Below are 144,179 nucleotides of genomic sequence, written 5' to 3'. Positions count from 1 at the left end.
ATAGAGTGGAAAAGAGGAAGCCCTGGGGGAAAAACAGAGGAGGAGGAAGAGGAGGATAAAAGCTGGGAGGAAGGGTAGATGGAGCGGACGAGGGCATCATCAAGGAGGGGGAGTTGGCAGAAGCCACCTTGGGCAAGGGTATGAGTGTGGTAAGATGGAAACTGGGTGGGATGCAGTAGTACAGGCGTGGTAGTGGACGGGGCTGGGAAAGGATGGGAGAGACAAGCGTGTGAGGGGGATCAAGTTTAAGGGAGGTGTAAAGGATCTGTATCCATTCAAGGAGGATGAGTAGGTGGGGGAAAGGAATTAAACTTAATTGCATGGGGGACGGGAGGCAGATGCAATAGGCGAGGCAGAGCGCATGGCGTTCCAGGATTTGAAGGGACTTGTAGAAGGTAGGAGGGGCGGAGACGCAGGTGGGATGGGCATAACAGAGGATGGGGCGGATGAGGAATTTATAAGTGTGGAGGTTGGTGGAGAGGTTAAGACCGCATGTGCGGCCAGAGAGAAGTTTGACGAGGTGGAGTCGGGAGCTTGCCTTGGCTTGGATCGTCCGTTCACGAAATCAAAGCAGTGTTACGTCTTATGTGACTCACCCTATATAAGCGACATGAAGTAAGAGTGCCAAGAGTGGTAACATCGGATACGAGTACATACTTTTAGAGATTTTTTAGTAAATGAAATCCATAAAACACTTGCTATATGTGAACAATTGTTACATAAGTCCACTACTTGAATGAAAGAAGATGAGATACAATAGGCACAGCTTGCATAAACAGGAAAGGTACACCGAAACTTGAAGTCAGATTGCAAAGACGAGAGATGGAACTGTGGTGAACAGAGACTATGACAGCTCTGAAGTGGCATGATAAAAGGTAGGTATTTATAAAGACAACATGCAATACAGCTGCAATAAAATCAGATGCGCAAATCGATCGCCAACCCAATATCAAAAAATAGAAACCAAAATGCGTGTTGGATTACAAGTACTTTATGGGGGCAGTGGACAAATTCAACATGATAATTAGTGCAGCGGAATGTGTTCGCAAAACAATGAAATTATGCAAAAAAACTCTTTCTTCACTCCCTATACATGTGCGTGCTAAATTCCACGTCATGTACAATTTTGATATCGGAAAAAAAACGCCTCAGTAATCGAATTTCAACTCAGCCTCATTCGTGAGATTTTAGAGACATATCACCAAGAAAGGGTAGCATGAGGACATCGTCGATCATACGAGAAAAATTCATTGTGGATTCAAGGAAGGCACTTTTCAAGCACCGTTGAATCATGGGTGAAATAACACATTTTAAGTAGCTGCATCATATGCAGCAAGAACAAAAACCCAAAGGAGGCACGTTACTGCTGGAAACAATGTGATGTGGGACTGTGTGTTGCGTCTTGTTTCGAAATTCATGACACAAAAAGCTTTTTGAAATGTGCTGCTGTTAATGTTTGTAACAAAAAAGAATATTGGAAGTACACTTTGTTTTTACAGCTTAGTAGTGAGAATAAATACAGAGGAGCTTTCGGTGATAACAACTCAGCGTAGCAGGCGCTGTAGTGCTTACACCCAAACTTCCAGATGTCAGACCATTCGCAAACATTGTACGTGTATATTAACAGAGTGTCGATTAAAACTCCGATATAATTTGAGCTATGTGTTGACGTGCAGAAGAACGTGCGTAAACGGTAAGTAATAAATAACACCTGACCTAAGGAGCACAGGAAAAGTATAACTGTGAGAGTCTCTCCAATGAGTGAGACAGTACAGCGTGAATTTGTCGTACCAAGGGCCCGAGCCTTGGTTATTCCCGTTTTTGTACTGAAGTACATGGGAAAGTACTATATGGGAAACGTTCCTGACACAGGAAAGGACTGTTCGGAGTTTATAGCAATGTTCTGCTGGCAGTCCGCTTTCGATTGTTTTATTTGAAAGCAGTAAACCTATAGAGAACATCTGTAATTTCACAGAATAAACATTAACAATAGGAACAAAAGAATAAAGAAACAATTGCATCACACGCGTGGATGTACTAACAGTAACAATAATAACAATAATAAGAATATTTTATTGCTAATAATGCTTCCATACTTGAGATGCAGTTGTTTCTTTATTCTTCTGTTCTCTTCGTTTACTTTTATTCTGTTAAATTGCAAATGTACTCTGTAGGTTTCCTACTTTCAAATAAACGAAAGGAAAGCTTACTGCCACTAGAACATTGCTATAAAGTCTGAAGGGTCCTTTTACATGTCAGGAACACGTTGTTCCACATAACAGTTTCACACATTCTACAGTACAAAAATTGGTATGATCAGGGGTCGAACCCAGGATCCTTTTTCTGCCACTTTTTTTTCAGGAAGGAGGATATAGAGGGGAGGACGGGGAGGGTAGAGTGGGCAAGGGTCGTAACCTGAGGCTTGGCCACGGTGTCCCTTTCGTTGTCAAGATATAAGGAGTAGTGAGGGGAAATCAATAATTGGAACATTTTTCATTTTTTATATTTTTAAATATATTTTTAAAAATATTTATTTCCTTTATACCTCATGTAAGTAGCACGGCATCGTGCACTAACAAGGGAACCTCCCCATCGCAACCCCCTCAGATTTATTTATAAGTTGGCACAGTGTATAGGCCTTGAAAAACGGAACACAGATCAGTCGAGAAAACAGGAAGAAGTTGAGTGGAACTATGAAAAAAATAAGCAAAATATACAAATTAAGTAGTCCATGCGCAAGATAGGCAACATCATGGATGGGCAAGGTAGAAGAATCTTTTTACCCATTCGCCAAGTGTACAAGTTAGGAGGGTCGACAACATATTCCTGTCATGTGACGCACATGCCGTCACCAGTGTCGTATGGAATATATCAGACGTGTTTTCCTGTGGAGGAATCGGTTGAACTATGACCTTGCGATCAAATGTTTTCGGTTTCCATTGGGGAGGCACATCCTTTGGTTTACTAATCGCACGGTTTTGCGGTGCGGTCACAAAACACAGACACTAAATTTATTACAGTGAACAGAGACGTCAATGAACGAACGGACACATCATAACTTTGCGAAAATAAAGAACGTAAACTATTCACTCGAGGGAGGACTTGAACCAATAACCTGTCGTTCCGCAGCTGCTCACGCTAACCACGAAACCACGGCGCTCCTGAGCTCAGGCCATCCTCGATGTTGCCTATCTTACGCATGGACTACTCAGTTTGTATATTTTGCTTATTTTTTTCATAGTTCCACGCAACTTCTTCCTGTTTCCTCGATTGATCTGTGTTCAGTTTTTCAAGGCGTATCCACTGTGCCTACTTATAACTAAATTTGAGTGGGGTGCGATGGGGAGGTTCCCTTGTAAGTAAACAAAACAAATGATCTCGAGACTTCACTACTCCGAGGTAATAAATATGGGGAAACGGAAAAACGACGCAGAAGGGTGCGCCGCTGCTCTCGGTATGCTTCATCACCCAGGTATGTCTTCACGCATGTCGTAGGTTGTTCCATCGATAATTGGTCGTGTTCTCGTCATCTCAATCAACGAGTATCTTCTCCTAGCTGTTGCTGATCCAGCTGCGTGGAAGATCGCGTAAGGCACTCCCTAAGTAATTAGAAAAATGTTTCCTATACTTTGGGTCCCGTATAATCTTCCAATGATGTTCTTGTAGGTAGTTCCGAAAGTCCAATACGGTTTTAGGTCCATCGTCAAATAAATACACTCCTGGAAATGGAAAAAATAACACATTGACACCGGTGTATCAGACCCACCATACTTGCTCCGGACACTACGAGAGGGCTGTACAAGCAATGATCACACGCACGGCACAGCGGACACACCAGGAACCGCGGTGTTGGCCGTCGAATGGCGCTAGCTGCGCAGCATTTGTGCACCGCCGCCGTCAGTGTCAGCCAGTTTTCCGTGGCATACGGAGCTCCATCGCAGTCTTTAACACTGGTAGCATGCCGCGACAGCGTGGACGTGAACCGTTTGTGCAGTTGACGGACTTTGAGCGAGGGCGTATAGTGGGCATGCGGGAGGCCGGGTGGACGTACCGCCGAATTGCTCAACACGTGGGGCGTGAGGTCTCCACAGTACATCGATGTTGTCGCCAGTGGTCGGCGGAAGGTGCACGTGCCCGTCGACCTGGGACCGGACCGCAGCGACGCACGGATGCACGCCAAGACCGTAGGATCCTACGCAGGGGACCGCACCACCACTTCCCAGCAAATTAGGGACACTGTTGCTCCTGGGGTATCGGCGAGGACCATTCTCAACCGTCTCCATGAAGCTGGCCTACGGTCCCGCACACCGTTAGGCCGTCTTCCGCTCACGCCCCAACATCGTGCAGCCCGCCTCCAGTGGTGTCGCGACAGGCGTGAATGGAGGGACGAATGGAGACGTGTCGTCTTCAGCGATGAGAGTCGCTTCTGCCTTGGTGCCAATGATGGTCGTATGCGTGTTTGGCGCCGTGCAGGTGAGCGCCACAATCAGGACTGCATACGACCGAGGCACACAGGGCCAACACCCGGCATCATGGTGTGTGGAGCGATCTCCTACACTGGCCGTACACCTCTGGTGATCGTCGAGGGGACACTGAATAGTGCACGGTTCATCCAAACCGTCATCGAACCCATCGCTCTACCATTCCTAGACCGGCAAGGGAACTTGCTGTTCCAACAGGACAATGCACGTCCTCATGTATCCCGTGCCACCCAACGTGCTCTAGAAGGTGTAAGTCAACTACCCTGTCCAGCAAGATCTCCGGATCTGTCCCCCATTGAGCATGTTTGGGACTGGATGAAGCGTCGTCTCACGCGGTCTGCACGTCCAGCACGAACGTTGGTCCAACTGAGGCGCCAGGTGGAAATGGCATGGCAAGCCGTTCCACAGGACTACATCCAGCATCTCTACGATCGTCTCTATGGGAGAATAGCAGCCTGCATTGCTGCGAAAGGTGGATATACACTGTACTAGTGCCGACATTGTGCATGCTCTGTTGCCTGTGTTTATGTGCCTATGGTTCTGTCAGTGTGATCATGTGATGTATCTGACCCCAGGAATGTGTCAATAAAGTTTCCCCTTCCTGGGACAATGAATTCACGGTGTTCTTATTTCAATTTCCAGGAGTGTATTTCACCGCGTGTCAACGGACCCAAGTGACTGCGTTGGTTTTGGACCGCGGGAAATGCAGTTCATCCGGAAAAAGTAGATGCCGAGGCGCGATGTGTTCCTGGGTCACCAGTAAAAAGTACGACAAAATTTGTAGCATTAAGCACCATATGTCTTTTGCCGCGCCACATCTGAGACGATGTTCGTTCGTGTCCGGTACTCCGCATTCCGCACTTATAGGCGAGTCCGCCATATGTATCTTGTGCAGGTGTGATCGGGCGATCTTTTTATCGTTGACTACGATGTACCATGTGATCGGACATTCGTTCGCCACACCACCTTCCAACTAAAATCAGGCTTCTTGTCCTCCGCGACGTTTGGTGGTCACCTCTGTTGTAAGACGGAGTATGTCCCCCGTACCGTCGCCTGTTTCGTCGTAGATACTGCGTTACGGACGTAATTGTGTTCAGTGTAAAAGTGACCAAAGTAGTAAAAAGGCGTGGGTATATTTTGCATCGTCAGTGGGGGCGTAAGAGAGGGAGGAGCTAGGGACTAGAGTAGAAAACTCGCTAAACTTTCGGGGCGGTGGCGCCACAGCTTGATGTGCGAGCTGACAAGTAGGGCCACCGCTTTGTCGTGGACGTCTACTAGGCTCCTTGGTAAGACAAACTAACGCCCTATCGATTGCGCACAAGAGCTCTGCACGACAGACCCTCACAGTTATGCGTTTCCTGCGCTCCGTGTCACTTATAACTTATCATTCACGGACAGTCTCCTGGACATAGCACAAACTATATCGGAGTTTTGGTTGATACTCTGTCAATGTACAATGTTTGGTGCCGATTTTACTGGCTGACATTCGGAGGTTTGGGAGTCAGCATCATTTCGTGCCAAGCGCGGCGGACACGACCGTGTGGAACGTCCCGACCGCAGACGGATGTGCGCACCGGTATGGCGCACTTAGCAGTGAAACGGTTAATCTGCATAAAGTATGATAAACATCCGACTGGTGATTCGTGATGTAACGTTTCCCATTTCCGTCAGTGTACGTCGTTAAGTGCAGTTGTATGGAGCTCGTGAGATCCGTGCCGCCCCAACAGAGGCAAAACTCACGCAGAGGATCAAAAACTTTTTTTTTTTTTTTTAGATTGAGGATCTTCCTTCAAACTACGGGATTACCAGGCACGAATTTTGTTTTGTATTTATCGATCCTGCACACTTTCAGAAATGCTGACATTACTCGTATCATGTAACACGTCCACCGCTGAACTATTACTAAACCGATACAACAATATTTAATGTTTTTCTACAGAGAAAATATGCGAGACGTGATCGTTGCGCTCGCTGACAATACTCAGCGGTTAGCACAGCTGCGGTATGTTTACCGTCATTTTCAACTATTTCAGGCTTCATGTACTACACCTACTGTATTATTTTATGCGAAGAGGTGTTTATATTACACTCGTAAGCTGTCTCCTTATATTTTCATTTTACTGACCGTGATGTCATGTTGCACCTTTCACTCCTCGCGCGAATTTCATTGCAGATGTCTGTATACACATACGGAAACGGTTAGGTTTGATTAATCACCAACATTGTTATTTTTCAAATATTTAAAAATGTTTCATGTGTTTCAGATATAATGATGCTTTGCAAATACAGGTGAAACATATTCGAATAGTAATTAAATCTTTAGTAATGCAGTATCCCAGAGTCGAGCTTGGACGTCAAGATGTCTAGGGATTACCTTGACCCAAAATTTCAGCTGGAGCGCACGTACCGCGGAGGAGGTGAGACAAACAGCAGGATGGTAGTCGGAGAATACGCCAGTGTCACTATTTCCATTTATACACCAAATTTCTCTAACCCCTCCTTACACAACCGACATCTTCACAAGAAATTTCTTGTCGCGCCGAGCAACGTTTTGGCTTGGGACAGACAAATATAGCATAGTACTTCGCATTTCAGGCCCTTTTCCTTCCAAGAAGTGGAGTGTTTGTATCCATTTAGTTCGCATTCAAAGTCGCACCTCCAGAAGACAGGTATTGGCCACCAGCATGCTATGGATTCTATGAATATACGCCAATATATACTGCATTTTGCGGTCACCCCCAATTTTATCGTGCCACAGATGGATTCGATTTTAATAATAATTTTAATAAGAACAGTAACAAATAATAAAATATTTGATTGCGCTAATATACAGTAAATTGCCTGATAAACACGTGAAGCACCCAGAAGATATAAGCAGCCAGAATATATGGTCAGATGACAATGTAACTTCATACACGTACAAAATATGGGTGGGTATGTACAACGATTACCGAGCGAGGTGGCGCAGTAGTTAGCACACTGGACTCGCATTCTGGAGGACGACGGTTCAATCCCGTCTCCAGCCAGCCTGATTTAGGTTTTCAGTGATTTCCCTAAATCGCTTCAGGCAAATGCCGGAATGGTTCCTTTGAAAGGGCACGGCCGATTTCCTTCCCCATCGTTCCCCAACCTGAGCTTGTGCTCCGTCGACGGGACGTTAAAAAAAAAAAAAAAAAAAAAAAAAAAAAAAAAAAAAAAAAAAAAAAAAAACCTAACAAACACCGTACAACGATTAGAGTTGCTATTCCCTGTGACAGGCAGAATGGCCTCCAGAACACATTAATATTGTTCGTATTCAGTGTTGTTAGCAGGCCTGCAGGGTATATAAGTGGCGTGGACAGCGTCAGATGTTGGGTCATGAATGTGAAGGACACTCAGACGCCGCAACTCTTGTGAGACAGCGTTATGAGCATCTGAAAGATTTTGAAAGGGGCCTCATTGTAGGTCTCCGTTTGGTTGGCTGGTCGAATAATGAAGTATGCAGATTTTAGGCGCATTCAGATGTGACAGTGACCTGTTGTTGCATTATACACGGTGATTTTTTCCACCGTGTACAAACTCTAGGGATTAGTCGATGAGAGGATATGGAACAAAAAACGTCTAATGAACTTATGTCGGCTGCCGGTGTGGCCGTGCGGTTCTAGGCGCTTCAGTCTGGAACCGCGTGGCCGCTACGGTCGCAGGTTCGAATCCTGCCCCGGGCATGGATGTGTGTGATGTCCTTAGGTTAGTTAGGTCTAAGTAGTTCTAAGATCTAGGGGACTGGTGACCACAGATGTGAAGTCCCATAGTGGTCAGAGCCATTTTTGAACTTATGTCGGGAAAAGCGTAGCTTTCACGCTAGAGACAATTTATTCAATCACACACTGTCATAGAGACTGCGGTCTAATACGCTCTGTACCAAGCAGCCACAGTTACGGTATGTGCTGAATATGGTTTCCATGTTCCTCAACGAATGCGTGCAGGCGCCGTAGCATGTTCTGTCTGGAGCCGCCTCCACACTTGCGGGCCACGAACGCCGAGTGGCGCGCGATCCGCAGGCTCGGCATTCGCCTTTCGTTCGTTGGAATTGTGTGCTGCAACGAACCTCCGACGATCCACAGGAAACCAACGAACATATAAGTATTCAGTTTTCAGCCAAGCTGTAAACATGTCTACGCGACAGGAAAATTTCGGGATTATGGTGATGAGTGGTTCGGCATTATTAATGGCAAGATTGTCGAAAAACAAAACGAAATGTCGACGTTGGTGGCACTCGGAACTTTATAAAAAAGAAATAATGCAGAACTTATTATGTATTTGAAGTCACAACAAATAAGTGGTCAATATAAAAATTTCTGTCGAATGTTACCTTCTAACTTTGAAAATCTGCTCCAGAAGACTGGACCGCATATTTCGAAAGAGGACACTGATTTCCGCATGACAAATTCCGCTCGAGACAGGTGAACATTAATATTTGTTGTGGATAATTTGTTTACTTCTTGTTTATAATTCGCTGTGTATTTGTCGTAAGATCCTGACCAAATAAGCAATGGTGGGCGTAGATAAAAATTTGACTGATCTACTATTTCTGTTATATAAATAATCTTTCTCATGAAATAAAGGCAGATAAAATCAATATGATTAATTCTTCCAGGTTAGCAGTAACACTTCGATTTCTGGCCACGGTAGATTCATTTACTAGCGCGCTGTATACTTTCAGGATTTCTAAGCAATCTATTGCACTAATAGTACCACAAGTCTGTGCAACACTCATCCATGAGTTACAAGGATATATCGAGGTAACATATTAACACCGCTGTTTAACTCTTTTAATTTTGAAAGTTGTTTTATTTTTTAAATATTTTATAAGTACAAAATTAAACTCATTTTACACAAAATCATCAAAATCCATTAAACTAAAGTTATGTTACACAAAATCCGAAAACTGTTCTGAAGTTATTGATGCAGCAGGAGATGGATGAGAAGAGATAGGTGTCAATGAATAAGATGTTGATTGTACGGGAGCAGGTACTGGTTGCAAAGTGTGCAAAACGTATTGTTGAGAATGTGTGGGGTGATAAACACTTTCTGGAGGGATGTAACAGTTGTTGAAGTGCTGAGCATTTGGAGCAGCCAAATAAAAAAACCATTTTCACAAGTACGTCAAACACGGCATGCTGTACCGATTGCTGCGTTTCAGACTAATATTTCTTCACTTTTTGAAGCGATGTACATAAAAAAGGCATAGATTTCGTCGGACTTATTAAACGGCTCTTTCTCCAATTTCTCTGCGGCAGTTTGTAAATTGTCAAACGCACTCATCATCATTCAGTCGACAGCATCAGTTCGCTTACGCTTAGTAGGTCTGCCAGTAGATGTTGACCCTGTTGGCTCTTGATGGCTGTCTGTAGAAATGTTGAGTCCTGACTCGATGGCATCTTCAATTCTAATAATCTCATACATCACCTTTAAATTACAAGTAATAATCAATAGTAACCAATATTAATTATGTATTACTGTTATTGTGTGACTAACATAAAAATAGGAGATTAAATATTTCACCTGTATGTCTAGCAAACTTCGCCCTGCAGTTCCATTTTCACGCAGCTCAATGTTTATCACGCCCTATCTCCTGAACTATGTGCTGTACAGTGAGCCAGCCGGTGTGGCCGTGCGGTTCTACTCGCTACAATCTGGAACCGTGTGACCACTACGGTGCAGGTTCCAATCCTGCCTCGGGCATGGATGTGTGTGATGTTCTTAGGTTAGTTAGGTTTAAGTAGTTATAAGTTCTAGTGGACTGATGACCATAGATGTTAAGTCCCATTGTGCTCAGAGCCATTTTTCGTGTCGTTAGCCTTAGACGAATAATGTAGTAGTTTTCCAGTCACCAAAACAGTTATCAGTCCTGTTTTACAAATATAAGTACGGTTTCTGTTTCAGCTACCTGCGACACCTGCAGATTGGTAGGAAGTAATAAATATATTTAAACACGTTGGAACCTGCCTCGCTGTGTTGGTGTTCTAGACAGGAAACATGTTGTTTTTGAAGCTCCAATGAACTCGGGTACAGAGTCTGTCAATTATAAATCCAGCTTCAGTATTGTGCTTTTTGCTTTAGTGGACGGGAATTGTAACTTTATGTTTGCTGAGGTGGGATGCTAAGGAAGAATTTCAGATGGAGGAATTTTTGAAGATGGCAAGCTACGTAGTATGATACATTCTGGCATCTTAAAACTGTGTGCCGACCGAGACTCGAACTCGGGACCTTTGCCTTTCGCGGACAAGTGCTCTACCATCTGAGCTACCCAAGCACGTCTCCCGACCCGTCGTCACAGCTTCAATCTGCCAGTACCTCGTCTCATATCTTCCAAACTTCACAGAAGCTCTTCCGCGAACCTTGCAGAACTAGCACTCCTGGAAGAAAGGATATTGCGGAGACATAGCTCAGCCACAGCCTGGGGGGTGTTTCCAGAATGAGATTTTCACTCTGCAGTGGAGTGTGCGCTGATATGAAACTTCCTGGCAGATTAAAACTGTATAGACTTGAACTCGGGATCTTTGCCTTTCACGAGCAAGTGATCAGTGCTCAGATGGTAGAGATGTTTTGATCTAAGTGAAAACCTCATGAAGCCATACTCTGGAGACTTTGCCAAAGGAACTCGTCACAGAATTTTTAGTTATTGCTTGAGTAGGGCCCGACGGATAGTATTGTTCGTATTCAGTGTTGTTAGCAGGCCTGCAGGGTATAAAAGTGGCGTGGACAGCGTCAGGTGTTGGATCATCAATGTGAAGGACACTCAGATGCCGCATACTCTTGTGAGACTGCGTTATGAGCATCTGAAAGATTTTGAAAGGGTTGGTTGGTCAAATCATGCAGTATGCAGATTTGAGGCTTATTCAGATGTGACGGTCGCCTGTTGATGCATTATACAGGGTGATTTTTCCACCGTGTACAAACTCTAGGGATTAGTCGATGAGAGGATATGGAACAAAAAAGGTCTAATGAACTTATGTCTGGAAAAGCGTGGCTTTCATGCTAGAGACCATTTATTCAATCACACATTGCCACAGAGACTACTGCGGTCTAATACGCTCTGTACCATGCAGCCACCGTTACGGTATGTGTAGAATATGGTTTCCACGTTCCTCAACGAAAGCGAGTACGCGCCGTAGCATGTTCTGTCTGAAGGCGCGTCCACACTTACGCGCCACTCGCCTTTCGTTCGTTGGAATTTTAGGTTGCAACTAACCTCCGCCGATACACAGGAAACCCACGAACATATAAGTATTCAGTTTGCAGCCAAGCTGTAAACATGTCTACGCGACGGGAAAATCTCGGGATTATGGTGATGAGTGGTGCAGCATTATTAATGGCAAGATTGTCGAAAAACAAAACGAAACGTCGACATTGCTGGCACACTGAACTTTATGAAAAAGAAATAATGCAGAACGTATGATGGATTTGAAGTCACAACAAATAAGTGGTCAATATAAAAATTTCTGTCGTATGTCACCTTCTGCCTATGAAAATCTGTTGCAAAAGATTGGACCACATATTTCGAAAGAGGACACTAATTTCCGAACGGCAATTTCCGCTCAAGCCAGGTGAGCATTAATATTTGTTGTACATTATCTTCTTACTTCTTGTTTATAATTCGCTGTGTATTTCTCGTAATACCCTGACCAAATAAGCAATGGTGAACATGGATATAAAAAAAATAGTCTTATCTACTATAGCGAGCTATTGTGGACGCATCTTCACGTGTTCACATTGGCCAGGTTGCATCCGAACGGTGACAAAGGCAGAATTACAATACTAGCCATTAAAACTGCTACACCACGAAGATGACGTGCTACAGACGCGAAATTTAACCGACAGGAAAAAGATGCTGTGATATGCAAACGATTAGCTTTTCAGAGCATTCACGCAAGGCTGGCGCCGTTGGCGGCACTTACAACGTGCTGACATGAGGAAAGATTCCAACCGATTTCTCATACACAAACAGCAGTTGACCGGCGTTGCCTAGTAGAACGTTGTTGTGATGCCTCGTGTAAGGAGGAGAAATGCGTTTGCAAGACAACAACCATCACGTTTCCGACTTTGATAAAAGTCGGATTGTAGCGTATCGCGATTGCGGTTTAACGTATCGCGACATTGCTCCTCGCGTTGGTCGAGATCCAATGACTATTAGCAGAATATGGAATCCGTGGGTTCAGGAGGGTAATACGGAACGCCGTGCTGGATCCCAACGACCTTGTATCACTAGCAATCGAGATGACAGGCATCTTATCCGCATGGCTGTAACGGATTGTGCAGCCACGTCTCAATCCCTGAGTCAACAGATTGGGAAGTTTGCAAGACAACAACCATTTGCACGAACAGTTCGACGACGTTTGCAGTAGCATGGACTATCAGCTCGGAGACCATGACTATGGTTACCCTTGACGCTGCATCACAGACATGAGCGCCTGCGATGGTGCACTCAACGACGAACCTGGGTGCACGAATGGCAAAACGTCATTTTTTCGGATGAATCCAGGTTCTGTTTACAGCGTCATGATGGTCGCATCCGTGTTTGGGGACATCCCGGTGAACGCACATTGGAAGCGTGTATTCGTCATCGCCATACTGGCGTATCACCCGGCGTGATGGTATGGGGTGCCATTGGTTACTCATCTCGGTCACCTCTTGTTCGCATCGACTGCACTTTGAACAGTGGACGTTACATTTCGGATGTGTTACAACCCGTGGCTCTACCCTTCATTCGATCTGTGCGAAACCCTACATTCCAGCAGGATAATGCACGACCGCATGTTGCAGGTCCTGTACGGGCTTTTCTGGATGTTCGACTGCTGCCCTGGCCAGCACATTCTCCAGATCTATCACCAATTGAAAACGTCTGGTCAATGGTGGCCGAACAACTGGCTCGTCACAATACGCCAGTCACTACTCGTGATGAACTGTGGTATCGTGTTGAAGCTGCATGGGCAGCTATACCTGTACACGCCATCCAAGTTGTGTTTGACTCAATACCCAGGCGCATGAAGGCCGTTATTACGGCCAGAGGTGGTTGTTCTGGGTACTGATTTCTCAGTATCTATGCGCCCTAATTGCATGAAAATGTAATCACATGTCAGTTCTAGTATAATATATTTGTCCAATGAATACCCGTTTATCATCTGCATTTCTTCTTGGTGTAGCAATTTTAATGGCCAGTAGTGTAATACGCTGCTCCAGTGTCTCAAGATCTGGAATGAGCTCTGCATTCACGATACTTTTGACATGGCCCGATAATCACAAGTCGCACGGGGTGAGATCCGGTGAACAAGCAGACCATGCAACTGGAGCCCCCCGTACGATCCATCTTCCAGGGACGACACGATTGAGATGCGTCTGGACATTGACGACGAAGTGGGCTGGAGCAACATCATGTAGCATCCACATAACCTTTGAAACCATCAATGGCGCTTCTCCAGCAGGGGAGGCAAAGTCACCCGCAAGAAACACCGATAGTTCCGGCCTGCTAGGCGACGTGGAAGGAAGACTGGATCCCATAATACGGCCGGCAGTTATCCCGGCCCACAAATTCCGGCTGCATCGATGCTGATGTTTCTCTGTCACCATACCATGCAGGTTCTGCATACTATCCTACAGATAACTGTTACGAAAGTTGAACATACTACTCCACATAAAGGTGGCCTCATTTGTGAATAGGATGGATGGCACAAATGATGGATAAATGGATGATGTCGAAAGTCTGTCGCTAGTGAGCCCTGCACACATGGTAAGTGTAAAGGTAGTAACAATTGTCTCGGAGAATGTTCCACACAGTCGTCTGGCTTATCCTGTACTGCCGGGCCAACTGCCTGGTATTGGCACGGCGATCGCTTCTACAGTGTTAATCACATTTTCCTCCCGGCCTGGTGTCCAAACACTTCTGATACGTTCTTCATGATTTCCTGCTTCCTTGAACAACCCCATCTCAGACAAACGGCGAAACACTGTTGCAAACACTGAATGCTGTGGTTATTGTCGGCAGGCATAGGTCTCCTGATACAACCTTGCTGCCTGCCATCCGTTGTCATTTGCCTTTCCGTAAGTAAACACCATGTGTACAAGCTCCCGATTCGAATAAAGAACCATTGTGTACAACGCTGTATCACATCCATACAAGATGAATTAGCAAGAGAAGTGAATCAGACACAGCATTACCAATTACTATGGCAGGAGAGAGCGCTGGAGTTTGATGTATGAAGAACAGTATCACCTTCTAGGAGGAAACCATGCATGCCTTTGACACTGTTCGGATGCAGCCTGGCCGATGTTAACGTGTGAGCAGAACATGCTAGGGCGCGTACACGCATGCGTTGAGGCACATGGAAAACCATTTTGAGTACATGCTATATCTGTGGCTGCATGGTACAGCGCGTGTTAGACCGCAGTCTCTCTAACAAAGTATGACTGAATAATTGGTCTCTAGCATGGAGCCGGTCGTTGTGACCGAGCTTCAGCCCGGAACCGCGCTGCTGCTACGGTCGCAGATTCGAATCCTGCCTTAGGCATGGATGTGTATGATGTCCTTAGGTTAGTTAGGTTTAAGTAGCTCTAAGTCTAGGGGACTGATGACCTCAGAAGTTAAGTCCCATAGTGCTCAGAGTCATTTGAACCATTTCTACTAATTGGGTAATTATCAGCAAGTTTCTGACATGGAATTATGCTAGTGTCATAGTGCTCAGAGCCATTTGAACCATCTAGCAAGGAAATTATGCGTTTCTGGAAATAAGTTCATTAGACCTTCTCTGTTCCGCGTCCTGTTATCGATCAATCCCTAGAGTTTGTACACGGACGAAAAAATAACCCAGTATGGGAATGCGAGGGCAGTCATACTCGCCGCCAAGGTTCCAGTCCACCAGCCCAGACCATCACAAGGGAGGACAGCCGTATTGTTCACCAAGCAAAAGCGTTTCAGAAATACCCTTGATAACTTATCCGAGAACAGGTAATGGACTCCCTACAACATTCTGTGCCATCCCGCACCATTGGTTAGAGACTAGCAGCAGCCAGACTAAGAAATCAACATCCCACGCGTAGGCTGCTGTTAACACTGCAAGACTAACGGCTACGTTTGGAATTATGCAGTACTGAGACCCTTGGACTGCTTTCGGCACTACTCCAGATCAACATCAATGGCGAGTATGGCGGCGAGCTGGGTAGATGAGGAGGAGGAGATAAGTGTTTAACATCTTGTCGACAACGAGGTCATCAGAGAGGGAGCACAACCTCGGATTAGGGAAGAATGGGAAAGGAAATCGGTTGTGCCCATTCAAAGAAATCATCCCGGCATTTTCCTGAAGCGATTTAGGGAAATCACGGAAAACCTGTATCAGGATTACAGGACGCGGGTTTGAACAGTCATCATTTCGAATGCGAGTCCAGTGCGATAACCACTGCGCTACCCCACTTGGTAGCTGGGGAGAGGCCACATTCTTCCAATGCTTTGAAGAGGCACTGCAGTGTTACTCCTGCTGTTACGGTGTGGGGAGCGATCGGATATGATCTCAGGTCACAGGCGGTAGTGACAGATGGCACTCTGATGGCTAACGGTACTCCATGGACATCTTGCATCGTCATGGGCTACCTCTCATGTGACAGTACCGGTGCCGTGGTGCCATTTTTCAGTTATCTCTGTAAACATTCTCTGTGATACTGAGACACTCCCATGTGTCATGGCGGCTGCAGTGTAACACGTGTTAAGTTCGGCTCGCGAAATTTAGTCGAATTCGAAGGTGTTCTCGCAGGTGGTGTTGTCTAGTACAAGTGGAAATCGTGTAAACAACAGTGTTCTGTGCAGTAGTGGTATTTTTTTCTGTGCTCCGCCAATATCTGCGAGAAAATGGTAAACAGAAGAGTCAACAGGAGCGCGTCCAGCAGCGGGGAAGTAGCAGGTGCGGCGGGCCTGCTCCTGGTGGAAGGTGCGGCCGCGGCTCCCGGTATAGCGGAGCTGGTCCGCTCTGAGGTAAACGCTGCGCTTCGCGATAAAAACAGTCTCGATCTGATAGCAGGCACCATATCAGATACTGTAACGGCAGCAGTATTGGCCAAAATGGGTGAAACTGTTGAGGCCAACACTGCCGAAATTACAGCACTAAAAAAGTCTGTGTCTGAATACGAGAAAAAGGCACGAGAGTTGGAAGTGAAACTATCTGCCACCACAGACGAGCTAGAACAGTACCAAAGGCGAAATAGTCTACGACTGTTTGGAGTAGCAGAAAATAAAGAAGAAGACACGGACAACCTGCTTATACAGGTTGCGCGTGAAAAATTAGGCGTTGAAGTGACCAAGGCAGACATTGACAGGAGCCACCGGGTGGGACGAAAACTACCAGGTGCTACCAAACCTCGTCCAATAATAATTAAATTTGTGTCGTACCGAAAAAGGGCTAAGATCTTTACCCAGAAGAAGAAGTTAGCAAGGACAGGGCTTACAATAAGGAAAGATATGACACACGAGCGGCTTAAGATTTTAAACAGTGCCATATCCTATTTCGGTCTTCAGAATGTGTGGACTCAGGATGGCAGAGTAGTCATTAAGACTGCAGCTGGAAAGAAGACAGTCACAAACATGACAGAACTAAATAGTATTAAGTGAACCTACTCGAGCCAAAAGTCAAACTTAACACCATTTGCAAATTTTAACAGTCCTATACTCAGATATAGTCTTGTAACTGTATTAACTTTTTAATTTTTTGTACCTTCAACTAATTGTTTTTGTAACTGTATTAACTTTTTACAATTTTTTTGTGTCTTTAGCTGTAGCCATTGCTTAGTTTTAGTTACTGCTAATACTTTTTTCATTTTCTCAGTTTATTCTCTTCCATTCTGTAATAGTTCTATTGCAATTATTAGTCTCTCCTTTAGTTCATTAGTCAACCATCTCTTCGGTTTAAATTGTTCATAACAAAAATCACTATCAGTATCACTTTAGCAAATTTAAATCTAATTGTAGCTTCCTACGATAATCACTACCAGTATCACCCTAGTAAATTTCAATTTAATTCTAGCTTCCTACGATAATCTATTAAATATTAAGCTTACTTCTCTCTCCTGGCAGCATCGGCCTCTTAAATCACTCCCCTTTCCTTTATTTCCACCCTAAGCTGTTTCAAATACTCTAATTACATTTCTCCTCTTACGACATAGGATACTCAGTGACACACAGCCGTCACCATTTTGGTCATATTCTCCCTGCACCGAATACCACTAATCCGTTTTTTATACTCCCGCAACCTCAGGAAATCTCTTGCAGTCTCCTTTATTTCGGCACTCGCGGAGTCACAAACAGGGCGCGCAAAATCTCGGACACCCCTGTATTATGTCACTTGGCGGAAACACCGGCCAGTGCCCCTCGCGGCAGGTAGTGCCTAACAAAGGGACAAACCAGTCTGCCACCCTACTCCATGCTGCTCAGCGGAACGCGTCCGAGCTTTTAGCAGCTCACTGCAACATTCAGTCTTTACCTGTGCATTACGAAGAACTTAGCCTCCTCTTCAACCAACTAAACTACCACGTAATCCTCTTATCTGAAACGTGGTTGAAACCACACATATCCTCTGCATCTATTCATCTCCCAGGGTACAAATTTCTTAGGGCAGACAGATCAAAAAAGCGAGGTGGCGGGGTCGACGCATATATACGAACAGATCTCAAAGCGAAATTCTTATGTACGTCAAATCCTGCTGAAGAAAAAGAGGCTGAATTCATGTTCATTGAAATAAATATACAAAGTCGGAAATTCTTGACTGGCGTCGTGTACAAGCCGCCAAAAATAAGCTCAATGAGTTCCTTCCAGTCGGAATTACGTTCACTTCAGTGTCAATACGAACATGTCATCGTAATGGGTGACTTGAACATAGACCTGCTAAGAGACACTCCCTCCGCAATAAACCTAAGAAGATTGTTTAGTTGCAATAGCATGAACATTCTTCCATTACAACCTACACACCATATGGCGCACAGTCATACTCTTATAGACGTGATCGCAACGAAACAGACTGACAAAGTAAGAGATGTTGGTCAATCATCGGCCCCTGGCCTCTCAGCACATGATGTAATATTCCTGGCCTACTGTGTGCAGCCCCCAAGGATCAAATCTCGTTACATAACTTGTAAGAACATGAAACGTATTGACCTTGACGCTCTAACAGCCGATTGCTCAGAAATCTCATGGCATCAAATAATCAGAGAACCTACAATCGACGGCAACATTAATGAACTTGGTGATAAACTCACTGCCCTCTATGACAAACATGCACCTGTGCGCACAGTCCGTGTAAGAAAATCTCCTGCTCCATGGCTGACAGCTGAATTACGTCAAATGATGACTAATAGGGATGCTGCCCACAGGCGTTTCAAGGCACATCCGAAACCCGAGCGTTTCGAAGAATATAGAAAGCTACGGAACAGAGTGAAACAATGCATTTGCAATGCCAAAATCAGGCACGCTCGCTCCCTTGTATGCAGCGATCTGACACCCACGACTCTATGGAAGAATCTCCGTAGCTCGGGGGTCGGAAAGGCAAAATCGGAAACTACTTTTCACGTGTCAGCTGACGAATTAAATGAATTCTTCTCTGCACCTCTGAATACCAGCACGGCTGATAATTACCGTCCACAAGAATCCCCAAACAGGATGACTAACAACGATACCTTCCATCTAAAACATGTAACAACAAATACGGCAAGAAAAGCAATAATGAGAATCTCTTCTGATGCAATAGGCAACGACAGTATCGGTATAACCATGATTAAGAATGTTGCCGATATCTTAGTACCTGTCTTAACTGACATATTTAATTTTTCCCTCGTGAACGGAATATACCCCACTGAATGGAAAAGAAGCATAATTCGACCCATCCCTAAGATCGAAAACCCGCAACTGCCTAGTGATTACCGACCAATTAGCATACTGCCTGCTGTTTCCAAAGCACTTGAATATATTGTTCATGACCAAATCACTGAACACTTGCATGAATTCAGTCCATATGACAAATTTCAATCCGGTTTCCGTAAACATCACAGCACAAACACTGCTCTAATTAAAGTAACTGATGACCTGAAATATGCCATCGACAATCGAAAGGCAACAATATTGACGCTACTGGACTTCAGCAAAGCTTTTGACACTGTTAACTTTGACATATTACTCAGAAAAATGCAACAGCTTAATTTCTCTGATAGTGCAATGAGATGGTTTGAAAGCTACTTAAAAGACAGACAGCAATGTGTTGTCTGCGCAAATGAAAAATCTTCCTGGAAACATGTTTCTTCGGGAGTGCCACAAGGATCAGTCTTAGGACCACTTTTGTTTTCTTTATATGTCAACGATATTTCGTCGGTTTTGTCCTCCTGTAAACATCATTTCTATGCCGACGACCTCCAGCTCTACCTAAGCGTCAGACCTGAAGACGTAAACACTGCACTCGCTTTGATGAATGATGATCTGTCTTCAGTAGTGACATGGGCGAAAAACCTGGGGCTTAAATTAAATGCAAAAAAGACGCAAGTAATTTTAATAGCCCATCAGAAATTAATAAGTTCAGATATCCGCGAACGGCTACCTCCTATTCTGCTCGAAGGTACTCCAATACCATATCAGAAAACAGTGAAGAACTTGGGTGTAACTTTGGACGAGCATCTCAACTGGGCGGAGAATACAGTCGCAGTGTGCCGAAAGACGTCTGCTTGTCTCTATGCTCTCAAAAAGTTTCGGAACATATTCCCACAGGACTTGAAACGCCAGCTCGTGCAAGCACTCGTTCTACCGAACCTCCACTATTGTGATGTGATTCAACAAGGCATGAGTAGTGAAAACAAAAGACGGCTACAGCTAACCATGAATGCCTGTGTGCGTTACACCTGCAACATTCGCCGATATGATCATGTTAGTGCTTCATACTCCGAGCTAGGGTGGCTGCGGCCGGATAAACTGCGTGACTACCACACTCTATGTCTACTTCACCGACTCCTCGTCGCGCAAGCACCCCAGTACCTAGCTTCAGAGATTAAAAACCTGTCATGCCATCATAATCGAAACACGAGGTCACTCTTATCTGGTATCCTAACTGTGCCCACTCACAAAACAAAAACTTTTGCAAACTCCTTCTCAGTTGCCGCTGTCCGCCTCTGGAACAAACTGCCCCTTACCTTGAGGAATATTCAATCTCCTGTTGCTTTTAAGAAGAAGTTGAAGCACTTCCTACTATCATCCGCATAAAATTCTCCACAAAATTAATGTGCAAGGCCAATCCTCTCATCTGTCAAATAGCAAAGCTAGCGTCTTTTATCTTGCTCCTGAGATGCCTTCCACTTCATCTATCTCCATTAGCCACGCAGTCTTCTTTTCCTTTATATTTTCCTTAATTATGTTTCATCATGTCTCTCTATTCTTCTCCTCCCTTCACCATGAGTCTCCCTCATACTCCCTGCTGCCAGCACTCCTATCTAAAATATTTCTCTTCAATAATGTATTTTTCGAGGTGTACCTTTCTAATTGTTTATCTCACTTTTTGTATTAGATGTAGTTTAACATGCCTAATAAAACATAGGACTATAAAATAAGTAGAATCCCTGGTTAGATGTAAGAGAGGGCCTGATGGCCCTAATCTTGCCAGCGTAAATAAATAAATAAATAAATAAATAAAAAATAAAAAAATAAAAAAATGTCCTGCAAGATCCCCATATCTCTTCCCGACAGACATATGTAGGACTAGATCGAATGTTAAAGTAGGATTACTATGGCGATTCTGTTACAAATCCATATCACTAACATCCTATAGCATGAGTGACGTCATTAGTGACGTCATCACAGACGTCATCGATGACCTACAACTGCTGACATCATAAGTGACATCTTTATCAGTGGGAAGTCATCCCAATCATAGTGTAGTTTTAGATATGAAAGACTCAATGAAAAACTCAAGATAGCGGAAATAGTCCAATTGTGTTAGGAGAAAGTTTAAAAAAACGCTCCAACCCTATTTCCTCACACAAAGTAGTTATCATTATCTCCAGCCAATCGTAGCACAGTGTGAAAAAAATCTTAGGATGGTGGAAACAGTGCATCTGCAGTACTGGAAAATTAAAAACCTTGTCCCCCTCCTCTCCTTGTCTCCAGCCAATCACAGTGCGGTATCAAAAATCCAAGACGGGGAAATAGCCCAGTTATGTTAGTGGAAAATTAAAAAAAAAAACCAACCAGTCAGTGCTTAGAATCAGAATGAAATGTGAGAATGGTGTCAAATTACATTATTTCAGACACAGATAAATTGTGTGCTTTACATCCCACCCTCTCCTCTTTCCAACCAATCGGAGCGTAATATTACAAAATGGCGTCATACATGCAGTAAAATAATAACGTAGCCTGAACTTGAAAGTGAAAGATATACTATTGTTGAAGAATCAAGTTTGCCAAGATCACTAGTAATTCTTTTTATTACTATTACCGTTTCCAATAGATCTACACTGTCATTGTCGGATCTTGTAACATTATTAGATGTACATGATTTTTTGCAACACTGACTGTCACATAGTGATGTTGCGTCAAATTGTAATAAAAAGTGGTAGGGAACACCAGTATGTCACAAATAAAATACCACACAGTTAAAACATACTCAGCGTACACTAATCACTTGACACCACAATTGCGACTTAGCTAAGTAATTGCCAGAAGAAGCCACTTCCTCCTCCGCTTCAACAACGCAGTTCCAAAGCGCGTCAGCTGTAACTGGTAGGTTTCGTGGCCAGTTCTCTGACAGTGTTCGTGCTACCTCCGCCCATATATTTCCCATTGGGTTTATATCAGCAGCCCGTGGCTGCCAGTCCATGACGCTAATGCCCATATTGGGCGGACTTAGGCACAGGTGAATGCCCTTTCTGTAGTGTGAATTCTCTTGCACTATATAGCATTCACATTGAAGGCAACATCACATTCGTCAATATGTGGGCGTATTGCCTGCTATTAAGGGTTCCCTAAATTCTATAAAGAATTCCTCCTCCTCTCACAGAAATCCAACCCGAGCAGGAAACCGATAACTTCTTGTCGTCGTTACACATTCTTCGCGGCTGGTAAACTATTCTTAGGCCGTCGTTGCTTGTGGAAAACATTTTCTCATCTGTGAAAATTACGTTTTCCTACGACATATTCAGGTGGAGCTCTGTGTATGCCAGCCAATATAACAAATTTTCCTCGCCTAGTTCCTGTTTTACAATGGGTCTTCGTGCGTGCAGTCCAGCTCCCCCCAACCGTCGGTGGACTATGTCACTGTGACTGGGGAAGTGGGTCTCTCGCCTCAAATACTTCACGTTTAGGGTGGAAAGCTGTCAGATCTTGTGAACAGACTCTGTGTCCTCCTGCTGTGTTCCCTGTCTCTTCCTGATTGAGCCAGGAATTCTCTTGGCAGCGCCTCTTTAAACACAATCCTTCCGCCCTCTCTTTGCGGTAGAGGGCGGCAAGCTATACCTCCTGCCAGCATCTCTGATCGAAAACTTGCGTTCTTTAATCAGAGGGACAACTCTGTCTAGAAGTAAGCGGTCCCAGTGAGTCACTGCAACCGACTGCCTGCGATGTGACTTCTGCTTTCCGCTCTCACGCTGACGCCTGAGGAGAAAGTAGACATGTTGCCGTCAACTGGAGCGGCAGTGGTGACAGACAGACTTGTCGCTTTACGTCTGGCAATAAACCTGTGTGACTCTAGTCTGTGGAGACCGCGTAGGCCAAAACAGAGACGCTTTTTCAGGTGTCGTTGATTCGAATCCCACCTATGACATTAATGTTCGTCTATGCGTGCCTGTGTTTAGCACTCAATAAAAATTTTTGAAGTTGTTTTTAACAAACTTGCTTCAATATGAACGAGTAATTGATAACTATACTGTAAATTTGTTAAATGCCAGTAGTTAGCGGCTGTAGCAGGCATTTGTCCGAATCTGACTTCTTTAAAACTGAAGGGAAAATGTCTGTCTGGCCGACCTCCTGTTGGAGATGTAACTAAGGCGGAAATACAGAGGTCGTTGGTTCGAATTTGCTCCAAGACTGAATCACAGCCGGCCGGGGTGGCCAAGCGGTTCTAGGCGCTACAGTCTGGAACCGCGCGACCGCTACGGTTGCAGGGTCGAATCCTGCCTAGGGCATGGATGTGTGTGATGTCCTTAGGTTAGTTTGGTTTAAGTAGTTCTAAGTTCAAGGGGACTGATGACCTCAGAAGTTAAGTCCCATAGTGCTCAGAACCATTTGAACTGAACCATTGCAACACGCATGTGTCCAATATCGAATTCTTACGCAATAGGAAGAAGAATCAGGGGTACTATAAATATGTACAGCAAACAGATATGTAATGTAAGTCGGGCTGTTGTTGTTTTGTCCTGAATACCAAGCATTTATTGGTTCTAGAGATCGAGCATAGAGATAGACTTTAGACATTCCGGGGTTCCATCCATCACACGGTTTGACATTTAATCTACAGTTCCCAGTACACAGGCAACTTCCATTCCCATTGTCATCGTTGATGTGAATTTGTACAGTTTTAATAATGCATGTTCCTGTCGATTGATAGTTGTCGTGTGAATGCAGAATACCTAAAAACTCATGAATGTGGCAGATATGTGACACCCTGGATAGTAAGTCAATACAGCTGCATACTGCCGATTTTTTGCTGAATCCTGTGCTGCTTTAGCTAGGCTTACACTGGAGGACAGGCCGTGTGGTCGAAGAAAATCTCTTTAAACGCCTTCGACATCATTAGCCTAACAAGACAGATGGATCAACATCGGATCAATATGCTATGTCTGAATGAAGGTGTTTACCTTTGCCGATCTCTCAGTTACTCATTCATCCACAATCAGCACCACGAGCATATTGGTAGTCAAGCAGAAGTCAACGGTTCGGGTTGAGATCAGGACATGAAAAAATGGTTCAAATGGCTTTGAGCACTGTGGGACTTAACATCTGAGGTCATCAGGCCCCTGGAACTTAGAACTACTTAAACCTAACTAACCTAAGGACATCACACACATCCATGCCCGAGGCAGGATTCGAACCTGCGACTGTAGTGGTAGCGTGGTTCCAGACTAAAGCGCCTAGAACCGCTTGGCCACTTCGGCCGGCTCAGGACATGAGTAACGACATCTAGTGATATATTCGTTTCTTTATCTATGTTGTTAGCAGCAGTTAGAGTTCCGCTATTGTTCAAAGGCCTCCCACGACTTCTTCCACTGCCCTGTGTCCCGTACTATTGTTGCCATGATGGTTCATCACAAGATTGCAGCTCACCTCCCCACAGTCTTCTCGTTGTTCCTTTTTGGGACTGTTGGTCTACTGTCAATTTGTTTGTACATCATCACACACCCCTCCACACGATATACAGTGTCCCAGAATTCGCCTTCAAGCCATAAATCGTGTACGACGATAACCTGAATAATATTGTAAACCCTGTGGAGAAATGGGAGACTTTTTTGCCATAGAAAAGTTTGTGGGACTACGATTCACAGCCTCGACATTGTTCTGGTTTGTATATAAGCATGGTAATGAAAAGTGAAATAATGGTTCGGCACATGTGACGGTTGAGATTTGTTGGTATATACCGTACTTTTTCCTTAACTAGGCCAGCGACTAGAAGAAACAGTGAACCAAAACTGCCCGCATCTCGTGGTCGTGCGGTAGCGTTCTCGATTCCCACGCCCGGGTTCCCGGGTTCGATTCCCGCCGGGTCAGGGATTTTCTCTGCCTCGTGGTGGCTGGGTGTTGTGTGATGTCCTTAGGTTAGTTAGGTTTAAGTAGTTCTAAGTTCTAGGGGATTGATGACCATAGATGTTAAGTCCCATAGTGCTCACAGCCATTTTTTTTAAATCACAACTTTGACTGTTTTCATTCTTTACCTCGATGTTTGGTCTGTCTTCGACGGACTATACCGAGCTTAAAACCCATTAATTGCACTTCTGTCACTACTCGAGATGCGAACGTCTGAGTTCAAACTTCCCTGAAAGATTTTGATTGTGGGCATACTTTCTTTCAGTCTTAATAGATCACAGTTAATACTTTCTGACAATTAGGTGATCCAGTAGCGTTGTGAGACTAATTTGATAATACTGCCCATTCAAGAGGTAAACGCTATTTTCCTTGACTTCCGGAAGGCGTTCGATACAGTTCCGCACTGTCACCTGATAAACAAAGTAAGAGCCTACGGAATATCAGACCAGCTGTGTGGCTGGATTGAAGAGTTTTTAGCAAACAGAACACAGCATGTTGTTATCAATGGAGAGACGTCTACAGACGTTAAGGTAACCTCTGGCGTGCCACAGGGGAGTGTTATGAGACCATTGCTTTTCACAATATATATAAATGACCTAGTAGACAATGTGGGAAGTTCCATGCGACTTTTCGCGGATGATGCTGTAGTATACAGAGAAGTTGCAGCATTAGAAAATTGTAGCGAAATGCAGGAAGATCAGCAGCGGATAGGCACTTGGTGCAGGGAGTGGCAACTGACCCTTAACATAGACAATTGTAATGTATTGCGAATACACAGAAAGAAGGATACTTTATTGTATGATTATATGATAGCGGAACAAACACTGGTAGCAGTTACTTCTGTAAAATATCTGGGAGTATGCGTGCGGAACGATTTGAAGTGGAATGATCATATAAAATTAATTGTTGGTAAGGCGGGTACCAGGTTGAGATTCATTGGAGAGTCCTTAGAAAATGTAGTCCATCAACAAAGGAGGTGGCTTACAAAACACTCGTTCTACCTATACTTGAGTATTGCTCATCAGTGTGGGATCCGTACCAGATCGGGTTGACGGAGGAGATAGAGAAGATCCAGAGAAGAGCGGCGCGTTTCGTCACAGTGTTATTTGGTAACCATGATAGCGTTACGGAGATGTCTAGCAAACTCAAGTGGCACACACTGCAAGAGAGGCGCTCTGCATCGCGGTGTAGCTTACTCGCCAGGTTTCGAGAGGGTGCGTTTCTGGATGAGGTATCGCATATATTGCTTCCCCCTACTTATACTTCCCGAGGAGATCACGAATGTAAAATTAGAGAGATTCGAGCGCGCACAGAGGCTTTCAGACAGTCGTTCTTCCCGCGAACCATACGCGACTGGAACAGAAAAGGGAGGTAATGACAGTGGCAGGTAAAGTGCCCTCCGCCACACACCGTTGGGTGGCTTGCGGAGTATAAATGTAGATGTAGATGTAGATGTATGTAGGCACAAAAGGACTCGTTACATCCTTGCACGTTCGCTCATGATCGAAGTATTCTGTCGTTAATTTATTGGGAAATTGCTTTAAACAGTTAGAGATATTAAGTATTAGGTGTATCTGTACTAATTCATAATATTTCTTACTCAAAATTGGTAATGGTTTAATGTTGCGTTCTATCTTTTAAGAATAGTTCTCGATGTGTTGTTTTGTGGTTGGATAGTTTCTCTGCCGTAAGACATCACATCTTTCGCAATCTTAGCTACTTGAAGAAAATTATATGAATTATAACAAAGCCGATATGCAGTAAGAGCAGCTATTTCATTTATCTCAAACTCGATTTCATAACTTTGGTGAACATTGCTCTAAATATCGCCGTTTTCTTCATTCTAGTGGTTTCATACAAACGATAAAAAATGAAATCATGTAGGTTTGAACTACATACCTGAAGGTTACTATTCCGTTCTTCTGTCCATTATTCCACAAGTAACAGCTGTGAGAGCTGTTTATTTGAACACATGACTCCATACGCTTGCAGAAGGTAATTTTGTACCTTTAATCTTCGTTCCAAAACGTGCGAAGGTACAATTCCAAGTTGCAAAAGCGGAAATGAGCGGCTTTAGAAAGTAAAAACTTGTCGATGAAATTGGTCTTCCATTCTTACTTAGCATGAATGGTAAATAGTGAGTCCTTCTAAGCACATTCTCATACGTTTTACAGCATCTATGCTACACATTTATTGGAATCCAGGTGTTGTTGCTGTAATTCGAACATTCAGTCAGGTTCATAATCTGTGTCGTAAAGTAAGCAATTCTTAGCACATGGGGCTTTGGCGTCGGATACCTCGCATTTACTGAATCAGTGACCCGCTTCGTCTCTCTGACGTCACACACTAGCTTGGTTTTTATGCTGTTTCTTCCAACTCGTAGGATTTATCTACCGTTTTGTCTGCAATGGCCTTTTTTTTTTGCTGTCTAGTGTATATGTTTAGGTTGTATTACAGCACTCCTCTTGGAAGCTTAGTACACCGTATGATACATTGTTGAGACTCATTCCCGCAATTCTTTATCGTGAACTCTGTATGGCAGACATCTTCGCTGTGCCACGCAAAGAATCGCGTCCACATCTAGGTTTGATTCAAGGAAAACAGAAAGCCGAAAACTAAGTCATCTACAGCGCTGCCGAAAGAAAGTATGATTTGTAAACGAGGCAAAGTTGCTGCAGTACTTTTCGGAAAACGGTTTACTTAAAGCATAAAAAAATGAAACAGCATATATTTTGGATTAGAATGTTTTTTTCGCTACGCAGTTGTTCTCAAACGATTGCACGGAAATTTTTGGGAACAAATATTGGATTATTTCAGATTGTAAGTCTCACGTAATGTGGTGCTTATCTTTCCGTTACTGGTCATGTTTATGACAACACGTCCAAGTTGAGTAACTCAATGCCCACTATTCGAAGAATCTGCAGTGTTTTAAGATTGCCAATTGCGACTAGTAATCTGAGAGAAGCACAAATTGACAGTCTGAAACTGTCTTCATATTTTTATATACATCCCCCACCATCTGTAGACGTATTTCGAAATCATGTGTAATTATCAGCAAGAAATTTCTGAATTCCATTCAAGAAGATCACGGCCACGTCTTTATGATTTCCAAAATGCCTAAGTGTCTTGCTCGCTTGTGGGGATTCTTTTACCAGTTTTCTGTATAATTTGAAAGTGTCCAAACGAATCATAACTTACCTCCACCACGCAGTAAACAGAGTTAGTATCTGTGTTTCACGGTAGGAGAGCAGAAACCTGCAAGTTCAGTCACAGGCTCCTCCTATAAAACTTTCTTTATATAAACGAAGCAAAGTTCAGTCCTATGCCGTGTTTAATTTATGCATAAAGAATAAAAAACCACAGGAATAGGATCCACATGGTTTTATTTTCGCTTGGCGGTTGATCTGAAACGACTGCAATAAACTGGACATGACTTACGCCATTTGCATGTCCTTAACAGGATATCCAATCGCGAAATGGGGAGCTACAGTGTAACGTGAAATGCGAGCCATGTTTCGTGTCTGGCGAATCTCCACATCATTGAGAGGTGATGCTAGGTTAAAGGGCAGAGTGATAAAAAGTTACCCCGCAGGGATTCAATCTTTCGAACTCTAGCCAGAAGTTGTGCCGTCTTTTTTATTATTTTTATATGATGCCACCTTTTGCTTCCAGCCACACGCTTTACCGCTTTCTTTCTTTCTTTTTTTTGCTGAAAACGAACTTTATTGGAAAAAAAACCTGTGACATTACAATCCTTGAAGATCTAGAGTTCTTGTTTCACAAACATATACAGTACACACCACGTCAATTGATATCACAACGTCAGTACATTACACTGGGTATACATAGTTTCTGAGAATCCACGTCACAGTACTGGTTTCAATGCTGACTAAAAGCTCGCAGTCTCATTGCATCTCTATTTGAGATTCAGCCCGGGATTCTTTTCGGCGAGTAGCAATGCTGATGTCTTTGGAGTTTTTGTTTTTGTTCCGTACTGAATTGGCATTTGGCTGTGTTCTGTTGGTACGCCGACCGCTAGTCATGAATATCTAGGCAGATGGAGAAGTCTGAGGGTCTCGACCGATATCGGAGTCATCCTGCTCTTGAGTCGCTTCTTGTGTCCACGTCGCAGACGTATTTTTCTCTAGAAGCAGTATGCTTGCTTTTCCCCTTTTCTTTCCTAGTTGTTTCATGTCGCTAAGTCTTTCGTCGTGTTTTCTTTGGATTTGTTTTTAAACGAGGACTGTTTTCCTTGTTTTGCTTATCGAGAGTTCGTTCTTGTAGTTCTACTCTTTTTGTTTCGGCGACTTCCCGCTGAACGTGTGGCGTCGAGTTGTCCTCTGCCTGTTGTTGCTCGAGTTCCTTGCGCGTGGGTCGGTGCGGCATCCTGCGCTGCTAGACCACGACACCATATGCGAATCTAGTGCCTCTACGCATTGCTGCTTACTAGAATTATGATGGCTATTCACTAGGCGTTGAATGGCATCGTTTTCACAACTCAGCTTTAATTATTCATAAATCAGTCAATCTGTAACAAAATATTTGTAAATTAAACACAAAAACCTTCCTCGTCAATCAGTTTATCTATTTGTCAGAAACGGAACATAATGTCTACAGCAGATCCTGACATTAACTTGCACTTTAATTTATATGTAGAGAGAAAAGAAGATATAAGCGACATTGCCGCTCACGTTGGTCAAGAATATGGAATCGGTGGGTTCAGGAGGGTAATACAGAACGCCGTACTGGATCCCAACGGCCTCGTATCACTAGCAGTCAAGATGACAGGCATCTTATCCGCATGGCAGTAACGGATCGTGCAGCCATGTCTCGATCCCTGAGTCAACAGATGGGGTCGTTTGCAAGACAACAACCATCTGCACGAACAGTTCGACAACGTTTGCAGCAGCATGGACTACCAGCTCGGAGACCATGGCTGTGGTTACCCTTGACGCTGCATCACAGACAGGAGCCCCTACGATGGTGTACTCAACGACGAACCTGGGTGCACGAATGACAAAACGTCATTTTTTCGGATGAATCCAGGTTATGTTTACAGCATCATGACGGTCGCATCCGTGTTTGGCGTCATCGCGGTGAACACACATGGGGAGCGTGTATTCGTCATCGCCATGCTGGAGTATCACCCGGCTTGATGGTATGGGGTGCCATTGGTTACACGTCTCGGTCATCTTTTGTTCGCATTGACGGCACTTTGAACAATGGACGTTACATTTCAGATGTTTTACGACCCGTGGCTCTACCCTTCATTCGATCCCTGCGAAACCCCATATTTCAGCAGGATAATGCACGACAGCATGTTGCAGGTCCTGTACGCGCCTTTCTGGATACAGAAAATGTTCGACTGCTGCCCTGGCCAGCACATTCTCCAGATCTCTCACCAATTGAAAAAGTCTGGTCAATTGTGGCCTAGCAACTGGCTCGTCTCAATACGCCAGTCACTGCTCGTAGTGAAGTGTGGTATCGTGTTGAAGCTGCATGGGCAGCTGTACCTGTACACGCCATCCAAAGTCTGTTTAACTCAATGCCCAGGCGTATCAAGGCCGTTATTACGGCCAGAGGTGGTTGTTCTGGGTACTGATTTCTCAGGATCTATGCACCCAAATCGCGTGAAAATGTAATCTCATGTCAGTTCTAGTATAATATATTTGTCCAATGAATACCCGTTTATCATCTGCATTTCTTCTTGGTGTAGCAATTTTAATGGCCAGTAGTGTATGTTTGTGCTCAAGACTGTCATACCAAGTGCTCAAAATGTTGACATTGAGCATTTCTGCACGTTATAAAGTCATTCTAGAGTTACAATACCGCACGTTGAATGTCTTCTGGAATTAACGGCAACGCAAGCCCGTGTTATAAGGCATTTCATGCCCTCTGGAGTCGTCGGTGATTCTTAATACACCTCTTGTTTCAATTTTCGCCACAGATAAAAGAACAGAAGTGTTAAGTTTGATGACTGTGTAGACCATTTTGGGTGTACTGAACGACCGTTCCAATGCTCTGAAAAAGTTCTTTTAAGAGGTTCTGTCATTATACGTGCGGACTGGGAGGGACATCCGTCATGGGAGTACCACACTAATTGCCTTATGTCCAGTGAGATGTCTTCTAATAACTGCGGCAGGAACACATCTCAGGAACTCGATATACTTGAGAGTATTTACGAAGGGCTGTCTGTAAGAAACGAAAAACTTTTTTTTCTGAAAGCAGGATGGTTTTATTCAGGCCGCTAGTATACTTATCAATCATGTACAACCATTCGCTCGACGAAAGATCCGTACCTAAGGACTGGAAATTTGCACAGGTCACACCAATATTCAAGAAAGGTAGTAGGAGTAATCCGCTAAATTACAGGCCCATATCGGTAACGTCGATATGCAGCATGATTTTAGAACATACATTGTGTTCGAACAATATGAATTACCTCGAAGAAAACGGTCTATTGACATACAGTCAACACGGGTTTAGAAAACATCGTTCCTGTAAAACACAACTAGCTCTTTATTCACATGAAGTGCTGAGTGGTACTGACAAGGCATTTCAGATCGATTCCGTATTTCTAGATTTCCGCGAGGCTTTTGACACGGTACCACACAAGCTGCTCGTAGTGAAATTGCGTGCTTATGGAATATCGTCTCAGTTATGTGACTGGATTTGTGATTTCCTGTCACAGAGGTCTCAGTTCGTAGTAATTGGCGGAGAGTCATCGAGTGAAACAGAAGTGTTTTCAGGCGTTCCCCAAGGTAGTGTTATAGGCCCTTTGCCGTTCCTTATCTACATAACGATTTGGGAGACAATCTGAGCAGCCGTCTTCGGTTGTTTGCAGATGACGCTGTCGTTTATCGACTAATAAAGTCATCAGAAGATCAAAACAAACTGCAAAACGATTTAGAAAAAATATCTAAGTGGTGCGAAAAGTGGCAGTTGACCCTAAATAACGAAAAGTGTGAGGTCATCCACATGAGTGCTAAAAGGAACTCGTTAAACTTCCGCTACACGATAAATCAGTCTAATCTAAAAGCCGTAAAGTCAACCAGATACCTAGGTATTACAATTACGAACAACTTAAATTGGAAGGAACCATAGAAAATGTTGTGGGGAAGGCTAACCAAAGACTGCGTTTTATTGGCAGGACACTTAGAAAATGTAACAGACCTACAAAGGAGACTGCATGCACTACGCTTGTCCGTCCTCTTTAGAATACTGCTGCGCGGTGTGGGATCCTTACCAGATAGGACTGACGGAGTACATCGAAAAAGGTCAAAGAATGGTAGCACGTTTTGTATTATCGCGAAATATGGGAGAGGGTGTCACAGATGTGATACAGGAGTTGGGCTGGAAATCATTAAAAGAAAGGCGCTTTTCATTGCGACGGAATCTTCTCACGAAATTCAAATCACCAACTTTCTCCTCCGAATGCAAAAATATTTTGTTGACACCGACCTACATAGGGCGGAACAATCACCACGATAAAATAAGGGAAATCAGATCTCGTACGGAAAGATATAGGTGTACACTCTTTCCGCGCGCTATACGAGATTATAATAATAGAGAATTGTGAAGGTGGTTCGATGAGCCCTCTGCCGGGCACTTAAATTTGATTTGTAGAGTATCCATGTAGATGTCGATGTAGACATCATATTATTCTCCACTATTTTGGCAACAAAACTCAGTTTTTCAATATACTCTCCGTTCAACGCGACGGTCATACGTCATCTTCGTGGGAGGGCCTGTATGCTCGCATGGTATCCCCCTACTGGTCGACGTCAGAGCCAACGTCTTGCTGCATCAATAACCTCCCCACCATCCACGTACTGCTTCCCGCAAAGTGCATTCTTCGTTGGTTGGTTGGTTTAAAAGGGGGGGGGGGGGGGGAGGGACCAAACTGCTTGGTCATCGGTCCTCTTCGTTGGGCCAAACAGAATGTTAATGTTAGTCGGAAAGTGCGAGATCCAGCCCGTAGGGTGGATGAGGAAGAACAGTCCAATGAAGTTTGTGAGCTCCTTTCGAGTGGGTAGATTTTTGTCAGACCTTGCGTTGTCATGAGGAAGGAGAAGTTTGCTTGCATTTTTGTGGCGACGAACACGCTGAAGTGACAGACGCCTCACCCAACGTATAACCGTGTCTTTGTCCACCGGCAGGTCACCGCAGACATTCTGCAAGCGTCAGTGAATATCTGCGACGCTATGGTTTTTCTCTAAAAGAAATTCAGTGAAAGCTCATTGCTCGGAACTCATCTCCGCTACAGACGCCATTTTGGAGGCTACGTATAGCGCCGCCATCTATTGGAACATCATGAAACTATAGGGGCTGAAGCGAGGATATTCCACGATGTCCCATAACAAATTCCCCATTTTTTCAACCGAAATTGTCGAATAAAGATTTGTGTTGCATTACTTATTGAACGCCCCTCGTAGATTCCCATCAATGAAACTGAGAACTACTACGCTGGTCTTGAAATACTCGCACCAAACTGTGATAGAGCAAGAACGTTGTTTTCATCCACTTCGTTGAGCCAGTGTCGATTTTCAACAGACGATCAGTGCATATTACGAACACTGACTTGCCCGTGCTTGATTCTTAAACAAAATTTTGCATAGACATGCCTTATCACTTTGCACTTTTCGTAGATAATAGTTGGAGAACTATAAGCAATTTAGGAAGTCATTGACGTGAAGCTGTAGATGCAGCGAAATGAGAAGAGGACGAAATGCGATGGAACATTGTGTTCACAGAACATTCGTTTGGTTGATCCCTCTCGTACTTCAGAGATGCCTTAGTGACATTTGAATTGCATGTTGCTGCTACTAATGGGTTAGTTATATTTCTTTCATTTCAGTACTACGCAGTGACTGGTTGTGATTTTTTAAATTTTCCACTAACAGATTGGGGCTATTTCTCCTATCATGGGTTTCTAGTACTGCACTGTGATTGGCTGCAGATAGGAGGAGGAATGGAGGAATGGGGAGGGAGACGGGGTATTTAATTTCCAGTTAATACATCTGGGCTATTTTCTAAAACTACACTCCGATTGGTTGGTCTGTTTTGACTGCCTCACCGTCAAACCAATCTTTCCTGGCCTCCAATTATAGCCTAGTATTAATATAAAAGAGCAGTTACAATGTAGCCCCATCTTGGATTATGTATGGCTCGCTAAAAGAGAAGCATGTAATCAGCTACACCAACATCTAAAAAAAGTACCACCCTACGCACAACACGATTTTTGGTGAGTAAAGGAAGGTGTTCGATTTTCGGAAGGAGTAAGATGATTTATTGTGATGTATATCATTTAAATGCAGAACGACATCCATTGTTTACACACACAGTCACTAGAGACGACCAAACACACTCACAGTGAGAGATGTGACATCTCCAAACACAATTCAGAGCTTATATTTCGAAAATACATAACATTATTTATCATTTGTGGTATTATATGTAAGATTTCTCACACTTTGCAAGCACAATGAGGCTTCAAATTGCCTGCCGGAGTGACCGAGCGGTTCTAGGTGCTACAGTCGCTGCGGCCGCAGGTTCGAATCCTGCCTCGGGCATGGATGTGTGTGATGTCCTTAGGTTAGTTAGGTTTAAGTAGTTCTAAGTTCTAGGGGACTGATGACCTCAGCGTTGCAGCTAAGTCTGGTAGTATTAAAAAAATCATGACACTCTTTTAACAATAGTAATTTATTTTTTACAGTCAACAAAGTACAACCAAGTATATTAACAATCCATTTTACATGTCAAAACTGCTGATACTGAATTTATTACCAGAAATATGCTGTACCTGTAGGTGAAACAATATAGCGACACAGAGTACATAAGGAATGGGAAAGTACACATTTAACGCAAACAGTGATGTGTCTGCACGGAAAAAAGAGCAGTGTCATGTCTTTTTTTAAAGAAATTTTACACAGGTGAGCGTTGTCAAAAACCCTCAGTGTGGTATCGTGCGCTATCGATACCGCTCCGCCCCTGGCCAGGCTCAGAAATTGGCTAAATGACCAAGTGAATATGACTAGCCACTCACTATTTACGCTGATTGGTTACATAATAGGCAAAAATCCGGTTTCTCTCCTAGGTATATAAAGGAAAAACGAAAAATGAAATGAAAAAAAAAATAATTTAACCAACACACATACAGGCAAAAAAAAGTAAAACCTGAGAATGTTGGCAAAATTTACAGAACCGAACGATACTTTAGACACAGAAAACTGCAGTTGCAGTATTATATTTCGAGGACAGTGACTGCAAAGAAAATTACAAACTTTCAACCAGTTTGCCAAATGACAGAAAGCTGATTAGTTTAAACATAAAACTTAAGAAGTTGACATGTAAGTACCTTTCCATTTTATTATAAAACCTTCAATAAAATGTTTTAAATCTATAGTCCATATGTACGAACGATAACCTGTGTGTACAAACAAAAAATTGTGTAATATATCAGGACACCCACTGAAGACACCTTGCAAATAACGCGAAGCGCGTCCGGGTGGACAAGTTAAACATAGAAGAACTTAACCTGCATCACACAAAATGTATTTTTGTTTTAAACTATTGCAGTTTATATACAACTGGTGCGAAAATGGCGACCACAAGAAACTTGTTAAATGCAATTTTTTCCGAGCACTGTGGTGACTCAGTGGCGATCAGTGTAAGTCAAGTGCCACAGCGAAGAAGTCACAGACGAATAAATTGTTTATCACTCTGCAGGTCGCCAAACACAAAATATACATGCCTTTAGACACCGGTGCGTCAGTGTCTCTCTTGAAGAGAAGCACTTACGAACTGTTACACAAGCCCAAGCTACAGAAGTCACAGGCAACTCGTTCTGTTTGTGGTGGACATAACATCCCTGTGCTAGGAATTTGAAGCCTACTTACCACATTTCTTAACGTTACTATAACAGTTACGTTCACCAGTTATGTGCTCACGTGAAAGATAAAAGCTTTTTGATATGGATTCATTTGATTGTTTGGTTCGAACATTCAAGATATTGTTCTCTTCTGTGCCTACGGATAGGGTAATTGAACTTTGTGTTAATCCTGTGACATTTTCAAAGAGGGCCTAGGCAAAGCTAATAATTATGTGGCTCACATTCTGATGAATATCAATTCGCAGCCACGGTTTTGCTGAGCACGGCCCATCCCTCACGCTATCAGAGATCAGATAACACTCGAACTGTTATAGCTTCGCAGGACAATGGTGTGATTTCCCCTGTAGCAGCCAATCAGTGGGCATCCTCTTTGGTAACTATAAAGAAGCCTTCAGGCAAATTACGCTTATGTGTTGATTTCAAGGCAACGGTAAATCCACAGACTGTGATTGACTCATTTCTTTTGTCACAGCCTGAGGAACTAATGGACGAGCTTAGTGCAGGTCACATGTTTTCCAAGATCGATCTTCACAATGCTTATTTGCAGCTTCCTTCGGATGAACAGCCCCAACGGTATTTTGTGATCAATACCAACGTGGGATTATTTAAGTTTTTACCGTTACCCTTTGGCAGCATATCTGCACCTACAATTTTTCAACGCTACCTATCACAGTTGACTGCTACAGTTTCTTCTTGTTCGAACTGTTTGAATTACATTAGTAGTGTCGGTTCGTACTCCTGAGGTACACATTTTGAATCACGGGAAATTGATTCAAATGCTCTCAGATGCTGGGTTAAAGTGTAATAAGGCCAAGCACTCCTTCTATCAGACTATGATTAAGTATTAGCACCTCCCAGGTGCTAGGAACGCCAGTGAATTCGAAGGTATGTTGGATAAAGTAATTTATTACATTACATTCATTCCAACGGCTGCACAGATTGCAGCTGCAGTGCATCATCTTCAGCGAAAGATTGTTCTGTCTGGGTGGACTAGGTAGCGTCAAGTTGCATTTCAGAAAATGAAGAATGCTTTATTGAACGATCGCTGTTTGGACCATTTTGAGCCTGCTAAGCTGCGCCGGCCGCGGTGGTGTCGCGGTTCTAGGCGCGCAGTCCGAAACCGTGCGAATGCTACGGTCGCAGGTTCGGTCAGTCCGCCTTTAGCCGCGGAGCAGCTCGGACTTGTTTACGTCCCGGCTGCGAACGTTCGTGGAAGAAGCGGTGTTTACACCGTCGTCACTCGCGTGTGTTGCTGTTTGAATCGAACGCCATGGCACATAATTTTCGAAAAACCACGATACAGTTCACGTTCTGTAACGAGTATGCACGACCGAAGGCTTTCGAAATCGAACGTTTCTTGAGGGACGAAGTGCAACTTAATTACACGGAGATTATTGGAATTCATTTATCAATCGTGAGCAGCACTCTTTACGTAAAGATGATTGACGACGCAGCATGCGCTAGGATCATTGAAGCCGCCAAACGAGGATTCCAGTTCCGACACTCCGATGGTCATATTGGCGAAGTTTTAGTCGCTCATTCGGGCCTGGGGGTGCGTACGATTCGAGTCTTCGAGCTGCCTTTTGAGGTACCAGAATTATTGGTCACTGAATCGCTCCAGCCATATGGCAGAGCTATCAGTCACACGGCCGAACGTTGGGCAAGTTTTAGCACGTATCTAGTGCTCAATGGTGTCCGACAGGTGCGAATTGCCCTTACGAAACATGTGCCATCGTACATCAACATCGGCGGCTGTCGAGCTATTGTCATCTATGATGGACAGCCCCGGACATGCTCCCGGTTTGGTGGTGAAGGACATCTTCGATCTGCGTGTATACAGAGGAGACTCGTGCAACTCCCCAGCGGAGACCTCCAGAATCCGACTACACCAACGTCACTGCCGATGACTTACGTGGCGGCGCTTCGCGGGGAGGTGACGCCGAGGTCGGAACGCACTATCGAACCGACGCCGCAGTTGACTGAGGCGCCTTCGGACCCCACTGACGAAGGAATGGCTCCGACCAACCTCCAATCCCAGACATTACAGGTGGTGCAAAAAGAGGTTGACAGCATCACAACAGGCATGGAAGCTGAAGTGGAACGTCCCCAGGGCGTTGTGGCGACGGCGAGACTGCAGGAGATACAAGATTCACCGACACCAGAGGCCGAGGTGAGGGCCCGCAAACAACGCTCGCCAAAGCGCCGCAAGAAGCGCCGACTAAACTCTGCGGAGACGCTATCTTCTCTTCTTGGAAGCCCAGAGGAGACTAATACTATGGACCTGTCTGACTTGGAACCACAAGCTTCGGATGTCGCAGACCATAATATGAATTCGGACAGTGAAAAGATGTCATGTTGCTCAGACGACGCATCCGCTCAGGGGCCTGCTACCCCTTCTGCGGTGGAGTCTAAAGCTGCGATAGAACAAAAGCTGTCACTCATCAATGCTGCACAGGAAAATTCGGAGCACCACAATGATATCAGCTGGTATGAGCAGGACGATGAAATCACCGATGCGGACCATTCTACTGGTGGGGACTCGCATCCGTCTGCATCTCAAGAAACCTAATACCGCAAGGACACGTCCGTCGGGCGGCCCTCTGCGGATGTACAAAGGGACTGTCGATACGGTGAAACTTTAACATCATGTGGAGATGACAGCTACTCGACCCCAGGCATAAATACCATTAGATCGCTCGTGAAACAGCAGTTGTTTACGGACATGATATACGCGTCGGATGTGGATATACTGATGGTGCAGGAAATCTACATTCCTGAGTTCCAGGAAGTCCATGGCTACATCTCCTACACCTCGCCGCACTTGAACAACGACAGTGGAACGGCGATATTGGTCCGGGACGGGATTCCGGTTCGCGACCTGGCTTATCTACCTTCGGCACGAGGACTGGCGATAACTGTTAATGGAATTCGCATTCTCAATGTTTATGCCCCTTCCGGCACCGACAACAGACGGGCGCGTGCGAGATATTATTCGGAAGAGATTGTGCCCTTATTTACCGGCAGATTCGATCATTTCATTATAGGTGGTGACTTCAATTTTTTTTAGCCCGAAACGACCAGACTCCACATTACAATACCTCTCGTGAATTGCATGTGCTATGCCGGGATCTGGAGTTAAGCGACACCTGGGACGTGATTCATAGGAACCGTGAGGGATATACTTTTTACACCAGTCACTCGGCGAGCAGACTCGATCGAATATATGTTTCGGTTGGCCTACAGGATAAGGTGATCGACGCGGAACGATGGCCTGCGGCATTTACTGATCTGGCTTACATTTGTACCATATCACTCCCTAGGCAAAGTGTGTGGAGAAGCCGCGGGACATGGAAGCTCAATTCGTCACTTTTGGCAGACACCGAATGTCGTCAGAGAGTCGAGGAGGTATGGGCCACATGTCAACGCCGTCTACCAACATATACCTCCGTGCTTCAATGGTGGCTCGAGTGTACTAAGCCGGCAATAAGAAGAGCGCTCATACAGTATGGTCGGGATAAGACGAGATGGCAAAGAGACACTCTTGATTATTATTACACCATGCTTCGTGAGCTGTCCTTCTAGGTGCCGTCTCCAGAACATCAAGCGGAAGTTCATCGTGTCAAGGCACAAATCCTATCGATCACGCGACGACGACTGGGTGGCATCCCAATACGGGCACGATGTCTCGAAACCATCACTGGGGAACGTACCTCGATGCACCATGTGTCGCGGGAACATAAACGTTACCGCCGGGCATTGGTAACAGTGCTCCACGGTTTAGATGGCCGTCAACTGACAACACAACAGGACATTGCAAATGAATTTTTAGAGCATTTCCACCACCTCTATGCCGGTACACCGACGGACCATCTGGTGGGGGAAGAGATACTGCAACATCTGCAAACGACACTGACAGAGACGGATAAGGCAGCGCTTATGGAGCCACTCACAGAAGACGATATAAAGGTGGCACTCAAAAAAGGAGCGGCCCATAAATCACCAGGGCCAGATGGGATTACGCTAGAGTTTTATCGAGAATTCGTGGACATGATGATGCCACAGTTGGTGTCGATGTACAATGAGGCGATGCGTCCGGACGTGCGCCTACCGTCGGATTTTGTGACGGGCTTTCTTCTTCCCATCCCGAAGATGGCGGGGAGTCGCAATGTTAATCAATATCGGCCTCTCACTATGCTAAACACCGATTATAAAATCTTTGCAAGACTACTAGCGTCTCGTCTCAAGCTGGCGATATCCAAAACAATATCCCCTGATCAGGCTTGCCTAGGGGTGCGAAGCAACATCTCCTCGGCGTTAAGTGAATACCGTGACGTTATCGCCCTTGCGGAAACGTGTAAAATGCGAGCAGCGATGATATCTGTGGACTTCGATCGTGCGTTCGATAGGATAAACCATGACTTCTTGGCGTCAGTCATGAGCCGAATGGCGATTCCACCTGTTTTCATCTCCATCGTTATGAGGCTAATACGAGGGGCTACATCGAAGGTGATTGTAAACGGCCGGGAAGCGGGCTCGATTCTCATTAACAGCTCAGTCCGACAAGGGTGCCCACTCTCCATGATGCTGTTTGCGATAGCGCTTGAGCCGCTGATGTGTGTTATGAGGCGCTCACTTACTGGGATAGCGCTTAATGAGAACTCTTTCGTTTGCCGCGCATATGCGGACGACATGATCCTCCTTGTCAGATCAGGACATGAAGTGCGTCAGGCAGTTGAACATCTAAACTCTTACGGGACGGTGGCTGGCAGTGTCGTTAACATGACGAAATCAAAAATTATGCACATTGGACGGGGTCTGGAAGACGTACCGGGACCGTTTCAGACGGTGGAATCGCTGAGATGTCTGGGGATTACATTTACCCGTTCACTACGGCGGTCAGCGGCGGCGAGTTCTCGGCGGCTTCTGCAGAATATTCGTCTGACGATACGCAACAACTCACTGAGAGCCTTTGACATGATCCAACGTGTGGCATACACCAACGTTTACATAGCGTCACGACTGCCCCATTTAGCGCAGATCCTACCAATACCGAAGGGTATTGCAGATCGCCTCATGGCTGCCTTTGGTTACTATGTTAGTACTGGGTTGTTATTTAAGATCAAGTATGATACGTTAACGCTACAGTTCCGGAACGGTGGCCTGAACCTCACAAACGTGAGAAACAAAGCTCTGGCGCTTTACATGCGAGCGATGATACGAAATTGGCAACAAAGAAGGCATACCATAACGTCAGCTCTGATAGAAGTACTTGTTCCGCCTTCGTAAGAACCCCCTATTGCGATGGGCAATACTTCGCCTTCTCTTGCACACATTGCCTCATTTCTTGTTGATTACAGTTATGTTCGTCTGAAAATACCTTCGACGAGAATACCCACGACTCGGGAGATCTATAGATGCTTGACGGATCACCATGGCCGCAATATAATGGAATTCAAATATCCGTCGAGAACGTGGAACCACATTTGGTGTGCAGTGCATACTCCATTACTGTCAACAGCAGCGAGATCGATGTGGTATATTCTTATAAACCGTAAACTTGTGACCAGGAGTTGATTACATACAATTCATATGGTCGATTCTCATCTTTGCACCAACTGTGGACTGTTAGCAACGGAAGAACATGGTTTAGTGTGTGGCGCAGCGAGGGACGTCTGGATGCTGACGCGTCGAATACTGGCCTTCCTTCAGCGCACTAACTACACAGAAATCACATCGGATGTACTTTTTCTACCGGACAAAACCTTTTTTCCCAAACAAAAGACAAATGCGGTCAATTGGATCGCTGGACATGCGGCGAAATATTTGTTTTCGTACGATATTAAGTCCGTGATGGATTATTGGATGTATTTACAAGAACAACACGAGCTCATACGGAGTCATACGAAATACAGGACTTACTTTTCCAATTTTTTAGGAAGTGTTTTTCACAATCCACCCGATAGCTGGGGTGTCCGCCCGTGACTAGGATTGTCATTTACTTTATTGCTGTTACAAGAAAAAAAAAGACGGCGGCCTTTGTGTTGATTTTTTTCCAAATTGTTTTTGCTGTCTCGATACTTTTCTTATCCCTAGGACAGCACAATTGTACGAATAAAGATTGTTTGTTTACCCTGCCTTCCTGTTAAAAAAAAGTTGAATTTTTGGTTTCCAAATTGTTTTTGCTGTCTCGATACTTTTCTTATTCCTAGGACAGCACAATTGTACGAATAAAGATTGTTTGTTTAGCCTGCCTTCCTGTTTAAAAAAAAAAAATCCTGCCTCGGGCATGGATGTGTGTGTTGTCCTTAGGTTAGTTAGGTTTAAGTAGTTCTAAGTTCTAGGGGACTGATGACCACAGCAGTTGAGTCCCATAGCGCTCAGGGCCATTTATTTTTTATTTTTTTTTTTTTTTTTTTGCTAAGCTGGTCGTGTTGGCGGTTGATACATTCTTTTATAGGATTCGCGATGTTCTCTCGGACAGAGTTGGCTCATTGGATAGGCCAATTTCCTTTCCATTCAAGCTCGTCAAAACATCACAATTCAAGTATTCACAGATTGAGAAGGAAGCTCGTGCTATTGTGCATGAGGTGGGAAAATCCATCAACATTTGTGAGGCAGAAAATTTTACTTGCTGGCGGATCACAAACTCCTCACTTATTGTTTAGCCCTTCAAAGCCAATTCCTCTGCGCACAGGGCAAAAGCTACAGCGTTGGTCTCTGCTCCTTTCCAAATATCAGTATGAAACACTGTACAGGCCAAAGGTAAGCATTCGAATGCAGACACTTTTTCTTGCCTATCATTCAGCTCTGATTCGGCGTTTGACACCTTAGATCTTTGCTTTCACATTGATGTCCAAGACAATGAAACACTTGATGGTTTTCCCATCGAGCACCAACGGATTGCACAGGCAGTGGTTGCTGATCCAAGTCTAAAGATTCTGTTATACTACCTCTGCACCAGTTGGCCACATTCGATTAAGCTGATTAGTGATCTGGTTGTATACCGTTATTTTGCACTTCAGGACATTTTATCAGTCCAGCACGGTGCCATTCTCCTGCAGACATACAATGATCAGGCCTATGTGGTTGTGTCATGTTTACTCCAGGAGGAAATTCTTCGCCTTCTCCATCAAGTCTAATGGGTCATGGTAAACACTAAGTTTCTTGCCTGGCGCCATTGCACATCGGTCGGCATAGACACCCAAATAGAACAATTGACTTAAAAATGTTCGGTATGTGCAGAACACCATGATGCTCCGCCATAGAAAACTTTTTATTGGCACAAGCCCAGCGCCCCTTGGCATCGTCTGTATATTGTTTTCGTAGGTGCCTACTGGAATTTCCATTGGTTGATTGTGGAAGACACCTTCAGCAAGTTACTGTTCGAGGCGTCGATGCGCTCCACTACAGTCGATATTCTAACGTCAATCTTTTGCATCAAAGGCTAAGAGTTGTGATACGTGGGGAGGCGCTGGCGCCAGTCGCTTTCTCCGTTCGATTCACCCGGATCGATTGTTTCCCTCTTGCCTCGTTGGCCGCTGGTGGTGCTGGTGGGCAGGCGGGCAGACTGGATTTTGGCTTCGGAACGGCCGGTACGTGTCGCTGCTGAGAGAGTGAAACTTGTGCTTGCGTGGAGTTAGCTGGATTTGACCGGTGTATGTGGCTCGGAGTGTGGAAGCGGGCCTGTTACTGCAAGTTCTTGAGGTGTGAATGGGCCATGGTCTTCCACACAGGACGCTGAGCAATGTGTTATTCATTTTGGCTAGTGGAGTTGAACTGTCTATTGAAGAAGTAGACATTCAAGCTTTCTAGTTTTGCACTCGGGCCCATCCGTGTTATCACTAGCTTCTACCTTTTCTTATGAGTGCCAATATTGTATTGGAACTGCGACGTACTGGTGTAATAATATTATGCTTTGTCTTATCGTTGCCCCTTTAAAACTAGTCTGTTTGTGCTGGGGCAATTTTACATATTTTGAAATTTGAGGTCTATAGTTAATTCTTTTAACCATTTTTAATTTCCCTTTGTCTTTATGTGATCTATCTTTGCAGAATTTTATCTTACTATATTCTGGGGCTGTCAACATTGTTTGTGCTTTTATATTGCAGCACTGGAGCGGGCACCTAGTCCATGTCTAAATCGATGTCCAGAGTACGATGCCTTAACCGACCAGTACCAGAGGGAACGGGAGGTTCTTCTGGCCGCGGGGAAAATGACAACCGATACGGCGGCCACTGAGTTCTTCGGATTGCCGTGAGTCGCGACCTTGCATTAAGTTTCCTCTGCATTGGGACGCCAAGGCGTCTGTTCCGTTTCCTATACTGCTTATATATTTACCTTCAAAACCGTAAAGGAAGGAGACTAGAGTTCTGAATTATACCTTACGTGCAGCGGGAGTTGAACTTACATATATGTTAAAGAGAAATACTTGATGGGTAGCGGAAATTGGAAATTATGTAAATTCTCGCATTGCGCTTGCCCAGGTGACCTATTTAAAGGAAACTTATTTCACCTTTATTATCCAAGCGCCCTTTGTTAAATGAAACTGATTTTACCTTTTATTAGGCCGGCCGCGGTGGTCTCGCGGTTCTAGGCGCGCAGTCCGGAACCGTGCGATTGCTGCGGTCGCAGGTTCGAATCCTGCCTCGGGCATGGATGTGTGTGATGTCCTTCGGTTAGTTAGGTTTAAGTAGGTCTAAGTTCTAGGGGACTAATGACCACAGCAGTTGAATCCCATAGTGCTCAGAGCCATTTGAACCTTTTATTATTGAAGTGCTTTCAGTTAGTATAGAAGTTATAAGGTCTTATTTGCAAGTAATTCAATCATAAAGGTTTTGTGTAATGTATTTATCTGACTTGGGTATCCTGTTCAAAAGAAACTTACGAGGATTGTTTTTTAAGTAAGGGCCGTTCGCGAGTATAGTCCCGTAGTTCTCGCGGACGCCGCAACAAGCCACCGCGCCACTTGCCGGCATCCTTCCCGTTCACACTGATGCAAGTTGCAGCTCTGTAGCTGACGTGTACGCATCGCTGTGCTACTTTATAATGTTTACGATTATTGAATCGCCCGCCGCGTGTGAGATACGGTCAGTGATACGTTTTTTGACCGCGAGAAGCCTATCAGCTGCAGAAATTCATCGTCAGTTAACAGAAGTTTATGGCTTGAATGCAATGAGTGAAGGTAAAATGCGTCAATGGGTTAGAGAGTTTAAAAATGGCCATCAAAACGTCCATGACGAAGAACGCTCAGGCTGCCCCTCTGTGATCACTGATGATTTGGTGGCTGCAGTCGAAACAAAGATTCGTGAGGACAGAAGATTCACAATTTCCACTCTTTCTTTGGAATTTCCACAAGTTTCAAGATCGATTTTGTACAAAACTGTATCTGAAAACGTAAACTTTAAGAAACTGTGTTCTCAGTGGGTACCCAGACTCCTCACAGAGGACGACAAAGGGAAGAGATTTGCCACTTCATTGGACTTTTTGATTCGTTATTAGGAAGAAGGAGATGACATGTCGAGTCAAATTGTCACTGGAGATGAAACATGGGTATCCCATATCACTCCCGAAAGCAAGCGACAATCGATGGAATGGCGACACACAACCTCACCCGTCAAGGTCAAACCCAAACAGACGCTGTCAAAGCGCAAGATTATGGCAACTGTGTTCTGGGACCGGCGCGGTGTTTTGCTAGTGGACTTTATGCCACGAGGAACGACAATCAACTCAGATGCCTACTGTGCAACTCTAAAGAAGCTCCGCAGAGCAATTCAAAACAAAAGGCGCGGCATGCTGACAAAAGGAGTTTTGCTCCTGCACGATAACGCTAGGCCTCACACCTCTCAAAAGACTCGGTATTTGATTGATTCTTTTGGCTGGGAAGTTTTGGACCATGCACCATACAGCCCGACCTTGCTCCTAGCGATTTTCACCTTTTCCGGTACCTGAAACACCATCTTGGCGGGCAGCGCTTCAATGACGACGATGAAGTGAAAGCGGCCGTGAACTCTTGGCTGTCGGAGCAGGCGGCCGAATTCTTTGAAGAGGGAATTAAAAACTTAGGTGTACGGTGTGACAAGTGCTTAAATAAACAAGGCAACTATGTAGAAAAATAGGTAACAGTGTGTAGAATCAGAAAATAAAAGTTTTTTTTACAAAAGTATTTGTATCTTTTAAAAAGAAATAAAAACTGCCCTTACTTAAGAAACAACCCTCGTATTTCACCTTTATTATTCAAGTGCCCTTGCTGAATGAAACTGATGTTACCTTTTATTATTGAAGTGCTTACAGTTAGTATAGAAGTTATAAGAAGTTCTTGTTTGCACCTAATTCAATTAGAAAGGTATTGTGTAATGTATTTTTCTGACTCGTGAATAAGAGACATTTGTAGAAAATGTATGGTAAATACTGTGCCCTTGGGTTAAACTGTTGATCAGTAATAAATTAGTTGTATCTTGCAAGTCCTCTGTACTTGTTATTATTTCACTTGTCACCGGTTTGCACCTGAACTCCGCGTTGCAAGTTGGTTTCGAACAATGGACCCAGTTCACTATTTCTGCAGTTTTGTGACGCCAACTGCATGAAGCATGTGACTGCCACACCGTTCCGCTCTCAGTTCAGTGGTGAAGGGAACGCTTCGTCAGAACTTTCTAACAAGACGTGGACATGTTACTCACTTCCCATACACGGGAGCCAGCTCGAGTGCTCTTTCTCCCGTCCTACCGTTCCTGGCCACGCAACGTCAAATCAACAGTAGAGCTCTTGCGTGGACTCTGATATAAGATACTGCTTCATCTGCTGCATGCTCGACAGCAGTAGGCCTTTCCTCCGCAGAGCTATAAGTTTAATATGCATTATTTAGTCTTCTTCCGAGTTTTTGGCAGACACAGGCGCTGGGAACTGCGAGTTATCACCAAAGTCTTGGGTCGCTCTTTATATGTTGTACAGTGTCCCACAGGGCTGCACAGGCGGCATGAAATCCAGCTTCGTTTATGTGCGCTGCGTGATCCTGCTATGGGTTTTTCATTTGTAGATGTGGTGCCCGTAATGTTTCTAAAGCCTCCCTCCGGTCTCTCGACACCAGCGCCAGATTCAGAGCTGGAGGACAAGGACACAGCGCCTTCGCCGTTACCACAGTGCCAGCAACGACATCTGCAGGAAGTGGAGCCCCTTTCCCTGCTGCCTTCTGATGGGCCGCCATGGATCCTCCAGTCGCCGTTGCTCCTCTGCCGTTAGAAGATGGTGTTCCATTCGTGGGCGTGGGTGTGCACCCTGTTCCTGGTTTTTCGCCCGATATTTTAAATCTATATCTACATCTACGTGATTACTCTGCTATTCACAATTAAGCGCCTGGCACAAGGTTAAATGAACCACCTTCAAACTGTTTTTCTGCATTTCCACTCTCGAACGGCGCGCGGGAAAAACGAACATTTAAATTTTTTTATAGTGATAATCATTTATTCGTACGTAGATGGGTGCCAACAGAATGTTTGCTCAATCGGAGGAGAAAAATGGTGATCGAAATTTCATGAGAAGATCCCGTTGCAACGAAAAACGGCTTTGCTTTAATGAATGCCACTCCAATTCACGTATCATGTCAGTGGCACTATAGCCCCTATTTCGCGATAATACAAAACGAGCCACCCTTCTTTGAACTTTTTCAATATCATCCGTCAGTACCACCTGATACGGATCCCACACCGCACAGCAATACTCCAGAATAGGGCGGACAAGAGTAGTGTAAGCAGTCTTTTTTAGTAGATCTGTTGCACCTTCTAAGTGTTCTGCCAATGAATCGCAATCTCTGGTTTGCTCTACCTACAACATTATCTATGTGTTCGTTCCAGTTTAGGTTGTTTGTAAGTGTAATCCCTAAGTATTTAGTTGAATTTACAGCCTTCAGATTTGTGTGACTTATCGCGTAATCGAAATTTAGCGGGTTTCTTTTAATACTCATGTGAATAACTTCACACTTTTCTTTATTCAGGGTCAGTTGCTACTTTTCACACCACACAGATATCTTATCTAAATCTTTTGGTGATCTGATGACTTTACAAGACGGGAAATGACAGCATCGTCTGAAAATAATCTAAGAGGGCTACTCATATTGTCTCCTATGTCGTTAACATTGATTAGGAACAATAGAGGGCCTATAACACTTCCTTCGGGAACGCCGGACATAATTTCTGTTTTACTCGATGGTAGGAAATCACGAATCCGGTCGCACAATTGAGGTGAAATTCCACAGGCACACAGTTTTGTTAGAAGATGCTTGTGAGGAACGGTGTCCAAAGCATTGTAAAAATCTAAAAATATGGAGTCAATCTGGCATCCCCTGTCGATAGCACTCATTACATCATGAGTATAAAGAGGTAGTTGTGTTCCGCAAGAATGATATTTTCTGAATCCGTGTTGACTATGTGTCAGTAAATCGTTTTCTTCGAAGTACATCATAATGTTCGAATACAGTGTATGTTCTAAAACCCTACTGCAAATCGACGTTAGTGATATGGGCCTATAATTCATCGGATTACTTCTATTTCGCTTTTTGGGTATTGGTGTAACTAGAGCAACTTTCCAGTCTTTAAGTACGGAACTTTCTGTGAGCGAGCTGTAGGATATAATTGCTAAATATGGAGCTATTGCATCTGCATACTCTGAAAGGAACCTGACTAGTATGCCATCTGCACCGGAAGCCTTGCCTTTATTAAGTGATTTAAGCTGCTTTGATACACCGAGTATATCTACTTCTATGTTTCTCATCTTCGCAGTTGTTCTTGATTGGAATTCAGGAATATTTACTTCGTTTTCTTTGATGAATGAGTTTCGGAAAACGCTGTTTAATAACTCTGCTTTGGTGGCACTGTCATCAGTGACTTCACCGTTGTTATCGCACGGTGAAGGTATTGATTGCATCATGCCACTGGTGCACTTTATATATGACCAGAATGTCTTAGGGTTTTCTGCCAGATTCCGAGACAGAGTTTCGTTGCGGAAATTATTAAAAGCAACTCGCACTGAAGCACGCGCTATATTTCGAACTTCTGCAAAACTTTGCCCATCTTCGGGATTTTGCGTTGTTTTGAATTTGGCATGCTTTCTTCGTTGCTTCTGCAACAGCGATCTGACCCGTTTTGTGTACCTTGGGGGATCAGTACCATTACTTATTAATTTATGTGATATATATCTCTCAACTGCTGTCGATACTATCTCTTTGAAATCATTCCGCATCTTTTCTATGCTCACGTAATAAGATCGGAAGGAGTGGAGATTGTCTCTTAAAAAGGCGTTAAGAGCATTTTTATCAGTTTTTTTTAATTAGATGTATTTCGTGTTTCTTTTTGATGGTTGTGGGTGTTACGGTATTCAGCCTAGCAGCAACTGCCTTGTGGTCACTGATCCCTGTATTCGTCATGATACTCCCTATTTGTCCAGGATTATTTCATGCTAAGCGGTCAAGTATGCTTTCGCAACCATTTACTCTTCGAGTAGGCTCATGAACTAATTGTTCAATATAATTGTGTGAGAAAACATTCAGTACAATTTCGGATGACGTTTTATGCCTGCCGCGGGCTTTAAACGTGTATTTTTTCCAGCATATCGAGGATAGATTGAAGTCGCCACCGACTATGATTGTATAATTGGGGTACCTATTTGAAATGAGACTCAAGTTTTCAAATGGTTCAAATGGCTCTAAGCACTATGGGACTTAACATCTATGGTCATCAGTCCCCTAGAACTTAGAACTACTTAAACCTAACTAACCTAAGGACAACACACAACATCCAGCCATCACGAGGCAGAGAAAATCCCTGACCCCGCCGGAAAGACTCAAGTTTTCTTTGAAGTGTTCAGCAACTATATCTTCTGAGTCGCGGGGTCGATAAAACGATACAATTAATAGTTTAGTCTCACTGCCAAGTATAACCTTTACCCATACTATTTCGCAGGAACTATCTACTTCAATTTCACTACAAGGCAAACTACTTCTGACGGCAATAAATACTCCACCACCAACTGTATTTAATCTATCCTTTCTGAACACTGTTAGATCGTTTAAAAGAATTTATGCTGATCTTATTTCCGGTTTTGCCAGCTTTCTGTACCTATAACTATTTGATCTTCAGTGCTTTCTATTAGGGCTTGGAGCTCTGGTTCTTTCCCAACACAGCTATGACACTTTACAACTACAATACCGACCGTTTCTACAGCTATCTTACTGTGTTACACCTGCCACCTTTTAGACAGACGCTCTTTATGTACTTTCCTGAGACCCTATAACCTAAAAAAACCGCCCAGTCAGAATGGTTCAATTGGCTCTGAGCACTATGGGACTTAACATCTGAGGTCATCAGTCCCCTAGAACTTAGAATTACTTAAACCTAACTAACCTAAGGACATCACACATATCCATGCCCGAGGCAGGATTCGAACCTGCCACCGTAGCAGTCGCGCGGTTCCAGACTGAAGCGCCTGGAACCGCTCGGCTACATAGGCCGGCAAACCGCCCAGTCCCTTCCACAACGCCCCCGCTACCCGTGTAGCCGCTTCCTGTGTGTAGTGGACTCCTGACCTATTAAGCGGAACCCGGGAAACCATCACCCGCTGGTGCAAGTCAAGGAATCTGCAGCCTACACGATCACAGAACCGCCTGAGCCTCTGATTCAGGCCCTCCACTCGGCTCTGCACCAAAGGATCACAGTCGGTTCTGTCGACGATGCTGCAGATGGTGAGCTCCGCCTTAATCTCGGAAGCAATACTGGCAGTCTTTACCATTTCCGCTTGCCGCCGGAAACTAGAGAGAATCTCCTTCGATCCAAAGCGACACACTCATGGGCTACCAACTGCAGTTTGCACCATGTACTCTTCATGGCATTCGGAAACACCCTTCCCACATCTGGAATGACTCCCCCCGGTATGCACACGGAGTGCACACTGGCTTCCTTCCTTCCTTCCCCTCCTAGGCAGCCATGTTCCTAAGGGGCCCCATTACGCGCCTAACGTTGGAGCTCCCAACTACCAGCAAACCCACCCTCTGTGAATGCCCAGACCTTTCGGGCCGAGAAGCTTCCTCTGGAACTGGGTGGACGACTGCATCTGGCTCAGAGACTTCGTAAGCCACAGACAACGCCCGAAACCTGTTCGTCAAACGAACCTCGGAGGCCCTACGATAGGCCCCACGGTAAGCTTTTCGCTGCCTGCCAGACTTTGGAATGATCTCCCACTCGACCACTGGTGAGGTGTCAACCTCAGTGCAGGCAGTACCTGGCGTGGCCACAGCAGTGGATCGATCGGGGGACACGTGGGTCGTGCTCGTCATCCCTTGCATCCCTGCGTCCCCCCCTCCCCCCCCCCCTCCCCACAGGGATGCCCTAAGGTAGCAGCCTCAAGCTGTCTATCGGAAGCCGTCACAGCATGGAGCTGTGAGTGAAGGGTAACAACTCAGCTCTCATCTGTACACATCAATCTCAGTGCATATCCATTTCTGAACTTGGTCCTGTCTGAAACTTACAAAGATATGTAATAAACAAACGGTGTATTCGCCTTATTAGCAGCAGGAACTGGCAGGTCTAAAAACTGAGCTGTTCTAAGCAAAACAAATGAAAGCCTGTACGATACGAGGGTCGATACAACGGTCGATAGCAACGGTGGTACTGTACACTACACTGTTTTTTAAAATGAAAGGTTCTCATAGTAAGCACTCAGACTCTCCTTTCCAGCCATTCGCCAGACGAATGTTGGGATGCAAGCAGGAGCTTGTCATCAGATGATGTTTCAGCTCATGACTCCTCAGTAGCACCAACACCCCAACCTCCCTCTCGTCTTTCTTTCTGGCAGTATCAGGACCCAATGACAGCGAGGGATATTATGAGGCAAGAACATGGTATTGTGTGCTATCGATACAACGTCGTCCCATTTCACGCTTAGAAAAGCAGTAACCAATATGATTACACCACCAATCTGTGGCTGGCTCCAAAACACACCTTCCTCAGCATGTATGGAAGCACCACCACGGAGGTAACTTAAAAAAATACGCTGCACTGATCTTCAGTCTAGTATATCTGTTAGTTCAGTTTTGCCTTTGTAGTCGAAGCATTGTCATTCAGCCTATGTCTTTACTATGGGTATTGAACCGGCCTATCTGAAGGGATCTTCACAGGAATATCACTTGGAATTGCTATTGCTCAAGCTAAATAAAGGAAGTTTAACAAACACTGTTTTTGCACCTTTTTTTTTACTTTCTGTCACAGAACCCATCGACTCCATGACAACCACAACTGGGGTGACCAAACACACCCTTTTATGGTAAGATCTACATGTGTTTCTCATCATGACGCCCAGGCTGGGAAAAACTTATGTTCTCATATGCAACTTCACTTTATTTTGTGTGTGTGTGTTGTCTATTTTCAACAATGGGTTGGGTTGTTTTGGGGAAAGAGACCAGACAGCGAGGTCATCGGTCCCAACGGATTAGCGAAGGATGGGGAAGGAAGTCGGCAGTGCCATTTGCCTGGAGCGATTTAGGGAAATCACGGAAAACCTAAATCAGGATGGCAGGATGGCCGGAACGGGGTTGAACCGTCGTCCTCCCGAATGTGAGTCCAGTGTTTAACCACTGCGAAACCTCGCTCCGTTTTCAACAATGGCCTTGTTGACTGAAAGCTCATTTTTTTTGACAAAGGCCTTGTTGGCCGAAAGCTCATTTTTTGACAAAGGCCTTGTTGGCCGAAAGCTCATTTTCTGATAGTCTTTTTGTTGTGCCTATCTGCAACTCGGCATCTCCGATATACAGTATATGGTGAGTAGGAACTTCACTTTATTTTTCATCAATGCTTCTCGAAGTTCCTCTTCAATAGATAGTATTTCATTACCATGTGTAAGTAGTGGACCAAAGCCGCTATAAGCGCATTTTCTTAGTACAGATGGCCTACATCAGGGGCAGGCATACGCTATAAAGATATGGTGACGTCGCTTCAATTATTCAATCACACAGATACCATCATCTATGAGGGAGAGACGGAGAGTGTCTGCAGAGTAGTAGTATGACCCTTTCATCATAGTGTAAGTAATTTTGTGTGTGGGTGGTGAGTGTGTGTCATGTAAATTTTTTTGTGTACTATGTATACATATATACATTTACATAGAGAGAAGGTGTTGGAAAAAAGAATAAAAAAAGAAGCAGAAACAAAAAATATTAAAAAAGCATAAACAGATAAAAAATTTATTTGTTCATCCACGACATATGTGTAGCCTGTAAATACATATACACAGACCAAACAAAGTTTTACATTACCCCAGTTCCGTGAATTCCTGAAGATAGACGTTGACTGTGGATATTGTATCACAGACACAGTCCCTTTGACTGTTCAGAGATGTCACTAAACGCGCCCAAAGATGTAAACAACAATGCATGAGCAGCGTCTATTAGATGGAGGGGGTCCAACAACAAATCAGTTCCAGTCATTCCACCAGGAAGGAGGCACACGGCTCATGTTGCCTGTAGTTCAGCCATGCCTAGATGATCAATACTGCGGTTCGATCGCGTCCACAGTGTTACTTTGTGCCAGGAAGGGCTCTCAACAAGGGGTGTGTCCAGGCATTTCGGAGTGAACCAAAGCGACGTTGTTTGGACATGGAGATACAGAGAGACAGGAACTGTTGATGACATGCCTTGCTCAGGCTGCCCAAGGGCTACTACTGCAATGGATGACTGCTACTTACAGATTATGGCTCATAAGAACCCCGACAGCAACGCCACCATGTTGCGTAAAGCTTTTAGTGCAGCCACAGAACATTGTGTTATGACTCAAACCGTGCGCAGTAGGCTGCATGCGGTGCAACGTCACTGCGAATTTCCATGGCGAGGTCCACCTTTTCAACAATGACACCATGCAGCGCGGTACAGATGAGCCCAACAACCTGCTGAACGGACTGCTCAGGATTGGCAACATGTTCTCTTCAACGATGAGTATAGCATATGTCTTCAACCAGACAATCGTCAGAGACGTGTTTGGAGGCAACCTGGTCAGGCTGAACGCCTTACACACACTGTCCAGCGAGGGCAGCAAGGTGGAGATTCCCTGCTGTTTTGGGGTGGCATTACGTGGGGCCGACGTACACTGCTGGTGGTCATAGAAGGCGCCGTAACGGCTGTATGATACATGAATATCATCCCCCGACTGATGGTACAACCATATTGGCAGCAGATTGGCGAGGAATTTGTTTTCATGGACGACAATTTGTTCCCCCATCGTGCACGTCTTCTAAATGACTTCCTTCGGGATAACAACATCGTTCGACTAGAGTTGCCAGCATGTTCTCCGGAAATGAACCCTATCGAACATGCCTGGGATAGATAAAAAAGCGCTGTTTATGGACGATGTGAGCCACCAACCACTCTGTGGAATCTACGAGGAATCGCAGTTGAGGAGTGGGACAATCTGGACCAACAGTGCCTTGATGAACTTGTGACTAGTATGCCACGATGAATACAGGCATGCATCAATGCAACAGGACGTGCTACAGGGTACTAGAGGTATCAGTGTGTACAGTAATGTGGACCACCACCTCTGATGGTCTCGCTGTATGGTAGTACAACATGCGGTGTGTAGTTTTCATGAGCGATAAAAAGAGTGGAAATGATATTTATGTTGATCTCTACTCCAGTTTTCTGTACACGTTCCGGAACTCTCGTAACTGAAGTGATGCAAAGTTTTTTTAATGTATATATATGTAGCGTCTTGGAAATAGAATAGCTTTTAAATGTTTCACCTGCCGCTAGCCATCCAATTCAGAATAGTTTATATATATATATATATATATATATATATATATATATATATATATATATATATATATATATATATATATATGAGACCACGTCACCATAGCTCACAGTCCACCAGAATTGTTATTGTAAAAACCTTTGCTATTGGAGACTTTTGAAATTAGATTCTAAATGTGCACAATCCATAAGAATTATTGTAAAAGCTATGCTACTGGGGCTGCGGAATTTAGTTGTAATGAAGAAAGTATCTCTGCATTAGTTTCTAGCGTAGATTTATATTAAAAAAATCCCCGACCAGTGTTACTATTGTATCGAGTAAGTTAAAAGTATTTCTGCTTCGGAATATCAGAGTCAGTTTATACTTCGAGAGTACTATATTGTAACTCAAAAACTACATTGTACCTCAAGAGTTATATTGTACCCCAAAAACTATATTGTATTTGTGTGAACTGAGTAAATGAAGAAAAAGATTAGTCACCATACGTCTTAGTTGTTGTTATTTAGAAAAACTGTATTCCCTATTGCATTATGTATGTATATGTATATAAAGGCTGTGCAGGCCACAAATGACATTAGTTTTGCTGAAGATGAGTGGTATTAAGAAGGCGAAGTTTAAGATGGAAGATAACAAAATATATAGAATGATTGCTTGGAATTACGCCTATCGTGCAGCACGAACTGGGTTATGGGAGCAGGAGGCACGTGACTGTGTCCACTTCCGAAGACATATAGCAGATATGTCAAAATTAACATCTCCTGTGCTTGTAGAAAACCACAGATACAGCATGTGGTTTAAAATGTACACTGTCAAATCGGTAACAGTGATTAAAAAAAGAATACAGGGGTTGTGAGGTAAAAATTCATTTGCTTCTCATCCAACTTAAAAGTAATTTTACATTTTCATAAGGAGACACAACAACACAATTCTTATTCTTCTTCTTCTTCATCATCTTTGCCTTCTTCTTCTTCTTCTTGAGTCGATGGAGAGAAGGACACCTGTAGAATTTCAGATCTTGATTAGCAGCAAATTTAAAGATTCGCCGCATCGATGAGATCTTCTTCTTCCCCTTCACATAGATTATGGTAACCGTGTGGTCGAATAATTTAAGCGACGTCACCATATCTTTATAGCATATGCTGGGATCATCCCAGTGAATTCCATGGTAGAAATGTGTTAACCACTTTGCACTCTTCCGTGTCTTAGCACACTTCATATACTTGAAAGACCTCGGTGATGCAATGTTTGCTTAAAATGTCTCTATCATTCCTGCATCTTCTGTGTACACCATATTTTTAAATATTATCTGTCTACGCTCATCATCATAGAGGGTGTTTCAAAAATGACCGGTATATTTGAAACGGCAATACAAACTAAACGAGCAGCGATAGAAATACACCGTTTGTTGCAATATGCTTGGGACAACAGACTCTATAGTACGATATTTTCCACATATCCACCATGCGTAGCAATAATATGGCGTAGTCTCTGAATGAATGTCTGGCGGAATGGCTTCACATGCAGATGAGATGTACTGCTTCAGCTGTTCAATTGTTTCTGGATTGTGGCGGTACACCTGGTCTTTCAAGTGTCCCCACAGAAAGAAGTCACAGGGGTTCATGTCTGGCGAATAGGGAGGCCAATCCACGCCGCCTCCTGTATGTTTCGGATAGCCCAAAGCAATCACACGATCATCGAAATATTCATTCAGGAAATTAAAGACCTCGGCCGTGCGAGGTGGCCGGGCACCATCTTGTATAAACCACGAGGTGTTCGCAGTGTCGTCTAAGGCAGTTTGTACCGCCACAAATTCACGAAGAATGTCCAGATAGCGTGATGCAGTAATCGTTTCCGATCTGAAAAATGGGCCAATGATTCCTTTGGAAGAAATGGCGGCCCAGACCAGTACTTTTTGAGGATGCAGGGACGATGGGACTGCAACATGGGGCTTTTCGGTTCCCCATATGCGCCAGTTCTGTTTATTGACGAAGCCGTCCAGGTAAAAATAAGCTTCGTCAGTAAACCAAATGCTGCCCACATGCATATCGCCGTCATCAATCCTGTGCACTATATCGTTAGCGAATGTCTCTCGTGCAGCAATGGTAGCGGCGCTGAGGGGTTGCCGCGTTTGAATTTTGTATGGATAGAGGTGTGAACTCTGGCGCATGAGACGATACGTGGACGTTGGCGTCATTTGGACCGCAGCTGCAACACGGCGAACGGAAACCCGAGGCCGCTGTTGGATCACCTGCTGCACTAGCTGCGCTGCCCTCTGTGGCTGCCGTACGCGGTCGCCCTACTTTTCCAGCACGTTCATCCGTCACGTTCCCAGTCCGTTGAAATTTTTCAAACAGATCCTTTATTGTATCGCTTTTCGGTCCTTTGTTTACATTAAAGCTCCGATGAAAACTTCGTCTTGTTGCAACAACACTGTGTTCTAGGCGGTGGAATTCCAACACCAGAAAAATCCTCTGTTCTAAGGAATAAACCATGTTGTCCACAGCACACTTGCACGTTGTGAACAGCACACGCTTACAGCAGAAAGACGACGTACAGAATGGCGCACCGACAGACTGCGTTGTCTTCTATATCTTTCACATCACTTGCAGCGCCATCTGTTGTTGAAAATCGTAACTACTGTAATTTCGAAAGTTTGTCCGCCTGAAAATGTACTGTTGTCCCAAGCATATTGCAACAAACGGTGTATTTCTATCGCTGCTCGTTTAGTTTTTATTGCTGTTTCAAATATACCGGTCATTTTTGAAACACCCTGTAGAAACCATGAAGTAAAGAAATAGGTCATTAAAAAGTAATAGCATCTTACTTGGCTACAGAACAGACATTATTATTATTATTGACCTTTTCAGTTGTAAACACAGTACAATACATCTCAACTGATGGTGGCACATCAGTGTGGCATCCCTCATTCGAGTCATAGTGCTTGAAGCGTGACTCATACTTTGTAAATACGTGACATGGCAAATAAAATATATGTAACATGTGATAATCAAAAGCATTCACGTGGCGACGACCCTTTATCAGTTTCATATAAATATCCAAGAACACATTACACGAATTTCTTGGTTTCAACAGCTCAAACACGCAGTAATTAGTAACATTCCCTTTTCCCTCTAATCCGTAGTTCTCAAGGTTAGTTTCCGTAACATATTAAGAAAGTAAGAGCTATGGAATATGTTTTCTAACGTGCGGCTACAGCTCTGTTGTTGAACAAGCAGACTCGCGCAGTCACTATCCCCCTTTAATAGCGACAATTAAAGCATGACCAAACGTTGCACACTACACTCACTACCGCTCCTCAGAACTACGGCATTACCTTATTCACAGACATCCAGCGCACACTTGAAGTTGAATAACTGAGTGACGATGGATTCATGGTGATTAATCAGTTACATAAAGCTAGTGCGCTGAAAGAGACAAACAAAAGTCAATTGAACGCTTGAAATAAAGCATTCTTTGCATTCAGGCTTATACCAGGTTTCTACACGACATGATCTTTCTTTTTGAAAATTCAGCTCCCGCACACACGTTATAGGATCTAAACACTAAGTCACCGTTTCTCGCACGTGTAACAAACAAAATCTTTGTATGATGCATTAACGGGCCTTTTTTTTTTTAACTCAAATTCTCCAGTTGAAACAACAGATCCGTCTCGCGGTGATCCACCTCCTGCTCCAAAGTGTTAAACAGGTACGGTGGTTAGCAACATGAACTTAAAAATGCGCTTAGACTACAACAGTTTTGCGGTTTCTCCACCCACCTGCTCCGCCCATGAAACTTAACTCCGAATGAACGTGCTCTAGTATATTTTGCACTTACAGTGATTTCTTAGTCAGGGGAAAATTATGTGATCTGGGTGGTGGAAGCTGTGCATGGAATGCACTGACATAAACCCCGACTTGGCGGTCTGAATATATAAAAGACGCCACTGTGTGTTGGCTGGATTTACAAGTATCGAAAATACCAAAAGGTTTCGTGGAAGTGGTGAAATCAATAAATCGAAAAGACTTTAGGCTTTTTTTAAAAAAATTGTAGTTACAGTCTTGATCGACATGTATGTGATGGCGGGAGGCTTTATTGCACTGCGAAAATGACACCCAGCTGGTGCAAGTCTGGATGTGTCATTATTTTTTTTATACACCTATAATTGATAGTCAGAAATGTTATGCTGCTGCTTGAACGTAAAGGGACTGTGGCGTATGTTCCGGCATATCACCAGACGTTTGTGGGACGTAATCAAACTACTATTCACGTAAAAAGGAAAATTAACGTGTGTCTAGTCGTAAGGGAAGGATACATTTAACATGGTGAATTGTGATTTCAACGCATTGCGGAATATATCTGAACGTAAGGGGTGATAAGAGTCATTTCATAAACGGCTGTACAATATAGCAATGCAAGGGCTCAACTGGACCTGCTGTAGTGTACAAACAGGGCGAGCAATGCGGCTGTAAAAAAACGTCTCCTCATCGTATCCCCTAAGCGTATCCTCTCATTTTCCTTGTCGCGTTATCGACAATGATGTTGATTACAGTTGACCAACCCGTATGGGTGATATCTTTCCAACCCCTTCGACCGCGGGGGCGTTGTTGATTATTACATAGTGCCAGACGTCTGCGTTTTATAACACTTGTTTGACAGAGTCTTGACAGGATGCAGCACCTTCCGGAAGCGCTGACTGGAAAACTTAACCGTCAGATACTTTCCTGGAACTGAAGAGAATCGAAACATGTAGCTGGTGTGAATGTGGGCATGTCATAATTTTTTCTGGCGCTGTACACATATAAAACGATAACTCCACTGTTTGTCTGAAATGCATAGATGTCGCAGTGTAAAGTTACTGTGGCTTATGTTCCAGCATGTCCAGAGAAAATGACTATGTGTGGAAGCACAAGCAAGATGACAGACAACCGAACAAGACGACCAAGTATTAAGCAACAGAGTCACAACAGATAACCTCAAAAAATCAAAACAACGTCCACTTGTAAACGGGAAGTAAGCACACGCAACATAAACACGGTGTCTGTGAGCGAGATATCAACCGACTCAACGCGAATACCAGACTGCCTCGCTGAGTGAGAATCAGCCTAAATACACGACAGAGTACTGTGCTATAGGCTGCTGGGACCACGTGCTCCGCAGTGGCGCCCTCACGTTAGATTCTGGGCCACGAGCGCGTGCAGCCACGGCTTACGGCGCGACTGCTGCAGAGACGTCTAGTGGTCATCGAGTTCCATGCCATCTGGAGCGGATTCGAAGCCTGCGGCGCTCCGTACCAGACTTACCTTCTGTTCCAATCCATTTTCACTCCTGAATCTAATTTTTGGTGTGCTAAAAAGTATTTTAAAATTTTTAGCAGCCTTTCTAATCGATAAATCTTTAACAGCAACTTATTTTGAATTTTCAAATCTTTTTACTCCATTTTGCACCCATCTCAAACATAAAAATGGACACTGGGCAATGGATAACGATGGCCAGTGATCAACGATGGTCATTGATCGACTATGTTCAGTGATAAACGATGGTCAGTGGTGAAAAATGGTCAGTGATAAACTATGGTCGATCATCAGTGGTTGTCAGTGGTCAACTATGATCAGTGATCAGTGATGGTCAGTGATAAGTGATGGTCAGTTTACAGGGTGATTGCTATTATTCTGTGTGTTTAGAATCCTTACTAAATAACTACATGATACAAAGTAAGACTTGCTTTGATGCTGTATAATCAATAGTTGAGGCAATAAATTGTGAACTGTTACTCGTTTAGCGTCCAAACAACAACTGACAAGATGGCTCATACAAAACATTTTACATGCAGAAGACAGTCGTGCTCACCAGCTCGAATAACAGGGTGGGCGAGGTTATTTCCTGGAAACACTAGTAGTATATCTTTCCTGATGCAATAACATGTCTCTCTGTACGATTTTGCACAATAAATGTAAATGTTTCGATGTGGTTTGCTGCGATTAATTTTTAATGCAGCATGCCTCCTCTAAGAGTCTGCTGAAGTTGAGATAGTGTGAGGGCGTATGCTTACTTGGAAACTGGTGGAGATAAGGAATTCAAGAGGGGAATCCCTTCCAACTAACTTAGCTGCCGAATACTATTACGTACAATATTTCGTATTTCTTTCATTATAATTATATCTCTGATATATACACAACAGAAAATTTCCAGGTAACGACACATTACATAGGGAACGTAGTTTTTCATCCAAATATTAACTTGATATGTGTCAGCTTGCTTTTGCTTGTTGAAACAAGACTCAACTTGCTTAGTCGACTTCATGTTAAGACTTGCTGATGCCTGTGCTTGGGTACTGATGCAGTCTCCAGTCATGCTATATTTCTTTGGGTATGGGGAGATTCTTATCTGTAACTGAACATAAAATGCTGTATTTAGGCCGGCCGGTGTGGCCGTGCGGTTCTAGGCGCTTCAGTCTGGAACCGCGTGACCGCTACGGTTGCAAGTTCGAATCCTGCCTCGGGCATGGATGTGTGTGATGTCCTTAGGTTAGTTAGGTTTAAGTAGTTCTAAGTTCTAGGGTACTGATGACCACAGATGTTAAGTCCCATAGTCCTCAGAGCCATTTTGCTGTATTTATCTCCTACTGTGCGGTTCAACACACGTTATGGGATACAACCTCACCTAGAATGGAAATACACCACGCTCATCGCCTGATCCAACACTGTCATGTATTTCATTCATGATATGCAAAACATAAGGTTAGCTCATCCTAAATACAAGACGAACACTGAGCACCAGCTCGAAGCGGCATGGACTCAACAACTCATTCCAAGTCTCGTGCAGAAGTATTACGTCACGCTGCCTCTGTAACTGTCCGTAATTACGAAAGTATTTCTTTTGCAGAAGTTTGTGCGTGAACTGATGTTTCGATTATGTCCCATAAATGTTCACTGAGATTCATGTCGGGCGATTCGGGTGGTCCGATCATTCGCTCGAACTGTTCAGAATGTTCTTCAAACCAATAGCGAATGGCTGTGACCGAATGATGAGGCGCATTGTCATTCAATGGTTGTTTGGGAACATAAAGTCAATGAATGGTTGCAAATGGTGTCCAAGTAGTCGAACATAACCAGGGGATCCAATCCAAACCATGTAAACACAGACCACGCCAGTATGGAGACACCACCAGCTCTCACAGTGCCTTGTAGACAACTTGGGTTTATGGCTTCGTGGAGTCTGCGCCAAGATCGAACCATACTATCAGTTCTTACCAACTGGAATCTCGGCTCATCTTACCTGGCCACTATTTTCCATTCGTCTAGGGTCCAACCCATGTGGTCACGAACCCAGGAGAAGTTACAGGCGATGTCGTGCTGTTAACAAACCCGCTAGAATCGGCCTTCTGCTGCCATAGCCCATTAACGGCATATTTTACCACACGTCCTAATGGATACGTTCGTCGTACCTCCCAGACTGATTTCTGCGGTTATTTCACGCAGTGTTGTTTGTCTGTTAGCACTGACCACTTCATGCAAACGACGCTGCTCTTGGTAGTTAAGTGAAGGCCGTCGGTCACCGCATTCCTCATGGTGAGAGGTATGGCCTGAAATGTGATATTCTCGACTCACTATTGATACTCTGTCCCGGGTTCGATTCCCGGCGGGGTCAGGGATTCTCTCTGCCTCGTGATGACTGGGTGTTGTGTGATGTCCTTAAGTTAGTTAGATTTAAGTAGTTCTAAGTTCTAGGGGACTGATGACCATAGATGTTAAGTCCCATAGTGCTCAAAGCCATCTGAACCATTTATTGACACTCTGGATCTCGGGATACCGTATACCCTATCGATTTCCGAAATCGGATGTCCCATGAGTCTAGCTCCAACTACCATTCCACATTCAAAGTTTGTTAATTCCCATCGTTCGGCCATAATCACGTCGGAAAATTTTTAATATCAATCACCTGAGTACAACTGACAGCTCCGCCAATACAATGCCCTCTTATACTTGTGCACCCGATACTACCGACACCTATAAATGTGCGTATCGCTATCCCATAACTTTTGTCACCTCAGTGTATTTTATACGTATTTTGATAAGTAATACAAACAATTTAACTGCGGAAATATTTAATTTGAAGCTTTAGTTTCCTTGCGAAATGTGAGGACTCACACAAATACTACTGTAGATGATAAATAATTTTGTTTATTTTCGAGATACTGTCTCTGACATTGTCTTCGGAGACGACACATCTGTGAGAGATGTGTTACTGTTTGGTAGTCTCTCGTGAGCGCATGTTTAAAGAATGGATGTGGTTCTGTAGTTAATTAATACACTCCTGGAAATTGAAATAAGAACACCGTGAATTCATTGTCCCAGGAAGGGGAAACTTTATTGACACATTCCTGGGGTCAGATACATCACATGATCACACTGACAGAACCACAGGCACATAGACACAGGCAACAGAGTATGCACAATGTCGGCACTAGTACAGTGTATATCCACCTTTCGCAGCAATGCAGGCTGCTATTCTCCCATGGAGACGATCGTAGATATGCTGGATGTAGTCCTGTGGAACGGCTTGCCATGCCATTTCCACCTGGCGCCTCAGTTGGACCAGCGTTTGTGCTGGACGTGCAGACCGCGTGAGACGACGCTTCATCCAGTCCCAAACATGCTCAATGGGGGACAGATTCGGAGATCTTGCTGGCCAGGGTAGTTGACTTACACCTTCTAGAGCACGTTGGGTGGTACGGGATACATGCGGACGTGCATTGTCCTGTTGGAACAGCAAGTTCCCTTGCCGGTCTAGGAATGGTGGCACGATGGGTTCGATGACGGTTTGGATGTACCGTGCACTATTCAGTGTCCTCTCGACGATCACCAGAGGTGTACGGCCAGTGTAGGTGATCGCTCCCCGGGTGTTGGCCCTGTGTGCCTCGGTCGTATGCAGTCCTGATTGTGGCGCTCACCTGCACGGCGCCAAACACGCATACGACCATCATTGGCACCAAGGCAGAAGCGACTCTCATCGCTGAAGACGACACGTCTCCATTCGTCCCTCCATTCACGCCTGTCGCGACACCACTGGAGGCGGGCTGCACGATGTTGGGGCGTGAGCGGAAGACGGCCTAACGGTGTGCGGGATCGTAGCCCAGTTTCATGGAGACGGTTGCGAATGGTCCTCGCCGATACCCCAGGAGCAACAGTGTCCCTAATTTGCTGGGAAGTGGCGGTGCGGTCCCCTACGGCACTGCGTAGGATCCTACGGTCTTGGCGTGCATCCGTGCGTCGCTGCGGTCCGGTCCCAGGTCGACGGGCACGTGCACCTTTCGCCGACCACTGGCGACAACATCGATGTACTGTGGAGACCTCACGCCCCACGTGTGGAGCAATTCGGCGGTACGTCCACCCGGCCTCCCGCATGCCCACTATACGCCCTCGCTCAAAGTCCGTCAACTGCACATACGGTTCACGTCCACGCTGTCGCGGCATGCTACCAGTGTTAAAGACTGCGATGGAGCTCTGTATGCCACGGCAAACTGGCTGACACTGACGGCGGCGGTGCACAAATGCTGCGCAACTAGCGCCATTCGACGGCCAACACCGCGGTTCGTGGTGTGTCCGCTGTGCCGTGCGTGTGATCATTGCTTGTACAGCCCTCTCGCAGTGTCCGGAGCAAGTATGGTGGGTCTGACACACCGGTGTCAATGTGTTCTTTTTTCCATTTCCAGGAGTGTATATATATATTTCTTCCTAAAATCGAGCCCCTTCCTTCGTTCCCTAAAAATGGTGTTGTGAGATTCTGGTGTATTTGATTACAGATTTTTCTTTAGCGAGCCGTAGTTCCAAATGCAGTTTGTGTAATAATTATCATCAGTAGTATACACAATTTACGTATTTAGATATTGCTCCAACGTAAACATAATATTTTTTTCATTGCTCGCGCATTTTATTATATTGTGGTATTTCACAAGCATCATAGACGAGGTAAATTTATTAATTTCAACCTTTTAATGCTTTTTGTACTCAACCGCATCTAGCCAGATCATAATTTGCAATAATTGCTATCGAGTACATTTTTGTAGCGATACATTATCGTCATTCTCTCCTCTTCTGACACATCTTTTAGAGTTCACAGTCATGAATTGTAGACGAATATGTGTGGAGAATAACTTGATGTAAACAATGTGATGATCTACAGTAACATCTCACTTTTTGCGTTGCCGACGTAGTTGACAGACGTTTTAGAATATTCTGACATTTGACAGGTATCATGGCTCTGGGAAATAATTAGCATAAGGCTCTGTTGTATCTTAAATCAAATTTGATCTATAGTTCGAATTTTGAAAGTTTTTACCAATGCGGACACCTGACAAAATGGTTCAAATGGCTCTGAGCACTATGGGACTCAACTGCTGTGGTGATCAGTCCCCTAGAACTGAGAACTACTTAAACCTAACTTACCTAAGGGCATCACACACATCCATGCCCGAGGCAGGATTCGAACCTGCGACCGTAGCAGTCGCACTGTTCCGGACTGCGCGCCTAGAACCGCGAGACCACCGCGGCCGGCGGACACCTGACAGAGAGGACACAGATCAAACAGCTGTTGATTTTATTTCGCGTTATCAGGGTTAACAGAACAGCATTTAAGGTAACACTTATGTTGAATAACGAAGTACTCGTCATTTATATTTACAAGCAAATGTTGATTTTTAATTATTTGTAAAGAATATGTCATACACTCATTCCAATATGCCATAGCCAATGATGTAGAGCTTCGAACTGCATTTATTGATGTGAATGTTGCGCTAGTCCATAATATATTTTTTGGAAGTCAATGATGCTAACATAGATGACAACGTTTTAGGCAATTCATATGTTCTGAAGTATTTGTTGACAAATTCTTCGGATATGTTTTAGCACAGCCCAGACAGGGCGGATTTTAATTGGCTCTTTCATTTTAATACTATTTTATGACTGGAGGAGAGGAGGGGAGAGAGGGGCGGAACACTCTGCACCTTGTGTAGCCATATTACGTAAATAATGTATATCTTTGACTTTCAAGTTAATGTTATATTTTTTTCCCTTCATGTTTGGCGCCATTTTCTAATATTACGTTCTCATTGGTCTGGAAGAGGAGAGGGTGGGGTACAAGGTAAACAATTTGCCTGTGTTAGAAGTAATGTAATTTGACACCGTTTACTCATCATTTTCATATTACGCACTGACGGATTCGGTTCTTTCATATTTTCCAGTAACACAGTTGGGCTGTTTCGTCAATGTTGGATTTTTAATACTGCATTGTGATTGGCTGGATATAAGGGAAAGGAAGCGGAAGGAGAGAGGGCTTTTAATTTTCCATTAACACAGTTGGGCTATTTTCTAATACTACACTCTGATTAGCACAAGATTTGGTAAGTAGGCCATCCGAAAACGTGAGCCATGAAAATTAATTTAGAGAAATCCACTTCAGTCGTACTAATATTTATTTAAACCTCTACTGGTTCTGAGATTTTAAATTCCCATCTTAAGGTGAATGAAATTACAGTGTTTGGTAATAAATAACATACGCTCTTTCGCCATCTTGGACTCCTTACACCGTACTATGATTGGCTAGAGGTAAGGAGGGGGTGTGGCTTCCTATAGATACGGATGATGAGTTCGTGAGTTCAAGGTCAGCGAGGACGTTACCGATGGCGTCAGTGATAAGGTTAATACGTCGCTGATTACATCATTCACCCCCTCGGGTGCTAGTTGCATGGATTAGTCCCAGAATCTTCACAGTAATCGTACCCGTCAATTCCATCACAGTGGCAGTATTAAGGCTGTCAAGGACCTGTTCCAACAGTTCTGTGTCAGCTTACTTCAGGAGAGCGTGCAACAGCTTTATGAAACTCTTAGCAACTGAATCAGTATGTGGATTCAAGCCAGATGGGGTGCTACCTCATAGCGATTAGTGAGCTCATACTACTTAGTTCTTTGTAAATGTAACTCGATTTTATAATCGCTGAAATAACATCACAATCTCTCTCAACCTGTTAAATTTCATTTCTTTTCTTCCTCTGTTTCGGAGTGCTTCACATTTTTGTCAGGCATTGCATATAATAATAATCTTACTTACTTGCTTACTCTTACTCTCCTGGTCCCGCAAACTGCAGTCAGTTTCCGGCCTTGTCAAATAGACTTATGTTATGTCTCTGACATTTTCTTCCCTTGCTCCAAGTATCTGAAGACCCTTGGGCACCAGGTCTCTCCATCTTATTTCCGGTCCGCCGAAGGTTTTCGCTGTTCGGGTTTCTTCCCCGACACTTCTATCAGTCCTGACCCCGCCTCTCTCGTACAGACGTGCCCAGCCCATCTCAGCTTCCTTATCTTGACTTTCCTAACAATATCTGGTTTATTACATACTCCCTTGAGCTGTGTTTTTGATTCTTCGTCATTCTCCTCCCTCACAAACTCAAATACCTTCCACCGGATTGTATTTTCAGAAACCTTTATCTTTGTCTCTGTATACTTATCTATTTTCCGTATTTCTGCCCCATACAGTAATAATGATCTGTGTATAGTTTCATGTATTCTTATTTTGGTTCTGCTCGCTAAAATTTTGGATGACAGTAGTTTGCTGTGTGAATGCCGGTTTCATCCTCATTTGTACTTCTTTTTTTCATAATATCGGTTATTTACTCCAACTTCCAGATATTTCAACTCTTCTGCCTCTTCAAAGACGTGGTCATCAATCTGTACAGTTCCCCGTCTTTTTGTCTTGTAATTTCTTTCTTCCATCATGAAGTTTGTTTTCTCATCATTTACCTTTAATCTAAGTTTCGATGCTTTTTGAAACAGATTTTTTGCCAGTTTTTTCAGGTCGTCTAGAAATTTAGCAGTTAATGCTACATCATCCGCAAAGACCAATAGATTCATTTTTAGTCCTATGCAAATTCCCTCTTCTGCTTCGCTTGTTGCATCCAGTGCTTCCGGTATTATATACACAGGGTGTTAGTTGTATAAGTAGATACTGTAATCATTGGTACCTTGGTATACACCCACTTCAGTGCGTTAGCTGTTTTTTTCTTTGAGTCTAACAATTTTCCCCAAAACATTTCATATAATTTAATAACTGATGTTTTCTGCACAATCGCAAAAGCGACGAAAGCGGAGTACGCCTGTCAATACAGGCTAGCCATTTTGGATCTATGCGTCCACGCTTCAGGTGCTCTTTGTACTGCAGTATGATACCCACACTGTCATTTGACAAGCCACAACGTGAGTAAGCGATATGGCTATCGAGAAGAGGGATCATGCATTTGTGAAACGGTTTTATGTGAATCGCTGAAATTCCAGTGCTGCATTGAGAGAGTATCGCCGTCTGAAAGGCATGAGGAGAGGCTTGATGTCATTAAGTGGTTTAAAGAAGATGACAGTGAAATTTGAAAGCACCTGGAAGAGGATGGCGCCTTATCACGGTGGAACTTATTGACGAGGTTGTTGTTGTCGTAACTGACCATGCAGCATGTTCCCCAGGTAGAGTCACGAGAATTATCCATCCCATAGTCAACAGTACGGAAATTTTTGCGGTCCATTTTACACTAGTTCCCGTACAAGATCAATGGTACAGCAATGTTCAAATTTTGCTCTTCCGTTTATGGCACCAATCGAAGTTGATGACATCTGACCGGGCAATATTCTGTGGAGTGACGAGGCACATTATACACTACACGGTGCAGTGAATACACAGATTTCTCGAATCTGGGGTATTGTTAAACTGCGTGCTGTGCACGAAGGGCCATTGCACTCGCTGTAAGTGACTGTGTGGTGTGGATTTACTAGCACATTTATCCTCGGTCAATTCTACTTTGAATAGAATACATCCAGAGAGCTGTAAGGTGTGCCATGGTGTGTGCATGTTATCGAGTCGTGCTAGTACAGCATGTGACTCGTGCTTTGAAAGTTGCAGAGAGCTGTAAGGTGTACGTACCATGGTGTGTGCATGTTATCGAGACCTCCTAGTACAGCATGTGACTCCTGCTTTGAAAGAGCGCTGTTGGGCAAGAACCACTGTTTTCATGCAAGATGTGCAACACCTCATGTCGCTTGCCGAGTAAAGGTAAGCTTTCACGAGCGTGTTATCTCCAGGGGTTTTTACTAAAGTATGACCTGCCAGATCACGTGATCTGAATCCATGCAACTTTTGGCTCTGGGGATATCTAAAGGAACTTGTTTACCAAGGATATGATCGGTCTCTACATGGTCTGATGACTAATATACGGGAATACATTGCTTAGATTCCACTGGAACTACTGCAACCAACTGTTGATCACTTCATTTCACGAATGCAGCTTCTCGTCGACGTCTCCGATGCTCGTTCTCAACCTATTGTGTAAGACGCGCTTAATAAGAAAATCAACATTATACCTTTCTCACTTGTTTGACCTATTCAGACCATGTTCCACTACTAATTCAAAATACACTCCTGGAAATGGAAAAAAGAACACATTGACACCGGTGTGTCAGACCCACCATACTTGCTCCGGACACTGCGAGAGGGCTGTACAAGCAATGATCACACGCACGGCACAGCGGACACACCAGGAACCGCGGTGTTGGCCGTCGAATGGCGCTAGTTGCGCAGCATTTGTGCACCGCCGCCGTCAGTGTCAGCCAGTTTGCCGTGGCATACAGAGCTCCATCGCAGTCTTTAACACTGGTAGCATGCCGCGACAGCGTGGACGTGAACCGTATGTGCAGTTGACGGACTTTGAGCGAGGGCGTATAGTGGGCATGCGGGAGGCCGGGTGGACGTACCGCCGAATTGCTCAACACGTGGGGCGTGAGGTCTCCACAGTACATCGATGTTGTCGCCAGTGGTCGGCGGAAGGTGCACGTGCCCGTCGACCTGGGACCGGACCGCAGCGACGCACGGATGCACGCTAAGACCGTAGGATGCTAAGCAGTGCCGTAGGGGACCGCACCGCCACTTCCAAGCAAATTAGGGACACTGTTGTTCCTGGGGTATCGGCGAGGACCATTCGCAACCGTCTCCATGAAGCTGGGCTACGGTCCCGCACACCGTTAGGCCGTCTTCCGCTCACGCCCCAACATCGTGCAGCCCGCCTTCAGTGGTGTCGCGACAGGCGTGAATGGAGGGACGAATGGAGACGTGTCGTCTTCAGCGATGAGAGTCGCTTCTGCCTTGGTGCCAATGATGGTCGTATGCGTGTTTGGCGCCGTGCAGGTGAGCGCCACAATCAGGACTGCATACGACCGAGGCACACAGGGCCAACAACCGGCATCACGGTGTGGGGAGCGATCTCCTACACTGGCCGTACACCTCTGGTGATCGTCGAGGGGACACTGAATAGTGCATGGTACATCCAAACCGTCATCGAACCCATCTTTCTACCATTCCTAGACCGGCAAGGGAACTTGCTGTTCCAACAGGACAATGCTCGTCAGCATGTATCCCGTGCCGCCCAACGTGCTCTAGAATGTGTAAGTCAACTACCCTGGCCAGCAAGATCTCCGGATCTGTCCCCCATTGAGCATGTTTGGGACTGGCTGAAGCGTCGTCTCACGCGGTCTGCACGTCCAGCACAAACGCTGGTCCAACTGAGGCGCCAGGTGGAAATGCATGGCAAGCCGTTCCACAGGACTACATCCAGCATCTCTACGATCGTCTCCATGGGAGAATAGCAGCCTGCATTGCTGCGAAAGGTGGATATACACTGTACTAGTGCCGACATTGTGCATGCTCTGTCGCCTGTGTCTATGTGCCTGTGGTTCTGTCAGTGTGATCATGTGATGTATCTGACCCCAGGAATGTGTCAATAAAGTTTCCCCTTCCTGGGACAATGAATTCACGGTGTTCTTATTTCAATTTCCAGGAGTGTATATGACTACATTTCTATACGTGTTTCTTGCATTCACAGTGCTACATTTGCACCTGGTGTCCTAAATTGTAACTAATGTTTTTCTAGCGTAAATCAGTTCCGCATCAACACATTAGAATATCTACCTAATTTCGCCGCCATACGATAATTACATCCCACACTGGCTCCTCTGTCAGTAGCTGCAACTTAAATTATAACTATCTGGTACTGACCAACCTAAAAACACACTTCTCCTAATACCTGTATTACTCTGTATTACTCTGCAAATGAAACAAATACTGATTTAATGTTGTTCTGTGTACTGTCCTCAGTCACCAACAGAAATATCTGCACTTATACAAAATCAAATGGTTGAAATGGCTCTGAGCACTATGGGACTTAACATCTTAGGTCATCAGTCCCCTAGAACTTATAACAACTTAAACCTAACTAACCTAAGGACATCACACACATCCATGCCCGAGCCAGGATTCGAATCTGCGACTGTAGCAGTCCCGCGGTTCCGGACTGAAGCGCCTAGAACCGCACGGCCACCGCGGACGGCCTGCACTTATACCTCCCGTTGCAACCTCAATATATTTTTGCGTGTGTGTGAACGTGGAACCTGAACGAGCGGCTTTACAAGGGTGGAATGTTCCCTGTGGGGAGTCAGTCGGCATTCCCATCTGCGTGGGAAGGCTCTCACGCAAGCAACTGAAAAGTATCCTGTGTTAAATATAGCTTGTAATTTGTAGAATTCCCTGCCATTTTCGTGGTTCTTTGTTTTCATCATACTATGTACTCTGCTATATACACTGAAAGATTGTTGACAAATTTGCAAGGTGACATACGTAAAAATGTAAACGCTTTCATGAAAACGGTTTCTTTAGGGAGATGAAATGCTGTCCTCAGGATGTTCCTCAACATGCCCTCATGAAACCTTCAAAACCTGTTGGTATCGCATTGTTACACACTGTACACCGTCCGTCCAAAAAGTTTCGAGAACGATTTAATTCCTGGCGTATCAGCGACATCAGCGTGGTAACTACGATGGCAGCTTGAAACAGGAGAGGCGGTCGGTGTGGTCCAGCGGTTCTAGGCGCTACGGTCGCTGGTTCGAATCCTGCCTCGGGCAGGATGTCCTTAGGTTAATTAGGTTTAAGTAGTTCTAAGTTCTAGGGGACTGATGACCCAGATGTTAAGTCCCACAGTGCTCAGAGCCATTTGAACCATCTGAAACAGCAAATGTACATTCGACAGGTCAGTTATAAACACGTAGTGCTAAATAGTGGACGAGTGGACGTGCGATCGTAGTGTGTCAGTATTGTTGTGTCACAAATCGAAATGGAAGAACATCTCTGAATCAAGTGTTCAGAACATTGTCCAGAATGATTTGAAGAAAGGAAAAGTGCTAAGTTTGTCCCGCATACCTTGACCCCCAAGCAAAATTACCGATGCGTGGACGCCTGCCGCGACCTAATTGAAATGAACGTGGATAATTCTTTCCTGAAAAAAAAAAAAAAATCATCACGGGTGACGCGACTATGTGTTATAAATACGAACCTACTACTAAATGAAGAAGTGCAGAAATTCACACAAAAGGCTAACACTTCGACGACATAACTGATATTCAAGCCAATGTGGTGAGAGAGTTGAACGACATCCCAAAGAAGGAAAGCATTGAAACCACCACATTCATGTTTCTCTGATTTTTATTAGTCCAGTCTCGAAACGTTTTGACTGACGAGGTTTTAGTGAATAGTAACGACCTGTAACACTCATTAGTGTACTTTTATGTACTTCAAATCAATTTACCGTATTCGTGATCGTATCTTCAAGTTATCGGCTGAAGGTTTCCTTTTTACGAAAAGCTGAAGTTCTAAAGTCTCCGATTTTCATTTTCGCAAAATAATGAAACAAAAAACTTGAAACTTATATCATTTCACAACGATACCTCTATGTGGCCATACACATTTTTCTTAACGTTTTTCCATGGCTGATAACCTCCGACACCGATGCAATGCCGGCTTGACTGAAGAATGTGCGGCCACGGAGTTATAAGAAGACAGAAATCTATAGGAGCCAGGTCGGGTGCTTAAACAGGACATGAGACGACTTCAGAGTTGCTTTCACGAAGAAATTCCTACGCTACGCCTGATGCAATGGTGCACTGTCTTGGTGAAAGAGCGCACATGCAGCATTTTCCCGCCGTTTGCGCCAGATTGCTGAAAAGAATTTTTACTTCAAAACATCTTCGTAAATCGCCGCTGTCACCGTAGTGCCCTCTGGTGACCCTTAGAAACTATTGTCTCTAGTCGTGTGATCATATTGCTAGACAAACAGGAAAAAAATGGCTTTAAGCACTATGGGACTTAACATCTGAGGTCATCAGTGCCCTAGACTTAGAACTGCTTAAACCTAACAAACCTAAGGACATCCCACACATCCATGCTCGAGTGAAGATTCGAACCTGCGACCGTAGCAGCCACGTGGTTCCGGACTGAAGCACCTAGAACTGCTCGACTACAGCGGCCGGCAGACAAGCAGGAGTAAGGACGAAATTGTTTTGGTTTAGTATCACACGGACCTGCTTTGGCTTGTCATACCCGCGAACGCATCTTCTTTATAGCTATGGTGCCATCAGCACACTTTTGACTCAACCGTAGACGAATTTCAGTGGGTCTCACCACACGTTAGCTGAGAAATCGAATGATTACTCGCAATTCTTCTAACGATGACATTACCATTTCTGGGCTCAAAAAGATTCCGCAGGACGCTTGTTTGATATGAAGTGCATCCATGCATGTCACGTATACAGAAAGAGTACTCGTGTAAATTGTTATCTGAGAAAAAGGTCGAAGATCTTTGAACTTGCTTGCACTTCATGTTGTCCCACTTGGAGGAATGCTTCATCAGCTTACAATGTAATCTGAGGCACACTGTATTGTCATAGCGTGCAACGCGCGGTATGAGATTGCTACTTTACTTTTTAGTCTCGTAGAAATTTGGTGTTTAGGTACTCCTTGTACTAGCTACCACCGAGGAACTTAGTACTATTTGATATACGAGGAGTAGAAGTATGAAACCGGAATTTGGCTGCAATAATACACATTTGGTGTTTGAAACGATAAAAAATATTTTATTGAAAATAATGTCCATTGCTGTTTATAAATTTCTCCTACCTCACCGGCAGGCTATGAATGCCACGCCAAAGAAAACGATCAACTTGAACGGATGTCTTGTGACGTCAGCTCAGACCAAACGCAACGAACTATATCGAACAAAATGAAAAAGAAAAAAAAAGCGGTCTAAGGCGCTGCAGTCATGGACTGTGCGGCTGGTCCCGGCGGAGGTTCGAGTCCTCTGTCGGGCATGGGCCTGTGTGTTTGTTCTTAGGATAATTTAGGTTAAGTAGAGTGTAAGCTTAGGGACTGATGACCTTAGCAGTTAAGTCCCAGACGGCCGGAGTGGCCGAGCGGTTCTAGGCGCTACAGTCTGGAACCGCGCGGCTGCTACGGTCGCAGGTTCGAATCCTGCCTCGGGCATGGAGTGTGTGATGTCCTTAGGTTAGTTAGGTTTACGTAGTTCTATGTTCTAGGGAACTGATGGCCTGAGAAGCTAAGTCCCATAGTGCTCAGAGCCATTTAAGCCATTTAGTCAAGTCCTATAAGATTTCACACACATTTGAACATTTTTTTTTTTGCTGTCTTTCTTTCAGTTCACGCGGAACCCATTTTCCCACTTTCTGCACCTTTCCCATAGCTTTCAACCGAAGAGAAACGTCTTTCCGCGTCGCATTCAATTGTTCCGCGAGTTCCTGTTGAGGTTGAGAGTCATCTTCATCCAACAAGGCCTGAAATTCGTTGTCTTCAGACTTTTTTGGTGGTTTTCCGCGCTCGTCGTTTCTCACGTCAAAATCACCATTTTTGAATTTTTTGAAGCACTCGAAGCAGTTCTTTTCAAATGACAACAGAAAACCAATTCTGTCGGTAAATCGTAGTTTGTGGGCACAAAACTCGACATGTTTACGGGTTTGAAACAGATACCAGTACCTGGAACTTGGGTTACTATATGTTGACATTCGTCGTCAGCCGTTACAGGAGGCAGATGGCGCTGCAGACGCAGTCACACGGGGCCTACACTGACGGCTAGCACCATCTATAGGGAAATTCCGGTTTCATACTTCTGCACCTGGTATTTTGATGGAGTGCCCGACAGCAAACGCGATTTCCTATTTGCTGTAGCCAGCGAATCGGAGAACGAGGCTGTGTACTCTCTCCCACAACCGTCAGAGCCAGATACTCGCAGTAAGCAACCGTCAGAGCCAGATACTCACAGTAAACTGCGACCATACAACAACGGACTGTAGACACGTACCCCTTCTCCGCGTCACGTTACGTTGCATGATTCCGTGGTTTCCGGAGCAGAAGAAAGCTGCCCACAGCGACAAGTCAGTGTAGTACTCATCCCTGCATGCTTACCTGATATACGCCGGTTATTAATCTGTTGACGTACGCTGCGAAGTCAGATCATGTTTCGTTTTTTTTCTCTGAGTCCATTTCTCATAACATTACGACGCACTTGAGCTTTACACAAGTATGTCACAGTCTTCACCTTCCCTGTAGCCGGAATAAGCCAAAAGCTTTTGCCACATAACACTTTTAACTAGTGCTTGTATTCATACAGGGTGGCACACGAAATGTGATAGCATTTTGTTTTCGAATATGAACTTTATTGTCAATACAATCTGTAAGGAACATATACTACAATGAAGAGCCGTCCATGGAGATTTGTTCTAACTCAGCACATGTTCAATATGTCCACCATTTTGTTTCCTAACTTCCTTCAAATGAACATTGAAGTTAGTGATTACCCTATGGCACATGTCTTCCGTAATTTCACTGCAAGCTTGAAGAATAAGTCTTCTGAGCTCCATTAAATCACATAGACGTTTCGGGAAAATTTTTTCCTTTAGGTACCCCCAGACAAAAAAGTCACATGGATTGAGGTCTGGACTATTGGGGGGCCAATTTTGGCCGTCATTGAAGCGACCTGGAAACCTGAGTGAAATGATCCGCATGTCGAAATGCTCGTGTAAAAACTCCAACACAGTGTTTGCAGTATGTGGCCTTGCTCCATCTTGCATGAACCACTGCGTGTTGAAGGGCAAGGCAGTAGCAAGAAGCTGTGGAATGGATCTCAGAAGACTTATTCTTCAAGCTTGCAGTGAAATTACGGAAGACATGTGCTGTAGGGTATTCACTGACTTAAGTGTTCGTTTGAAGGAAGTTAGGAAACGAAATGGTGGATATATTGAGCACGTGCTGAGTTAGAGTAAATCTCCATGGACGGCTCTTCATTGTAGTATATGTTCCTTTCAGATTGTATTGACAATAAAGTTTATATTCAAAATCAAAATGGTAACACATTTCGTGTTCCACCCTGTATAAAGGAATGGAATTACCGTTCAAACACACTTACAGACTGTAATCGATTCAAGGAACTGGTTTTTCACTCTTTTGTCCCACTATGCACAAATGTCCCTCTGAAACGAGCAACTGTAAGTCCGAGGTTCTAGCAAATGAGAGTGGCACTCAGATAAGCACTGTATAATATCAGCGGTATTATGATAACAACACATTTGTGGAGGCCCCTAGAAACAGTACAACTTAAATCATGGAGGTTGAAATCGAACTAATACCTCTTAGAGGTGCAGGAATTAATTTACCACTCTACGAAACAATACAAATGAGTGCAACTTTTGTAGATCAAAGGGCATCCCAGAATCATTAACAACGAAAAAGTTGACGATCTGGCGAAAAGTAGCATCACTGAAGAGATTTTTTTATACACTATCTGATTAAAAGTATCAAGAAACCCATTGGTGGGCATTAACATGGGGTGCGTCCAGTCTTCGCCTTTATGTCGTCTTGTTGACTGGTACACTTCCATGACGTATTTGAATATCTATAGAGGAACGGTACCCCATTCTTCCTCAAGAGCCAAAATCAGAGAAGGTGGTGATGTTGGATACTGGGACCCGGAGCGAAACTGACGTACCAACTGAGGGTCGGCCACGGCGTGCCAAACTGCGAGCGAGCGCAGTTGGCCGCGTGTGGGCCAAGGCTCGGTCTGTCTCCTTTCTGCTCGGTCCTTCTCGGAAGTACTCGGCATAGTGCGACATTTCATTTAGAATTGCGGTGCGCCGTTTTGCAGTCGGCACGACGTTATTCAGTTCGGCAGAATCGTGGTGCAATCGCTGTTTACTCTTCGCTGTTGCTATGTGGTATAAAGGAAATTCACAGATCCAGTGCCTAACTGCACCAAAAGAGGCAGTCTAGCGATCTATCGTCTCGAGCCTATAAAAATGAGTGGGAATGACAGAAGAGGGGTTTAGAATGCTCTATATCAATTATGCAGTCGTATAATCAACAGTAAATGTTATATGGAACAACAATACAACACCACGCAGAAAGAATTTAGAGATTTATTTGACAATGAAAGAGCAAAAAATTACAACTATCGACAGACGTAATTCATTGCCCTTTGCATCAAGAAGTACTTTGTGCTAAATTTGCAGGCATGGAGCACGTAGACATGCGAGTGGTAACTTTTCCGAAGTTGCACGTATTATTCCAATGTCAGTGGGAAAAGTTTTCGATGGAACTGAAGGAAGAGTATGGATAGTTTATGTATTACTGCAAGGTATCTTGATTAAGTCAAGGGGCATGTCTGGAACTGTTTTTCTATTTAAAACCCGCTATTGTTGAATTTGTGAAAGGAAAAGGAAAAGAGGAACGAAAATTAGAACATCCGATCTGGATTTCAGACCTCTCATTTTGTGGACTTGTTTGCATACTGCCAGCAATGAAACACTGCAAGATGAGACGCAACTAACTCCAGATTTGCTGGGGATTCGTCTAAAATGAAAATCGCTTTGTTGAAGGGAAAAATTCTGACAAAAAAACACCGTCCAGTTCCCTAAGTTCACTGTCGTAAAAGAAAACAACATTTTTGAAGAATTCATTGTGGCCTTGAAAGATTTACAAGGATAGCTTTTTGTACATTTCGAGGACACTGCCAACCGTACACCTGCTTTCCAAGTGTTTTCTAGACCATTTGCAGTGTCAGTTGAAAGCGCCCCTGTGCATATGCAAATGGAACGGACTGATCTGCAGTGTAATTCCCATTTAAAATCCCAATTCTTTTGCGTCAAAACTGTCCAGGAGGGCTCTGCTGTTTTCCTCGGTAAGAGTTTCCACGTCTTCGTAATGAGGTTGCAAGCATGATAAAATATTTCGATCGACATATGTTTGTGAAAGGCCTCTTTTCGAGTATCTGAAATTGTCTGCGTCTGTCCGTATGCCGACAATTGGTTCCAGATAAAAATTATAATATAGCTTCTGAGCACCAAAAGTAATGAGACAATACTGAAAGCAAGGGGAAACTACAACCGCAACTTTTTTCCGACGGTATGCAGCTCTGCTGTATGGTTAAATGATGATGGTATCCTTTTGGATAAAATATTCTGAAAGTAAAATAGTCCCTCATTCGGATTTCCAGGTGGCTACTACTCAGGAAGATCTCAACATTAGCACAAACAAGACTGGCATTCTATGGATTGGAATATGGAACATTAAATTCCTTAATCGGGGAGGTAGGCTAGAAAATTTAAAAAGGGAAAAGAGAAGACTGAAGATAGATGTAGGGGGATTAGCGAAGTACGGTGGCAGAAGGAACAGGTTTTCTGGTCAGGTGAGTACATGGTTATAAATACAAAATCAAATAGGGGTAATGTAGCTATTGGTCTAACAATGTTACCACTTCTCTACTGACAACACGGTACTCACCGCACAAGTTTATACCGACGGGCCCACCACTTGTGACATCTAGTGCTCAATTCCGCTCTACATAGCGATTGACCAGACACTTTTGGTAAGATATTGAACGTCTACCGTACACAGACGTGTAACTACTTTAACGAAAGGGGCATTTTATGAATGGTATCAATTCTCGGAAATCTCTGACGACGAGAGTATAAAACGTTGGAGGGGTTCAACTACGTATCCCTAAAGAAACATCGTGTTAAGAGTTAAGACTTTCACGACATCATACGACATCAATAATAGGAATGCAAAATGCACAAAGTTTAACATTTTGAATGTTCGGATAATAAGTTGCCGTCTCTTTAATCTGAGAATACATGATCAATGCAGCTAACCGCTATCTCTGTGTAATGTCTTCTCTGTATAGACGTGTATCTGTTGTCTTTAAGATCCCTTCACACATAAGTCTATACAGTGAAGTAAGGCCCTCCCAGTTCTTGGCTGAACCGTGATAAGACAGGCGAAAAATTAGACTAATGGAGGATTATTAGTATTATCTCTATTTCCATTCGCTCTTTCTCTTTCTCTCCTTTATCTATGCATAGTTTGTAATATAAGATTTCATTACGTGATAAAAAGAATCAGCCAAACATAATCCTTGGTGGAGTCTTTCTTCTTGGTAATCAGCGGCTGGCTTGCTGTAAGAGATCTTTACATTTATTATTACTGTTAAACACTGCAGTCAGTAGGGAGAATCAATCGTTTGGACAATTTGTTCCTTTTACGAAAGATTGCGAATTCCAGATGTGTACGAAGCCTTTTTGGACGATTTAACACAGACTCAGTGATTGCAGGCTCTCTTCGACACAGCTGAAACTTCCCCACTAATTGCAGGGCCAACGTGATCAACAAATGATTCAGAAAAAAACTCATTCGTTCATTCATTCCAGAACCATAAAGTCACAAACCTTATTTGTGGAGGAAATCGTGTATTAAATCCATCTCCATTAGATGTCCAGATCTCCGGTGATTCCACGCCTTAATTATTTTGCTTTTCCAATCTCTTTCTCTTCAAAACAAACCGCCAACGGCACAAATGTTAATTGGCTCGCTTTAGCGAGAAGAAAAGCAGAATATGTATCTCTCAGAAACACGTCAATCACTCAACAGATACTCCAGAAGCTCTCTTAGTTACCACTCTAACAACCATGGAGAATGCATGTATGCATCTCTGTTATTTCAAAGAATAAACGCACTAGAAAATACTTTGGCGTCGGCGAGCTGTCGCCGCATATATTACAAGAAATTCAGATCAGATAACTTTTCCAAAGTGAATGAGTGTGGATGGTTTGATTGAAAATGATTAATTGGTGCGTGGTAGAGAGTATTTGCAGTGGGGACATTACAATGCCCCTCGCAGCGAGCGAAGTTTGTGAGCCTAATTATGATTTACCGAACACACTTCGCGAGCTATCTATTAGTGTGAGTAACCCGGAAGTGATGAGTGTCAGTCATCTGACTGAAAAAAATATAATTATGTTTAAGACAGACGAAGAAAGGAAACATTGAAAACAGAAGAAATGAAGACACAGGTACCGCAGCTGTATTGCTGTTACGTGCATTAAGGTGTTATGTCTGCTGTGCACAACCATGGAAGATGATCTTTCATGAAACTATTATCAGGGTCTACGTATTCGGAAACTTTCTTAAGCAGGGAAACCTTGGAAAACGTCTTAAGCCTAGATCTCGAGCCTACGGTACATAGATGATAGGAAAGCCCACAGAAGAAAAAAAAATTGAAATTGATCTCTAAAGGAAAGACAGGGATAGATTTATACAACGATTTGGAGAAGAGTGATTTGTGCCTCTAGCTAAAAATTTTTTACAATCAATAACTCGAGATTTTTTTTTTTTACAATCTTGTTCCCAGGACAATATCTTGCGGTGCTGAAACTCCCCCGGGTCTTGCATCTCCACGACGTCCACATTTGTAGTCGGTCTTCTACGCGCCACACAATGGGAAGAGTAGAAGGGGCAGGGATACCAGATTTTACATGCAGCATTCATTGCAAAAGAATTAGCAGTGACCGAAAGGGAAACTCTTCATGTAAAAGAACTGGTTAGGTTGCACCGTCCAAGATTCTCCTTTTTGAAAACAAAATCCCTATGGCTTCATGCATCCTTTTTCTTACGATGTACTGCAAGGAATTTAGCCATTGACTTAAGGTTTCCATTTATCCATTGACTAATGCTGTTGCCGAAAACATCATAATATTTACTCTAGTTTGGATTTTCTTTTGGACTTCGCATCACCACTTGCGCTTATAAGTCCAAAAATTCTGACACATTTTCTGTCAATGATTTATTCTTCGTAATTTAAAGGATTCATGCAACTTGCAGTAGATTTTGGATTCAAATAATCGAATAATGGAAAGTGTGGTTTATTCTGTACAAAGACATAATCCATCATTTCCTTGAAAAGTCATATCACTTATCTATACTCAAAATGTTTATCCTAAATACATATATTTCTCCGCTTGATTGCTGTAATGTAAAAATTATTTGTAGTGAGGAATGTGGATTCACTTCTTCCATTTATTCTCTGATTCATCCGGCATTCATACATGCACATATATGGAAATGGACTTTCAAACAAAATTACAAAGTGAACAAGATCCATTAAATAACTACTGATTCTATGAATATTAATTTCTTTTGACATTCAACGATAAATCAAGAACTCTTAATCTCTAATCATGACACTTTTTTGAAGTTCAACATCAATCAGTTTCCCCTCGCGTTTGATGCGAGTCTCTTACAAAGCATATCTGTGTCGTCTATATCGATTCTAACTCTCGCGCCGACGTCAATTTTTTTGCGCGGGAAGTTATCTTTGCGGCGTTAACCGTTACTCATGATTCACTACTTAACCGCAAAACTTCACTTCACACGTTTACACATCTAAACGTGCACTTGACATTATATATGAACACTCACTGGGAACCTCTTTTGATTATGCAGCGTCATTTTCGGGAAATATTTTTTTCTTCTTGAAGGTCATTCAGATCCTTTATACTTCTTGATGACATTAGCAATGCTAAAGTTCTATGTTTACCCAAACACAGGTGAAGCCTATCTCCATTATCTTCTTTGCAGCACTCGATAGTTATAGTTAGTCACTATTTCTACAATCTGTGTCACTGATTAATTATTTCAGCTTAAAGTTTTCTAACACTAAACACACAAAGTTTATTGTTATGTTTTTACGAGCGTTCATCTCTGTCACTCGCAACACCAATGGGAAAATAAACCTTTAATTTTGTTAGATCCCGGGTATGCTAACAGATAAGCCCCAGGGTTCGGAATTTGTAGAGGCAACGGAAAAAGCATGCGATGTTCAGAAGAACGCGAAATCCCGAAGATGGGCTAAAATTTACAGACGCGCGAAATTTGGCACGTACTTCGATGCGAGATGCCTTTAATAGGTTCCACAACGAAACATTGTCTCGAAATTTGGTAGAAAATCCGAAGAAATTCTGGTCGTATGTAAAGTACACAAGCGGCAAGACGCAGTCAATACCTTCGCTGCGCAGTGCCGATGGTACTGTTATCGACGACTGTGCCGCTAAAGCGGAGTTATTGAACGCAGTTTTCCGAAATTCCTTCACCAGGGAAGACGAATGGAATATTCCAGAATTTGAAACACGAACATCTGCTAGCATGAGTCTCTTAGAAGTAGATACCTTAGGGGTTGCGAAGCAACTCAAATCGCTTGATACGGGTAAGTCTTCAGGTCCAGATTGTATACCGATTAGGTTCCTTTCAGATTACGCTGATACTATAGCTCCCTACTTAGCACTCATATACAACCGCTCGCTCACCGATAGATCTGTACCTACAGATTGGAAAATTGCACAGGTCGCACCAGTGTTCAAGAAGGGTAGTAGGAGTAATCCATTTAACTACAGACCTATATCATTGATGTCGGTTTGCAGTAGGGTTTTGGAGCATATACTGTATTCAAACATTATGAATCACCTCGAAGGGAACGATCTATTGACACGTAATCAGCATGGCTTCAGAAAACAGCGCTCTTGTGCAACGCAGCTAGCTCTTTATTCGCACGAAGTAATGGCCGCTATCGACAGGGGATCTCAAGTTGATTCCGTATTTCTAGATTTCCGGAAAGCTTTTGACGCCGTTCCTCATAAGCGACTTCTAATCAAGCTGCAGAGCTATGGGGTATCGTCTCAGTTGTGCGACTGGATTCGTGATTTCCTATCAGGAAGGTCGCAGTTCGTAGTAATAGACGGCAAATCATCGAGTAAAACTGTAGTGATATCAGGGGTTCCCCAGGGAAGCGTCCTGGGACCTCTGCTGTTCCTGATCTATATAAATGAGCAGATGATGCTGTAATTTACCGTCTAGTAAGGTCATCCGAAGACCAGTATCAGTTGCAAAGATTTAGAAAAGATTGCTGTATGGTGTGTCAGGTGGCAGTTGACGCTAAATAACGAAAAGTGTGAGATGATCCACATGAGTTCCAAAAGAAATCCGTTGGAATTCGATTACTCGATAAATAGTACAATTCTCAAGGCTGTCAATTCAACTAAGTACCTGGGTGTTAAAATTACGAACAACTTCAGTTGGAATGACCACATAGATAATATTGTCGGGAAGGCGAGCCAAAGGTTGCGTTTCATTGGCAGGACACTTAGAAGATGCAACAAGTCCACTAAAGAGACAGCTTACACTACACTCGTTCGTCCTCTGTTAGAATATTGCTGCGCGGTGTGGGATCCTTACCAGGTGGGATTGACGGAGGACATCGAAAGGGTGCAAAAAAGGGCAGCTCGTTTTGTATTATCACGTTATAGGGGAGAGAGTGTGGCAGATATGATACACGAGTTGGGATGGAAGTCATTAAAGCATAGACGTTTTTCGTCGCGGCGAGACCTTTTTACGAAATTTCAGTCACCAACTTTCTCTTCCGAATGCGAAAATATTTTGTTGAGCCCAACCTACATAGGTAGGAATGATCATCAAAATAAAATAAGAGAAATCAGAGCTCGAACAGACAGGTTTAGGTGTTCGTTTTTCCCGCTCGCTGTTCGGGAGTGGAATAGTAGAGAGATAGTATGATTGTGGTTCGATGAACCCTCTGCCAAGCACTTAAATGTGAATTGCAGAGTAGTCATGTAGATGTAGATGTAGATGTATGGGCCAGTATATAATAACTCCCATTTCTTTATACTCTTCTTTATTAAGGATGATTTGGTATGTCTTTTGACTAGTACCCTCCCTCCGACGTGGTGCGCCTGTACCCTCTTGATTAATTTGTCATATTGTTGTTTTTTCTGATCAGCCTTTTGCGTCATATTTATGATGGCTTGTCTTAATTTTTCTTCCCAAGGCATCTCAGTTTCCTGAGTTTTGGGCATATGTTCAGTCCAGAAGTTTTCTTCTTTTGCCTCGAACATCAATTCATGAGGTGTATAACCAGTGGAGGAGTGGGGCATGTTGTTGTATATCTGCTCAAATTCTTCCACATAGTTTGTGACGCAGTCTGCTTATTGTGGCAATAGGTCCTCATAATTGCCTTGTGGGTGGTAAAATTATGTTAGTATGTGTTTCACACCGACTTGAGACAAAGCCTGTTTCCAAGGGAGTCCCGAGAATATCTCAGTATTGTGTGTTATAATCGCCTTAGGTATACCAACATGTGGAAGATAATCCCTTGTCAATCTTATTACAATTACTTTAGCTGTAGCCTCCTTTATCGGGTATAGCTTTACGTATTTCGTACACACATCCAGAAATGCCAACACATATCTAACACCTCCTCTTGAAGTAGGTAACGGTCCACACAGATCGCACGAAATTAATTCTTTTGGTTCTCGGACTAATATAGAGCATAATGGGTGCTTACTCCCTTTTGAATCCATCTTTCCTTTTTGACAGGTTATGCATTTCTTCAAGACCTCATGCACTCTGCGCTTTATGTTGGAAAAATAACAGTACACACTTATCTCGTCTGCACATTTTGCCGCACCGAAATGTCCCCAGGTTAAATGGGTGAACCATACGAGTTTCTCTATTTGCGACTCAGGTATACAAACACACCAACGTACTTTGTTTGGCCTTCCACAGCGGAAAAATAATACGCCATTTACCAGCTTGTAATAATTTGCCATCTGATCCGAAGGTTGCTGTTGTAACCTTTGAATGAGCATCTCTTTTCTGTAACTGTGCCATATGCGCACACAAATTGACGTAGTACGTCTCACATGGATTTTCCTGCAGCAGGAATACAGGGAATTCTGAGTTATTACTTACTTCAATCTCTTTAGTCAAACCTTGTGGTGACCTTGATAGAGCGTCAGCAATAATGTTTTGCTGTCCTGAGACATGCACGATCTTAAATTGGTATTGTTGCAGAGCGAGAGTCTATCTAGCCAATCTGGGGTGTAACAGTTTACACATTTGTAAAAACGTCAATGATTGATGATCGCAATATACGACAGTCTTTGACCCATATAGATAATAATGAATTTTTTTAAATCCCCAGATGACCGCAAGAGCCTCTAATTCTGTCGTCGTGTAAGATCGTTCACAGCTGGACAAAACACGACTAGCAAACGCAGTAGGACAGAAGGTGAGTTGTCCATTTATCTTGCGTACTTGGAAAAGGCTCGCTCCAATACCCACATTCGAAGAATATGTTGAGAAGTAAAATTCTTCTTGCATGTCCGGATGGTACAAAAGCGGTGCGTTTACTAATTGCTTCTTTATCTCTTCGAATGCTTCTTGACACTCTAACGTCCAGAGCCAGGGCACATTCTTCTTCAACAAGTTATTTAGAGCTGCTGCGTTCATCGTCTGATTTGTTATGAATCTTCTAAAAAATGAGGCCAGGCCCATAAAACCTTTTAATTGCCTCCTATTCCTGGGTGTTGGAAACTTACTAATTGCAATTAGCTTCTCCTTGGTTGGTAAAATTCCCTTTGCATCAATTATATGCCCCAGGAACTTGATTCTGTTTACTGCAAAATGGGATTTCTGTAGGTTAGCAGTTATTCCCGTGGTTTTGAACACGTCCAACACTCGGTTCAGTAAGGTAATATGCTCCTCCCAAGTTTTCGATGCAATAAGCAAATCATCAACAAACACTGTTATCCTGCTTGTGAGTTCTGGGCCTAGTGCATTATCTAGAGCTGCTATCAAGATTCCAGTACTAATGTTGAGTCCGAAAGGATCTACGGTGAATTGGTAACTTCTTCCGCAATAAATGAAAGCCGTATACTTCTTTATGACTCATCCAGCTTGACTTGCCAATAAGAGCTCCGCAAATCAATGCTCGTCAAATATTTGACATCCTCGAACCATTGTATAAGTTCGTCTATGTTTTCCGGATGTGTTCTCACTGGAACTATGATTTTATTTATTTCTCTGGCGTCGAGTACCAGTCTAACAGTCCCATTTGCTTTTGGCACAACTAACAATGGGGAGCATTATGGGCTTGTAGAGGGTTCGATCAAACCCCATTTCAACATGCGATCTATTTCCTTTTGAACTTGAGCGTTTAACCTCCAGGGAGCAGGATAGAAAGTTCTACAATACGTTTCGTGTGGCTTAACGTAGAGATGGCATATGTATCTCTTAATAACTCCTGGCCTTTCATCAAAAACGTTTTCATACGTTAATAATAATTCATTGAGCTGCTTCTTCTGATATTCGATAATGCAGTCGGATTCATTTAACTTTTCAACACTAATTGACCGAAATCTTCTTTGACCTGGAACTCATTAATTACGTGCTGTTTAGAATTTTGGCCCGTCCTGATTACTTGTAATCTACCACCAAATTTTTCACGAGAAGGAATGTGCTTAATATTGCTACATTTCCGAATTCCACATCAAGTAGTGACTGCACCTTTACATTAGCCGATCGAGCCCCAACGGCGCCTATTATTCTGCAATTTTGAACTGGAAAGACTGGTACTCGCATTATATTTCTGAACCTGTTGAATAGTGCCTTCGAAATAACATTTATGGTTGCAGCTGTGTCTAAAACCGCCACTATAGGTACGGTCTCCATAATGACTTGCACTTCGGCTACTGCCACCTGTTCCTTAATCTCATCTTGTGATTCTAAGTCCTCGGTCAGTTCATCTGCCAGTAATCGCCCATGGGTACACATATCCTGTTGCCCCTCAACCAATTGTTGACCGCTCCTCCGGGGCACGAGAGGGTCCTTACGAGTTTGTTGGATTTTGATTTGTCTGCTGGTTGACATCATCCGTCACTTCGGTAATTACCGGTTGCTTCGGAGATGTCCGTCCCCACTGATGTTGGCTATTTGATTCATTCCTCCTGGTTGATTCCAATTTCTATCATTGTTATTATTCCAGGCTTGGGGTCTGAAATTTCTTTCGTTCCCCCACAGGGGGTTGTATCTTTCCCCGTTCCTGTTGTTCCTTGAATAGCCCCTCGCAAGACCATTGCCGGGATTACTACTGAGATTTTGAGGGGTTCCTCCATTATTTAACGAGATCTGTTCATTCCTTGTAAGTGTCGATTGATCGCCATTGGTATAACCCATACTTCCACCTTGCCTACCGTTTGGCGGAGGTTCTATTACCCTATATTGGAATCTGTTATTACGGGCTTTCTGGTTGTTCTCTTCGATAATATCTATATGGTCTAACGTCGTGAGGAACGACTCCAAGTATTTGTCGTTGCCGTAAATCAATGGATTCCGGATGCTAGTTGGTAGTCTTGCCTTAAGTATGTTTATTATGTCTGGCAAGGGCATAGGTCTGTCCCAGTATCTCGTTTTATTTATATATTTTTCGAAATACCTTCTAAGACTTCCTTTCGAAAAGGAGAAAGGCTCTAGGTAGAGCACCTCCTGCCTTAGGCGTTCCTGTACCACTTCTGACCAGAACTTTGCTAAAAACGCCTTTTCAAAATCGTCATATGTCGGGCAAACAGAAGTCATGTCCGAGGCCCAGATCGCCCCCGAACCTTGTATATATCCTGTAACTAAACAGATCTTCTGCCACTCCGACCAATTTCTGGGTAGCACTTCTCTGAAACTTCGAATAAAAACAATTGGATGGACCCCCCTTGTGTCAGGGTTAAAAATCTGGAATTGCCTATGCTTTATCATTTTTTCTTCGGCATGCCAAAGGCTTCCGTAATCTCCGGTAGATAAGAAATCACGCGAACAACCAGCTTGTAGCAATTTAATGTTTGAATTACTTGCACAAGTCGGTATTGTATGCGAATGGGTAGTAACTGGCTCTATAGTCGTTGCCAACTTCTGCTGCTGCCCTGTATTCATTTGTTCTGAGCTTTGTTGTGAAACGAGCATCGACTCTTCTATCGTTTGTTTCCAAGGCTCAAAATCCGCTGTCGCAACTCCTCAAGTCCTTTCGCAAACAAATTCTCTTCCTGTTTGCCAGATAAATTCTGGAATGCTGCCTTAACATTTTGCTCAACGTTTTCACACATTAGCCTTTTGTTTTCTGGTGTGATTTCGGATAATTTACTCGTTAATACGTTAATTTGGTGGTTTATAACGTCTTGACGCTCTGTCAGATGTTCAACGCTTTCCTTTGGGTTGGTCTGTGTACGTGCCAATTCAGGAAGTTGCGCAATTGCACATGCCATGGGGTCTTGCTTTTGTACTAACTGCGGAACCATTTCCACTTGTTCCCGTACGGTATCTATCTTAATAGTCACATATTCCTTCATTTCGACACGTACGCGCTGAGTATATTCCTCACATTGTGCTTTCACCAATTCTATTTGTGCAGTTAACTTTCGTTCCGTCTCTTCGGCCTGATCTTTGAGTTCATTGGTCTTCGCCTCTATCCGCTGCTCTAATTCGGAAAAACTGTCTTCTAACTGCTGCTTAATCTCAGTCGGGACTAATTTCATCTCTCCTTGAGTTTGAGTGATTGTCACTATTTGTGCTTTAATATCGGTTTTCAGATTTTCCTGCCCTTCAGTAACTGAGGCTAATTTCGTATTCAAATCATTTTGCCCTTTAGTAACTGAGGCAAATTTCGCATTAGTGTCGGTTTTCAAAGTATTCATGCTCTCGGATATCATCAGCATCTGTCTCATGATAATTACCAATGGATCTAATCCCTGCTGCGTACTTGCTGTTACACCCGCAGTCATGTCTACAGGGCGTTCTGTTGCGCTATCTGTAGCCATCGGTCCTACAACACTTCTTACTGCTTCATTATTATCAGTGCAAACAGCTGAAGGCTGATGCTTGCTACTTTACTCTACTTGACTCATCCTAAACATTGCCCTAGTTAAAACCATATAAATGTTCTACTGTCACTATATGTAACTCCCTTCACACAAGAGTACTTCTGTGTCTAATTTCTTAATGTACATATACAGATAAATGCAACTGGGACAGGTACATATACAGATAAATGCAACTGGGACAAGTCAATCAAAACATTTCCTATATCTAACATCAATACTCAAATATCAAATAACACTAAACAGGAAAGCGTATACTTCAACTGTGCTAGCAAGCTTTAATAATAAAAATATAGATCTAGCCTTTTATCTGCGCCCAGCTTGCTATCTTTCTGCTTTATTTGTGGATAAAATTATATCACCTGCGAGTCTTTCCTCTCTTTTCCAAGCGTCAGTTCGGTTAGCTCTTCGTAGTTGACATGAAACAAAGAATAAAATTATTTTAGCAACGTCCAAAAACGTGTACTGCCACGGACTGGCCATTTTAACATTTTAAATGTTCGGATAATAAGTTGCCGTCTCTTTAATCTAAGAATAGATGATCAATGCAGCTAGCCGCTATCTCTGTGTAATGTCTTGTCTGTATAGACGTGTATCTGTTGTCTTTAAGATCCCTTCACCTTCACACATAAGTCTATACAGTGAAGTAAGGCCCTCCCCGTTCTTGGCTGATCCGTGATAAGACAGGCGAAAAATTAGACTAATGGAGTATTATTAGTATTATCTCTATTTCCATTCGCTCTTTCTCTTTCTCTCCTTTATCTATGCATAGTTTGTAATATAAGATTTCATTACGTGATAAAAAGAATCAGCCAAATAGAATCTTTGGTGGAGTCCTTCTTCTTGGTAATCAGCGGCTGGCTTGCTGTAAGAGATCTTTACATTTATTATTACTGTTAAACACTGCAGTCAGTCGGGAGAATCAATCGTTTGGACAATTTGTTCCTTTTACGAAAGATTGCGAATTCCAGATGTGTACGAAGCCTTTTTGGACGATTTAACACAGACTCAGTGATTGCAGGCTCTCTTCGACACAGCTGAAACTTCCCCACTAATTAGAGGGCCAACGTGATCAACAAATGATTCAGAAAAAAACTCATTCGTTCATTCATTCCAGAACCAAAAAGTCACAAACCTTATTTGTGGAGGAAATCGTGTATTAAATCCATCTCCATTAGATGTCCAGATCTCCGGTGATTCCACGCCTTAATTATTTTGCTTTTCCAATCTCTTTCTCTTCAAAACAAACCGCCAACGGCACAAATGTTAATCGGCTCGCTTTAGCGAGAAGAAAAGCAGAGTATGTATCTCTCAGAAACACGTCAATCCCTCAACAGATACTCCATAAGCTGTCCTAGTTACCACTCTAACAACCATGGAGAATGTATACATGCATATCTGTTATTTCAAAGAATAAACGCACTAGAAAATACTTTGGCGTCGGCGAGCTGTCGCCGCATATATTACGAGAAAATCAGATCAAATAACTTTTCCAAAGTGAATGAGTGTGGATGGTTTGATTGAAAATGATTAATTGGTGCGTGGTAGAGGGTATTTGTTGTGGGGACACTACAAAAGCTTTAACTTATCCGTATCGCTAAGATTATCCACCAAAACTGTCGAATATAAAGCACTCATTGCTCGGCTGTTACCAATACGCCACTGAGCAAGCCAAACTCTAGAAGTGAATCGTCGGACTGGGAATTCCCCTGCCAACAAGGTGAACATTCATCTAAAAATTGCTCAAATGGCTCTGAGCTCTATGGACTTAACATCTGAGGTCATCAGTCCCTAGAACTAACTAACAAAGGACATCACACACATCCATGCGCAAGGCATGATTCGCACCAGCGACCGTAGGGGTTGCGCGTTTCCAGACTGAAGCATCTAGAACCGGCTGGCGAATATTCATCTCTAAATTGCAAGATGTGGGGACATCTTGCCATGTCAGCCGCATTACTTGATTGACTCCACGGGCGCACATCAGCCTATAATGCCTGAAGAAGAAATTTTTGTTACTTGTTATTTGTGGACAGTTTTATCCCTAAATATTAATTATTTCGCTCCAATGAAGAACCTCATATCACTTAATACCAGGAAAATGTTGTTATAAAACTCAAAGATCCTCAAAATATCACATTAAAACGAAGAAGTAATGAAAATGAGACAGTTTACGTGTTCCTGTTATTTGGAGAGACAGTAATTAATTAAGAAAGAGTGAGCTCAAAAGTATCCGACACCCGATGTGTAATGCGGATATGGCCACAAGATGTCACGAGAGGTGCCCCAGCCAGTATAAAGCAGGCGAATGGTGTTCTGTTGTCAGTAGAGAAGCAGTAACAAAAGAAGAGGTTGGTTGATAGAGCTCTGTCACTTCTAATGTGGACTACTACGTTGTTGTTGTTGTTGTTGTGGTCTTCAGTCCTCAGACTGGTTTGATGCAGCTCTCCATGCTACTCTATCCTGTGCAAGCTTCATCTCCCAGTACCTACTGCAACCTTCATCCTTCTGAATCTGCTTAGTGTATTCATCTCTTGGTCTCCCTCTACGATTTTTACTCTCCACGCTGCCCTCCAATACTAAATTGGTGATCCCTTGATGCCTCAGAACATGTCCTACCAACCGATCCCTTCTTCTGGTCAAGTTGTGCCACAAACTTCTCTTCTCCCCAATCCTGTTCAATACTTCCTCATTAGTTATGTGATCTACCCATCTATCTTCAGCATTCTTCTGTAGCATCCTTACATTTGTCCTCTAGCCATCCCTGCTTAGCCATTTTGCACTTCCTGTCGATCTCATTTTTGAGACATTTGTATTCCTTTTTGCCTGCTTCATTTATTGCATTTTTATATTTTCTCCTTTCATCAATTAAATTCAATATTTCTTCTGTCACCCAAGGATTGCTACTAGCCCTCGTCTTTTTACCTACTTGATCCTCTGCTGCCTTCACTACTTCATCCCTCAAAGCTACCCATTCTTCTTGTACTGTATTTCTTTTCCCCATTCCTGTCAATTGTTCCCATATGCTCTCACTGAAACTCTGTACAACCTCTGGTTTAGTCAGTTTATCCAGGTCCCATCTCCTTAAATTCCCACCTTTTTGCAGTTTCTTCAGTTTTAATCTACAGGTCATAACCAATAGATTGCGGTCAGAGTCCACAGCAGCCCCTGGAAATGTCTTACAATTTAAAATCTGGTTCCTAAATCTCTGTCTTACCATTATATAATCTATCTGATACCTTTTAGTATCTCCAGGGTTCTTCCATGAATACAACCTTCTTTCATGATTCTTAAACCAAGTGTTAGCTATGATTAAGTTGTGCTCTGTGCAAAATTCTACCAGGCGGCTTCCTCTTTCATTTCTTAGCCCCAATCCATATCCACCTACTATGTTTCCTTCTCTCCCTTTTCCTACGCTCGAATTCCAGTCACCCATGACTATTAAATTTTCATCTCCCTTCACTATCTGAATAATTTCTTTTATTTCATCATACATTTCTTCAATTTCTTCGTCATCTGCAGAGCTAGTTGGCATATAAACTTGTACTACTGTAGTAGGTGTGGGCTTCGTATCTATCTTGGCCACAATAATGCGTTCACTATGCTGTTTGTAGTAGCTTACCCGCATTCCTATTTTCCTATTCATTAGTAAACCTACTCCTGCGTTACCCCTATTTGATTTTGTGTTTATAACCCTGTAGTCACCTGACCAGAAATCTTGTTCCTCCTGCCACCGAACGTCACTAATTCCCACTATATCTAACTTTAACCTATCGATTTCCCTTTTTAAATTTTCTGACCTACCTGCCCGATTAAGGGATCTGACATTCCACGCTCCGATCCGTAGAACGCCAGTTTCTTTTCTCCAGATAACGACATCCTCCTGAGTAGTCACCGCCCGGAGATCCGAATGGGGGACTATTTTACCTCCGGAATATTTTACCCAAGAGGACGCCATCATCATTTAATCATACAGTAAAGCTGCATGTCCTCGGTAAAAATTTTGACCGTAGTTTCCCCTTGCTTTCAGCCGTTCGCAGTACCAGCACAGCAAGGCCGTTTTGGTTAGTGTTACAAGGCCAGATCAGTCAATCATCCAGACTGTTGCCCTTGCAACTACTGAAAAGTCTGCTGCCCGTCTTCAGGAACCATACGATTGTCTGGCCTCTCAACAGATACCCCTACGTTGTGGTTGCACCTACGGTACGGCTATCTGTATCTCTGAGGCACGCAAGCCTCCCCACCAACGGCAAGGTCCATGGTTCATGGGGGAGAGGTACTACCACCTGAGAAACAAATTTACCAGGGACATTTCGACCCTACTAAAGCTGCCCATATCGACAGTTGGTGAATTAAGTTTGAAGTGGAAATTTGAAGCAACAACCACAGCGAAACCAAGGGTAGGAAGGTCTCATGTACTGACAGAGAAGGACCGTCAGGCATAGCGGAGGATAGTTGCAAAAAATCGCATGAAATCAGCAGAAGAAACCACTCGTGAGTTCCAGAGTGGTACCAGCACTTCAGCTATCACAGTGACTGTGCTCTGGGAGTTAAAAATAATGAGTTACGATGGTCGACCAGCTCCTAATACCCCACACGTTTCTGTAGTCAATACTAAGAGCAAGTGACGCTTGAGGTTGTGTAAAGAGTGACACCACTGTACGGTGGACGTCTGGAAACAAGTGATTTGGAATGGTGAATTACGACATGTGACCATTCGATGGAAGATTTTGGTTTGCTGAAGGACTGGGCCATTGTGTGTAGCGCCAAAAGTGAAGAACGGAGGTAGTGGTGTCGCAGAGTGGGGGTGTTGTTTGTGATTATAGTTCAAATGGTTTCACCTCATAAAAATGGCTCTGAGCACTATGGGACTTAACATCTACGGTCAACAGTCCCCTAGAACTTAGAACTACTTAAACCTAACTAACCTAAGGACATCACACAACACCCAGCCATCACAAGGCAGGAAAAGAACCCTGACCCCACCGGGAATCGAACCCGGCAACCCGGCTGCGGGAAGCGAGAACGCTACCGCACGACCACGAGCTGCGGACTGTGATTATAGTGATGCCCCCTTATTGCACTTAAGAAAATGCGAAACACGAAAGGATACGAACACATTTTACAACGCTGTGTGCTGCGTACAGTAGAGGAACAGTTCGGAGACGATGACGTTTTGTATGAGCATAACAATGCACCTTACCATAAAGCTGCAGCTGTGAGCTAATGGTTTGTGGAGAATAAAATTCATGAAATGTTCTGGCCTGCTCGGAGACCTGACCTGAAACCAAGGGACCATCTTTTGAATGATTTAGAACGCCGACTCTGGTCCTGACCCCCACATCCAACATTGCTACCTTCACTGGTTTTGCCGGCCAGAGTGGCCGAGCGGTTCTAGGCGCTACAGTCTGGAACCGCGCCACCGCTACAGTCACAGGTTTCAATTCTGTCTCGGGCATTGATGTGTGTGATGTCCTTAGGTTAGTTAGGTTTAAGTAGTTCAAAGTTCTAGGGGACTGATGACCTCAGAAGTTAACTCCCATAGTGCTCAGAGCCATTTGAACCATTTCACTGGTTTCGGCTAGTGAGAAAGAAAGGGCTGCCATTCCTCCACAGAAACTCAGACGTCTCAGGAAAATAACTTGTCTTCCCCAGCAAAGTTCAAGCGACCATAAATGTGAAGGGTGGACACACTGCTTATTAGTCTCCACCAATAGGTATCCGGATTCATTTGATACAATACTGTACTTCTCTGTAAGCACTTCAAATGGGTATTTATTTTGTAAATGTATTAAATAAGAAAGAAATGGGCTAAATAGTTGAGCAGGTAGAGGTCACACAAATACAGTAAATAAAAAAGATTAAAAGAAACAAAATGACATACCCACTCCGAAATTGTAGTTTCGCCGTGGGTCAATGAACGGCAATTCCCCCTTTAACCTTCCCTACGTGCCCCACTAGTTTTCCCTGGAGGCTTCATTAGCATACGTAGATATCAGCTGCTCTGCAACACTAATAACACTCTGTATCAGAGATTCGATGGGTGTAGGTGCAGCGTTAAGCCGTTTCTCCGATACCAATATCGCTGCGTCATTCCAGTTTCATCACAGAGATATCATACGGTACAACGACTGGATACGTTATTTTCTGTCAGTTGACACGTGAGGCGGTGCAGCTTTGCAGTCGGATTGCAAGTGACATATTCTCTCTGCAGCCAGAATTTTACCGACAGAGGCAACATCGCCCTGATGAACACGTGGCTGTGAATTAAACTCGAATGCTGTAGCTCTTCGTTAGTCGCGGCTGCTGCTTACACCTCAGAGACACACTGCTTGTTTCCGCTTCAATCAAACCACATCGTAAATGAAGTTAGTAATGGACTTAATAAAGCTATATGGCTGAATGTAACCAGCTTCAGTAATCCTTCTCCCTCAATAAAAGACATAGTAAAATGTACAGAAAACATCGATTGACAAAAGTAACAGATGCGATGTGATTTTAGACTACACATGATGTGATTGTTTACAGTGATAAAAACAACCGATTTTCGTTATCTCAAGGATCTTACGTCTTCCTTCTGGAGACGGAGTTAAGCACCACATGAATTACATCTACACTATGTGGTCAAAAGTATCCGGACACCGCAAAAACGTACGTTTTTCATAATAGGTGCATTGTGCTGCCACCTACTGCCAGGTACTCCATATTAGCGACCTCAGTAGCCATTTGACATCGTGAGAGAGCAGAATGGGGCGCTCCGCGAAACTCACGGACTTCGAACGTGGTCAGATGATTCGGTGTCACTTGTGTCATACGTCTGTACGTGAGATTTCCACTCTCCTAAACATCCCTAGGTCCACTGTTTCCGATGTGATAGCGAAGTGGAAAAGTGAAGGGACACCTAGAACACAAAAGCGTACATGCCGACCTCGTATGTTGACTGACAGAGAGCGCCGACACTTGAAGAGGGTCTTAATGTGTAATAGATAGACACCTATACAGACCATCACACAGGAATTCCAGACTGCATCAAAGTCCACTGCAAGTACTATGACAGTTAGGTGGGAGGCGAGAAAACGCGGGTTTCATGGTCGAGCGGCTGCCCGTAAGCCACATATCACGCCAGTAAATGCCAAACGACGCCTCCGTTGGTGTAAGGATCGGAAACATTGGACGATTGAACAGTGGAAAAACGCTCTGTGGATTGACAATCACGGTACACAATGTGGTGATCCGATGGCAGGGTGTGGGTATGGCGAATGCCCATCTGCCAACGTGTGTAGTGCCAACAGTAAACTTAAGAGGCGGTGGTGTTATGGTGTGGTCGTATTTTTCATAGAGGGGGCTTGCACCCCTTGTTGTTTTGCAAGGCACTATCACTTCATAGGCCCACATTGATGTTTTTAAGCACCTTCTAGCTTCCCACTGTTGAAGAGCAATTCGGGGATGGCGACTGCATCTTTCAACACGATCGACCACCTGTTCGTAATACACGGCCTGTAGCGAAGTGGTTACACGACATTAACATCCCTGTAATGGACTGGTCTGCACAGAGTCCTGACTTGAATCCTATAGAACACCTCTGGGATGTTTTGGAAGGCCGACTTCGTGCCAGGTCTCACCGACCGACGTCGATACCTCTTCTCAGCGCAGCAACTCCCCAAGAAACCTTCCAGCACCTGATTGAACTTAAGCCTGCGGGAGTGGAAGCTGCCATCGAGGCTAAGGGTGGGCCAACACCATATTGAATTCCAGCATTACCGATGTAGGGCGCCACGAATTTGTAAGTCATTTTCAGCAAGGTGTCCGAATAATTTTGATCACATAGTGTATATATCTTAATCAGAGATTTATTTTCGTTCTCACACAGACTCAAAAAAATGGTTCAAATGGCTCTGAGCACTATGGGACCCAACTGCTGTGGTCATCAGTCCCCTAGAACTTAGAACTACTTAAACATAACTAACCTAAGGACATCACACACATCCATGCCCGAGGCAGGATTCGAACCTGCGACCGTAGCAGTCGCACGGTTCCGGACTGCGCGCCTAGAACCGCGAGACCACCGCGGCCGGCACACAGACTCATCTTTCGCGTTTATTTTGAACATAATTTGGTAAATTGGAAATTTGTGGTAAGGACTATGGGAGCAAACTGCTGAGGTCATCAGTCCCTAGGCTTACACACTAATTAAACTAACATACGGTAAGGACAACACAGACACACCTATGCCCGAGAGAGGACTCGAACCTCCGACGGGGGCACTTCATTTGGTTTTACTTGTGTTGGTTTCTCTCCTTTCCTCATTAGTTCCTAGAATTTCACTAATAATGGATGACAGAGTTGAAATTTATACTCGGCAAGTGGTCATGAACCAGTTCTCTTCTTAGACCTCAAAGGAAATGTCTACGTTTTTTTATATAGTTTCCGAAATATATAAATTGTCTGTTTATTCCTGCGACGTTCAACGTTCGAGTATCTTTAAATACAACCATTGAATTTTATTGATAGCTGTTGTTTTTTCAGCAAATGTGGCATATTTTTTCAGAATAAAATTCACTCGTTAGCTGCAAAATTGGAATATTTATTTAACTTACCGCTTTTGACAGATTAATCTGTCATCTTCTGAATAATACAAAATTTAGGTAAAATTAAATTACACTATTAGCAAATGGGCATACATGTACGTAAAGTTCAAGCAGCGTATTACAAAAACTTACTCAATATTGGCTTAGGAGAAGTGAATACCTCCATCAATGAAACATAATGCCATGGAATATCGAAAATGTACATAGTGTGTGCGTTAGTTATAGCCACAGATTCACAAATAAGAGTGAATTACACTTATGTAAAGAGTAAAGTTGGTGCTCTAACACCAAGTAATATGTATATATAAGTATATAAAAAGTATAATTAAGCTGCACAAAAAGAAATTTATGCATTATATCAAAGGCTCCACCGCCAATCAAGTGTCGAAGTACAGGGTGTTTATAATTAAACCTACTGGAGCCAGTGTAGTCGGAAAACTATTTACGTAATGGTTCAAATAGCTCTGAGCACTATGGGACTTAACATCTGGGGTCATCAGTCCCCTAGGACTTAGAACTACTTAAACCTAACTAACCTAAGGACATCACACACAACTATGCCCGAGGCAGGATTCGAACATGTGACCGTAGCAGTTGCGCGGTTCCGGACTGAAGGGCCTAGAACCGCTCGACCACAGCGGCCGGCTCTTACTTAATGGGTGCCCAAGTTTATAGAAATGATGTTCAGTCTGTGCGCTGCAGAGTTTGCTTTGTTAGTAGTGTTAGTGCCAAGGCTTGCCGCTTCGCGCCGGTAGGGTTGAAACACAAGTATCAGTGTGCATTGTGTTGCAGACGGTGTACATGAGTCTGGGCAAGTTGAGCAGGACTTTACTCGTGAAACTGTTTCATCAAAACAACAGCAATACTGATATTGCTCTTCGCGAGTATCGACGAATTGAAAGCAGACGGTGAGGTTCTCTTTCGCATCAGGGCTTGAAGAGCACGATTCCGAATTTCTAATTAACTGGCGATTTGGGAATTGCTACTCGGCGTGGCCGACGGCCAATTGCGTCAAAAATTATTGAAGAATATATTGTTGCCATGGCTGAGAATTCTGGACGCGATCTTCAAGCAGTGCACAAGCCGTGTCACGCCAGCTGAACATTCCATGGTCGACCGATCGAAAAGTACTGCGAACAATTTTGAAATGGCATCTCTAGCGCGGTTGCAGGCTGCCGTGGATGCAGTTGGTTGTCACATTGAGTAATGTTCGTAACTATCTATCTATATATCTATCGCTTGAGCCTTGTCCCGCAGGGTCAGCCATCGTTAATCTGATTTGGCATGTTAATGTTTAATGGGTGGCCGGATGCCTTTCCTGCCACCACTCCATACCTCCCAGGACGGAATTAGTGTACCCCAACTGTCTGGCTTGTTGAGCAATTGCTCACGAAAGCGGGTCGTGAATGCCCTCCCTGTTAAGCCAATACTGAGTAAGTTTTTGTAATGCACTTCTTGATCTGTGCATGTATTTATGGCCATGTTCTAATGATTTATATTTTCCTAAACTTTGCAGACGTCCGAAGATGACAGATTAACTGTCGAAACTTGTGTAGAGAAATAAATATTCCAACTGTGCATCTGACAACTGCATTTTATTCTATATACCATTGGCACTGTTTATGAATTTCGAGAGGCGCTATAGGTTGATTATATCTTATCTACAATATCAACACAGTATTTTTTATTGTAGAATGTGACAATTTCTAGTTTCATTTCAGTTTCCTTCGTCAGCTGCCCCATTAAAATCGTCATTTGCCCCATAAATATATAAGGTGGAAGTGAAAGTGACATTCTTCTTCGCCTTAGGTATGTTGGAGACCCTGATCCCTTCTTTGCAGTATGTGAAAACATTTGAAAGTAAACAGGATTTTTCATGTTCAGCAGTTCGACCGGGATTTGCCATTTATTCTTCTAGAATTTTCCATTTTTGTGGCCTCATTGTGGGTAGTGGCTTTATAATTATTGAAGGTATTTCAAATAAGTCTTTGCAACTACCAGAAAATGTGCATTATTGTCACCAAAAGCGTTTCGTTTTATAGAAATAAAACATCATTTGTGGTCTGCAATGAAAGAGATTTACAATTTTGTATGGTTTATAAGTCTAAAAACAGTTCGTTACAGAAGATGTAGATTTTACTTACAGTATTTTAGGCCTAGTTTTCGCCCAGATCAGGAAACGGCGTCTGCTTCCACGTCTGTGAGGTATTGCTTCGTTGGCCACTGTTGATTCTGACCTAATCTCGCACTGCTTTTCAGAAGTATGCATTTCTTGATGTAAAACACAACACGGTTTAACACTACCAGTCTTTGCGTCTTTCTGGCTCAATACACGGTAGTCAGAAAAAGCCTGAAAGGTTAAGAAACAAATTCGATACGTTGCGCCGTGTCCGAGTTAATTAGCACTGCAGTCAGTAAATCAGGTACTTGTGCCCGCAAAATTCCAGCGGTTCGCCATGAGACGGTATCGCTAAGCGTGTCCTTCGTTTGGTTTTCCAAAACCGAATAAGACAGCGATACAAAAATTGAACATGGGACAGCACTAAGGATAGAACCCGAGTCAAAGGCTGAGCAGTCTCGTGTGCTATCGTTTTGACAGTGCAAACAAGCGACACTCATTATATCTGGCAGCCCGATTGAATTTGTGCTCGCAACGGCCTGATTGGCTAACTTCAATGCTAATTAACTCGGAAACGGCACACAGTACCGAATAATTTTGTTAACAATTATTTCTCTGCACAAACCATTCTGCAACAGTCTCGCAAGCTTTTCATCGTGTATGTCTCGTGTGTTCATTGTAGTGTTACCAACTTTAGCCTAGGTTTCCTTTGATCTAAAAATGTTCTCTTTCTGTGGGATGTTATGCTGTGTTGTCTGAATATGTTGCTATATATTTATTTAAATGTAAGAGAAATGTAGGAGTAGTAATGGAGTTGACGATCTAAATGATGAGTACATGGTAGAAAGGTGGAAAGTGGGAGGGAGGGGGGGTTGCAATGATAACTCAAAAGCAAATGCGAAGTAGTGGAATGGAAGGTGACTTGGAGGAAAATGTACGAGGAGCAAGAGGTGAAATAAAAGCAGTGAGAGAGAATGGGGCAAGGGGAAAGAAAAATATCTTTCTGCCATGTCTCGATTTTTCAATTATTTTATATAATGTCTGGTTTGCAATACTTACCTGATCATTGAGTAACTGTTTATTGTGTGTTAACGCTTTGTGTATATGGACGTTTTCTCGGAAAGGGAGAAGGTGTCCGTCTGTACTATTTTTCATGTTGTTCATATATTTTTCTATTGTGCTTGGCCTATGGTATTCCTGTTTAAGGTTATCTGCAAATGTAGAGTGATTTATACTGTATTTCGATGCCCTGATGTGCTTTTTAGATTTTGTGTCAAATTTCCTGTTGGTCATCCCAGTGTAGTTTTCTTTCACAGTCCATGCAGTTAGCTGGTAGATACAAGATTGTTTGCATCTGTCTGGATTTGGTTTTAATTTAGGGACCTGTTTCTGTATTGAGTTAGCTGCTTTGTAAGCAGTGTTTATGCTCCCTTTCTTGAATATATTACCTATTTTGTATGTGGATTTGTTGTCGTAGGTCACTGTATGCCACTTTCTTGTGATTGTGCTGGTTGTATACGTTGGCGCGATTTGGTGTTTTTCATCATCTGTATCTTTATTTATCTGCTGAGTTAATCTATCGGTGTTTCTTTCTATGTATTTTTATTGGTATCTATTTTACATTAGCTACCATTTTTTGGTAATAAGAAATGTTTAGGGGAGAGTTAGTCAGTCGGTTTAGCATATATCTGATTGCAGCTTGTTTATGATTACGTGTGTGGTTTAAGATTGGACTGTTGTGGAATCTCTGTAAATGTCAAATGATGGCTGTTGTAACCCTTAGGTTTTTCATGGACAGACACAGCACATGGTGAAGTCACCGACACTTCGAAACCAACATCAGGAAACAAAGAGACACAGGGAATTTTACACAGAAAATCTGACTACAGACTTCTAAGGCTGGCGATATGATAAGTTTATTGGTACCTAGCACGGACCTCTTAATTGCACAATTAAGAATTCACTAATTCGATCAATTTGCGTATCAAAACTAGTTCTCTCCGTCCAACCTACACCACTGATGTCATGCCTACTTAGCGAACTGTTGGCTGAAAGAGTCAAAAGATCTTTTCTAGTCCATCTCAGTAGCCGAAGCCAACGGTCTTCCCGCAGTTATATCACAGGTTCCGTTAGATCGTCGAAGCTAAGTGCCTTCGGGCTTGGCTAGAACTTGGATGGTTGACCGTCCGAGTCTGCCGAGCACTGTTGGCGTGTTGGCGACCGGGGTGCACTCAGCCCTTGTCAGGTCAATTGGGGAGCTACTTGACTGAGAACTAGCGGCTCCAGTCTCGAAAACTGACAACGACCGGGATAGCGTTGCACTGATCACATGTCCCTCCATATCCGCATCCAGTGACGCATGTCACCTGAGGATGACACGACGGTCGGTCGGTAGCAATGGGCCTTCCGAGGTCTCTTCGGCCGGAGAGAGAGTACTCGATAGCTACGGTATCAGCGCGGCCGATGTCACACCGAAGGGTCCCGGGTTCGATACCCTGTCAGGGCAGAGATTTTTCTCTGCGTGGTGACTGGGTGCTCAGTCGTTTTAATCTTCATACCGGCTTGCCTGACACGTAAATCTCCTGGATGGTGAGATATGAAAAGTCTAAGCCTATGTAACTTTTTACCAGGGTATGGCTCGACCTTAATGAATATACTGAATTGTCGAACTACACTGCCGTATTTACTTTCCACCTTGGGAAGTTCGTAATTTAAAAAAAAAGTCCGTTCATCATTAAGGTATACAAAAATCGGTACTCACAATATTGCAGACGTTACTTTCTGTGAATGCTGGCAGTCAGTCAAGGAATGGTTCAAATGGCTCTGAGCACTATGGGACTCAACTGCTGTGGTCATTAGTCCCCTAGAACTTAGAACTACTTAAACCTAACTAACCTAAGGACATCACACACATCCATGCCCGAGGCAGGATTCGAACCTGCGACCGTAGCAGTCGCACGGTTCCGGACTGCGCGCCTAGAACCGCGAGACCACCGCGGCCGGCTCGCGACCGTAGCAGTCGCACGGTTCCGGACTGCGCGCCTAGAACCGCGAGACCACCGCGGCCGGCAGTCAAGGAATATTTTAGGGAATTGGTTTAAAAAATTTATTTCATAGGCCCAGTCAGATCTTTACAAGTTTACTCCTAGAGCAACTTAAGCTGTGCCTACATGACACAAGTTGCCTGTCTTTCAAAACCGAGGCAGTTCTGTCCAGTTAAAGCTGCTGACAAGAGACGCCCTGAGACCTCTGCTGAAACTGCTAGCGAATTCACGCCATTGGTTTTAGCCAATCGCGTGCGCGGTATACAGGTCTCGTGTGTGGACTCTGGAGTGTTACGCGGTGCCGAACACAGTTGCCTCTCTCTCTTGTAATCCAGACCTCGAGTAGAACAGACGTCTTTTCGGAAGGCAGAGCCTCTGGCTCTGCTTTTCACCACCGGCCACCAACATAAGTTAACATAAGTTAGGCGCGCCCCTTGTATGCCACACACTGAAATATATCCTATTTATTGTACCTAATTTCTTGTTCTGTCATTTAACGGCAACCCTGAATGTCCACTCTTGAGTCTTGACCGCTCGACCTAATGCACCTTATCGTCACGAGGCATATGTAACAACCTTCTGCCCCTTCCCTGCCTGTACCGTACATTGGTGTCAGAATCGCGATTCGTTCCCACCGTTCGGTCCATAGTGTGGCCGTTTCCTTTTGGTTCATGTTTGACACTACGTGGTCGGTCAGTATTCGCCACCGTTATTCCGGTGCAAGCCGAGCCTGGATGAGTTGCCGTGGATGTCATTCCCCTGTGGAGCTGGCCCGGTTTCAACCTTGGGTCATAATTTAGGGTTTTTTAATTTATGTTACGAACTTATCTTTGTACTTCACACTCTTATCATTGTTCAGTTGTCAAAACTGCACTAATTCAAAACGGCTCTAAGCACTATGGGACTTAACATCTCAAAGTCAAGAAAAAGGCTCCTCCTTCGCCATCTTTACTTATCATGGAAATTTTGCATATAGTTGACGAGAGATACAATATGAACATATTATAAACATTCCTCCATATATTCTAAATATATGCTGAACGAACCTCTCACACTGAAAAAGATACTATTTCGATTGTGAAGCGTGTTTTATCACATGATGAAAATCAATGTTTTCTATGTAGACGTTAGCGTTAGCAATAGCTTATGCGGAATTATGTGCATGCTTTTCCATATTACGTAGAAAATGAGGCGTTTGAACGTAATTAGCGGTTTATGACGCTCTCTGCATAGGAAGACAACTCGTAAACATACGCTGTCGCCTCTCTCACGTTTCCGCCTCGCCGCTCTCCGCCCGCTGGCACCGAATCCTGCATACAGCCGACTTCCAGTGGGCGGATAAAAATTTGGAAACATAGCGAGAAGTGCATGCTTGAACATAAGTCTGCTGCCAACCAAGCCTGCAGGTTGTGCTGTTGTATTTGACCGCAACGGCACCTGTGCAATGTCCTCAATACTTTGCAAGTAGCACTCGTGGTCAGAACAATGTTCTTGTAGTCGAGAGTACATTATGCTGGAGCTAACGAGGGGACCTTCTGGGGAGTGCATCGAGTTATGAGCTTCCACTTCGCCTGCTTATAGTGTGGGTACGTACCTAACACACCCTAAAATTGTAGTGGCCAATGCGACCACGTTATTGAATTACTGCCTGTTAAAGTTTAGGCAGCTCTTTATATAGAGAGAAGTTTCACTATTCTGGCAAGTAAGCAAGTAACTGAGTGGCAAGTGAGATAGACTCCCGTCCAGGCTACTTTTGTTTCCTCTTTTTTCAAATTTCTGTTTTAATTTATAATTCCTCAATGAACTGATTAAAAAGAATTACAAGCCTCTATAAATCAAAATTACAAATTGAATGTCACATTTTGTTTCAATATTTTGCGTTTTTTTTATTTTAACATGAAATTAACAGTAATGTAATTTCTTGAAATATTTTATTATAGTTCAATTTGTTTTCGTCGTTTTTTTTAAATTTTGTTCCGTTGAGGTGGGGAATATAAAAAAAACAACGAATGAGGGATTAAAAATATGTTTCATTTAATGGAAAGTGAATCGATATATCCTATATTTTGACAAGTACATTCCGACGGATGATATTGGTTATAAAAACAATCAAAACATTTGTACTTTCGACACCACGCACATTGTACGAATGCACATTCATTTTCGTCACAATGGCATCTGTATTTTGTGAAGTCCGCAGGAAACGCCACTGCATTGACGTTATGGAATACTACTTTTTGCGATGGATATAGCGTTGCGAAAACAAAAGTAGGATAGACGAGTCTCAAACCAGGGTCGCCTGGGCGGAAGACTCCCTCGCTTGCCACTGACTTTTTTTCATTTTGTTCGATATAGTTCATTCTGTTTGTTCTGGGCGACCGTCACAAGACATCCGGTCAAGTTATCGTTGATTCCATTACTCAGTTTTTTTTTTACTACAGAGAGGACTCAGCCTTCTGACTGAACATGCTGAGCTACCGTGCCGGCCACTCGGCTACTCGCTCACTTGCCACGATAGTGAAACTTTTCTGTATATAAAGAGCTGCCCAAACTTTAACAGGCAATATTTCAAAAACGAGGCCGCATTGGCACCTACAATTTTAGGGTGTGATAGGTGCCTACCCACACTATAAGCAGGCAAAGTGGGATCTGATAACTCGATTCACCTCCCAGAAGGTCCCCTCGTAAGTGAATTTGAAAGTAAGCAAATTGATGGTACTCGTGCATCCGTAACCAAGGTAACAGCAGTGATTGGTTTTTCAAGAAACACCGTTTAGAAGATTTATAACGCATACAGGGTAAGTGGAGAAACATCAGCCGCTACATCGGAACGCGGACGAAATTGTACCTTGTGTGGTCATGACAGTTTGTCATTGAAGAGAATTATGACGAAAAATAAGAGGACGACCGCTGCAGCAGTCACTGCAGAACTGAATGCCACACTCACGAACCCTTACATCACAAGAACAATAGGAAAGGATCTACATTGGTATGGAATTATTTCCTCGCGAACTACGAGGAGCGTTCTGTAATTAATGCAATAGGTTTTTCTGAAAGCAGGTTAGTTTTATTCAGGATTACAATACATCATACTATTCCCCACTCTTTTGGCTACAAAACTCTATTTTTCAATATAATCTCCTTCAGCGCAACGGTCTTATATCATCTTCGTGGCTGCGCCTGTATGCTCGGATGATGCCATTCTACTGGTCGACGCCGGAGCCAGTATTGTGCTGCACGAGTAACCTCCCCATCACCCGGGCACTACTTCCCACCCCATCATCCACGTACTGCTTCCCGACTGCATTCTCCATTGGGCCAAAAAGATGTAAGTCGTACAGTGCGAGATCCGGCCTGTGAGGTGGATGAGGAAAAACACTCCAATGAAGTTTTCTGAGCTTCCCTCGGGTGCGCAGACTTATGTAAGACCATCCTTTGCCATGGAGAAGTTTGTTTACATTCTAGTAGCGACGAACACGCTGAAGTAGTTTCTTAAACTTCCTGAGGGTAGTGCAGTACTCTTCAGAGTTGATAGTGGCATCATGACATAAAATAGAATAAGCCCTTCAGAGTTTCAGAAGACCGCAGTCACGATTTTCCGGATGAGGGTGCGGCCTTGAACTTTTTCTTCGGTGGAGAGATGGTTTGGCGTCACTCAATGGATTGTCGTTTTGTTTCCGGTTCGAAGCGATGACCCATATTTCATCGCCTGTGAGGATGTTCGACAAAAAATTGTCTCCATCAGCCTCGTAATGCGCATGCAATTCCGCACACATGGTTCTTTGTTGCTCTTTATGGTCTGCTATTTTGTCTAAAACTGACATGGTGAGACCGTGGCTGTGTACAATTAATGTAGGTTAATTCTTACAAAGAAGAAAACAGCAACCAGCCGCTATTAATACTGCTATTTATTTAGGAAATAGCGCCGTTACCGGTTTCGAACTGCAAGTTAATCATCAGACGGCTGTTCACGTGATTTTAAAGATACACTTTACATTATCGTCCGCTTTCGATTTTTATTATTCCACTGTGGCGAAGTATTTTTGTGTGGTGTTGCCCTGCGGTAGAGCCGCCCTATGTGAAAATAACTAACCTCCAAACGATGAAATACAGCGTAAATAAATATGTGAGGTTAATTGGTTATAGTACCATAACCACTTTCATCGTTTAAGTGGTTATGGTACCATAATCACTTAACCTCACATACAAGGGGCGTTCAATAAATAATGCAAAACATTTTTTTTCTCGGCCATTTACGGTTCAAAAAATGCGAAATATTTTGCGGAATATCGTGCAATATTCCTGCTACAGCATATGTAGTTTCATTAAGTTCCGATAGGTGCTTGCGCTATACGTAGCCTTCAAAATTGCGTCTGTAACGGAAGTGCGTTCCAAGCAGACTGCTAACATTATGTTTCCTTTGAGGAAAACAACAGCATCGCAGACGCTCATAGGCGCTTGCAGTATGTCTACGGAGATCTGTCAGTGAACAAAAGCAGGGTGAGTCGTTGGTGGAGGCGTCCGTCATCATCGCAACAAGTTCACACAAACCTGTCCGATGTCCCCTGAGCCATCCGGCCGCATACGTCTGTGACTCCTGCAATGTTGGAACGTGCGGACCCTCTCATTCGAAGTGATCGACGTATCACAATCAAGCACCTCGCCGTTCAACTGGACGTCTCTGTCGGTAGTGTTGACACACTCGTCGACCGGTTGGAGTACTGAAGGGTATGTGCGCGCTGGGTACCTCGCGGCCTGTCAGAAGGCCATAAAGAATGTAGGTTAATTCTTACAAAGAAGAAAACAGCAACCAGCCACTATTAATACTGCTATTTATTTACGTAAATAGCGCCGTTACCGGTTTCGAACTGGCAAGTTCATCATCAGACGGCTGTTCACATGATTATCAAGATACACTTTACATTATCGTCCGTTTTCGACTTTTATTATTCCACTGTGGCGAAGTATTTTTGGTGTGTTGTTGCCCTACGGTATAAAAACAGTGTTAGAAGCGCCCTATGTGAAAATAAATAGCCTCCAAACGATGAAATACAGCGTAAATAAATATGTGAGGTTAAGTGATTATGGTACCATAACCACTTAAACGATGAAAGTGGTTACCTCACATATTTATTTACGCTGTATTTCATCGTTTGGAGGTTATTTATTTTCACATAGGGCGCTTCTAACACTGTTTTTATACCGTAGGGCAACAACACACCAAAAATACTTCGCCACAGTGGAATAATAAAAGTCGAAAACGGACGATAATGTAAAGTGTATCTTGATAATCATGTGAACAGCCGTCTGATGATGAACTTGCCAGTTCGAAACCGGTAACGGCGCTATTTACGTAAATAAATAGCAGTATTAATAGTGGCTGGTTGCTGTTTTCTTCTTTGTAAGAATTAACCTACATTCTTTATGGCCTTCTGACAGGCCGCGAGGTACCCAGCGCGCACATACCCTTCAGTACTCCAACCGGTCGACGAGTGTGTCAACACTACCGACAGAGACGTCCAGTTGAACGGCGAGGTGCTTGATTGTGATACGTCGATCACTTCGAATGAGAGGGTCCGCACGTTCCAACATTGCAGGAGTCACAGACGTATGCGGCCGGATGGCTCAGGGGACATCGGACAGGTTTGTGTGAACTTGTTGCGATGATGACGGACGCCTCCACCAACGACTCACCCTGCTTTTGTTCACTGACATATCTCCGTAGACATACTGCAAGCGCCTATGAGCGTCTGCGATGCTGTTGTTTTCCTCAAAAGAAACATAATGTTAGCAGTCTGCTTGGAACGCACTTCCGTTACAGACGCAATTTTGAAGGCTACGTATAGCGCAAGCACCTATCGGAACTTAATGAAACTACATATGCTGTAGCAGGAATGTTGCACGATATTCCGCAAAATATTTCGCATTTTTTGAACCGTAAATGGCCGAGAAAAAAAATGTTTTGCATTATTTATTGAACGCCCCTTGTAGCGGATGTGATTAACGTTTCAAAGGCGCCATTTCGGACATTTACTAGTATACTGCATACAGGGAAACGAGGACGAAAGTGTGAGTTGAGTGGTCGTGACAGACTGTCATTGAGGAGGACTGTGACGAAAAATACGACGACAGCTGCAGAAGTCACTGTAGATGTGAATGTCACACTCACAAACATTTTCAGCACCAGAACAATACGAAAAGAGCTCCATTAGTATAGAGTTAGCATCCCACTTAGTAAATGAATCGACTTCATTTACTTCCGGTACGATGGACGTGGAAGAATTATGGGCAAATTTTAAACACATTGTAAATCACGCATTGGAGAAGTATGTGCCGAAAAAGTGGGTTACGGACGGAAAAGACCCACCGTGGTTTAACAGCGCAATTCGGAGAATGCTTAGGAAGCAAAGACAGTTGCACTCGCGGTACAAGAAAGATCGGAAGAATGAGGACAGGCAAAAGTTAGTAGAGATTTGTGCTGCTGTAAAAAGAGCGATGCGCGATGCATACAACCACTACCACCGTAATACCTTAGCAAAAGATCTTGCTGAAAACACAAGGAAATTCTGGTCTTACGTAAAATCGGTAAGCGGGTCGAAGGCTTCCATCCAGTCACTCACTGATCAGTCTGGCCTGACAGCGGAAGACAGCAAAACGAAAGCTGAAATTTTAAATTTAGCATTTGAGAAATCTTTCACGCAGGAGGATCGTACAAACATACCGCCGTTTGAGTCTCGTACAGATTCCCGTATGAAGGACATAGTAATAGACATCCCTGGGGTTGTGAAGCAGCTGAATGGGTTGAAAATAAATAAATCGCCAGGTCCTGATGATTCCAATTCGGTTTTACAGAGAGTACTCTACTGCGTTGGCTCCTTACTTAGCTTGCACTTATCGCGAATCTCTTGCCCAACGTAAAGTCCCGAGCGATTGGAAAAAAGCGCAGGTGACGCCTGTATATAAGAAGGATAGAAGGACGGATCCTCAAAATTACAGACCAATATCCTTAACATCGGTTTGTTGCAGGATTCTCGAACACATTCTCAGTTCGAGTATAAAGAATTTCCTTGAGACAGAGAAGTTGCTGTCCATGCATCAGCACGGCCTTAGAAAGCATCGCTCCTGCGAAACACATCTCGCCCTTTTTTCACATGATATCTTGCGAACCATGGATGAAGTGCAAAGGACGGATGCCATATTCCTTGACTTCCGGAAAGCGTTTGACTCGGTGCCCCACTGCAGACTCCTAAGTAAGGTGCGAGCATATGCGATTGGTTCCCAAATATGTGAGTGGCTCGAAGACTTCTTAAGTAATAGAACCCAGTACGTTGTCCTCGATGGTGAGTGTTCATCGGAGGTGAGGGTATCATCTGGAGTGCCCCAGGGAAGTGTGGTAGGTCCACTGTTGTTTTCTATCTACATAAATGATCTTTTGGATAGGGTGGATAGCAATGTGCGGCTGTTTGCTGATGATGCTGTGGTGTAGGGGAAGGTGTCGTCGTTGAGTGACTGTAGAAGGATACAAGATGACTTGGACAGGATTTGTGACTGGTGTAAAGAATGGCAGCTAACTCTAAATATAGATAAATGTAAATTAATGCTGATGAATAGGAAAAAGAATCCCTTAATGTTTGAATACTCCACTAGCAGTGTAGCGTTTGACACAGTCACGTCGATTAAATATTTGGACGTAACATTGCAGAGCGATATGAAGTGGGACAAGCATGTAATAGCAGTTGTGCGGAAGGCGGATAGTCGTTTTCAATTCACTGGTAGAATTTTGGGAAGATGTGGTTCATCTGTAAAGTATACCGCTTATAAAACACTAATACGACCTATTCTTGAGTATGCTCGAGCGTTTGGGATCCCTATCAGGTCGTATTGAGGGAGGACATAGAAGCAATTCAGAGGCGGGCTGCTAGATGTGTTACTGGTAGGTTTGATCATCACGCGAGTGTTACGGAAATGCTTCAGGAACTCGGGTGGGAGTCTCTGGAGGAAAGGAGGCGTTCTTTTCGTGAATCGCTACTGAGGAAATTTAGAAAACTAGCATTTGAGGCTGACTGCAGTACAGTTTTAGTGACACCAACTTATATTTCGCGGATAGACCACAAAGATAAGATAAAAGAGATTAGGGCTCGTACAGAGGCATATAGGCCATCATTTTTCCCTCGTTCTGTTTGGGAGTGGAACAGGGAGAGAAGATGCTAGTTGTGGTATGAGGTACCCTCTGCCACGCACTGTATGGTGGATTGCGGAATATGTATGTAGATGTAGAATTATTTGCTCGCAAACTATTTAAAAGAGCCCGGTATCCAGCTTTGATCTGTAAGTTGTGTGGATCCCATGAAACCAGCGCGGTTCGATAACTCGACTTCTGTTTGTGTTTTTACTTTTCACTAGGAATTTACCTTTTTATACGACGATGTTGTCTAGCTGAGTACAGCGAGCTGCGCCTCACAGCCTACGTGCTTAGTTTGTGCGCTCCGGCCTCAGTTGGCTGTCTAGGCGGCCCAGCTTCTCGGTCACCGCCAGCTAACTCTTGAGTTGGGCGCGGAAGCACGAAAGGAAAACGGCCGATGCGTCCTCGCCGGCGCCGTGGCTCGCTGAGCGCACGGGCGCGCTGTTCACGGTCGGCGCGGCTTCCCTGCCGCTGCCGGCGCCCACCTGCCACCCCACGTTGGCCGCCAGTCAGCTCCCCGCTGCCATCTGCGTTCGGGTCCTGGCCTCAACGCCCGGGGCGCGTACTTCCAGCGGCGTGTAGCCAGCCCCCCCGCCGCCCACGCCGCTGATATAGGGTATCTCGAGCGTACGGTCCTTAAAGCTGTCGGCACACGGACCGTGCATCCGAACGTTGAGCGTAGAGCGTGCCGAGTTTCTGACGCCATAGCGTGGAATAGCACGCTCGGGAGTCTTTCCGAACGTGCAGAGCAATATCTGGCATGTCAGATATCCTGAGCGTGCGTCTGAGCGTTGATTAATGAGATGGCACAACGCCGCCTACGTCATACGCACACCGTCTCCCTTCAGTACAGAGTTGTGAGGCACCATATTGGCATTCATTTCAAGCTATATGTATAGATGCCGTTTCTTAACACCAGCAAACTGAGAATCACTGGAATACCCGTTGTTAGTTGTCTGATTCGTTCCAATAAAATAATGAGAAACATCATATTCGTGGCAAAAGAATTAGTGTAACTTGCGTATTATGAGAGTAAGCTATTTGATGGCAGTGACACACTGAAGATCCACCCAAAACGCAATGTTCTTGGTACAGTTTGTTATAATTAAATTTCAGTTAGTAACATAATTATCCACAAGTAACGTTTTCAGTAAGGGTAACATACTATGATTAAGTGGAAGAAGCATGTTTCTGGTTTAGCGTTATGAGTAGGGTCTCTGTCCAATAATGAGTTTTTGTTGAGGCAGTGATTCGCGTCTTAACACTTCCACATTTTTTCCCCCAAACATTCCCGTTTGTATTAGGTTCTGATACTTTATTATTAATTTGATATAAGTATATGATGTAATATTTGATGTTATCTAAATATAAGTTCACCTTGTTTTGAGGGGTGATTTTGTTCGATTGGCTTAATCTACAGAACAGGTTGCGCTACTTGTATAAAGATATTTCGCTCCTTTTTCTTTTACGCTTCGTAATTCACATGTTGCAAAGATTCTGCTTCTGGGTAGGAACACTGATCATGTAAGACTGACCTTGGAGTTTTACTAAAATGTGGGAATGATGAAATAATGTTTATTTTATGCGGAGAAGTGTTCCGAATTTGTACGGCACTGTTTGTAATTAAACTTTTATAAGCATGTGTCCTTATTGATTGGACATGGTACTTTCCTTTTCGTGGACGATGGAGGAAATGTGCGTTTTAATAGAGCTAAAGTGGTAATTTTACGCGCGCCCGTTGAGTAAACAGTGTGATGTACGAACTAGAAAACTGCCGCTTAAGTGCGTTGCGATCGCGTATACCACGTTGGGGCCCACGTACCGTGTGCACAAGTCGCATAGTTCCTGAGCGTTCAGCAGCACGTTGAACTCGGCACGCTCAACGTTAACGTTCGACAGCACGGTTAAGCCGTCGGCACACGGACCGTGCATCCGAACGTTGAGCGTTGAGCGTGCCGAGTTTCTGACGTCGTAGCGTGGAATAGCAGGTTCGGGAGTCTTTCCGAACGTGCAGAGCAATATCTAGCATGTTAGATATTCTGAGCGTGCGTCTGAGTGTTGACCAATGAGATGGCACAACGCCGTCTACGTCACACGCACGCCATCTTCCTTCAGCACGAAGTTGTGAGGCGCCTTATTGGGATTCATTTCAAGCCTACACGTATGTATGCCGTGTCTGAGCACCAGAAAATTGAGAATCACTTTTCAGTGTGATCCGTTGCAATAAAATAATGAGAAACAACACATTCATGGCAAAAGAATTATTGTAACTTGCGTATTATTTTGGAGGCAGCAATATACTGAGCATGCACCCAAAACGCATTGTTCTTGGTACAATTTGTTATAATTATATTTCAGTTAGTAACACAGTTACGATTAAAGCTTTCAGCAAGTGCTAAGATTGGCAAGATCCTAGGAATGGCAACAAACTTGCTTATGTTGGTTTAGCGTGGTGAATCGAGTTACTAATTTGTGAAGTTTCCATGTTTGGGCGGTGGTTCGCGACTCGCCAGTACGTAGTTTTCTTCCTAACATTCGCGTTTTTATTTGGTTCTGTTACTTTATTATTAGTTTAATAAAAGTAAATACTATAATTTTTGATGTTCTGTAAATATAAGTTAACATTGGTTTGGGTGTTCGATTGACTTGATCTACAGGACACCTTGCGCTACTTGTGTAAAGCTATTTTGCTCCTTTTTCTTTCATGCTTCGTAATTCACGTGTTGCAAAGATTCTGCTACTGGGTAGGAATAGTGATCAAGTAAGACTGACCTTAGAGTTTTACTAAAATGTGTGATTAATGCAATAATGTTTATCTTATGCGAAGAAGTATTGCAAATTTTTATCGCACTGTTTGTAATTAAACTTTTATAGGCATGTGTCCTTATTGATTGGACATGGTACTTTCCTTTTCTTGGACAATGGAGGAAATGTGCGTTTTAATAGAGCTAACGTGGGAATTTTACGCGCGCCCGTTTGGTAAACAGTGTGATTTACGAACTAGAAACTTCCCGCAACTGCCGGCGGAGTACGTTGCGATCGCGTGTACCACGTTGGGGCCCACGTAACGTAGGCACAAGTCGTTTCTGAGCGTTCAGCAGCACATTGAACTCAGCACGCTCAACGTTGACGTTCGGCAGCACGGCCCGTGTGCCGACGGCTTTACCCGTGCCCCACCGGCGCCGCCGCTTCTGCACGTTGCGACGCAACGACTGTACTGTGAGTGTTGACATGTAGTGATTCACTTGCAGCCACTTGTTCAGAGAAGAGATCAGTAAATTATAGTAAACAGCTAAATTTTACATCTTATGCAGTTATTGCCTGTTTTTTTGAGGTGTCTTTACCTACAACGATTTGAACTTTGAATTTTTGTGAGTTTGACCACTATGGGGTGTGCTGAATGTGTATATGTTCGTAGATAAGCACTTCACCTGTTTATTGGTTGGATAATTAAAAAGATTTTTAAGATTCTTTTTGAGAGCTTTCGATTAATCTCCAGGAATGTGCAGCTTGCACAATGTGTTTGGCAACCAGAGTCTCCCAGCCGTTCATGGCATTTTCTTCCGTTTCGTTTTCGTGTCATGATTAACTCTTTTTTTTCTTTCATCTTTCCTATAAGCACCATTTCTCCGCCCTATGACGAAAGTAGGTTCCTTCTCCTTGCTCCACAGACGTGAGTACTTTAAGGGCTATGTAACGCCCTGTGCCGTCCTACCACGTCTGCAACGTTTCCGAAATGTTGTCACACTAAATCTTTTTACCTTGATGGGAGTTTGTTTTTCGTGCAAGACCAGGCACAGACGCCAAATCAGCGTTTAGGCCTTGTATGAAAAGCGACAAGCCATTGGATTTTGACTGCCCTGATGATGTCCTTTGTTTGCTACTGGTGCTAGGCGACTTTAGGCCCCAAGCGTATACACAGTCGTAATTACACGATTAGCACGTGTTGCCGAAACCGATAGGAGGTTGTGTGACATGCCGGAATGAACATTTTCTCCCTTCTCTTTTTCTTCTTCCTTGTCTCTCTGCATCCTCTTCCCCGACCATTTATTCTTCTTCTGTCCATGTCTTGTGTTTTTCGTAAGAGGTAGTTTCTTGATTGTTTCACTCTATGCACGAAGCTACGGTATATTACATGATGTACCGAAATGGGAGTTATAATAATGAATGAGAATTGATCTGTTTTACCCCTGTAAGTTGATGAGAGAGGACATATGACTTCCGGCTGTTATCCCCCAGAGGGTAGAGAAGTTTAGTTGATATAAAGATATGTAATACGTTGTTTTATTGAGGTTATTTGTGGGCAGGCACGAGGACCTGTGGTCATGTGGTTGAAGACAATTACGTGTGTGTGTTGTAGATGATGTTAAATGGTCTGTTTTATGCTGTCACCCCAGAGGTCAGAGCAGAACCGTTAGCCTTGATTCATTTTACCATGCAGCGAGTTTCCAGTTGATACAAAGTTTTGGAGTTTTTAAATTGCATGTTATGTCACCATTGAACGCTTACTATAAGCAGAACATGGTGTAAACACGTGGACTGGCACAGCTGCCGCCTTGCGATAAGACAGTCACGCCCCCAAACGCTACCACTTCTCTCCCTATTCTTCGTCTTGTCTGCCGTAATTAAGTCTAATTTTCATATGATCAATAAATTATTTATTGTATAAGTTTTCTGTGACAATGTACGCAGAGTATTATATACAGGGTGGTCCATTGAGCGTGACCGTGCCAAATATGTCACGAAATAAGCGTCAAACGAAAAATTTACAAAGAACGAAACTTGTCTAGCTTGAAGGGGGAAACCAGATGGCGCTATGGTTGGCCCGCTAGATGGCGCTGCCCTAGGTCACACGGATATCAACTACGTTTTTTCAAAAATAGGAACCCCTATTTTTATTACATATTCGTGTAGTATATGAATGTTTTAGTTGGACCACTTTTTTCGCTTTGTGATAGATGGCGCTGTAATAGTCACAAACACATGGCTCACAAATTTAGACGAACAGTTGGTAACATGTAGGTTTTTTAAGTTAAAATACAGAACGTAGGTACGTTTGAACATTTTATTTCGATTGTTCCCATGATATACATGTATCTTTGTGAACTTATCATTTCCGAGAACGCATGCTGTTAGAGCGTGATTAACTGTAAATACCACATTAATTCAATCAATGCTCAAAATGATGTCCATCAGCCTCAGTGCATATGGCAATACGTGTAACGACATTCCTCTCAACGGCGAGTAGTTCGCCTTCCGTAATGTTCGCACATGCATTGACAATGCACTGATGCATGTTGTCAGGCGTTGTCGGTGGATCACGATAGAAAATATCTTTCAACTTTCCCCACAGAGAGAAATCCGGGGACGTCAGATCCGGAGAACGTGCGGGCCATGGTATGGTGCTTCGACGAACAATCCATATGTCATGAAATATGCTATTCAAGACCGCTTCAACCGCACGCGAGCTATGTGCAGGACATCCATCATGTTGGCAGTACATCGCCATTCTGTCATGCAGTGATACATCTTGCAGTAACATCGGTAGAACATTACGAATGAAATCAGCACACATAGCAACATTTAGATTGCCATCGATAAAATGGGGACCAATTATCCCTCCTCTCATTATGCCACACCATACATTAACCCGCCAAGGTCTCTGATGTTCCACTGGTCGCAGCCATCGTGGATTTTCCGTTGGACAATAGTGAACATTATGCCGGTTTACGTTACCGATGTTGGTGAATGACGCTTCGTCGCTAAATAGAACGCTTGAAAAAAATTGTCATAGTCCCGTAATTTCTCTTGTGCCCAGTGGCAGAACTGTACACGACGTTCAAAGCCGACGCCATGCAATTCCTGGTGCATAGAAATACGGTACGGGTGCAATCGATGTTCATGTAGCATTCTCAACACCGAAATTTTTGAGAGTCCTGATTCTCGATCAATCCGTCTGCTCAGATGTGCGGATTAGCCGCGACAGCAGCTAAAACACCTACTTGGGCATCATCATTTGTTGCAGGTCGCGGTTGACGTTTCACATGTGGCTGAACACTTACTGTTTCCTTAAATAACGCCAGCCGGAGTGGCCGTGCGGTTCTAGGCGCTACAGTCTGGAGCCTAGCGACCGTTACGGTCATGGATGTGTGTGATGTCCTTAGGTTAATTAGGTTTAATTAGTTCTAAGTTCTAGGCGACTGATGACCTCAGAAGTTAAGTCGCATAGTGCTCAGAGCCATTTGAACCATTTGAGCCTTAAACAACGCAACTATCCGGCGAACGGTCCCGACAGTTGGATGATGTCCTCCAGGATACCGAGCAGCATACATAGCACACGCCCGTTGGTCATTTTGGTCACAATAGTCATATATCAACACGATATCGATCTTTTCTGCAATTGGTAAACGGTTCATTGTAACTCGGGTAATGTACCACGAGGCATATATCGTCCGCATTGGCGGAATGTTACGTGATACCACGTACTTATACTTTTGTGACTATTACAGCGCCATCTGTCACAAAGCGATAAAAGTGATCCAACTAAAACATTCATATTTCTTTACGTACTACACGAATATGTAATAAAAATGGGGGTTCCTATTTTTAAAGAAACACAGTTGATATCGTTTGACCTATGGCAGCGCCATCTAACGGGCCAATCATAGCGCCATCTGGTTTCCCCCTTCAAGGTAGACGAGTTTCGTTCTTTGTAGTTTTTTCGTTTGATGCTTATTTTGTGAGCTCAGTCACTATCAATGGACCAACCTGTAGAGTGTAGAGTATAAATGTTAGGTGGTTGTAAGTATCAATTACTATTTTGTTTGAGAAGGATGACCCAGGTGCACACGTACAGTATTTGTATTATGTGGGAAGTTTAGGTATTTTGAAGAATTTGAGGTGTTTAAAGGTACCCTCTCTCAACTACTGTATAGGTCTTTGTGATGCGGTGAATTAAGCTACTTGCATTATTCAGCTTTGTTGCAGAATTTTGGTGTTGTACTGTTTTTCACTTGTAGATCTCTTCTATTGACAAGGATTTTGTTTTGCCTTTCGAAAGAATGCATCAAGTTTACCTTACTAAAGCCTTTCTACAATGCTACATTTTACAAGCGTAAGTCGTTGGCCGTTTGATTTTGTTGTCAAACCTAGAATGTTGAGCTCCTCCTTGTGGTGTCTATTCTATTTGTCTTTGTGATACTTCGAAGTTTCATGTAACTTTTGCAGCTAATCTTCCACTGTTTTGCAGATGAACTAAGTCAGTTTTCGGCTTAGAAGCGTTTCTTTCCCTGTTTTCTTTCAAGCTGTCACTAAGAGTTAAAAATGATTATGCGAGTTTAACTCTCATGTCTACCGAATTGACTGTTACCCTTCAGTTTCTCTTTACAATACATTCCTGGCCTGTGTCCAGTGAAAATAACGTTAACTTTTTTCTTACCTAAGTCTTGTGCACGGTATATTAAGTCCTGCAGTACTCTGTCATACGCTCCGACCGTTAGGTGTCAGAATTTTCGTCATCTTCAGGCGACTCTGTTGTAGTCTTTCTGCAGACGACAAATTCCTAAAACGAATGAATTTTGTGTCTGCTGAAAATCAGCACACAGATGCACTCTGTCGTCCATTATCTGTTTAAGAATTAATGCAAGTATTGTAGTAACGATCTTAACTGAGCCTTCTTAAACGTCGTTTACTGTGCCGCCATGCATTTGGTTTTGCTCTATAACGGTTAGGATCTCTTCATGTACAAATTTGGTGTCGCTCTGTGTGGATCATTACCTGTGTTTGACCGTCTGTTAGCCAGCATTGTCTTTCTCTGATTTTACGCATAATTTGCGTTACACCGCCCGTACACGTCGCCAGCTGAGCTTCAAAACACGTTTGCTTCAAAATTGCCGTAGCATGCACACCTGTGCTGTGCCGAGTGCTGAAAGTGACACTGCACTTCCCCTTCGCCCCTCTCGCCCTTTCTCATCCCTTGCGCTTACCTCTGCGCTCTTTCCCCTCCCGCAAGACGTGCGCTACGCCACAGATAATACCCCCTCTGTCACAGTACTAGAGAGAAGCGCCATTAAAGTTTGTCGACTTCATAGAAGCATGTCTCTCCTCCCCCGCCGGACAAGCCACGTGCTCTTCTCCCGTCAGTCAAAGTTTGTTTACAAACAGTGCGTGCGTTTCTGTTGCACAGGACCACATTCTAGACGTGAATCTTTGCGCATATGATGAACTGATTACAAACTCAGGGCATTATTTCCCATTTTTATCTAAAGTTTTTGAATAGGACGAGGATATTGTTAGCTGTTTTGTCACCGTGGACACATATTTCAATTTTCTTTTCTAGAGTTTTGCCTGTGTGTTTCTCCATGCCTATAACTGTGTTTTACAAGCATACATTATGTCAGATGACAGTTCCCTGATAATGTAAAAACTGTGAACTCTACGAACAGTTGACAGGACATATATTTTTCTTGAACTTTACCGTTTTACAGGAAAAAATAAGGTTATAACCAATCCTCACTTCCAATTGACAATCAAACAAGGGCTGTTCTGGTCTTGTTCTTTAGTTTCTCTGGCTGTAATTTTACTTTAGGGAACAGTTTGTTAATAATTCCTTTAACAGGTTTGCAAAACATTGTGGTTGAATGATACTACTAGGAAAAACATTGAAACTGTGTGACGACTGAGAAGTTCTCAACCATTCAAACCACAACTTGGCCACATTTCAACCTTGTTAATTTTCATTTGCCCCACTTTTAACTAATTAATTTACATGTGCAAATTAAGTGATGTTCATAAGGAATATTACCCTGTGAGGTAATTTAAATGTGTAGCCTTTGCTATCCCCTGATTTTATCCTTAATTCCATTGTTTTCTCAGTATAAGAAAAGGCTTTTTACTCTGTATTTTAACATGGGTTATTATAGATAAGGTTTGTATTATATGTGTTTTATGGTACCCCACCTCTTGGATTTTGTACGTGAATCCTCTATTTTACTGAAATGTGCTAATATTTCATAGCCTTAGCAACTTTGTGCAACTACTACCATAAAAAAATAGTCAGATGACATAGCGAGATTTTACTAAGGTTATTATTCTTTTTCAAATGAACTTAATCCAATTCTAACCAAGCCTCGTGTTAATGCTCTGCAGTTAAGTCGATTTATAATAAGTTTCCTTTAATTTACGTATATGGTCACAATCTTTTCTGTTTAACATATTACCGGTTTCGGTCTTTAATGACCATCATCAGATCTTACTGTAGTCCGATTTTCGCAGTTGGTAAAACTGATGGAGCGGTGAGGTTGGTGTTAGACGCGTCCAGACTGCACCAATATCTGATGATGGTCGGTAATCTGTTAAACAGAAAGGATTGTGACCATAGGCGTAAATTAAAGGAAACTTATATATACGGGTCACTGTGTTTTTTCGCGACGATGTCGCAGCTTGTGAAGTCGATTTATTACATTTCTTACTCAAATACTTCAATTACCATAGAATTAAATATTTTGTTATAATCGCGGATGTTCTGTTGTATTTTTTGTACTAATTATTTCAGCTATTACAGAAGACATTGTATTTTTGCACAAAATTTGAACAATTAATATTTTATTATTTTATTAACTCATGAAATTTCATAAACGTGACTGCATGTAAGTCCCCTCCCACTTACATACACTAAATGAAATATTATAACAGATCACTCCCATAGTATTAAGGCCCCTACTAGGGCAAACCGTCTTCCCGGGGAGTGACTGACGCCATTTTGTAAACAATGTTTGTCACCAATTCTCTGGAAGGGGAAAGGAATGTGCATGGTGGCAGCCGGTCAAGGAATATTTTAGGGAATTGGTTTAACATTCCCAGTCAAATCCTTACAAGTTTACTCCTACAACAATTTACGCTGTGCCTATGTGACACAAGTTGCCTATCTTTCAAAACCGAGGCAGTTCTGTCCAGTTAAAGCTGCTAACAAGAGACGCCCTGAGATCTCTGCTGAAACTGCTAGCGAATTCACGCCACTGCTTTTAGCCAATAGCGTGCGTGGTGTACAGGTCACGTGTGTGGACGCTGGAGTGTTCTGCTGTGCGGAACACAGTTGCCTCTCTCTCTCTCTTGTAATCCAGACCTCGATCAGAACAGACGTGTTTTCGGAAGGCAGAGCCTCTGGCTCTGCTTTTCACGACCGGCCAACAACATAACTTAACATGAACCACTTCCCCTTCCGTTGTCCATTTCAATTAATTGTTCGACCTCCTAGACTGGCCTAAACCTGGTAACTTCCGACCCTAGGCGCGCCCCTTGTATACAATACACTGAAATATATTCTCTTTACTGTACCTAATATGCTGTTCTGTCATTTAACGGCAGCCCTGGATACCCACTCTCAAGTCTTGACCGCTCGACTCCTGCATACTGTCGTCAAGATGTATACAGGGTGCTACAAAAAGGTACTGCCAAACTTTCAGGAAACATTCCTCACACACAAAGAAAGAAAATATGTTATGTGGACATGTGCCCGGAAACGCTTACTTTCCATGCTAGAGCTCATTTTATTACTTCTCTTCAAATCACATTAATCATGGAATGGAAACACACAGCAATAGAACGTACCAGCGTGACTTCAAACACTTTGTTACAGGAAATGTTCAAAATGTCCTCCGTTAGCGAGGATACATGCATCCACCCTCCGTCGCATTGAATCCCTGATGCGCTGATGCAGCCCTGGAGAATGGCGTATTGTATCACAGCCGTCCACAATACTAGCACGAAGAGACTCTACATTTGGTACCGGGGTTGCGTAGACAAGAGCTTTCAAATGCCCCCATAAATGAAAGTCAAGAGGTTTGAGGTCAGGAGAGCGTGGAGGCCATGGAATTGGTCCGCCTCTACCAATCCATCGGTCACCGAATCTGTTGTTGAGAAGCGTACGAACACTTCGACTGAAATGTGCAGGAGCTCCATCGTGCATGAACCACATGTTGTGTCGTACTTGTAAAGGCACATGTTCTAGCAGCACAGGTAGAGTATCCCGTATGAAATCATGATAACGTGCTCCATTGACCGTAGGTGCAAGAACAAACTAAAATGAGCTCTAACATGGAAATTAAGCGTTTCCGGACACATGTCCACATAACATCCTTTCTTTATTTGTGTGTGAGGAATGTTTCCTGAAAGTTTGGCCGTACCTTTTTGTAGCACCCTGTATGTAACGACCTTATCCCCCCTTCCCTGCCTATATACTGTACATTTCGAACTTGGCCAGACGGGAATACCCGTACGTAGAGACACAGGTTGTTTGCGAGCTCGAAGAATTGATTCCCAAACATGCTCAGTAACGTTCACTTCAAATGACCGAGCCGCTCCGGGGCCACAGGAACCGTTATCTCCACTTCCCCAGGTTATGCTGGCATCGGGCACCGCTTTGCTTCCTATTGGAGTATGCTGTGGGGTGGTACCCTACGTAACAAACGCATGGAAAACCAATCACCGGCTGTCAGTTGTATGCAGTCGTTTGAGACGTGGGACGCGTCTCTGTAAGTATCCGCAACGTCTAAGTTACCGCCGTTATCGAAAATGATTGTCTGTTTGTCACGTTAGAAGCAGTAAGTTGTTTACAATATACAGCAGTCACGTAATATGATAAGGGGTTGGGGGTTGATAGCAATTACCTCAGCCGCTGTCATGCAGTCACACCGAGTGCGCCGCTCGCATACGACTCTGCGAGTCCATCAGCTTTAATACGCCGCCTCGGTTTCTACTAACGTATTTAAATGCCCGTGGCTTGCATTTCTCGTTTTCGAGATTCAGCTATCCACATTATTTCTCGCTCCCTCTCTAGGTGCTGATTTCCGGTTTCATCTGTTTAGTGAACTTTTTGATGTGTTTGCCATAGTAGTACCTGGCCTACAGCCTACAGCAGGAAGTCGTTTGTAATTGCCTGAGGGCAAGTGTAACTGTGTGACAGGGCTACCTCAATTTGCGTTTCTTTTGGTTTGCAATACAGTTCCAAATTTAATTTCTGAGAAGGATAATTTCTTCCGGGTGACCATCAGTGTGTCAGTAAATACAAGACGGATATTATTCCAACCAGGTGGTATTTTAAATTATTTTATTTGCACTACTATTGTCGGGCACCGCCCATTCTCAAGAACATCTATAGTAACAATTGTAGGTACATCGTCCTAGTTTCTTCAGTCACCTGCCACACATATTTGTGCACGGCAGGGACATCGATGGTTATCATCTTGTAATGTTACCTACAAATCACACTATATACACTTGTTCATGTAACTGACACATGACTGTTTAACGACCATGCTATGGACAAATATGTATGAGTAGCTTCCTACCATAACATCAGGCGTACACACAAATCACAATGCACCGGAACAAGAGCTTGGTGGTGTGCGCTAGCCTAGAGTCAGGAAATGGGGCTACTGCAAACCACTGATCCCGATGTCGAGACAGTGCCATCAATATCATTATCTGAAATAGTGCAGCACTGTGGCTTGCCGACAGAACAGATGACGCCAGATGTGGCCGAGCGGTTCTAGGCGCTACATTCTGGAAGCGTGACCGCTACGGTCGCAGGTTCTAATCCTGCCTCGGGCATGGATGTGTGTGATGTCCTTAGGTTAATTAGGTTTAAGTAGTTCTAAGTTGTAGGGGACTGATGACCTCATGTTAAGTCCCATGGTGCTCAGAGCCATTTTTAGAACAGATGGCAAAGCACAAGTAAAAACAGACATCGTGAATAAGAGCTGCCCTTCAATCCTCAATAAGGCAGGGCAAGCCCCGACATACCGCGGAAATGCCAGAAGTATCAGTAACGTAGATGTTTCATTAGCAAACGGAACATCTGCAACTCATATCAAAAATGCTTCAAATGGCTCTAAGCACTATAGGACTTAACATCTGAGGTCATCAGTCCCCTACACTTAGAACTACTTAAAACTAATTAACCTAAGGACATCACACAGATCCATGCCCGAGGCAGAATTCAAACCTGCGACCGTAGCAGCAGCGCGGTTCCGGACTGAAGTGCCTAGAACCTCTCGGCTACAGCGGACGGCAACTCATATCAGTGACCGGAAGTGTATGATAGAGCAACACACAGCGACCACAATGCAATAATTATACACACTGCTACGCACATAAGCACAAACAAATTCACTCAACAACTTACAGAATAATACAGACTAAATATGGAGAGAGCCCTTCAAAATACAAACAGAGTGAATAAAAACACCAACAGTAATATCAACATTAACGCGACAAAATGGTTCAATAACGCAGTGCTGGAGATGCTCGGCGGAGTACCTTCTACGCAAGCTATTACCAGACGATGATACTACACACGACCAACACCACCACACATACCTATGCAGACAAATAAGCATTAACTACGTAAGTGGTGGAATCGCTACTTCTTTCGCTCGTAAGGAGGTTGCGTTGGAAATAACGAAACTTAGACAGAAAAGCTCCGGGGCCAGATGGGGTTCACTCTGAAACCATTAAAAGTGCTGCACCAGTGATTGTCCCTTACCTGATGGACTTACTTAATGACTCTTTACTGCAAGGCGGAATGCCCGTCTGTTGGAAGACGGCCGATACAGTGATTATCAAAAAATTAGAGGACAAGGACTCAACAGAACCAAAGTCATATAGACCGATCTGTCTACTGAACGTACTAAGCAAGCTCCAGGAAAGGCTACTGTGTGACAAACTACAGTCACACAGACAGCTTCTAGGCCTCAGTCCATATCAGTACAGGTTCAGGTCGCACACGCCTATCGACGATACAGTGAATAGAGCTTTACACATAACTCAGAGCACACAGGACAAATACGTATATGATGACAGTATTAATTGATATATCTGGCGCTTTTGACAACCTTTGGTGGCCTGCGCTATTCGCATCTCAACAGCTTTATATAGCAGCTACATCGACTATTGCAAACACAGAGTTGCAGAATGGTAAGCGGCCACCGAAGAGTTGTCAAGAAAATCACCAAATGGTTCCCACAGGGGACCATATGTGTATCCATACTCTGAGACACTGGGACATTGCTATTGAGCAGCTGATAGACAACCTAGATAGAGATGATAGAGCAAGGAGGATAGCTGCGTACGCCAACGATTTGCTCGTAGTTGTATTAGGAAACTCAAGAAGACGCTAAGAACAAAAGACTACGGTGCTCCTCGTAGACATCAATGAATGGTGTAACAACAATATACTAACAACTGCAGCTAATAAAGCGGTGTACTTACTATTGAAAGGCGAACTTACAATAAAAACACGGAATCAAGCTAAATAATACAATCTCGCAACGCAAAAGAGTGACAAGATATCTAGGTTTACACATTGACGACAACTGAAGTTCACTGAGCATATCAGGCTTACAACCGACAAAGCAATGAAAATAGTGCATTAATTACCGATACTAAATGCAACAAATACAGACTACCCATAAGGACAATACTTACATATCATTTTGCACTATTTGAATCCATAGTATGCTTTGCAGCGAGCGCCTGGGCACAAAGACTGAGGCTTGCAACACATAAAATCATTGTGAGACAAGGCCAAAGTGCTGTTCTGCTCCGGATGTCTGGGCCTTCGGCACAACATCACCGGAGACACTATGCGTGGTGACGGGATTGTGCCCCATTGACGTCACCATCCTTCAAAGAGCAGCAGCGTATCGATTGAAGAAAGACATATGCGACGAAGTATTTGAAATAACAAGAGACGACATCGCGGAATGTGCCCAGTAAACTGCTTGCGAAATAATGCCTGGCAGGGAGAATGGGATTCGACAAACAAGGGGCCTCTCGACTATATCTTTTGCCCAAACATCAAGGAACGAATGAGACTAAAATATATATATATCCCTCCCGTGGCATGGTCCATTTCCTCACGGGCCATGGTCCATACCCAAGACACCTCCATGGGTTTGGTCTCAGCCAAACACTCATCTGCAATTCTACATCTACATACATACTCCGCAAGCCAACCGAAGGTGTGTGGCGGAGGGTACCTTGAGTACCTCTATCGGTTGTCCTTTCTATTCCAGTCTCGTATCGTTCGTGGAAAGACGGATTGTCAGTATGCCTCTGTGTGGGCTCTAATCTCTCTGATTTTATCCTCCTGGTCTCTTCGCCAGATATACATAGGAGGGAGCAATATACTGCTTGACTCCTCGGTGAAGGTATGTTCTCGAAACTTCAACAAAAGCCCGTACGAGCTACTGAGCGTCTCTCCTGCAGAGTCTTCCACTGGAGTCTATCTATCATCTCCGTAACGCTTTCGCGATTACTAAATGATCCTGTAAAGAAGCGCGCTGCTCTCCGTTGGATCTTCTCTTTCTCTTCTATCAACCCTGTCTGGTACGGATCCCACACTGCTGAGCAGTATTCAAGCAGTGGGCGAAAAAGGGTACTGTAACCTACTTCCTTTGTTTTCTGATTGCATTTCCTTAGGATTCTTCCAATGAATCTCAATCTGCCATCTGCTTTACCGACGATCAACTTTATATGATCAGTCCATTTTAAATCACTCCTAATGCCTACTCCCAGATAGTTTATGGAATTAACTGCTTGCAGTTGCTGACCTGCTATATTGTAGCTAAATAATAAGGGATGTTTCTTTCTATGTATTCGCAGCACATTACACTTGTCTACATTGAGATTCAATTGCCATTCCCTGCACCATGCTTCAATTCGGTGCAGACCCTCCTGCATTTCAGTACAATTTTCCATTGTTACAACCTCTCGATATACCACAGCATCATATGCAAAAAGCCTTAGTGAACTTCCGATGTTATCCACAAGGTCATTTATGTATATTGTGAATAGTGTCCTACGACACTCTCCTGCGACACAACTGAAATAACTCTTACTTCGGAAGACTTCTCTCCACTGAGAATGACATGCTGCGTTCTGTTATGTAGGAAGGCTTGAATTCAATCATGCAATTGGTCTGATAGACCGTATGCTCTTACTTTGTTCATTAAACGACTGTGGGGAACTGTATCGAACGCCTTGTGTAAGTCAAGAAACACGGCATCTACCTGGGAACCCGTGTCTATGGCCCTATGAGTCTCGTGGACGAATAGCGCGAGCTGGGTTTCACACGATCGTCTTTTTCGAAACCCATAATACGTGTTCCAGAATTCTACAACTGATCGACGTTAGAGATTTAGGTCTATAGTTCTGCACATCTGTTCGACGTCCCTTCTTGAAAACGGGGATGACCTGTGCCCTTTTCCAATCCTTTGGAACGCTACGCTCTTCTAGAGACCTACGGTACACCGCTGCAAGGAGGGGGGCAAGCTCCTTCGCGTACTCTGTGTAAAATCGAACTGGTACCCCATGAGGTCCAGCGGACTTTCCTCTTTTGAGCGATTTTAATTGTTTCTCTATCCCACTGTCGTCTATTTCGATATCTACCATTTTGCCATCTGTGGGACAATCTAGAGAAGGAACTACAGTGCAGTCTTCCTCTGTGAAACAGCTTTGGAAAAAGACACTTAGTATTTCGGCTTTTAGTCTGTCATCTTCTTTTTCAGTACCATTTTGGTCACAGTGTGTCTGGACATTTTGTTTTGATCCACCTACCGCTTTGACATAAGACCAACTGCGGAGAACTAGTAAGTAACTCCTCATACACGTACGACCCCGAACTGAGTATGACAACATGGAACAAATTCTACGAAAACCATTCGGAATGGCATAACCGATAATGTATCACGTACCTTACACGAATTATACAAACAAGGACACACATATACGCAAACAAGAGCAAACACAGGAAACTTGGAATGACACAGATACAGAAATAGACTAGATGCTGAAACAGATACGAACAGTGAGATTAATATACAGACACAGATCTAAGATAACACTACATTAATGGACACAGAATGGATGAACTGACATTTTAATACACGCGGCAAGGTCTTGAATAATACGTGTAATTTAAATGATATAATTGTTTTAACACAGACATCATGCACACAACATGTAGAAACAAGGAAGTCAAAGATGCACAAATAATGTACTCGTTATGCCCTTGTGGAAAGCACATTTGATTTGTAACAAATGTAATATAAGAGTAATACGAGTACAACACACGTCTGTACACATAAATTTATCAAATGAGTATAAGAGATATTTTGTACGCTACCTCGAAAGTGACAGGCTCGATGATTTGCCGAGCACTCACACCCGACATACCTAGGTCGTGGGATCTCTAATATAAATCTAAGTAATTTTCTATTATGTTTTATTTCTCCTTCTTAAATGCGAGATTCTTGTTATTTCAGAAAATTTTTCAGAATTGTTAATATTTCATAAAGAGTCATAAACTCTTTCCATTTTTCTAAACTTCTATCTTCTATTCATAAACCGGTAATTTTAAGACTTGCATTTTTAATTACTGTTAAATCTATAGGTATTTAAAGCTGCAATATTATTTATCCTTGTTACAAACAAGAGATATCAAATAAAGACACATACTGTACACGTACAATTTCACGTTGTACAAATACGACCTCTCTTAGTAACTATGTAGCAGGTCACTTGTAAATGACAGCAGCAAATAAATAAAATAAATAAATAAATAAAAAGTGAAAAATGGTTCAAATGGCTCTGAGCACTATGGGACTTAACTTCTGAGGTCATCAGTCCCCTAGAACTTAGAACTACTTAAACCTAACTAACGTAAGGACATCACACACGTCCATGCCCGAGGCAGGATTCGAACCTACGACCCTAGCGGTCCTGCGGTTCCAGACTGAAGCGCCCAGAACCGCACGGCCACCACGGCCGGTAAAAAAAAAAAGTGAAGATAAAATAATGCCAATTTGTCGAACTCCGCTATCGGTTGGAGAGTTGTAAGGTCCCTCTTAACAGGTCAGGCGTGCACTACACGCAGAAAGCGGTAAGGTAATGGAGTACGTATGACGTGCTTATGGCTTTTTTTTTAGGTTATAGAAATTCATCTTTGGGATCAGAGATGAACTACCTGCCAAAATCGGAGTTACATCAGCCACAGAGATCTCAGACACTGCTAGTCCTCACACATCGGGTATAGAAAAGTTTAATATGGTATATTAGTAAACTGCAGTGGCATCCAAGGAAAGGTCTTAGAAACAGTGTCGCTTATTGAAGGTTATAATGCTCAAATAGTATTAGGAACAAAAATAATTGCAACAAGAAATGAGTAGCAACGAATTCTTATGTTCAGATTGGAATATTTCTCTCCAGCATAGGTCAGTTGCGAATGGTGGCGGCATATTTATCGCAGTAAAGAATTCCATAATATCTATCGAGGTCGTCACGAATTCCGAATGTGAATTAATGTTGGTGTAAGTAAGCATCAAACGTCGGTCAATAATTGCAATCGGTTGCTTTTATACACTCCTGGAAATTGAAATAAGAACACCATGAATTCATTGTCCCAGGAAGGGGAAACTTTATTGACACATTCCTGGGGTCAGATACATCACATGATCACACTGACAGAACCACAGGCACATAGACACAGGCAACAGAGCATGCACAATGTCGGCACTAGTACAGTGTATATCCACCTTTCGCAGCAATGCAGGCTGCTATTCTCCCATGGAGACGATCGTAGAGATGCTGGATGTAGTCCTGTGGAACGGCTTGCCATGCCATTTCCACCTGGCGCCTCAGTTGGACCAGCGTTCGTGCTGGACGTGCAGACCGCGTGAGACGACGCTTCATCCAGTCCCAAACATCCTCAATGGGGGACAGATCCGGAGATCTTGCTGGCCAGGGTAGTTGACTTACACATTCTAGAGCACGTTGGGTGGCACGGGATACATGCGGACGTGCATTGTCCTGTTGGAACAGCAAGTTCCCTTGCCGGTCTAGGAATGGTAGAACGATGGGTTCGATGACGGTTTGGATGTACCGTGCACTATTCAGTGTCCCCTCGACGATCACCAGCGGTGTACGGCCAGTGTAGGAGATCTCTCCCCACACCATGATGCCTGGTGTTGGCCCTGTGTGCCTCGGTCGTATGCAGTCCTGATTGTGGCGCTCACCTGCACGGCGCCAAACACGCATACGACCATCATTGGCACCAAGGCAGAAGCGACTGTCAACGCTGAAGACAACACGTCTCCATTCGTCCCTCCATTCACGCCTGTAGCGACACCACTGGAGGCGGGCTGCACGATGTTGGGGCGTGAGCGGAAGATGGCCTAACGGTGTGCGGGACCGTAGCCCAGCTTCATGGAGACGATTGTGAATGGTCCTCGCCGACACCCCAAGAGCAACAGTGTCCCTAATTAGCTGGGAAGTGGCGGTGCGGTCCCCTACGGCACTGCGTAGGATCCTACGGTCTTGGCATTCATCCGTGCGTCGCTGCGGTCCGGTCCCAGGTCGACGGGCACGTGCACCTTCCGCCGACCACTGGCGACAACATCGATGTACTGTGGAGACCTCACGCCCCACGTGTTGAGCAATTCGGCGGTACGTCCACCCGGCCTCCCGCATGCCCACTATACGCTCTCGCTCAAAGTCCGTCAACTGCCCATACGGTTCACGTCCACGCTGTCGCGGCATGCTACCAGTGTTAAAGACTGCGATGGAGCTCCGTATGCCACGGCAAACTGGCTGACACTGACGGCGGCGGTGCACAAATGCTGTGCAGCTAGCGCCATTCGACGGCCAACACCGCGGTTCCTGGTGTGTCCGCTGTGCCGTGTGTGTGATCATTGCTTGTACAGCCCTCTCGCAGTGTCCGGAGCAAGTATGGTGGGTCTGACACACCGATGTCAATGTGTTCTTTTTTCCATTTCCAGTAGTGTAGATTGCCAGGGTCAGGAACTGTAGTATAGAGTGCTTCACACAGAACTTGCAGAATAATTTTCCTGACCATGTAGTTGTAATAGAGGTGACTTCAGTTTGCAGGTATAGATTGGCAGAGTCATGATATCAAAACTCGTGAAGAGGCAGGGATTTGTGTGTCATTATTCTGCATCTGTCGTCCAAAAATTACTTCGAGCAGATAATTAGAGAACTAAGTCGTGAAGGTAACGCCTTAGATCTCCTACCAGGAAACGCAGCTCAATCTATCGAATCAGTTAATGTGGAGGAAGGTATCAGTGATTGTAGGGCTTTGATACCAACTGTGACTCCAGGTTATACAAGGTATGTTAAAAAAGACTGGAAAATATCTTTGCTTAGCAAGTGTGACAGTATACAAATTGCAGAGTGTCTGAGTATTCAGCATCAAATACTCGGTGCTAAGGACGAAGATGTGAAGGACAAACGGTCAAAATGCGTAAACGTCGTTCAATATGCCTTAGACAAGTATGTTCCGACCAAGATCTCAAGGGATGGGGAAGATCCACCTATGTTTCATAAGTGTATTGGAAAACAAAGCGAGCTTCTTCAGATATTCAAGAGAAGTCAACATCTAGCAAAAGCTGTACGAGGTGAAAATGTTCTTAAGGGAAGAAATGAGAGAAGTGTTCAATGACTTTGAAAGTAAAATTACGTCAACGAAGCTAAGCAAAAACCCTAAGAGGTTTTAGTCTTACGTAAAATCAGAAAGCTGTTCGAAAGCGTCCATTAAGTTACTCAATAACCACACTGGCGCCAAAACGGAAGATAAGAGACGGAAGGCCAAAATACTAGATCTGGTTTTATAAAATTGTTTCACTGCGGAAGATGGTAAAACGATCCCTCTTTTTCAGACATCGTATGAACATTAAACGGCAGATATCGATCTTGGAATCGATAAACAACTACAATCGCTTTTTCGAAGAAGGGCATCAGAGCCAGATGAGTACCTTTATTTTTTTTTTTTTTTTTTTTTTTTTTTTTTTGTCATCAGTCTACTGACCCGCCACGAATTCCTGTGCTAACCTCTTCATCTCAGAGTAGCACTTGCAGCCTACATCCTCAATTATTTGCTTGACGTATTCCAATCTCTGTCTTCATCTACAGTTTTTGCCCTCTACAGTTCCCTCTAGTACCATGGAAGTCATTCCCTCATGTCTTAGCAGATGTCCTATCATCCTGTCCTTTCTCCTTATCAGTGTTTTCCACATATTCCTTTCCTCTCCGATTCTGCGTAGAACCTCCTCATTCCTTACCTTATCAGTCCACCTAATTTTCACCTTCCTCCCTCCCCCAATCCCCTTCCGGTCAACACAGACGACGACACTATCGTGGAGGTCGATATGCTACCTGTGAAAAGTTAATGGTCTGTGTGGAGGAGCGGAGCTGGACATCGCCGAGGTCCCAGGTGGCCAGATCGCTGTTCCTGCTATCTCTGTCGGCGACACCGAGCACCGACGGTGCCCCCAGGACCACCGAAGCTATCGACAATACTGCCGCAACAGCAAGCTTTGTTGGATCAGTTGCTGGGTGCCATGGCAGCAGAAAATGCTGAGTTACAGACATCATTAGATTCAAAGTAGGTTCCCGGAGTGCAAAATTAAGATCAAAGCAAAGTAAGAAATCAAGTTCGAAATGAAATACCAATTTTGATCACGAGTCACGAGCTATTGATGCTGTTAAAAAGTCATTCGTTGAAGCCCATCGGGCACAGTGATGAGTGTAATTGCTGTCTACACTGAAGAGCCAAAGAAACTGGTACACCTGCCTAATACCGTGGAGGGCCCCTGCGAGCACGCAGATGTGCTGCAACTTGATGTGGCATGGACTCGACTAATGCCTGAAGTAATGCTGGAGGGAACTGACACCATGAATTCTACAACGCTCTCCATAAATCCGTAATAGTACGGGCTGTGGAGATCTCTTCTGAACAGCGCCTTGCAAGGTATCCCAGATATGGTCAATAATGTTCATGTTTGGGGAGTTTTGTGGCCAGCAGAAGTGTTTAAACTCATAATAGTGTTCCTGGAGCCACTCCGTTGCAATTATGGACGTGTGGGGTGTCATATTGTCTTGCTGGAATTGACCAAGTCCGTCGGAATGTACAATAGAGATGAATGGATGCAGGTGATTAAACAATATGTTTCCGTACATGTCACCTGTCAGAGTCGTATCTAGACGTATCAGGGGCCCTATTTCACTCCAACTGCACACGCCTTACACCATTACAGAACCTCCACGAGCTTGAACAGTCCCCTGCTGACATGCAGGTTGTCTCCATACCCGTACACGTCCATCCACGTGATACAATTTGAAACGAGACTCCGACCAGGCAACATGTTTCCATTTGTCAACAGTCCAATGTCGGTGTTGACGGGCCCAGATGAGACGTGAAGCTTTGTGTCGAGCAGTCATCAAGGGTACACAAATGGGCCTTCGGCTCTGAAAACCCATATCGATGGCGTTTCATTGAATGGTTCGCACCCTGATACTCGTTGATGGGCCAGCACTGAAATCTGCAGCAATTTGCAGAAGTGTTGCACTTCTGTCACGATGAACTATTCTCTTCAGTTGTCGTTGGTACCGTTCTTGCAGAATCTTTTCCCGACCTCAGCGATGTCGGAGATTTAATGTTTTACCGTATTCCGGATACTCACGGTAAACTCAAGAAATGGTCGTACGGTAAAATCCTCACTTCATTACCTCCTCGGAGATGTAGTGTCCCACCGTTCGTGCGCCGGCTATAACACCGCGTTCAAACTCACCTAAATCTTGATAACCTGCTATTGTAGCGGCAGTAACCGATCTAACAACTGCGCCAGTCACTTTTCGTCTTATACAGGCGTTGCCGACAGCAGCGCCGACTTCTAGCTGTTTACATATCTCTGTATTTGAATACGCATGCCTATACCAGTTTCTTTGGAGCTTCAATATAGATCCTCAGGTTCTTGAGATTAAGAAACAGGGGGAGGTCCTGGACAAGGTGATTTCGGAAAATGAGGAAGTATGGGAAATTTGGAGTCAAAATGAAGTTCAGTAGACGAGAAAGTTCAAGGAATTGATGAACAGTTAAATGTCATTTGTAACGAAATAGATGAGTGGAAAACTACACCCGAGTCGCTGAGCGAAAAAGGTGGGGAAGAGTAATGTCCTGAACACGCTGAACTGTTTTCAGTTATGGAGCCAAAGATGGAGTTAACAGAGGGAGGACTTGAGCATTTTTAATCAGAAGTTGTCATTTGAATGGCAGCACAGTAAGCAGAACTATAAATAAGGTCAGCAAATAAAATTTGTGGTAAGTTGGCATTGCGGCTGATCAGCTAAATTCTGTTTCTGGAGCTGAAACAACTTTGTTGACAAATTATCAGGTGATGTTCCCCTCCCCACATGTCACTTTAGGCGCCGACATCACAAGGACAGGCGGTGCAGTGGAACTAATAGCACCGCAAGTAAAAAAGGAAGTATAGAATTAACTAGTGATGTTTTGTCAACAAATTTTTCATAATGTAGATAGATTTCGCGACCAAAAAGTTTCAGATTTTGCGTAGTCCATTATGAAAGAAAATGAAAATCGTTTTCACCAGCAAACGATCTTGTGGAAATAGTGATGAAATTTATGTGCCAAACTTGTTGTTTTATGGCCTTCCGACATTAATTATGAACCAGGAGTTTCTGTCGTCATATGTATCAAATATGAATGGACAAGACTGAAAAAATGTAGGTGACACTGATGAGTGTGCTGTGAATGAAGAGCATCACGATAACGACAGTACTAGTCGAGAAGAGGTTTCTGCAGTTGATGAGCAGCAACATATAGAGGGAAATGAACAGGTTACTGTTGAAGCGTTTTATTTTTGACGAGATGTAACGCAAGAGAATTAAAAGTAGTTGACACTAAGTTAACAAAAGAAAGCAAAAATTACATTCGGAGGTTATAGTCCTTAATTAACCAACATTTAACTAGAACGTTTTAGGCTCTTCCTTATCTCGACATTTCCTCCTGCCAACGCACTTTCCCCTTCTGAAACAAAGTATTTTTTGTTCGACTCTCTATTCTCTTTAGTTCTTTTGTTTGCCTTTCTAAATAACATATATTGCAAACTATTTAATTCTATAGTTTATCTCCAGTCTGCTTTGCGTACTGAGAAGCTTTCGGTGTCTTCTATATCCACAGTTGATGGTGACAGATGGCCATGGTTGTTTCTCCGTAGAAAATTGTGCAAAACACAGATGGCAAAACAGCGTAACATATTATCTGTGATTTTATATTAATGGCTGTATTTAACATTCGAAAGCGCGAGAAATTAATGCCAAAAGCATATTTACTACATTTCGAGCACGAAACAACCTGTAATTAAAAATTCTTTTGTCATGAGCGAGTTTCCATTGAGAGTACAAATTTTTTAGTCAACGGAAAAGCTTCATCTATAACGAGAACAAAATTAAAATTTTTTACTGTCCATTAGTTTCGGGGCAAATACAGCTGTCTTTTTCTTAATTTGCTATAAAAATCTGTGGACTGAATTACTCTACCAATAGAAATTCGTCCATTTTCTCCTACATCAACCAATGCTCGTAATTAGAAGTTACAATAGGTATTAAAAATGATAGAAGCTGAAGTGATTATGTTGCGAAAGTGAAACAACTGCTCAAACCCAATTCCTACAATGATTATCCTCAACAAAGACGAAGAAATTAAAAACTTAATGGAGACCTGCTGAAGCATAATACCTGAATATGAAGCTAAGTATTTGATCAACATGAACCAAGTAGCGCCTAAATGCTGGGACTTCCTATTCTACACAAGGAAGGCCAAACTTTACCACCTTTTGTGCCAACCCACACCGCATCAGACTACCAAATTAGCAAAGAGTTACATTTCTGTGTGAAAACCAAGAAGAAATTTATATCTAAGTTGGATTTGTAAATTCAGTGGACCTCGTTAACGAAATTAAAGACCTCCCAATTCTAAACGGTGCTAAACTAGTGTCTTTTGATAATAGCAGCTAATTTTCAAGCACACCAGTCAAAGAATGCCTCGACGTTTTGACAGAACTACTATACAGAGCAGGTGTCAACCAAATACGAATAGAAGACATAAAGCCGGCTATCCAGACATATTTACAACAAAACTACTTTCAGTTTGATGATACTGTATAGAACAGTTATATGGCTTGGCAATGGAGTCTCCCCTTAGTCCTCTTTTAGCAAAAACCTTCATGGACCATTTCTATAAACATTTCCTTCATGAAGAACCTCTGACTAATAATATCACATGTTGGTGCAGATACGTAGATGATTTACTGTGACTGTGGACTGCTACCAAAAGACAATTGAACACATTCCTTGAACATCTAAACTTAACACTCAAAAACATGGAAATCGGTGAAAAATCTATTAACTTCTTAGACTTGAACGTATATATGTATCACTATCAATAAATGTTGTTCCAAAATTTTCAGAAAACCCACAACAGACACGGTAGTACCCTCACATTCACGACACCCAATAACACACAAATATGCTCCCTTTCATTCCATGGTGCATCATTTTACATCCATACCAATGTCAAAACAGAATTATCAAACAGAATTAGATAGCATTAAATGTATTGCATCTGAGTTAATTTCTACAAGGAAACAAAGTACAAAAATGTTTCCTAGTGTATGCGCCTCCTGTGCAGCATGAGTCATATCTAGAACCAACTGATGTACTATCTCATATTTAGGAAAGCTATCCGACAAATTCCCGAAAACTGTCATATCCTGCAATTACAGAAATTATTTTTGTGTAAGAGGCACTAAAGCTCATATCTTATTGAACAGCAAGGACAAAACAGGTTTATTAAGTGACAATGGTGTTTATAAAATCACTTACAGTGACGTACAAAAACTGTATATTGGTCAAACAGAAAGAGCCTTAGCAACTAGGCCGATAGAACACGAACGCAGCTGGAGATCACGTAAGGCGGACTCCACCTTTGCCGAACAGGCTGAAGGATGGACACAGATACCAAGTCAACACAAAAGTGCTACATATAGCCAACAGAGGAATAACACTAAGTCTGTTAGATGCACCTGAGGTAAACAGACATTTAGCTAGCCGGCTATTGTGACCGAGAGGTTCTAGGCGCTTCAGTCCGGAACCGCGCTGCTGCTACGGTCGCAGGTTCGAATCCTGCCTCGGGCATCGATGTGTGTGATATCCTTAGTTTAGTTAGGTTTAAGTAGTTCTGAGTCTATGGGACTGATAACCTCCCATGTTAACTCGCATAGAGATTAGAGCCATTTGAACCATTTTTTGAGACATTTAGCTCAAAATCCCGAGCTGGTTCTAAATGATCAGTTACAGCTGAGCACATCCCCACTTTTAACCTTCACGTGATACAGTCAACACGCCACATACACATAATTACACATAATGATATACGAAATTAAAACACAATATAATTTCACATTCCCTACCTTGCTTACGTCACAAACTTAAACCACATTATAACAACAAAACTTGTAAACAAGTTATATTGCAATATAGAATTGTATATTTTAATCATGTACTGTACTTAATGTTGCCCACTGCTTAAACTGTAATTTACAATGTAAAACATGTTTGCTAAATAGCATCAGTGAGTGCTCAGTTAGACAGTTCTCAACCAATGTGTCCGCAGCTCGTGGTCGTGCGGTAGCGTTCTCGCTTCCCGCGTCCGGGTTCCCGGATTCGATTCGATTCCCGGCGGGGTCAGGGATTTTCTTTGCCTCGTGATGGCTGGGTGTTGTGTGATGTCCTTAGGTTACTTAGGTTTAAGTAGTTTTAAGTTCTAAGGGACTGATGACCATAGATGTTGAGTCCCATAGTGCTTAGAGCCATTTGAACCATTTCAATCAACCAATAACCTATGTTAAAAACTATGGAATAACCATATGACCGTGATATTGTAACATTGCATATTCTGATGACTGTGTTTAATATTGTCCATTGCATAAAGTGTGATTTACTGTGTTAAAAATATGTTTGGTGACGAACATAAAACAAGAGTGCTAAGTTCAACAGTTTCTCAGTCAATGTCAAGACCTAACAAACTTAATAATCATAGATATGTAATCTGAAATATTGTAATATTGCGTTGTTCAATTATTTATTGCTCTTAGTATTGTCCATTGCGTAAAATGTAATTTCAACGTTAAAAAACATGTTTAGTGCAAAACACTCTGTTCACGTGGTTTATATCTCTGCTCAAAATATTTGCTGGAAACTTGTCAGAAATCATCACAAGTCAGTAGAACAAAAACAGTGTACTTGTTAATCACCTAAATAATGTATAAGTTTTTGTAGTTGTTGTATCGGGCTCCTGAAGGAGGTGAAGGTACAATACGCGTATGTTTTCCGTCCACTGCTTCGCTGCAGTTAATACTCCGTCATCTGTCCTGAAATCCCTTTGCAATTTTCGTCCAATCGCCCCTCGTTGCAGGCAACTGAAAAACAAAAAACAAAAAAATACAACTGAGTTTTGTTTTTCAGCTGGAATCATAACACCAAAGTCAGGAACGAGAATATCTGTGATCGTGCAATTTCGAAGATGCAAGGGATGAATATGATGCAACTAGAATAAGCTTTTTAAAAAAAAAAAAAAAGATCTGAGAAAATGGGCCAACAAAGCAATTTATGAGGAGAAATTAATGAGTGCAATATTGGATCGAGGACTGCTTACCAAACTGCGGTCGTCTGAAGATGTAGGATGTTTCTCTGTCAGCAATCAAAGTGGAATTTGTGATGTCAACGCGAAGTTTTTGTGTCGTCAGTGTATGGGACAGTGTTCGAGACTTATCAATTAACGAATGCTTTTTTTGTCAGAAATGACTTTTGACTGAGAATTATTATTACATTGTGAAATAACAACAATACGTTTTATTATTTTATAACCAGTTTTCTACAATATATAACCACATAACAAAAGGTAATACCACTAAAAGAGTGAATTGACTTTGTATTGTCTGTGGAATTCTTCCTTCTTATGTTCTTCTTCTCTGTGTTGTATGAAGCGGATGAGATCGAAGATAAGCTGAGATCTGTTCCTTTAAATATTGAAAAAAGATAGTTATAAGTGGTCAAAGGATAAATATAACGTAAGATTTACAAAACGGAATTCTAGTGTACGGACTTTTATTTGTAACTAAATAACCAACTATGAATGTGTTAAGTTTTGTGTCCGCTGCATTCCAGACTGTGCTTTGTTTGCCGCTATTACGTGAGCGTATGGAGCGGCAATTTTAAACTACAGTAATACTCAGACATTAATTCTTTCGATCGATATTACAATATTTGAACTCCGAGGACAAGAACCCACAGGAATTTATTATTTTTCTATTGTAGAAGTGAAAATAACATTCAGTAGAACAATCTTGGACTTTACGTAATGAAATAATTTTATGGCTGGCGCGTAAGATTAATTTTTCCAAAACTAATTCATCAGTGTCTCTAAGTAGAAATATTTACGACACCAGTGTTGTTATGGGTAGAGGTGGTGGTGTGGTATATTAGTTATTTGGTGCATGCATTTTAATGTCAAGTATGGAATTATTGTAACTCGTTATGGTAGAGCACAGCAGCACATAAATAAGAATTATTAGAGTGTATTTATTTCTGTCAAATAATACTGTTGTTCTTGCTGCTACATTTTCATATGTTTTACAATAACACTTACACACCACAACAACATTAAATAGAACTCCAATTTACCCATTACAAATTTACCGCCATCTTAGAACACGGTAGTGTCTGCATCATCTTGGAAGCAGCTACATGTATGCAAGAGAAAGTGGTTGAGTAATATTGTAGGCGGTCAGGAACCTGTACGACTACCGTAGCTGCTATCGTCCAGTTACACTGAATGCGCCGCTCGCATGCGGCACTGCGAGTCCGACACACTAATAAAGAGACATGGTTGTCTCTGTTAGCGTATGTCGATTCCCGTGGCTTGCATTTCTTATTTCAGAGATTCAGCATTTAGAAATTATTTCTTGTCCTCTCTCTAGGTGCTGGGTTTCAAAAAATGTTCAAATGTGTGTGAAATCTTAGGGGACTTAACTACTAAGGTCATCAGTCCCTAAGCTTACACACTACTTAGCCTAAATTATCCTAAGGACAAACACAAACACCCACGCCCGAGGGAGGACTCGAACCTCCGCCGGGATCAGCAGCAGAGTCCATGACTGCAGCGCCTAAGGCCTCTCGGCTAATCCCGCGCGGCTGCTGGGTTTTGATTTAATTGTTGAATGGAACATTCTGATGTCTTTTTGATGTGTAAGAACTGGTCCACAGCAGGAAGGCAGCTCGCCAAATCGTTTGTAATTGCAAGAATGCAAGTGTAATAGTATGACAGGGCTACCTCAAATTATGTTTCATTTGGTTTTCAATATACTTTTATATATAACTTCTTTCAATGCCTTCACTTACTGCAGCTTCACTCTGTCGCTTTTCATTAATTATGGCGTCTACTAGATGATCAGCCCCTGCAAGTAGGTATTGAAAACGTAAGCCTATGCTGTCGGGGGCTGCAGATCAGTAGGTGAGTTACCCATTCGCCGTCTGACAGGCAAAAGGTGTCGTACCAGACTTATTTCTTTAAATATCAGTTGCCACTGACGTGGTAACATTTACAATCACTGAAACACCTTACAATGAGGTGACAAATGTCATGGGATACCTCCTAATATCGTGTCCACAATCTTTTTTCCCGGCATAGTTCAGCAACCCGACGTGGCGTGGACTCAGCAACTCGTTGGAAATCCTCTGCAGAAATATTAAGCCGCGCTGCCTCCATAGCCGCCCAAAACTGAGAAAGTGTTGCCATTGCAGGATTTTATGCACAAACTGCACTCTCGATTATGTCCCATGAATATTCCATGAGATTCATGTTGGGCGATCTGGTTGGCCAAAGTATTCGCTCGTATAGTACAGAATGTTCTTTAAAACAATCGCGAACAAAGAACTGTAGCCGGGTTACGTGACGCATTATCATCCTTAAAAATTCCTTCGTTGTGTGGGACATGAAGTCCATGAATGACTGTAAATGGTCCCAAAGTAGCCGAAGATAACCAGAGGAACCAGTCGATTCCACTTAAACACAACCCACACCAATATGAAGCCACGACCAGCTTGAACAGTGCCTTGTTGTCAACGTGAGTCCATAGCTTCGTGAGGTCTGCACCACATATTAACCCTAAAAATGGTTCAAATGGCTCTGAGCACTATGGGACTTAACTTCTGAGGTCATCAGTCCCCTAGAACTTAGAACTACTTAAACCTAACTAACCTAAGGACATCACACACATCCATGCCCGAGACAGGATTCGAACCTGCGACCGCAGCGGTCGCGCGGCTCCAGACTTTAGCTCCTAGAACCGCTCGGCCACACAGGCCGGCTTTTAACCCTACCGTCAGCTCTTATCAACTGAAATCGGGAGATCGGGAGTCGTCTAACTACGCCACGGTTGTTCTCTCGTCTAGGGTCCTATCGATATGGTCACGAACCCAGGAGAGGCGCTGCAGGCTATGTCGTGCTGTTAGCAAAGCCCCTCGTGTCGTGTCTCTTGCTCAGAGAGTAATATGTTAACACTGACAATTCTACGCGAACGCCGCTCCTCTCGTTCGGCTGTCTGCTGCCTTAGCCCATTAACGCCAAATTTCGCCGTACTGTCCTAACGTTCGTTGGACATCCCACATTGGTCTCTGCGGTTACTTCATGCAGGGAAGACACAGTAAGTTCTCTTGGACAGAGAGTAATCTGTTAACACTGACAATTCTACGCGAACGCCGCTCCTCTCGTTCGTTATGTCAATGTAGTCGGCCACTGCGTTGTCCGTGGTGAGACGTAATGCCAGAAATTTAGTATTCTAGGAGTACTCTCGACCCCGTGGATCTTGCAATATTGAATTCACTAACGATTTCCAAAATGGAATGTTCTGTGCGTCTAGCTCCAACTGACATTCCGCGTTGGAAGCCCGTTAATCCTCGTCGTTTGGCTGTCATTACATTTTCACATGAATCACCTGAGTTCCGGCGGCAGCGATGTCGGAGATTTGAGTTTTACCGGATTCCTAATACTCACAGTACACTCGTGAAATGGACGTACGGGAAAATCCCCACTCCACTGCTACCTCGGAGATGCTGTGTCCCATCGCTCGTGCGCCGACTATAACACCACGTTCAAACTCACTTAAATCGCGATAATCTGCCATTGCAGCAGTAGTAACCGATCTAATTGCGCCAGGCGCTTGTTCTCTTACGTAGACGTTGCCGATCGCGGCGCCTTATTTTGCCTGTTTACATGTCTCTGCATTTGAATACGCATACCAACACCAGTTTCTTTAGCGCTTCATTGTACGTCGAAGTCCGCAGCTCGTGGTCGTGCGGTAGCGTTCTCTCTTCCCACGCCCGGGTTCCCGGGTTCGATTACCGGGGAGGTCAGGGATTTTCTCTGCCTCGTGATGACTGGATGTTGTGTGATGTCCTTAGGTTAGTTAGGTTTAAGTAGTTCTAAGTTCTAGGGGACTGATGGCCATAGCTGTTAAGTCCAATAGTGCTCAGAGCCATTTGAACCATTTTGTACGTCTTTGGATAATTGCGTTTGGTTTGGAGGTTCATCTACCATACATATTATCTCATGCATGTAGCTGAGCCAGCAGATGATATTGTAGCTTTTCTTTGTTATTGCATCTTCAAATATTAATTTTTCTATATGATGCATGGAGATGTTAGTGTTCATGAAATGAATGAACCCATAGTAAACGTTATACACGTGTGTAGCGCTCCTGACTGAATTCAAAATAGTTTTGTTGTGTTATTAACTGTAACAATTTTATTGTATTATCTATACGTTCATAAGGTAACAATTTTATAGTTTTATTTACGAGGATGCAATTGTACATGATTTCTGCATCTGAGGAGAGCACTATTACTGTACATGTGGCTTTTATAACTCTTAAGTTTTCTGTTATCTTTGTGGTATTTGTTATTACTCTATGATTTTCAAGTTTGTTGTATTCGGTGAGTTGTGACTGCATTTATTTTTCTGGCAGGTATATGGATGCTGCTCTGAAATTACGGAGGGTGGACAGAAATTTTTGTCTTATTGATTTTTGGCTGGCGTCTCAAGTTGAGCGTCTGAGGATGTTTCTTTTTTTGCACCAGTCTCTTTTTCTCTCCTTCTGAAAATACATATATGCTCTATGTTTTTGTATGCTTTCTTAAAATGCGTTTGTTTTTGCTCCTCACCTCTTTTCCTTTAACTCATCCTCCATTTCATACTTTGCATTCACTGTTCAGTTACCTTCGCAATCCCCCCCTCACATGTTCTCTCCATCACTCACTCCCACCTACTCACTATTTAATTCTGCAAGTACATCACTATTCCTTTATTTCTCTTAAATATTAAATAAATATATAGTAACATAATGAAACGACATAACATGCGTGTGACGAACGGCAGAGGAAGATAAAATTTTCAGACCAAAGGAAACCTATTGGTAAAGTTGGTAGTAATACACAAAACACAGGAGACATGTTCAGCCAGAAAAATACAACGAGCAGTGGTGCTACATTCCGTTGTGTTGCACATAAAAATGCATAGTTGTGCAAAGTAACGTGAGATTACGCCAGAATCAACGGAACCAAACAAAGGAATAACACAAAAACGTGGAAGTAGACGCCGTTTCGTGATGTGAGTGAAAATCAGGCATAAAATACTGCAAGTAAAATCTACATCTTTTGTTACTACTTGCTTTTAAATTTAGAAAGCAAGCCAAATCTTTCATTACTGACCACTGATGATGTTTTATTTCAACAAAACGTACCACATTTGGTAACAAAATACCCATTTTCTTGTAATTCCAACGACGTTCTTAAAATACGGTAAATAATTATTTGTCCGAAGTACTGCTCTCTGGTTTCCCGAGGAAGTTAATGGGATTGTAGCTGTCAAAACTCAGTAACTAACGCCATTGCCAATATCCTATTAGGAGAGTTATTCGAAGAGCGCAATTTTTTAAGACACCCGCTAATTGGACAGCAGATTCTAAACAGGCTGAATATAAAAAGCCTCCCTCTCTACAGACGTAACACCTGAAATCGTTAAATTTGAACAAAGCTTCAGGACCCCACGGTATCCCTATCAGATTCTATACTAAGGTCGCGGCAGAGTTAGCCACTTTTTTAACCATGACATACCGTAGAGTCCTCTACCAAAAATCCATACCCAGTACTTGGAAGAAAGCACGCTTCACATCCGTCAACAAGAAGGGTGGTAAAAGTGATTCAAAGAGCCACCATCCAATATCCTTGATAACTACACTCCTGGAAATTGAAATAAGAACACCGTGAATTCATTGTCCCAGGAAGGGGAAACTTTATTGACACATTCCTGGGGTCAGATACATCACATGATCACACTGACAGAACCACAGG

This window comes from Schistocerca gregaria, chromosome X, assembly GCF_023897955.1.
Source record: "Schistocerca gregaria isolate iqSchGreg1 chromosome X, iqSchGreg1.2, whole genome shotgun sequence".
Classification (NCBI taxonomy): Eukaryota; Metazoa; Arthropoda; class Insecta; order Orthoptera; family Acrididae; genus Schistocerca; species Schistocerca gregaria.
The sequence above is the reverse complement of the archived record's forward strand: the minus strand, read 5'-3'. Positions refer to the sequence as shown.